At 56.0% G+C, this 136322-nt stretch overlaps 7 protein-coding genes across 12 annotated transcripts; 2 read left to right on the top strand and 5 right to left on the bottom strand.

Annotated features, from left to right (window-relative positions):
• Positions 1 to 7885: 7885 nt before the first annotated feature.
• On the bottom strand, positions 7886 to 16314 carry RPN1 (ribophorin I). The gene is made up of 10 exons (XM_075713738.1): positions 16090 to 16314; positions 15115 to 15179; positions 13280 to 13586; positions 12560 to 12769; positions 11407 to 11599; positions 10963 to 11062; positions 10555 to 10693; positions 10238 to 10357; positions 9508 to 9753; positions 7886 to 8455 (listed from the first exon to the last, which is right to left on the bottom strand). Exons 1-10 carry the CDS (start codon positions 16312 to 16314, stop codon positions 8273 to 8275), a joined length of 1788 nt encoding a protein of 595 aa, XP_075569853.1. The 3' UTR covers positions 7886 to 8272.
• Positions 16315 to 29904: 13590 nt separating this feature from the next.
• On the top strand, positions 29905 to 49778 carry RAB7A (RAB7A, member RAS oncogene family). 2 transcript variants are annotated; one of them, XM_075713608.1, is made up of 7 exons: positions 29905 to 29967; positions 41758 to 41801; positions 45726 to 45786; positions 46857 to 46983; positions 47791 to 48009; positions 48524 to 48652; positions 48826 to 49778. In XM_075713608.1, exons 3-7 carry the CDS (start codon positions 45734 to 45736, stop codon positions 48919 to 48921), a joined length of 624 nt encoding a protein of 207 aa, XP_075569723.1. In that variant the 5' UTR covers positions 29905 to 29967; positions 41758 to 41801; positions 45726 to 45733; the 3' UTR covers positions 48922 to 49778. The 2 variants fall into 2 exon arrangements, with proteins under 2 accessions (XP_075569723.1, XP_075569722.1); XM_075713607.1 differs by lacking the exon at positions 41758 to 41801.
• A 10800-nt stretch (positions 49779 to 60578) lies between these two features.
• Positions 60579 to 61364, top strand: H1-10 (H1.10 linker histone). 2 transcript variants are annotated; one of them, XM_075714426.1, is made up of 2 exons: positions 60579 to 60661; positions 60692 to 61364. In XM_075714426.1, exons 1-2 carry the CDS (start codon positions 60605 to 60607, stop codon positions 61268 to 61270), a joined length of 636 nt encoding a protein of 211 aa, XP_075570541.1. In that variant the 5' UTR covers positions 60579 to 60604; the 3' UTR covers positions 61271 to 61364. The 2 variants fall into 2 exon arrangements, with proteins under 2 accessions (XP_075570541.1, XP_075570540.1); XM_075714425.1 differs by having other exon boundaries at positions 60579 to 61364.
• A 6045-nt stretch (positions 61365 to 67409) lies between these two features.
• Positions 67410 to 67819, bottom strand: LOC142593909 (histone H2A type 2-B). The gene has a single exon (XM_075713988.1). It carries the CDS (start codon positions 67817 to 67819, stop codon positions 67439 to 67441), a length of 381 nt encoding a protein of 126 aa, XP_075570103.1. The 3' UTR covers positions 67410 to 67438.
• Positions 67820 to 69602: 1783 nt separating this feature from the next.
• HMCES (5-hydroxymethylcytosine binding, ES cell specific) lies at positions 69603 to 75217 on the bottom strand. 4 transcript variants are annotated; one of them, XM_075713912.1, is made up of 6 exons: positions 75035 to 75217; positions 73021 to 73164; positions 72554 to 72667; positions 71814 to 71968; positions 71177 to 71369; positions 69603 to 70763 (listed from the first exon to the last, which is right to left on the bottom strand). In XM_075713912.1, exons 1-6 carry the CDS (start codon positions 75215 to 75217, stop codon positions 70545 to 70547), a joined length of 1008 nt encoding a protein of 335 aa, XP_075570027.1. In that variant the 3' UTR covers positions 69603 to 70544. The 4 variants fall into 4 exon arrangements, with proteins under 4 accessions (XP_075570027.1, XP_075570028.1, XP_075570029.1 ...); XM_075713913.1 differs by lacking the exon at positions 72554 to 72667 and having other exon boundaries at positions 71814 to 71974; positions 73000 to 73164; XM_075713914.1 differs by lacking the exon at positions 73021 to 73164.
• Positions 75218 to 75390: 173 nt separating this feature from the next.
• COPG1 (coat protein complex I subunit gamma 1) lies at positions 75391 to 95365 on the bottom strand. The gene is made up of 24 exons (XM_075713606.1): positions 95270 to 95365; positions 92433 to 92485; positions 91536 to 91616; positions 91363 to 91434; positions 90456 to 90535; positions 89463 to 89538; positions 89214 to 89306; positions 88804 to 88890; positions 88495 to 88652; positions 87730 to 87863; positions 86941 to 87008; positions 86000 to 86188; positions 85397 to 85492; positions 83749 to 83992; positions 83294 to 83369; positions 82843 to 82946; positions 82609 to 82734; positions 82313 to 82381; positions 81800 to 81942; positions 80242 to 80413; positions 79147 to 79244; positions 77485 to 77623; positions 76421 to 76519; positions 75391 to 75816 (listed from the first exon to the last, which is right to left on the bottom strand). Exons 1-24 carry the CDS (start codon positions 95304 to 95306, stop codon positions 75686 to 75688), a joined length of 2625 nt encoding a protein of 874 aa, XP_075569721.1. The 5' UTR covers positions 95307 to 95365; the 3' UTR covers positions 75391 to 75685.
• A 5973-nt stretch (positions 95366 to 101338) lies between these two features.
• COL7A1 (collagen type VII alpha 1 chain) lies at positions 101339 to 133795 on the bottom strand. Its single transcript, XM_075714598.1, is given in 125 exon segments — positions 101339 to 101388; positions 101531 to 101710; positions 102430 to 102552; positions 102851 to 102934; positions 103267 to 103356; positions 103809 to 103856; positions 103953 to 104001; positions 104207 to 104260; positions 104342 to 104419; positions 104764 to 104880; positions 105168 to 105230; positions 105335 to 105397; positions 105474 to 105527; positions 105746 to 105799; positions 105889 to 105969; positions 106052 to 106087; positions 106178 to 106249; positions 106518 to 106589; positions 106973 to 107029; positions 107118 to 107153; positions 107288 to 107323; positions 107396 to 107440; positions 107628 to 107687; positions 107941 to 107976; positions 108215 to 108286; positions 108417 to 108542; positions 108682 to 108741; positions 108870 to 108905; positions 109033 to 109077; positions 109215 to 109259; positions 109389 to 109430; positions 109568 to 109603; positions 109723 to 109791; positions 109890 to 109970; positions 110077 to 110112; positions 110207 to 110269; positions 110435 to 110467; positions 110720 to 110764; positions 110950 to 110985; positions 111270 to 111305; positions 111595 to 111639; positions 111722 to 111784; positions 111948 to 111992; positions 112138 to 112209; positions 112380 to 112424; positions 112613 to 112648; positions 112742 to 112951; positions 113127 to 113258; positions 113434 to 113469; positions 113606 to 113653; positions 113835 to 113870; positions 114047 to 114082; positions 114237 to 114341; positions 114453 to 114488; positions 114627 to 114662; positions 114877 to 114921; positions 115127 to 115198; positions 115425 to 115460; positions 115648 to 115728; positions 115814 to 115849; positions 115951 to 115986; positions 116148 to 116228; positions 116884 to 116925; positions 117008 to 117034; positions 117155 to 117199; positions 117368 to 117439; positions 117538 to 117582; positions 117654 to 117689; positions 117839 to 117919; positions 118119 to 118154; positions 118286 to 118345; positions 118426 to 118497; positions 118703 to 118735; positions 118834 to 118860; positions 118941 to 118976; positions 119097 to 119141; positions 119262 to 119297; positions 119525 to 119569; positions 119706 to 119741; positions 119889 to 119948; positions 120077 to 120139; positions 120244 to 120297; positions 120445 to 120471; positions 120772 to 120885; positions 120977 to 121045; positions 121273 to 121326; positions 121401 to 121436; positions 121760 to 121831; positions 122153 to 122245; positions 122442 to 122486; positions 122600 to 122626; positions 122774 to 122821; positions 122927 to 123087; positions 123168 to 123311; positions 123387 to 123513; positions 123594 to 123730; positions 123812 to 123958; positions 124083 to 124202; positions 124386 to 124532; positions 124613 to 124741; positions 124820 to 124966; positions 125040 to 125165; positions 125249 to 125392; positions 125464 to 125589; positions 125751 to 125897; positions 125979 to 126107; positions 126314 to 126463; positions 126539 to 126655; positions 126870 to 127016; positions 127139 to 127258; positions 127961 to 128110; positions 128743 to 128865; positions 128958 to 129087; positions 129186 to 129349; positions 129546 to 129704; positions 129790 to 129883; positions 129980 to 130139; positions 130217 to 130397; positions 130503 to 130593; positions 132973 to 133050; positions 133360 to 133438; positions 133440 to 133495; positions 133497 to 133622; positions 133624 to 133665; positions 133667 to 133795. Coding segments are annotated over 125 exon segments (9630 nt in total).
• Positions 133796 to 136322: the final 2527 nt, after the last annotated feature.

The raw sequence follows: 136322 nt of genomic DNA, 5'->3' as shown, positions 1-136322 counted from the left end.
CATTTGTGAAGTTGGAGGTGGCCAGTGCTGGTGTGGGAGCAGACAGTCCCAGGCACAAACAGCAGTGATGGGTGACAAAATCATCTTCTGCGAGCAATGAATGGTAAATCTTGCAGGAGCTAGGAGCTGAGACACGAGTGTGTGCAGTGCCCGTCTGCCTCAGCTGCGCTTGTTCGCTCATCATATTTGTGGACAACCAGGGATGCTGGATGCAGGTGATGAAAATCAAAGTCCACTTGCAAATCATTAGCAAAGAGTAAGGACAACAAATCTGGATGCTGCCCTCCATCAGATTTGTTGCCTGTTCATAAAGCTGCCGTGCGGAGGCACCCTGTGGCACGGGTGCCCAGTGTCCCAAAGGTAGCAAAACCTCCTGTCTGCTCTACTCGTCAGTCATGGGGATGTCCCAAGGCCGAGGCTACGCCAAGTTTTGTGGGCAGAGCCGGCCTGGGACACCGCGTGGCCTGTGCCAGGGAAGGCAGGGGGCACTGCGGGCACAGGAACCGGCAGGGACGGGGTGAGCAGGGAGGGCGGGTGGGGTGCAAGCCCAGCTTGCTGCCCATGGGGTGTATGTCCTCCTCCTGTGTTCCCAGCTCCTGCGGGTTGAGCAGGCTGCTCTTGCACTCTGCACTTGCCACCTGCAGAGGCGATGCTGTTCCCTTCGCCAGGGTGCTCTTGGGCTGTTGGCTGGGATAAAGCAAAGAGGTTTTCGCATCCACCCACCTGCTGGAGATCTGTAGCCTCGCTCAGGGCTGAGGCTCACTCATTCATTTATCTGGACGATGCTGCGTCCTGCAGCTCTTGCAGCTCTGTCCCACCAGCTCCTTTTTCAAACAAGCCAGGTTTTATATAACCCAAACAGCAACCCCTGCTATCAGGGACGAATTTCTCCAGGACAGTGAGCTCTGTTAGCATGCTCACTCTGATGCTCTGGTTCTATTACTCCTTTTTTTTAGCTTTAGCACCTAAGTAACTCACCTCCCCCAGTGCTGGTACTCACTTGATCCTCCATACCTGAGCTCACACCTTGTCCCTGCTGCTAACTGACACCATGTGGATTTGCTTTTTCAGCACCACCTCCTCAGCCCCCTCTGAATGCCTCCAGCTTGTACGATCTCCCCTGGTACCAAAGGCTACAATAAAAGTGTGTTGGCATAAGCATCAGTCCCCTGAGCAGCAGGAAAGTGTGGTCTTGGCACGCTACCCTGTGGCATCGGCAGCATAGGGTAGGGAGCAGAGGTGTGTTCCCCGTGGCTGGCCATGGGTTTGTCCTAGCCCTTACTGGCATGCAAGGAACAGAGGTGGGGGGACAGGGATGAGTCCCCTTCCACAGCAGGGTGAGGAGGGCTGTGCACAGCCCCTGGGGGAGCCAGGTGCCTGCTAGAAAATGACCGTTGGGGGAAAATCCACCCAGGGATTTTTGGTGGCAAGTTGCCTGTGACCCTCACCCTGAGCAGCTGGCTCTGACTGAGGACACCAGCCTGGCTTTTAGAAGCAGCATCCCCAGGGGGCTGGCCCTGAGCTCCTCATTGCCATTTCCTTCACCAGTCTCTTTCTCTCTTTGCATGGCAGGTTTACCAAAGAGGTGCTGAGCATCACTGTCCCTGTCCCTGCTTTGAACCTTTGCCACTGTGATGCTGCTCTGTGGACAGTGAGAGTGAAAATTTCACCCTGGGAGGATATTTGGCAAGCCAGCATCTCTGGTCTTCAGACCAAGCCCAGCAAGCCCTGGACCACTCCAGTTTGGACCAGTTCAAGAGTCAGAGGGTGAGCAGTACCTTTTTGCTTGTGTACCTGGCTGAGAGCAAAGATTCATCCTAATGATGAGCTCTGGGGCGGAGCCTTGCACAGCTGCCCAGTAGCCTCGTACAGTCAGGAACTGGGAAGGATGGGGAGAGAGGACCAAGTTGTGTCCCCCAGTGGATGGATGTGGTGGGGTTGGGTGATCAGAGGCACGATGACATGGAGGCAGCCGGCAGAGCCCACGTGCCCAGGCCAATGTCTCCTCTTGCTGAGGAGGGACCCAACACGACATGCGGTGTGGGTCCTGCTTTAGCCATGAGCTTCTCTGCTGCCTACCCCTGTGCTCTCAGAGGCGTTAGGAGGGGGGGTCCTCTCTTTTGAGTGTCCCATGCCATGCCAAACTCAGAGGCGTGGGATGCTCTCGGGTTGCTCTTCGCTCAGGTCAGCTTTCTCCAGCCCATGGCTGTAAGGTTGATGCAGCTGCATCCCTGCTGGCCAAGCGACGCTCTGCATCTCATCGCTCTGCCACGTGGGCCACTGCCATGCACAGCCCTTGTGTCCCCATGGGAGGAGGATGCTCCCTACCGCCCCTGGAGCCCCTGGCACAGCAGCGGCTTCAGGCCAGACACCACACAGAGCCACGCAGGTGGCACCTACAGCGGACGTCCCCTGAGCTAAAGCCGTCAAAGCCAACTCTTGCCCATCACCGCAGGCGAGGCCCGCGTGGTCCCGGTGGAGCTTCTGCAGCTGCGGCGTGCACGGCTGCTGCCCTCAGGAGGAGGAGGCAGCTCAAAGGCACAACATGGGTCCCGGCACAAGATGGCAGTGGGGCTGGGTGGGGAGGACAGGGGTCCCAGCGGGCCCACCATGGCCCCAGCGGGGTGGGCCACCTTGGTTGTGCCTCAAGACCCTGGGGCGGCCCCGGAGGAGCTCCCCGGGCCCGGGGGACGTTTCCTGTTTGCTGCCCGCACTGAAGCATCGGGCCTTCAACCGCCGCCAGTCCTCCGCTTCCGGCAGGGGCTCCTGCCCGGAGCCCCCCTGCACTATCAGCTCGCCAGATGCCTTTTTCAGGATACTGTGGTAAAACTGTGCCGGGCAGGCGCTGTCATTTGGGGTTTTCTCTCATGTCAGCCTCGAAGACAAATTGGACGAGGAGGAGCGAGAGGGGAGGAAAGAAAAAATAATACATTTAAACAAACAAAAAAAAAAAGAAAGAAAGAAAGATGCTCGCTGCCATCCTCAGCTGGGGCCGGCCCACACGCCAGCGCGGCGATGGGTCCCCCAAGCGGCGGGGCCGGCGGTGGGCCAGGGCCGGGGCAGGCTGGGGTGGCCGCCATGGTGGTGCGGCCTCCCTGGGCGGTGTCGGCCTCTAGTGGCAGCAGAGGCCCTGAGGTGCCATGGCAGCACTGCGAGCCCCATGGGCCCCACCAGCGCCATGGGGACCTTATCCCGTCCCTCCTGGCACTGCAGCCTGCTAGGACATGGTCCTCTGGGTGCTGCCACCCGTTGGGACATGGTCCTCCTTGAGGACACAGCCCGCCCTGCACTGGCGAAGGAGCAGGAGCTGTGGGAGGGGGTATGAAATACCCCAGCACCCCTCAACCAGCCAGCAGCCTGGGGTGACCCCAAACTGGCTGGGTGCCCCCCAGGCCACTGGTCCACAGACACCAGATGGTGCTGAGCAGCTGCCGGCCTGGGTGGATGGGGAGCTGGGCAACCCCGCTGGGGACGGTGGGAGGGAAATGGTGAAAGAGCACATGGGGAAGTCTGTCTGTCCATCTGTGGAGCTGTGCGGGGGGTGGCTGCCAGGTCTGCCATGGGGCTGAGGTACCCCAGGTGCTGCGCCCCGCTGCCAGGGATGGTCTGTGGACAGATGAAGGGTGACAGACCATGGACACTGTTTAACCTGGGAGCTCGCCAAAAACCCCTGTGCTGGTGCAGGGTGTGCACGTGGGTGTGCACAGGGTGTGCGTGCGGGTGTGCACTCCCTGAGGCTGTAACTCAGCAGGCAGCATTAAAGCACGGCTGCTTGCATGGCCCTCGGCATGTGCTCCGGCTCTCCCTGCTTCCCTGTGAAATGGCAGGGTCAGGTCGTCTGGAAGAGGCGTTGCTAAACCAGGTGTGCTTTTGGATGTGCTTCCTCAGGGCGTATGGAGATGTGGCACCCCCCCAGAGCCGACTGCAGACCTGCAGAATTTGCTAGGAGTTAAGCCCGGTGATTTTATTTGGGTGAATGAAAAAAAAAAAAAGATCGTTGGTCCCTGTGGAGCAGAGGGGAGGTGTCAGCCCAGGGAGGGGAGACAGGGTCAATGACGCAGGAATAGTACTGGGCTATCCCCACCCACGGAGGGTGGATGGGGGGCTGGCTAGGGCTGGAGGGTGTGGGTGGAAGTTACAGTGCACCTAACTATAAAACCTGATTTTCTCTCCAGCCCCTGAGTCTGAGCATCCACTGGAGGATGGGTTGGACCTCCTGGGCACGTCTTCAGTTCTGTAGTTTCCCTTGGAGGACTGTCAGTGAGAAGTCAAAGAGGGAGAAGTTCTCTGGCTGCCCGGGACCCCCAGGAGAAGCTTGGCGTGTGGGTAGCACCCTGGTGAGAAGGGGAGCAGCGGGGAGGCAGGGGGAGCAGTGGGGAGGCAGGGGGGAGCTGCATGCCAGCCCATGTGAAGCAGGTGGCTGTGCTGAGCTGGGGACCTGAAATCATGGCTGCTCGCTTTCGCCGGCAAATCTTGCATTTGTGTGGTTTCCTTTTCCTTCTTCTACATAAACTTTTTTTTTTCCTTCTCTCTTCATTTTGTTCCCTTTGCTGTGGAGGCAAATTTCAGTCCTTCCAACCTTTTGGTTCCAAACTCTGCACAGGAGTGAAACTAATCACAGAGTCCCAGCAGGTCTCAGCTTTAATTATCCATGAGATGTTAATCTGCTAGAGGGTCTCAAGTGCTTCTTTATCCCAACCTTCCTTTTTCTTTTCCTTCTGCTGCTCTGCAATTCCCCTGGCAGATGACTCCCAACTCTTCACAGCCTCCCCAGGCAATTTTTCTGAACAAGATCACAACTGAACTTCCTAGCCCAGAAAAGCTTCCGCGCAGAGCAGCAGAGACAAAGCCCAGTCCTTTTGCAGTTCTCAGCCCTTTCTTGAAGGCCTGGCTGGTTTTGGAGGCAGCAGGAGGATGGACGTTGTCCTCTCCATCAGCTTGGGATTCCCCCTGCCCACAGGTCTCAGGTTAGACAGCTGTGAGCATAGCTGAAGGGAAGGAAGAGGAGCCCTCATGCCTGGATTCCCCAGCGGCAGTGCCTCCATCCCTGCCCAGTGCCAGCTGTGATGTTTTGGGAACCTGCTGGCTCCAGTTCCTCACATTTGACAAGCTGCCAAGTCTGGAAGAAATAAGGGATATCCTTGAAAAGCAGCAGCAGCTGGAGTTCAGGGAGATCCCAAAGCCAGCCAAAAATGGTGCCAGCAAGGCCAGCCCTGGCCAAGGACCTGCTGGACTGGTCCTGGTGGCAGAGGCCAGCATGGTGACACTGGCTGAAGGATGCAGCGTCTGCAGGAGCAAAGCAAGCACAGCCTGAGACATGTGGAGAAGAGACTGAGCTCCCTGATAGCTCTGCCAATGGGGACTCTTTTGGGCTGCCCTGCAGCAGCTCTTTCCTAGGAAGTCCATCTTCAGTAGGCACCTTGGGACACACATCTGACAAGGGGCTGCTTCTCTGCTTGTTGCTGGGGTCTGAGCAGGGAGAACATTCTGAAACCACCTTGGCTTACATTTATGGTTTGTAAAACCCAGCCACAAGAGAGATTTTGAAGTCAGATCCCCTTGAGCCCTCAGAGCTGAGGGGGAGGATGGCAGGAGATGGACAGCTGACTACCTTTCTGACCCAATGGCCCTCCCCATTTTCCCCCCACCCTGTGGACTGGAGGCTGCCCCCTTTAAATTTGGCATAGACAGACAGCTGCAGCCCTAATTAATCTATTTGGTGCTATCAGGTGCTGTTGCTCTGGCTCTCCCCCAGCTCCTGCAGACCCTGAGCTCCTGGTAGGTGCTGTGGTTTTTCCTCCTACTCCTTTTCTAGTTTATTATCAGGGGTAAATTTGCAGGAATACAGAAATTGCTCTGGTTTCTAGGTCGCTCTGCTGCTGTGTGTTTGTTGAAGGGGTTCCCCGATGTACATGCTGCTGTGGGCTGTTGTCACAGGTTGTGGAGGCCCAGCTAGTCCTGCCATGGGTCTTGGCAGGGAGGCCACGTGCTTTGGGGTGTAGAGTGCCTCCTTGCATGGCTCCCCAGCAGCCCTGGGGGTTGCTGGCACAGGCGAGCAGGTACAAAGGCTGGGGCATCACCCAGTAGCAAAGTATGTAAGGAGCCAGAGCCCGTCTCCTCAGGGGTCTCCTGCCTACCCCAAGGACCTGCACTGAGCCCCAGAGTGGGGACATCCCTGGGCCACTTGCCCTGAATTGCCCTTCCCCTGTGTGTGAGCTGGCCCCGAAGGAGCAGCATTGGGGGTAGAATGGGCTCAGGGTGCATGGTGCGGGAGGCTGCAGCTGCCCGGGGAGGGTGGCAGAAGGGAGGTGCAGGGAGAGGAGCAAAGCATCTCTTCTTGCAGCAACTGTTCTATCCTTGGCCTCTGGAATTGGGGCAGCTCTCCTCGGGGACCGGAGGCCTTTTTTCCTCGGGCTGGCTGCATTCATCCAGCCTATTTATAGCTGTTGTCTCTGCTGCCGTGCCTTCCATTAACAAGCAGGATCTGAAGCTGCCCAGCAGCTGTGGGGGCTGAGGTGTGTATGCTGATCGAGCAGAACCCTGTGCGACAGGGAGGGAAAGACATAGAGACACACCATCAACCCCAGGGCTTTGATGTAACAGGCATGATCAGCTCCACTGTACCCTCGGGGGTATGGGCTGCCTGGGAAGCCAGGCAGAGGTGGGGCGTGGGGAATGAAGTGTGGCACTGCCTTTCCTCTGCCAGGGGAATGGGAAGTTAAAGATGTCTCTGGGATCATCAGTTTGATCCCTCTTTTCCCCTGGACCTGCCTGCATTGCCTCGGGTGCAACAGACAGCCCCTGTCTGGCTTTGGATGCCCCTGGCACCTCCTTGAGTACTGTGCATGTGTGTTTTGGCCCACTGGGTTAATGATGATTTATTTTAACTGTTGGTCATCCCTGCCCTGGTCAGGCAGGACTTACAGTTTCAGGGCTCCCAACAGCACCTGTGCAGGGAGCAGAGAGGCAGGGGATCTAGGCTTGCCCACCCTGCCGCAGGGTGAGGTTTGTGGGCATGGGAGGGAGCTTGCACCTGGCAGATAATGTGGTGGGTGCCTGGCCTCAGGCCTGCAGCAAAACAGTCCTGACAAACAAACTCACTTCAGAAGCTGTGTGGCCTGGGGCAAAGGGCTTTCCTATCACCTGCATCCTCTAAAAAGAGAAAAGCATTCCAGCAGAGGATAAGGACAACTTTTACCCAAGATAAGAAGCCCCTCCAAGATAAGAGGGGCAGTAAAGGGCAAGGACAGCATGTCTGTGACAGAGACCTTAGTTACGTGGGCCTGGGACAGAGGGACAGGCAGCGCGGGTGGCCTGGCAAAGGCTGGAATATGTCCAGGTACTTGCACAGGTCCACGCAGAGGCCTTGCAGGCAACACCGGGCCACGTTTGTCCTACGCCTTACACGGAGCCACACAGGAACTGTGGCACACCTCCACCCCACAGCACAGCCACTTTTGGCACTAGCATCATCAGGGGTGGCTCAGATTGTTCTGTGACAATGCAGGGACCGTTGTCACATGCAGCAGGAAAGCACGTGGCACAAAGTGAGAGGCTAGCAGGAGGGGTTGCGTTGTGGTTTTTTTCTCCCCATAAAGGGTGTAGGTGCATACATGTCCCTAGGGAACCAGGGCTTGGCTTTCTTCCTTGCCTGGTTCAGGGCCTTGCGGAGTGGCAGAGCTCTGCCTTCAAGGCCTGCAGCTGATGGAAGCTGCGAGCACTCAGGGCTGAGCTCTATTACCCAGGGAACCGCATTGCCTGTCTGTGGGCAGGATAGGGCCACCCAGCCCCTCTGCACCAGCGCCTCTGCCTCCCCCCACCCCTGCACAACACGTAAAGGCGAGGCAGTGGCAGTTTTATTTCAAAGTAGAACAAAGGTGTCTTTTATTCTTTCTGGAGATGCGACATTCAGATCTGCCATGAGTGTGTCTGTGCTCAGACTGGCTGTCTGTGTGCATTTAGACAGGGCACATCTATACAGGAAAAACCAAAAGTGGGAGACTGTTTTACAACCTGGCTGAGCCTCACCTCTGGTAAAGAAACCCTGTTACCCAGCCAAACAGCATGATGTCATGGTCCCTTGCACAGCACACGTTGCTGAGCAGACAGGCTCTATAGAAAAATCAAAAAAATAAAAAAAAGTACTTTCAGACATTTCACATCAACTTTTCCCCTAATTTTGCTGGGAAGTTTTGGCTCAAAGTGTATCTGCTCCCAGGCTTCTCATCTCCTTTCAGATCTCTCCCCTCCACCCGCTTGCTAAACCAGAGAGTTACAGTGCATCAAGGATGTTGTCGATTTTGGTGACCAGGTCCTGGCGCTTGTTGGAATGCATCTTCTCATTATCAATGTATGTGTCCTTCTTGAGCTTGCCAGCTACCAGCCGCTCAGCCTCGACTGAGGACTTCAGAACGAGCTCCTTGACTTGGCCATCAAGCTTCTGAATCTCACTTACCTTATGGGAGTAAGAAACAAAGGTAATATTAGAGACAAAAAAAAAATCCCTACAGTGAAGCTGGAATAGAAGAGATGGTAAGCTGGAGCAAAAGACGAAGTCAATGCTAAGTGGAAACATCACCAGTCTCTGAATATTGCCTCCTGAGCCGTCACCTCTCTTCGGCATCACATTATGAGGAACATCTCACAAACGGATAATTAAGCAGTGCAGGTAAAGGGGCTCTGAGGACCCAGGAGCCATAGTGGCAGGAGACAGGTGCAATGACAGTTAAAGAGTGTTTAATGATAAAATTTTTAAAGGCTTCAAGCTAAATTACAACTATGACAGCTGGAAGCTGTGTCCCTACAGTTAATGTTAATGGTGTGTCAGAAGCAGATCTGTAATGACAGAGCTACTCTTTGAGTCAGTAACAGATCAAGCAAGGTGGCTGTTGATTGAATGGACCTTAGAGACTGAAGTGTCCCTCACTTGGAGTTAAGTGGCTGTTCCAGGTAAGTGTTGAAATATAGCAGAGGGTGGAAAGGATAGTGGGTGTGTGCTCACTGTGCCATGGCTTTCAACATGGTACAGCGAAATATCCCCCAAGGAGCATCATGTTACCAAAATTCTGTCAGCACCAAATTCACACGTGCAAGAAAATAAGAGATGAGGGAGAAGATTTTGGGTTGGCTGGTGTCAGTAGTAAGGTCAGAACTGATAATGTGTTGATAGTTTCCATTTTTGCCTAAGTGTCACTGCCATGAGCTCAATGAGAAGCATCAGGATTGTGTTACAAAAACATTAATCTGTACTCATGCAGCTGTTTCAAGGGCTGTTTAAGAAACAGCACAAGCAGCTGTTTACCAGCAGCACTTACAAGGCTGCATAACCAAGATTACTTCAAATAGAATAAACTGATCTTCACACCCCATGGCAGGGATCAAGCCATTTTCAGAGGAAAAAAATAAAACCACACAGGCTGCATAAACTAAATCCCAAATTAAAACTCACCTAGAGTACTTAACAGAGCCAAGAATATGAGAGTTCAAAAAAAAATTAGAATTTCTTACTTTATCACATAAGTCAGAGCCTTCTGTCTTCAGTTTAGACTGCAGAGAGGCTATTTCATTTGTCAGGGCCTTGTGCTCTGTCTCCAAAGCCTTTTTGCCACTGTTCAGGGTGGAGATGTCCCGTGACTGCTTGTATTTATTCACTGCTTCATCAAAGTGACGGTACAGCCCAAGTCTCTTGTTCACCAGAGTAAGCACTTGCTCTGTGATGCAGGCAACCTTCATCCTTGCTTCAGCAGCTGGATCCTGCAAGAGGACAGAAGGGAAGATCAAAGCATTCGTATTTTTGACCTGCATCAAGCCATGCCTGCAGTCTGCCACAGGACTGTTACAGAAACTGCTCCCTTTGCAATTAAGTCAACTGACAGTAATCAGGCAAATGGTACAAGCACTGAGTAGGGCAAGCACCTTTCAGCACTCAGCCTAGCACAACTAATAGCTTAACAAAAAGTAAAGTTAAAACGTAGCAGGAGAATTGCAGACATCCCTGCTTCTCAGGGAGGGATTCCTTTTCATCCAGAAAGCAAAATTCAGGTTAGCCTTAGCACACCAGTTCAAACCCTGCAGGAGTATCAATACTCAGGTAGTACGAAAACAGGACTCCATTTAAGCTTCTAATAAGATATCCAGTCAGGAGGAATATTCAGCGAGAATTACTGGTATGAAAAATCTCCAACCATCAGCTGAGTAAGCCACTAAGGCACCCACAGGGCTCTTCATCATACAGCACCTTAGTGATGGAGAAATCCAGCCTCACATAGACGATCACAGTGAAGAACAAGATGTAAAAAGCTCCAACCACCAACAGAGGCTCCTGCAGCATCAAGATTTTGTTGAAGGTGTAATGAACCTAGAAGAGAAGTTCGAAACACTGAGTGACTCATTTTTACTATGGGAAAGAACTCCTCTCCTCAGGCAGCAGTGGAACTGACCATGCAGTCCAGCAAGGACGTACTTCTGGAACACAATACGGGTGTTTTGACTGTGCCGCTGAATACAGAAGAGGCACAACTGCTCAGGCAAACCATGCAGAGAGGCCACACTCACCACGATGTCTTGGATGTGCTGCTCCACCAGGTTGCTCTTGTGTGCCACAATAACTGGACGTCCAAAAGTGTCCAGATAAGTGTAGTGAAGCTCATCTGAAGCACGACTGATTTCATAGGGGCTGTCCACATGGATATTCCTGTGAATAAAGCCAGATAGTCCCATATGACTCTACAGTGTTTGAGATGATGTAACCTAGGACTTGGCTGGCCAACCATGGCCTCTAGCACCAGGCCAATTATGCAGTTTAAACAACACTCTAAAAGGAAGTAAAGCTGTGTTCCAAGGTCTCCTCCACATGCACAGTCATTGTTTTGTTTCACTGTCCTCAGGCCATTAGAGCAGGCTGGAGAATTGCCACCAACACAGCATCGTCTGCAGTAACAAGCCAGGAGTAATGACACTTACTTGGCACCTTCTGGCAGGACAATCTTGACAGTCAGCGAGTCTGTAACTTGCTCATCAAACACGTGGTCGACAAACCTCATTTTCAAGGCATACTGATCACCTAGGAGAGTGCAGACCAGAGGGTGGTTACAGTTCCTCAAAGAACAAGGGGCAACCTTGAAGCTCAGCTTCTAACAGAAGAGCAGAATTCAGACAGATACACTGTGCAGCAGGGGGCACTAGCTCACTCAAGTATATTTTAACCAGATGTCTACAAAAACCTGAAGGAAGCACAGAAAAGAAGGTGGATTTGCATATTCTAGAAATAAAAGCTAGCAACTGTTGTTGCTAAGGTGCAGCGGACTGCAGCTTTGAATTCTTTACTGTACAGCAACCACCTTTAAACAAAGAGAAGGTTTCTTATTTCTTATTATGATTCTTATTCCCTTCTCCTGTGCCACCCACCAAGATTGTAGAGGTATTCGTAGCTTGGCAGGTTATAGCCGATGATGTAATGGGTTTTCCATCCCCCAAAAAGTGGGAAGCGGGGACGGATCTCCATCTCCACGGAGTCATCCAGGACAAGGAGGTGGCTGGTGGAGATGTTTCCGATTTCATCTCTGTAATAGACGTCCTGAGCAGCAGCTGGGAGAATGGTCTGTATGGAGAGATGCACAGTCAGTGCATTGGCTAGGAGTTATTTCCAGTGAAATTGGCAAAACCAATAACAGCTGTTTAAGCATCGAGAAACTGCACTCCCATGTGAGAGATGACAAAATGGCCATTCAGTTGCACTGAGTGGTAAAATTGTGCTATTATAAGCAATCAGCCACAGAAGTGGCTGCCAGCACTAAAATCACTTGGCCTCTAAATGAATGTGCTTTCTCCAGCCCTGTTTCAAATATCCCAGACAGCAAGGGATCTCGTCATGCCCACCAGGACAGCAATTCCCTTTTCACTCCAGCCCACTGCCCTACCTCACTGAGCTTGCTGGCTTTACGCTCAGCAAAATGAGATTTCTGTTTGGCTGCACCACCTCAGAGAATTACAACAATCAATCCTGGATGCTTCAAGCAGCGAGAAAGGTTTTGGTTCAGATGAAAACACTTTTCACATCTGGCTAGCAGAGCCACAGCTCTAACTCTTGTTGAGTGCTTTGTGAGCAAGGAAGGAATGAGTGAGTTTCCAAATAGCATTCAACATGATGAGAATGGCAGAGAAGGCAACTCTGAAAATAAGAGGTTGGGGACAGAATGAATGGCCCTTGCACAGCGGAAAACGGAAAGCAGAGCTGTCAGCACAGGGATTATGAGTTTTATAGGGTCCCTGAGATTGGAGGGGTGGAAGTGTGGAAAAACAGTGCATACCCTGGTATATGCAGTTTGTTTGGCCAACAGTTGCAATAAAGTGTATAACCTCCTAATTCTACCTCCAAAAGCTATTTCCATCTAGCATAAGCCTTCTCTGAAAATAGACCAGAGCTTTAATATTCCCTTATTGCTTGGGTATGGTTACCAAAGAAAAGGAAAAGTACAGCTGCACCTTTTTCCCCTCTAGGGATGTAAGAAAGGGGGAAGCCACGGTAAAAAAAAAAAAAAAAAAACCACAAAATCTCAACCTTAAAAGACTTGACAGAAGAGATTCCACTGTCTGGTTGCCTCTGGTAGTCATATCTGGAGAATGGCCCTTTCAGCACTGCTCCTGTGTGCTTTAAATCAACCGTCTCTTCAACCGCAATGTTCCCCCAGTGAGACACCTCGATGACTCGGGTCATACTGGTGATGGTCAGGAATGGACTGTTATTTTCATAGTGCACCTTCAGAGTGTCCTGACAAAGGAATAAACTATTAGACCCGAAGTAAGGAGCAACCTCTCCTCACAATTATCTGTCTCCATGTCCCACAGAGAAATCTCCTTGACAGACTCTGCAGAGAAGTGAAGCTGACTGCACGGGAAGGTTTGAGCTACCCCAGCCCGGTTCACAGGGTACTGGATACCTGGGGTGTACTCATAGGTCACATCCCACATGTCTGGCTGGGTTATAACGGCGAGGGAGCTAGAGATGCAGTCTTCCCCACTGCAAATACACCCCTGCCAGAACCATGTACAAACTGGCTTGGTTTGTTCTGTGGACACCAAGCAGCAGTCAGCAATCACATCTGTACTAGGAGCACCTTGTTGGAGCATGTGTTCCTATCCTGCATGCAGGCTGCCTCAGGCTTGACCTGCGATTCTTATACAAAAGCCTCTGCTTCCTACTCTCCAGCCTCTGAGACGCAGCTGCCACGTTTGCAAGATGCTCTCTGCAGAGCCACAACCTCTTTGCACAGACATTTACCTGGCTGTATGGAGGAATGTCCTTGAAGGGGCCATATTCAATCATGTCTTCAGTGCGGGAAGGGTTGCCCAGCTTGGTGTAACTCTCCACATTCCTAGAGGCCAGTTTGACCCGGGTTGTTTGGGTCTTGGTGAAGTATGGTGAGTAGAAATAGTGATTTCCTTCAAAGACCACAAACTGCTTCTCGCTTTGGGTGATGTGGGTGGGGTAGGGCTGCAGGACATGCGTGAAAACCATTTCAACAGATACACGGACCTTGGCTCCTGGTGCCAAAGGAGACGGCAGCTTCACAGAGAAGAATTTTCCACTGGAAGGAAGAAAAACAGGTAAGTCATACAAGATCTCCACTGACAGAGCAATCAGATCCACCCCTGCAACATCCCCTGTGGATGGGAGCCCATGTATCACATACATCATATCTGATTGGGGCCAATATTTTATTGGCTCCTCCAAGGCGTACAGATGTCCTGTCCCAGAGGGTGTGCTTACTCTTGACAGGGGAAGCAGGACAGGAGGCAGCACAGGGTGAACTGTGTCCAGGCACAACTACAGTCTTTGCATCACAAAAACACCTGGCTCCCATTTTGGAAGGGGAATGGTGATGCACTCCCCTTCCTAGTTCTGCATTTACAAAGCATTCTTCAGCAGGGGTTTTTCCATTCTTCTCCAGATGACAAGAATGAGGAATCAGAGGAAGCATGTGCAAATGTCCAGAAGACAAATCACAAAAAGCACCTGTTCCCACAAAGTCTGTTCATTCTCAGCTTTTTGCCCACAGGATCTGAAACTAAGGAACGGCCAGAAAATGAGCATGGTTTTGGACTGAGGTTCCACAGAAAGGATCGAGATTTCACCAAACCTGTAAGGATGCACCAGATGGACCAAGGTGATGACAGAAGCAAATGGACTTCAAGTCATGCCTGGTGGCCCAAGAGCAGGATCACAAGGCCTCCAGATATGTCGGAAACTATGGTCTACCTTGGCAACTTAACCGCACAGCTACTGTCCTCTCGAAACCCAGCAGCACTGTGCTTCTGACCCATTTTACAAGCACCTTTTACTTCTCAGCTCTCATGGCTCAGAAATCACCTGCCTGCCCAGTCTTGCAGTGTATGCAACAATATCCCAAGCTTGGCAGGGCAGAGCCTTGGACAAAAGACAGCATCCTCTCTCCCTGCAGCAGGCAACAGCCCATGCTGGGCCACAGTACCCAGCGCACTATGGTACTCCCCACATCACAGACTAAGCGGTGCTCTGGGGACACAGCCAAAGAGCACTTACGGTCTCTCTGTAATCAGCACTGCCAATCATTTCAGACCTCAATGGGGAGCAATGGGTAAGAGCATGACCATAGCTATAATGCTTCTCTTACCTGACATCCCTTAATAAAGGAACAGGGCATTACTTAAGGCACTGAGTACAAGATACTAAGCACGGCTGAGTTGCATTTAAGAGAGAGATTGTCTCCCTTCAAGGGCTCTCCCCTCACTAGCAGCTGTGAGAAACACGTATGGGCTGCTTGTGCTGCGCTCAGTGCAGAGATCTAAAACCACATGTGCTATCTCCCAAGGAAAGAGCATCTGAAGGAGGGAAACGACTTCTACTGGGGCCCCTTGGACTGCAGGAATTGGGTTTGGCTGCTTCCATGAATGGTGCTCCCTGGCTCTGTAGCACCCCAGGATGCAAGCTGAACACAGAGTGGATCTTTTCAGGAACAAAAGACTCTAGGATTTATAGGTATGCGGGACTGGGGCAGTACTTCTGCTCCACCATGAGGATGATGGTGGAATCCCCATGCACAATTCTAGGTACTGACCTTAGATGGTGACACTCACCTTTTGCCCTTAACTTTAGTCTCTCTTACTTCCAAGGTGTTCTCCTCTTCTTCCTCACCCTTTACCTGTTCCAAAACAACAGACTGATCAGCATGCTGCTGTTTAAAAGACTTAACGTGGGCAGGGCAAACACCATACAGTCCCTATCCACTTTTTAGAGGAATGCCCCCCAGAAAGTACAAGCTGATAGACAGCTACTTTAAAAAAAAAAAAAGAAGCCCTTTTATAATGTTTTTCATTAATACAAATAACAGCGTGGTCAGCATGCAAGAACAGATACTGGAGATCTCTGATAAACCTCTCAAGCTCCCCTCAGCCTGGTTCCCAAGCCAGCAGTCACAGTAACTTGTGCAAATGAGAATCTCTGTCAACTGCTTTTGTGATTTCTCTTCTATGTTTTCTACAGTGGCTGGGGGGCGAGCAGGCCACGGGAATCTGACTTGGCCACCAAGCAAAAAGGAGATCAGTGCAAATACTCCTGGGATTAGAAGAGCCCTCTTGCAGGTACGTCCGGTGGGGTAGGAGGCTGGACACCCCCCCCCCCCCCCCCGCACTTGCTGGGGATGCAAGCGCCGCTTGCAACCCGAGGGGCTGCGGCTGCTCTCGTTACGGCAGTAACGGCGGTAATTAGCGTCTCTCTCGACTCCCTCATCGCTTCCCAGGCCTCACTACCTCAGCCATGCACCCCTCTTTGTTCCGTATAACGACAGAAACCCTTCGCTTCATCACCTACAAGGCAGCGGGAGCACTGCAGGAGCAGAGGCAGGGAGCCTCTCGCCCGCCGCCACGCCGGCTGCCGGCGGAGCCCGCGCGGAGGGCAACAGGCGGCAGCGCCGGCGGGCGGAGCGGGGAGCGCGGCGCTGTGCCTACGTGTCCCCGCGGGCGGCGGGGCCCGGGCAGCGCCCGAGGCCGTGCCGCGGCCCCCCCCGAGGTGCGGGGCGCCGGCCCCCGCTGCCCCTCGCGGCCCGTGCTCACCTGCACGCCCAGGTAGGCCAGGCGGGGCTCCAGGCCGGGCTCCAGCGCCAGCAGGAAGGCGGAGGCGGCCGTGCCGCCCGCCGCGTTGGCCAGGCTGAGCTCGGCCGAGACCTTGGCCAGGTGAGTGCTGAGGTCCACGGAGCGCCGCACCTCCTCCAGCAGCAGGTCGGCGGCGGCCCCGGCGGCCGCCAGGCAGAGGAGCAGGCGGCACAGCAGCCCCGCCATGGCCGACACACCGCACGGGGAGGTCACAAGATGGCGGCGCCCGCGCTGTACGGGGAGGGCACAAGATGGCGGCGCCCAGCGGGGGAGGAGGCTCGCGATGGCGGCGCCCAGCGGCGCTGGAGGCCCCCGTCGCGGTAGGGCGGTCGCGCGAATGCCTGAGGAGAAAGGCCGAGCTGTAGGCAGGGCGGGCCGGGCTCCTCCAGAGCCCCGGGGCTGGTGGTGACCTTCCCTCCGCCGGTGCTGCCGCCTTCCCTTCTCCGCCTCTTTGCGGCGCCCAGGTCTGTGCGGAAAGCCCAGGGGTTCCCGCGGTGCGGTGGGGCCCGCGCCCCTGCCGAGCTCCCAGGCCTGGGCAGGCCTCGGGGCCGGCCGAGCGCCAGAGGGGCGGTAGCCGCTCGCGCGGCTCTGCTGTGGAAAACCACTGCGGGGCCTGAAAAGGCGCAAAAAGCAATTATAACAAATAACCCGGGACGCTCAGGGCATCCACGTGCTTTAAAGTCTCCTCTCCAGCCGCTGCACAAAGCAGCTCTGGTTTTCTTCTCCTTTTTTAGGCAAAGCTGGCTCTCGGCAGGGCTCTGACAGTGGTGGCTTCGAGTGGCCAAAAGTGTAAAGCCTGACGGTAGTGTTCGGCGTGGGATGGCACCAGAGAAGGGCAGTCAGCACAGGCGCCACTGGGATTTAGCACCAGAGATGGAGTTACAGTGCTTTTGATGACCCTGCTGAATAAATGAGGCACAAATCGGGATAGTTTGTCTTGCTGGCATGAGGGCTGCTGTTGCTTTGTAAGGCAAGGCTTTACACAAATAGATTTTAAGCTGAATCCAAATCTTCTGCTAAAAACCACTGATAATTGACAGCTAAATGATGCCAGAGTAGAAGTGCTGCAGGCAGCCGAGGCATGGTAGTAACCAGCCCTGAACTAACTTAGGCAAAGAGAGCTGGAGAAAGGAGAATGTTAGTGGTTTAACACATGACTGAGGAAGAAGTGATTGACACTTTATTCCCAAACATCTAGAGCAGATAAAAGCGAGGAACGGATGTTGTCTGCCATGATTGCCGGAGCAGGGCTTTCGCCTGTGAGCCCTGTGGGACAACAGGCTTGCCATGTTTGCATAATGTGATCCAGGACTCGACCTTTCTTTAAGATCTTAATATGAGTCACGGAGATAATTCTTTGAATTGGCCTGAGATTGCCAAGTATCAGAAGGGGATTTCCTAAATGTTGTGAGTTTGGATCTGGAGTCAAATAGCCCCTTGGCAAAGGCTAAATAAAATGGGATGTCTCCTGGTGTGCTATCTTCAAAACAGCATCACCTCTTAACTGGCCTTCCCTTTCTTCCCTCGCCACCCCCCCCAATCCCTCCCTATCAAGGAAATTTTCTTGGCAAATTACTTCAGTTTCCCTTTGATTTATTTAGGCACCAGACCTGTGAATTTGGCAGCCGGCCCTGCTAGCATATCCTAGCGCAAGCAGGTAGTTTTGTCACCATGTTTTGGGTGACAGCGGGGCTATCTTCCAGCAGCACAGCAGGAGATGGTCGCAGGGATGGGTGTTCAGCTCCTCAGCCTCGTGCTTCCAGCTAGGGAAATGTTCCCGGTCCCTCTGCTCTCCAGAAAAAGCATGTTTATCTTGGCCTCTTCTCCAAAGAGCCAGGCTTTGGGGCCCCGGAACTGGGTAGGCAGGTTCAGGGAGAAACAACCGCAAAACATGGAGGGTTCAGCGAAACAGCCGGCTCTAATTTAAGGCTGGCCAGCGGTGCTGCATCTGGGGACTCCCTCCAGTCGTCCGGGTTGGTTTTGCTGTGGAAAGTTCTTCTGCTAGGAGTGGCTGCCACTGTCCTTCCTTCAACCCCAGCCTCTGTGTCACAGGGAATAAATGAACTCCAGGCTGCATCTTTAATAACACGTGCAGCTCCAGCCTTTATTTCCCCTCTCTCCCTCAGGGCAATTTCTCCTGGCAAAGGGAGGGAGAGAAAGAAATGCACATTCTCCTTGTGTCTGGAGATAATTGGGCTTCAGTCGTTACATCGCAGGCCAAAGGTTGCTCTCTGATGGGTTCAGCCCAGAGCCTGGATCTGAGCTTGCTGGCAAATGCAAAAGTTTCAACATCTGACCCATCCCAGACCCTGGCGAGCTCTGAATCAGGCTGTTATATGCTAACCCCGTGTTCGGATCCATTTCTCATTGCAATAATTGAGTCATGCCGAGCTTGTGTGGCGTCTGTTCCAAGACTTCAGCCCTACCACGTAGGTTAAATTTATCTTTGGGTTGAAAAGCTGCTGCCTTTAGGCTTGCTTCAGGGATGAGTTTGGTTCTGCAGGCCCCTCTCACTGCTGCCCCGCAGGTTGTGTAGACCTTGCAGTTTGCACTGAGCAGTGCCAGGCTGTTGTTCCTTCGTGCATGGCTTCAGTTAACAGCTGGCAGCGGGCCCCTGGCTGGGTGCGCTGGTTGTGGTGGCTGGGGTAGCTCGCGGGTAGCTTGCAGGCCGTGTTCGAGCAGGGAGAGGCTGCTTTTGCAGGCGAGGAGCGCTGCAGGGCCTGCTGCCTCCTAATTGTCCCAGGCTGTGGTGCCTGCGTGCGGATCCAGCCACCCAGGGCCGGTGCCAAGCAGCAGCATGAGCCAGGAATCCAGAGCTGCTTATTTTTCTCTCTTTATGTTTGGTTGTTTTTTTTTTTTTTTAATTCTCCCATTGCGAGGAATGTCCCCCTCTAGCAGTAACACCCCAGAGAGCTGCGGGTCAGGAAGCAGCATGAGAGAGGTTACCAGACCCCTCTGCCATCCAGGCGCTGGCGTAATGCCCCAGCTCCGGGTGATGTGCTGGGGAGAGAGCATGTCACCCTCAGGGACACCAAGCAGTGGGAGGGGAACAGCCGTGATAGAGCCAGTGCCAGCCCAGCTGTCTGCCAGGACTGAGGGACGAGAGCAGACTAATAAATGCCTCTGGCAGGATAAGCCATGGACAGAACTGCACCCCAGGAAAAACCCTATGCTCTTCTGTTTTTACAGGGCTGATGCCAAACTCAGAGCTGTGTCATCTGTCAGAGCAATTTGTTCTCAAAGGAAGAAAGGAGAAGAAGTTGTTTTCCTGAAGGAGCGGGTTGGCTGTGACCACAGGAGTACACTGAAGCCTGTAGCAGCAGGGAACAGGATTTATCCTGGTGTGATCCTCATACCAGCGGGGAGCTTGCACCAGGAATATGCAGAGACCATGATACAATGTGTTGCTTTCTGAGGAGCCCAGCTTAAGGGCAGGAGATACTAAACAGGGCTGTGCATGTGAAGCAGAAGTCATCCTGGCAACACCTTAGCTTGGAGATTTTAACACAAACCTAACAGTGATCCTGAAAAGAACACTGGCACGTGGCTATCATGATGACCAAGAAAAAACTTCAGAATTTATTGGTGTTTCACTGTTTAATCCTGTCCGTTTAAAATCTAGGCAGCCTTCTGGCTGCTAGTGGGAGGCAGAGGGCACTTCTCGCTCTGTATTCGATCCTGAGCAAGGTTTTGCAGTTCCCAGCCACGAGAGTGCAGGTACGATCTGGCTGAGTGATGGCAGTTTACTTAGCCTCGCTAAGGTCCTCAAAAACCAGCTGGGGGGAAAAAGAAAAAAGTCTTCCAGTTTCATTATTTTTACAACCTCATTTTTCAGCTAGTCAGCACAATTCACGCTGAGCCTCTGCCAAGCAAAACACACTGTGATTCTTGCTTGGGGCTCGCCTGTGATTTCCATGGGAGTGGTGGGCCTGGAGGGGGGCTGGTTGGGGCTCAGCTCCTGCGTTTTGTTCGGCTGCCCTGGAAACGTGTCCTGCCTTTGCATAGAGACAGTGCTGACGGGGCACTGTCTGCTCAGGGGCTGTTCCTGTGGGTTTTTTTCAAGTTACTTCAGGAATCTGCAGTAGCCCCCCTTACAATGTTCACCTTTCTTTAAAATAATTTCTTCCTGGGTTTAAAAGAAATCTGTTTTCCTTCCCACATTAGACCATGAGACTCAGAAAGACTAATGGAGAAAACTGTGTGCGCACAGAAAGTGGAAAACCCAATTATACGAAGCATCGGGAAGCACACAGGAAAACCTGCCAGAGGCAAACGGGAGAGTGTCTGTGAGTCTTGTCAGGGGGTGAGACCAATACATTACAGGTATTGTTGCAATAGCGAGGAACACATTGCAGCAAGGATGATACTTTATCAGTATAAAAAGTACTTTTAATTCTGTTTTTAAAGCTTACTAGAAATGTAACTGAAATAGCCATAGACAGGCACTGGTGGGCTAATAATAGAAGAAATCTGCTACCTGTGTGCAGTTAAAACACAGAGCCTGAGCAAGGAACAGGTATGTTGCCCACTCAAGGAGACCTGCTTTGGCTTGGGTAGGCCTGGATTTTGTTGCAGGATCACAGCATGTTTTGGATAGAGGGAACTGTATCAGAAAATTAGGGTGTGATCAGGGCTGCTATTCAAGTGCTTCCCAGTGCAGACAGGACCTGGGTACAACATCCACTTTGAACCAGCCCTAAGGTGGCCTGGCCATATCACACCGCAGCTTGAAAATGCCTTTGGCAGATTGGTGTCTGCAAAGCCAGAGGAGGCATAAGGAGGACGGGGTGCAAATCTTGGTTTGAAAAGGCAAATGCTGCCTTGTACAGAGAACCAGGAGGGCAGGGCAGCTGCTGTCCTTCCACACTCCAGAGGAGGAGGCTGGGGATCCTAGCCACGGGCAGAGAGGGGAAATGCTGGCTGCTGGGGCAGCAGCTGAATTACACCCTTGTGCTGCAGATGGGCTGTGGTCAGTTCCTGCTGCCAGGGCCTGGCACAGGATCACACCTCTGCCAGCTGCTCATTTGCCCCAGGGCTGCAACCTCCCAGGGCAGGCAGCGGAGGCAACAGCATCTATTTTCCTTTGGCAGAAAACCACGGTGACAAATGCCATCAAAGAGCATCCAGTGGAAACCTGCATGCTCCAAGATAGGAGCACCCATTTGGCTGGCGCCAAGCTCCCTGATGTGGGCAAGGTGCGCTGGGGTCCTGGCTGGTGTCTGCAGGCAGTGGTGCTGGAACGGAGGGGCCCTGCAACTGCGGTGCCCCCTCTGCCCCGCCTGGACTGGGAGATGGAGCTCGTTCCTAGCTGTGTGAGGTGGCAAAAAGCCTTGCCTGGCCCCAGCTTGCCGTGCCCCCCACCCCGCAGTGCCCCCCACCCCGCAGTGCCTTGCAGCGTCCCCCACTCGCTCCCGCCGCCGCCGCCGCCAGGGGGCGCCCAGGCGCCCCGCAGCCGGGCAGCGCCGAGGGGGCGGTGCCGGCGCTGGCGCGGTAGCGTAGCGCCGCCCCTTGGCGAATAGCGTGCGTTACGCGGGTGGCGCAGGGGCCGCGCGCCGCTCGGGGGGGCAATGGCCCGGCGGGGGGGAAAGCCCTGCCCGGGGGCGAGCGGGCTGCCGCTGCTGGCTTAACCGCCCCAGTCGCTGCAGCCCTCACATAAGTAATAACAGTTAATGAAGGGGAGGGCCCAGTTCCCTCCCCGCAGGCTCCTGGCAGGAACCCCCGATGAGGTTGCATCCCTGGCTGTTTGTGATGGGCAAAAGTCACCCAAATCTGGGGGGGTAACAGAGCACCCTACGGGGATCCACTGCAGGAATCAGCAGGCTTCACTGCAACATCTCAGTGTCATCGCCGTCCTGTCAGTCTGCCAGGCTCTGGGGTGTTCAGTGCATCTCCTGGGGTTGCTGCAAGAGGTGGTGTTGGTCCCTGGGGTGAAGGACAGGGAGAGGTGGCACGCGACTCCCCCAGGTGAAAGAAAGGCTGTGCAGTAATGCAGTGCCATGGGACCGTGCTGTGATTTAGTGCCCAGTCTCTCAGATAAGTGGTAATGTATTTTTCCTTCTGACCCTTTAAGGTCCTGCAAATGTGGTGCCAGGACCCACCTCAGAACTGTACAGTCCCAGGGCCACGATCCTGTCCTGTGTCACTGAAGGCCAGCAAGGAATCATCACTGGCCACTCTCTATACAATAACTGAGTTTCCATCTTTGCATGGAATCCTCTTTGCATGCATCCTCTTTCTCAGCTTGTTTTTGGAAAGGAAATGCTTGCCGGTGTATTTACCTTGGAAGCCCGTTGTTCATGTAGCGTTTAAACCTGGATTTTAAAGCCTCAATTTCACAGGATCTGCCACAGACAGTGGGAAGTTGAGGATCCCGCTAAGAGCAGCAAGAGGGGGTCATTTGCAGATTGGCAGCTCTTGCTGTGCCTTCTGCTTCCTCCAGGAGCCTTGTGTTTGTGCTGTGCTTGCTGTGAGATAATGCAGATTTCTCACCAGGTTGCTAAATTTTGGAATCCGCGGGCGGGGACTTCCTTGGATGGTGCTCTGCAAAGTACCAGCTGGGATTTACATTTCTCCTGCAAAGGCAGGCCCTGTGCCCCTGCCGGGCTCAGTCAAAACCTCTGACCCAAGCCTGGCTGTTCATGGACCTCGGGCCTTCGTGTATGTGGAGGTCCACAGTGTCCCCTTCCCCAGAGGCAATCCCATCATGCCCTGCCAGATGGCTGGTGGTGATTCCTTCCCACCGCAGGCTGTTTGATGTGTGACCCAAAAAGAGAGAGCATTAACCCTTTGTGAACAGCATTGGTCTGCAGCAGTGAATGCACTCACTCTTTCCTGGTAAGAAAAACACTGATGATCCAGGAAAAAAAGAAACTTGAGGATAAAAAAATCATTCTTTTTTATTAATTTCTTTACTGGTGGGTCTCAGGCTCCTCGCACACAGGTCTCCTACCTGCCTGCTAAGAAATGCCCAATACGGTGTTTGCATTGTTTTTCCCCTGCGTCGCAGGTATTGCTCAGTGAACTGATCCACTCCAACAGAAAGGATGGCAGGCAGTGGAGCATGTAGCCCCACACAGATCACCCAGAAAGCCGGCTAAAAGGCAGCCTTAGCCTCTGTACACTTAGCCTTAGCCTTAGTACACTCCAGCAGGCTAGCCCTGGCTCTGATGTTGGGGTGGCCCTGCTGTCTGAAGCAATTTGGCAGGGGGCAGGAGTGCAGATGGGGCAGAGCAGATGTTCCTCAGGCTGGTGTTGTGCTGGTGTAGGTGGGATAATGCATCTTTTGTAGCCTGATTACTCTCAGGCTGGCTGAGGACTTCACTGAAGGAGACAAAGACAGAGAGATCATGTTCATCTAAACAAAGTAAGAGGTGCTGATTTCTATTTGCCAGAAATTCAGGCAGGGATATGGAGCCAGCCCTGAGCGCTAGAACTGAGTAATTGAAGCTTTAACACCCACCTATAACCATTTCAGTTTTAGGCGATTGTGCTTTGCGGGGCATACCTTCAATTTGGTGGCTCAGGGATTTGCAAACAGTGAGTCATAACTCCCTGGGGTCAAAAATGCAGCTGCTGAGGCAGCAGGCATTGAAAAGTGTTGTCCAAGATAAAGCAAAGCAAACCTCACTGCCCACACACCCTTATCCTTCAAGGCTGAGTATCTTTGTCACCCTCTGCAAAAACATGCACTCAAAATTATATAGGTTCTCATGGTTGCCATTGATACGGAATTTACTTCTCCTTTTAGAGCAGACAAGAGGGGATTGTGAAAATCTGTGACTTGAAAGAACTGAGGCAGATAGATCTGAAGCTAATATGCAGCACCCCGTGCTTGCAGAGAGGTGGCTGGTGTTTGAGGCAACTGTGCTGTGGGATGTGTCTGTGTCCTTCCCAGGGAGGGTCCCAGAAGAGCTCCCTGGGCCTCTGCAGACAACCCCTTCACATCCAGGATGGACCCGCAGATCCTGGAGAGCATGCATGCAGCCAGTTTGGTTCCGACCCACAGAGCGCTGCCTTTGGGACACCTCTTGGCACTGACTCACAGTTAAGGAAGAAGCAACATGCGAGTCACCTGTCCCATAAAGTGTCCCGCTCACAGTGGTCACATGGCACCGAGCTCCTGTCCCATGACACATTCTGGGTACAACAACAGCATGACATGGCCACCTTTGCCACAAAGCCACCTGGTTGCAGAGCTCACGTGGCTGGTCCACCCCATCACACAACACTCCGTGCAGAGAGGAGCGGTGGCATGCAACCTGTGGGGCCCCCAGTGCATTCCAGGCACTGCCAGGCATCAGCCTGTCCTGCCTGGCCCCATGGCTTCAAACCCACTAGCGTCATGAGCTGGGAGGTCTCAGGGACACCAGATCTTCACTGTGAAGGCTCAGAGCTTGGCAAGTAACAGCTTGCAGAACCTCCTGCTTTGGTAACATGCTGCTCTAACAAAACCTTGATTCTTGAGGAAAGGCCAGTTCTGCAAAGGCCTGTGTAGTTCTGTGCTGGCTGTGTGCACCTCTCTCTGAACCTGTTTTTATGCCATTCCTATCGTTTAAAAAACCTTTCAGAAATGTCCGTGTTTAGAGGGACCCAGATCTGACAAAGTAACTGACTCACTCTGGCTTCAGGGAAGTTACTTCACTACCTGGATCATCTTCTCCACTTGAGTACTCAGAACAATCATATGAAATTACCCGGCATACCTCCAATGCAGCTGTAAAAAATTAATTAGCTGGTATTTAGCACCGGCTGTAAAAGTGGGAAGGTGTTGGTGTTGCTGGAGAACCTCTATAGCTGGGGAGTCCAGCTGGGAGTCCTGCAGGGGACTCAGGTGATGGTCACGATTTGTGTGACAGCCTCCTGGGATTACGGTCATAAATAGGATGTAGATGCCTCTCTGCCCCCGAGCCCAAAGTCTGGACCATCAAAACACCCCTTTGCCCTGTGACACTTGAACTTTCCATGGGCTTTGGCTTCCACCAGTCCAGGATCCAGGTAACTACGGTGGTGCCAAATCGGTAAGCACAAAGCTATATGGTGCCCATCTTACACCATGGCCCAGCAGCATGTGGTTGTTTCTCCCTGCCTGTCTTGCCAGGGCCAGCGTAGGCACTTGTCTAAGGGGATGTCCCCTGTGCTCAGCATGTTGTCCATAGCCTCTGTAGGAGGCTGACTCAAAGGCAGAGCAAGGGAGAGATTTGGACCTTCACATACAGGGAGTGAGCTGGCATCTAAGAGAAGCTGCCAGCATTGCCGCCTCTCAGTATCAAAGGGATCACAACTCTGCAGTGGTTTTGTGGCTCTTGCTATTGAGCACGGAGAAGCTGTCGAACAAGTCAAAAGCCATTTCTTTTATGTGCGCGTCTCCCATGTCTGGTGTGAGGGGATGTGGCAGAATCAGGCTTTGCAGCACTGCAGGTCAGCCCCCACCCACTGTGTGGGGCTCAGGCTTCAATGGCTACATTTAGACCCTTTATCAGTGCTTTGGCTCTTTAAGATGTTCAACCTCCAGCAGTTGCATTTTATCAGTGAGTACAGATGCTGGTAATCCCTTGCGCTGTATGCAATGTCCTCTGCACCTCAGCAGAAGCTCGGATTGGAGATCTGCCATGAGATAACGTGATTGCAGTTGCTTCCTATGGTTGGTATCTGGTGATCAAGTCTTGTCCAGAGCTAGCTTTTTGCTTTCATGTGTTGCTACTGTATGACTTGGAAATCAACTGAAGATTGCAAAGGTGAAAGCATTAGTAGATTACCAGAGCGGTGTTTGTACTGCAGGCAAGGATTAGAGGGCAGGGAAAAGACTATGGCTGTACTCTTGCCAGTGAAAACACATACGTGGTCATGCAATAGCAGATTTCTAATAAACAAAATGCCAGCAGAAGCAGGGTGAATCTGCTTTAAATAAGGTAACTCAAAGGGTGACAAGGCTTGAAGTGCAAAAGCAAGATATTGTGTGTTTACTGCATTTTAGTTCCCCTTTTTTATTTTAGTAAGTTAGATCACGAAATGACTATAATTTGAGGAAGCTGGTCTGGAAAGCCAAGGTAACAAGATGAAAGCATTGCATAGCTTGTTGAGAGAGGACAGCTTTACGTAGGGATCTCCGGACAGTCAGTTTTCACTGAGCAGCACAGCCACTGTGGGCTGGTGCTTCATCCTTCTGGGCACAGAGACAAAGAAGGGTCCCAGGGCTGTGTCCAGCGATGAAGAGGAGGGACTGCAGGACTCTGAAGAGCTGAGATATGCTGGATAAGTATCAGAGAAATGAGCAGGCTCTCCCCAAGCTTTTAATATCACAGATGGACAGAGGTGGAGTAGCTGTGCATGCATGGGAAGAAGGTGAATGCATTAGGCACTGTGGGGAACATCAGACATTCACAGCTAATGTCGAGGATTTGTAGGTACTACAGCTAAGCCAGCGTGCTCCCTGGACCTCTCTGCATGCCTTTCCAAAATCAGCAACCAGCAGGTGTTTTGTATCCCTGCCATCTCTGTTCACTGTGCCATTTTATGGACTAAGAAGAGAAAGGGGGGGTCTCTTTTGGCCCAAGGACAAAAGCAAAGAGATGGTGTATGACATACCATGTTTTATTGTCTCTAATTGGATAAGAAATATTAGTAAATAGAGGTTAGATGTTACAAGGGGAAGAAAATCAAAGCTGGAGACGTTCTTACTTCCTGGTTTAGAGGGATGAGTGCATGAAATAGGTTAACGTTTCTAGCCAGGTAAATGTCGTTAAGACCTGTCACTACAACCTTAGGGATCTGTTCACCTGTGTGAAGGTCTCTTAAAGGCAGAGAATGGATTTCTTCAGAGCAATGTCAGTAATTGGGAACGAATGGCATAGGGTTTCAAATGGATCCATTTTTATGGGTTTTCATTGGGTTTTGATATTATCAAATAACTGGTGGTCAGATGAGGAATACAGTTTTCTTCACAGGCTACTGAAACTAAGTGTGTTGGGCTGCTCACTGCACCATGCTGTGGTTTCTTCATGTGTTTATTCTGTTGGTGAGGTGTGCATGTGTATGTCTGTATGGCCAGGCAAAATGCAAGAGCCACCACTCAGTAGTTCCATTTGCCACTTTCTTAGCACTGTCTTTCTACTTTCATTCTGCCACTGTGAATGTAGCTCTCATCAGTGCCAAAAGCCAGGCATCCAGCCTGGATAGCAAGGACCTCTCTGCTGGCATTGGTCCTCCCAAGTGCCAGGATTTGTATGTTCTTCAAGGCAGGCAGGATCTTGCCTCATCAGTCTGAGAAAATGCTGCATTCCCACAGAGGATCAGAAACTCATCGTGAACACCTGTTGCATGACACAGCTGTTGGTCATGCCAAGAAAGCTAGCAAGTGACACGGGAACTTGGTGTGAGGTTATCCTCTGTGTAACAAAGGTATGTGATAGATGATTTAATTGGTTTAGTGGTGGACTTGGTAGTGTTAGGTTAATGGTTGGACTGGATGATCTTAAAGGTCTTTTCCAACCTAAATGATTCTATTATTCTATGATGCCAGTATCGCTCTGCGGTAGAGGCGGAAGGAGGAAATTTCACCCGCAGTTTTTGATTGCTTTTCATATTGTGCAAAAAGAAAGGAAAAAAGGAAACTTTTAGGAAAAGAGAGCTGAGGAACACTCTGTAACTCACCATTAATGTCTGTCGTAACAGCCCAGCATGTGGGTCTCATGTTAAAGGGAATGGACTGGGGCGAGCAAGTGCTCTGCTCCACCAGCTGCCGATGTGCCTAGGGCCCACAGTCCTGGGACTGACCTGAGAGGAAACTTCCCTCCCCATGCAAAGAAATCATGTGTGTTTGGGAGGCTTTTCTCCATCATTTCACTAATCAAAGCTTTTCCTCGTTTGTCCAGTCTGGGTTTTAACTGGTACCCAGTTCTTCTACAGCTCTTTGCATCTAATGGGGCACCTTAAAAGCACTAATACACTAGATGTCACAGGCTCTCCTCTCTTGTGAGATGGATTGGTAGCAGTGATACAGTCCTGCAGATAGAGAAATGAAGATACAAAACTGGTAACGAACTTTCTGGCATCGTATGAGGAGACCCCAGCAGCCCTGGCTCCCATTCACCTTCTCTTAGTCTGCATTTCCACAACTTAAACCAGCCCAAGGACCGGTGGCCGTGTCCTGCCTCACCCACCCCTTCCCTTGCATGAGGTGCACCCTGCATGAAGCCAGTTCAGTGCACTAAGCTGGCAGAAAATGTATCCATGCTGCTTTTGTTGTGCATTATCAGCAGATGTAGTGCTGTGACTCAGGGCAGGGTCAGTTGAGAGCTGGCACTGGTGTACGGGAGGGGGAGCGTGGTTCCCGCTGCAGGCAGCACACAGGCTTCTCTGGGCAACAGAGACACTGAATTGGGCTCAGGCCCCTACGCTAATGTTGTCTGACTTTTTCTAAAGTAGGACACCCCGTGTGTTCTGTGACAGATACTCCTCAGAAAGGATTCAGGCCAGGCCCAACAGATAACGACGACTTTAACAGCAGATTTGCCATGCTGTGCTACCATTACTCTACTGGTCTCAAACTGCTTTGCAAGCATTAATGAATCAAACCTTGCAGCGTCTTTCCAAGGTGAGCGTTCCCGTTTCCAGGTGACACACAGGGAAACTGTGTTACCCTACAGAGGAGGCAAGCAATTTGCCTAATGATGTGTGGCAGATTAGTCTCAGGACAGAAGGAAGAGCAAAGGTCTTCTGACTGCCAATTCTGCGATCTCTCTGCCAATCAGTCACTATCTCTTAGAGCTGGAAGCAGTCTGCTGTATACTGCTCAGAAGCGATTTTCTTTTTAATGTAGCTATAAGTAGCTTTGTTCCTTTTATCTCTTTAATTAGCTCTAAAAATACTTTTTTCCTTGGTTGCTTCAGTTTTTGCTTTCCCAAGTTCACAGGGTAACAAAACCCTCAATAGTCACGTGTCTTGGGTGACAGAATATTCACGTAATTGCTGAATAAGAAAATGAACTTGCTGCCAACATGCAGAGTAGAAAATACAGGTTTCTCCTGCACCACCAGGATGGTTATTCTCCCATGTATTAAGGTGCGGGAGAGCCTACACAGTCCTGTTTCACTTGCCTTGCATTATTGATCTTGGAACTGGTTATTGCCTGATTAATCAACCTGAATGCATCTTAAATTGTCATATTTTTCTTTTATTCCTGGCAAATGCTGTTGCTACCTCACTCCAGATCACAGCTGCAAATAAAAAGATTCCAAAGAACAGGTTTGTGCCCTTGCATCCCCATCCTTTATTTTTGAAAGCATGAAGCAGGGAAATTTCTCCAGCCGTTTCCTTGTCTCCTGAGACCTCTGAGGAAAGGCCAGCGGCTGTCGGCAGCACTGCCATGCAGACAGCAGCTCTGGTGCCATGGGAGGCCACAGAGGAGGCAGGTCCCTTCCTACCCACACCCTCTGTGCCCGCACGGGCATAGCGGCTTGCATGGTACCGCAAGCAACATCTGGACTCCCGATGGGCGTGCTCGGCCGGGCCCTTCTTCCCACATAAACCCCCGGTTCCAGCGGGAGGCCGCTGGGCCCCACAGGCGGTGCGGGGCGCGGCCTCGCCGCGGCCTCGGCTACCCAAGATGGCGGCCGGGAGCCCGCGGTCACGTGACGCGGGCACCACCGCTCCCCCCGTCTCCGCCCTCCGCTGGCTGCCGGGCTGCGTGCTGACGTCCGGACGGCGGGCGGGCCCCGTGACCGGAAGTTGTCGGGGGGAGGCGGAAGTGAAAGCGGGGAGGCGGTGGGGCCCATTAAAGCCGACCGAGGCGAGCGGGGGGTGGCAGCGAGTCTCGGGCGGGCGCCGCGGTACACGCACCAGGTGAGGACCTGCGGGGCGCCGGGACCGTGCCTGTACCGCTGGGGGGGAATCCTCTCACACCCGGGCCTGGGGTGTGGGGGGGTGGCGGCTCCGCCCCGGGCCCTGGAGCCGCCGGGCGGGGGGCGCCGCTCGGGGCCCCTCCCCACGGTTGGGGGGGGGGGGGGGCCGCCGCGGCCCCCTCCGCAGGGTGGGGGAGGCGCCGCGTTCGCGCTCCCCGGGCGGGCTCTGCCGCCGGGGCCTGGCGCGCCGGGGAGGGGCGGCGTTTGCCCACCCCCGTGGCGGGGTCAGGCGGCCGGCGTCGCCGGGTGCCGAGCTCCCCGGAGCCGTGCCGGGCCCAGCCCGTCGCTGCCCCTGGAACAATGGAGCGGGGCCGTCGGGGTCTCCCCGGGAAAGGGCTCCTCCGCGCAGCGCTGTGGGAGGGGGGAGACCCGCAGGCCTTTCCCGAGATGCGCGTTTCGTGAGGCCTTTGTGGGAGCCTGTTCTCCGGAAAGGTTAAGGAGGCCCGAAGTGGTACCTCCCAGGGAGGAGAGCGTATTGTCTGTGACATGTGCTGCCGCTGCAGTGGCTTCCTCCCAAAGCGTGAAGAGGTTTTGGGGCAGCTGGTGGCCGAAGGTGGCCTGAGCGCTGGGCTCTGGGCAAGCGCGGCGTTGGGGTGATGAAATGCTGCTCTGGGTGGTCGGGGGATATCGCTTTTAAGATGAGCAGGCTGCTCTGGGAGCAATTAATGTGACAAAATAGGCGGCTGAAGAGACTGGCAGTTATTGCGAAAGTAGCTCTCAGCATGTGTAAAGCCTGAGTCAGTTTGAAGAAGTATTAGAGTGGATGTTGGAAGTGCTTTTGGCTGTGAGTGTCTAATAAGGTAAATTAAATGATAGATATGTTATTAGTCTCCAGGTATATATAGACTAATAAATATGGAAATAACAGGTCATTGTGGTTAACATGACTGCATTGGCTTCCCTGTAAACAGAGGGATTATTTTAGTAGTAAAACAGCTGTAAAAAGACTGTCTTAATCTGAAGCAAGATGGATAACCTCAGTGTCAAAATGAGTATGTCTTACCCAGTAGCTCCAAACCCTTTGAGTCAAAGCTGGAATTCTCAGTATTATCTCCTTGAAAGCTAAAAATACTTGCTGATAAGCAGAGCTGTTGTGATATGTGTATATGAGGTTTTTTATATGTAAACTGAGAACACATGACAGAACAAAGTCCTCCCAACTGTAAGCAAGCTGTTCTTTGTTTGACAATTGCCAATATGGAAGCTTTAAAGCTTCCAATACTTGCCATTGGCCAGCCAGCTCTGGCCTGTGCCTAGCACTTTGTGTTTCAGTGTGGGAATTGGGGCTGGGGGAAGTGGAAAGATCTCTTTTTAGGGGAATAACCAGCTGTGCCACAGTGGTTTTGGCTGGCTATGATTTAAGGCTTACTTGTGGCTATACCATGTTCATGGGCTGCGGTCGTGCCAGTAGCGCATAGTAGAAGCTGCAGCCTTGCTGTGCTTCCAGTAGAGCCAGGCTGCTGGAGTCAATGTATCCTGTTCTCTTAGTAGCTGTATTTGAGGTTAAAGTGGGTGGAGTCATTTGAATATTCCATGTTAAATAATCAGGGCTTCGTTGCTGTACTTATTCAGGAAGAACAAGTATACTTGTCTTTTCCCCCCATCCCCCTTGTGACTTCCAACAGCTGACTGAACACATGACTTGCCCTCCATGAACTAATGAGTAGACCCACCATGCCTGGCCTGAGTCCTCAGAATCCAAAGTAGCTCTAATACTGTTGCTTTCAAGTGCTGCCTTTTTTTTTTTTTTGTGCTATTATGTTAATACTCTACTTCTGGTGTAGAAAAGCTGTAAGATGGGGTTAATCTGACCCCTCAGTAAGGAAAACTTTTAAAATCTAGTAGCAGTTTCTTGCTCTCTTAACCAGCAGTTAGAAATGTAACTAATAAGATGCGAGGCAGTAGTTACATTAAACTTTCCTCTTCCCTGTGGTGTCATGCAGTGGTCCATGTCCTCAAATACCCTATTAATAGTTCAACATGGCACACTAAGAGTTGCACCTTAAAAGGCAAAGGTGCCAAGTCAAGAATTTAACTGTGTTGGAGAGACTACACTATAGGCATCCTTGCCCTCCTGCCAAAGCCAGTGAATCAAACTCTACACTGAGTAGCACAGACATGTTACAACATTGATGAATCCTTAACTGAAAGTGGGAAATGTACAAGCTCTGCTATAGGCTCTCCTCTGAAATCAGCTAGGGAAGATACCGCTTTGCTTCATTTACTACCCAAAATGAATGCCTGCGGGCAAAAGGGCTACCAGATTCAATTTCTGCAGCACCTTCTTAAAGCTCCTGTTTTAAGACCCTTGTGTTGGAAGGTCATGTGTATTACCTGTTGGAGCAAATCTCTGGCAAAGCTTGTCCTTGAGGAAACATGACAATTACAATCAAACCATCTGTGCAGAACTATAAATAGCTTTGTCTCTAACATGTATGGGATTTTGGTCTGACTTCTCTGTGAAAATGAGACTAGTTTATGCAGAACTTAACATTTGGCTGTAAACAAAATTGCTTGTGCTTGATTAGGGTGCATTTTTGAATGCTGCATTGTGAGATAGGTGTCTGGCAAGCTCTGGCTTGGGAATAAGGGCTATGGAATATGGCACTTGAATGTTCTGCATTCTCCAAAACTGGTGGATGTGTGGGCTCACAGATACTTGTAGCTGTCCCTGCTGTTATAATACAGCAATTTCTTCAGTAACTGAAGTAAACTGAGCATTTGCTAAACAAGAACAGAACCCTCACCTTGCATGCTCTCAGTGTTCCCTAATGTTTTCTGGGCTTCTCCTTGGCTGTGACCTGAACTGCTCTTAGGCCCTTGTTACTAGGGCCTGATGGACCTAAGATTCCCTTGCAGAACTGTAGAGTAACTTAAAGCTTGTTGCCTTTAGAGAAGGGAGTCCAGATATGACCTTACCTAAATGCTGAACTTGGCTGGGCACTAGCATGCTTGCATGCTGCTTGGCTGACAGCAATCCTGCGTCCTTCAGATGCTGAAGTACTTCATCCTTGCACAGCATTGTTTTGATAATTGCAGTTTAATTGCTTGATGAGTTGGAGTTCAGTTGGCTTCCCCCTGCAGCTTCCCAAAATGATCTCTTGTAGTTGCTGAATAACAGTCTGCCTTCAGATATAGTTAAGTTGTGACAATAGATTGTGAGGATAAAAGGGTCACATTCTGCAGTGACAATCCCAATGTGAGCTGTGCATCTCAAAACTGAATTAGGTATGGATAATTAGTTGAATGATGATAGTTAATACACCACTTCAGTTCTGCAGTTAGCTGCTCTATTGAAGATCATATTTCCCTTTAAATGCACCTTGAATAAAACTTGCAAGTGAGTGCCCAAGGTCAGTGACTCCACATGTGCTGTTCAGAAATAGCAGGCAGTGAAGGGATACCCCTCTATATCACATGGTTGCTCTCTGGCTTCCAGCATGCTTGTTGCTTTTGCGCTCTGTTCATGGGGATGCAGTGCTTGAACCCAGTGTGCTGCTGCGTTTGCTGCTCAGTGGAGATCTGCTGTGGTGATGTCATTGTTGCTGTTAGTGCTGTTCCTGTGAGACTGCTCCTCCTCTCTGGTGCCAGCAATGAGCACTCCGTCCATAAGGGAAGCTGTGTCAACACTGCTGTTGCTAACTCATGGTCAGTGACAGGAAGGGAAGCAAGTTTGTCAAGGCCACTGGAGTGTGTTGATTTACAGCTGATCTCAAAGAGCCTTGACTTTTCTTGCTAGGGAACCTCTTCTTGAGGCCATGGCTGTTTTTACAGGGCAGTGAAATGTCAGGAGGGGCGTGCTGCCTTTGAGGTGGGATTGAAGTGTAAACTTGTGGCACAGATTCCTATTTGTATAACTTAAAGGCACTTGATGTAGTGAGTGATTTGCGTTTGCCTCTCCATAACTACTTCAAATGCCAACTTAAGGTGCCTAATTGTATCTAACTGTACTTGCATGTGTTTCAAGCAGAAATTTCTAAATGAAATTTGGTTGATCTTTATATTGTCAATTAAGAAAACAGTATTTTTCTGGAGTCTGTCCTATATCACTGCATATTGTAACTTTGGTCATTTGGCAGACAAGCTGGACTGGTGAAGTGGTGGACAAAAGTGAAGGCAGGCAGCTGGAGCTGCCTTCAGAGGCTACCTGGCTGGAATACCTGGGCCTTGGTTGCTGGGGCTACCAGTTTATCTAATGAGTCTGTACTGAACCCTTGATCTCTCTCCAGCTGGGAAGCAGCATCCTCTTGAAAGTAACCTGCTTGGTGCTTGTCTCCCTCAAGTGGGCTGAGTCACTTGGCTCTGTAGTGCTCTCTGTCTCTCGGCTCCCAGACACGGATAGTATCTGAAGTCCAAACTGGCACAGTGGTAACACTGTCTCAAGCATGAGCAGTGAGGTGGTTATAACTGAGGCATGCCTAGGCCTGATCTTCCCCCCCCCCCCACCCCTGACAAGAAGATGCAGTTTACCAGTGCTGCTCTCTTAATCTCACCATGCAGGTCACTTCAGTGAGGTTTTTTTTGGTCCTTTGTGGAACTTCATCAAGAGAATAGCTGAGCTGGTGAAGTATTGATGCAGGATCTGTGCAAGAGGTATGAGGGTATGAAATATGAGTCTGAAACTGAGTCTCCACAGTAGGAATTCCTTGTTAGGCACTGACTCAGCTGTCATGGCAAGCTACCTGTTACACTCCCATCCTGGGACTGGTACTGAAATACTTGTCCTTCCTGCTCTGCAAACTGCATTAGCATAGCAAGAGGTATTGAGTGTGTGTAGGATCAGGAGTTCTGCTTGCAGATCAAGGTTTAGTTCTTAGATTGCAGTATGTCCCTAGAGGAAGCCTCATCTCTAGAAGGCTCATTACTGAGAACAGGACCTCCTGGAATAGATGTACAGGAGTAAGGTTTTTGCCATTAGTGTTGGTCTTGTACTTTTCCACATCTACTTTTCTGGTGGTAGGACAGATACTGATGGGACATCCTAGCTCTTCTGTCAAGCTCCTGGTGCTGAAGGAGAGTCAATATTCACTCTTGGATCTGAATCTCGGATGTTAGTGACAGGGTCCAGCAGGCCTCCTGAAGGCCATTGTTTGACTGGAAGGCCTGAACCTTGGTCAAAGTCTCCCTTCAGTCACTTGTTTCCTGCCCAGCCTCTAGGAACTGGTGGAAGCTAGCAGCCAGGAGCAGATAAACAAGGCTTGTTTACCCCTGACAAGGTCTAAGATCTGCTTTGCTTACCACTGCAGAGGTTATCTAACACCTCCTATTTGTGTTTCTAAAACTGAAAGCATGACAGGAATGTGTGAAACTAGGAAGCTGTAGACAAAACTAGAAATTAATCTGAGTACTTGAAAAATTACTATCAGATATAGTAAAGATCTAACAAATTTACTGTTTCTTAGTGGCCTGGCTAATTTGCAGTATTTTGAATTGGTCAGCCTTATCTTCTGGACATGAAGATGAGAAATCCAGCTGCCCCTGGCACTGTGCTTGAATTGTAGAAAGTAATGGGGGAATTGTGTTCAGTGGGATGGCCTGACATGAGAACCATGCTGGGCTATTGGTATTCATATAGGGGTGACTGAGACTGTTGGTTGGCTCTGCTGGTTGGGTGGCTGTGTGCCAAAAGGCTGACAGACACAACTGTATAAACTGGGCTGTATGGTCACTATAGCTATGTTCCAGTTAGTAGTATAAGACTTCTCTTGCTTGATTTGGCAGCTCTCCACAAAGGAGACCGTTCTGGTAGAGGCATGGCAACATGGAAGCTCTACTGGTATAGCTGAAATGCTTTGCGTAGGCAAGGCCCTTAGTCAAGACACATGGCTTGTTGCCTAGTGTCTCCCAGCAGCCAGCAATGTGCTCAACTCTCCTCCCACATCCTGAGATTGTCTCCCCCAGGGCAGAATAGGGAAGTTGAGCTTGCTCTGATAAAGGGGGAGGGGTGTTAAAGCAAGCATGCCTGTTCTTGTAACAGCTTGATCCTTGGGGAAAATCAACTGGGAACTACCTGAAATCCTGTAGGATTTACAGGGGAACTGCTTCCTCCTGGAAGGTAGGGGCACAGCAATACTGATTCTTGAATGACACATAACTTGAGCCTCCAAAAGAAGGGTAGCTGAAGATCTTCAGACACTTGCTATCAGCCTGTTTGGGCTCTGTATATGTCTGCCCATTCCTGGGAGAAAGATATCCTCCGGTATAAGGGCCCTTCAGCTGTTGGAGGAATTGGTGGACTAAGAAACTTCATGGCCAGAAACATCCATCTTTCAGTGAAGCTTCTGGGTATGGCTTTCTCACAGAGCTGTCTTCCTATAACCTGAAGACTACCACTTCAGCAGCCCTGGCTTTCTGTCTGGGAGTCTGCCACTGTGTGGCATTAGGTCTAAAAGGGCCTTCCTGTGCTCCTGTCCTGTGTACAGCTGCAGTCTCCAGACACCTGCTACCTGCTGTGGAGGTGATGGTGATCATACTTAGATTGCTGAGGAGCAAAGTGATCCATCCAGAATGGCTGTCCAGCCAAGCTGGCTGTGTTGCTGGGGATGCTTTTTGCACTCCCTTCCCTCCCTCCCTTTGTCTCAGGGTGTTTTATCACCTGAAAGAGCCTACATATGCTGCTGTAATCTTAGGCTAAGCAGCAGCCTGGGCAAACTAGTGTTCCTGTAGCCAGCAAGAATGACCTCCAGACCTTTCCCACTGTGCCTAAGCACACTGGTGGTCTGGCTAAACATGCAGAGACACACCTGCCTTGGTACTGTAAGCAAATGTATTTCTGTGCTTGTTTTGCTCCCACTTTCAAACCATGTAGTCAGATTGACATGATATCTCCTCCACAGATGGCTGCTGTGATATCTAAACTGGTAGAGATCAGTTTCTGAGCTTTATACTTTCCTGGATGGTGGGGGTGGGGGCTAGCCCTACGTAGTTTGGACTTTTCTAGGGTAGCCACAATTCATAATGGCAGCTTTATAGCAAGAAACTTGTTTGGTTCCACATCTAGTATTTAAACATTGTGCAGGCATAAAACAGCTCTGATCTGGAGAAATGCCAGGAAGTGTAACAGGGCTGTGAATCAGTGAGGCTTGGACTGGAGAACTTGGCTTTGAGAACCTGGGCTTTGAGCCTGACTGATCATGTGCATCAGTGCCTCTCAGGAATGCAGTGCTCTCCAAATCTTAGCACTCACAGCCCTAACGGAGCTGCAGCTGAGCTGAGACCTCAGGTGGGGCAGACCCCTCCCTTCTCATAAGCAAGTCCTGTGATTCCACTGCAGACATGGCTCCTACCAGTGGCATTGCTTTTGCATTCCCTGTGTCATCTGGACTCTCTGGCAAACTGGCCATTGGCATGTCTGCTTCCAAGGAGCTCTTTGAGCCCTTGCACGCAACAGGGATGCATCCTAGAGCCTCCAGCTGGTGATTGAGGGTATGTCTGAGGCAAGCTAAAACCTTACTGCCCCAAAAGGATTGTCTTCCCTAGCACTGGCTCTGGAGCTTCCTTGATCACACCAAGAGCCTATTCTGCTCACAGCTGTTCCAAAACTTTTGCTTTCCAGCTGGGTTTCCTATGTGTTTCCCCAAGCTGCATGTAGCCCCATCATTCTCTCTCTGTAGCACTGAGCTATCATAAGAGCATGTTATCCAGGAACAGAATGCAGCAGAGTGTGTGTGTGGGCCTGGTAGCTAGCTCGTGGACCCAGGTCAGTTGACTATTAGCACCATGTCACACCAGTTTGGTGCTCACATTGAAGCAGCCAATGAAGTGAACTTGAAGGCATGTGGCTGAGCTGCTGCTGGCTGGTTCCTGAGCTTCTCTTGGTCCTAGAGCAGCTCCTCTGGCACTGGAGGCTGCAACTCCATGCTCAAAATGAGGTGGAAACTTACTGCAGACAGCTGTAGTCTAAAAAGCCAATTCCTCTGGGATACTGAAACATGTTTTAAGATACTATTTTGATCTGAGCCGTGTCAGTGTACTAACAAGCATCTAAAGCTCTAGGCTGTTCTTCAAGAAGGTGAAGCTTTTGGTTTAGGACTCTCAGGTGGGGGTGAGAGACGCTGGACAGCATACCTACACCTAACAACTTGCAATATAATGTTTTACGCAAGGTATCAACAATTAATTTGTAGCTGAGGCTCCCAGCTCCCTGAACAGAGGTAATTCCTGCCTCACAGGGCTGGCTGGGAAAGGCACCAACTGGACAGAAGCCTGCTCTTGGTGAAGCTGCAGTAAGTAGCAGGCAGCCTAGTTGCTCCTCCTGAGGAGGGAACAACGAGCTGTGCTTGAGCTCTTGGCTGGGTACCAGCAGGGAGGGAATATGTTGGTTAGAATGGCAACATAAATGTGTGGGGAGGAAGGAGGTGGAAAGCAGTTTTGAGATGCTACTGATACAGCAGCAGCTAGAGTGTACCCTTCTGTGAAGCTGTCACAGGAATATCTTGCCAGCTGCTTTTGGTGTGGGCTTCACTTTGACTGACTGCTGCTCTGTGGTGCATCAGTGAGGCCAGAAAGCACCTCTGAAGCACCTCTGACTGTACGGACTATAGGAGCCTGTTGCCCTAAAAAGCAACCCATTTACAGAGAGCAGTTCTTGCAAGTTGTCAACCCAAATGGCAAGATGTTCCTAATTTGCTTTTTAGGCACAAAGCCAGCACATGTCCCCACTAAATGTGAGGCTTTCCTAGGTGGGATCTTCCAGCCAGCTGAGGAAGCTGAGCTGCTAATAGACCTGTCATGGGAGTTCAAGAGGGTTACTGTCCTGTTTGTGCAGCCCTTGTCAATGCAGCGCTTGACTTGCTGTTAAAACCTCATGTGCTTCTGTAGGAGTCCTCAGTGCAAAGATGCTGGGCACTTGTTCCACTTGTAGAGCACTCGGGTTTGGTAAGGAAAACGTGCAGGTTCTGTAGCACTCAAAAAAAAAAAAAATCAAAGGCAGGCTTATTACTAGTTTCTTCCTTAAAGGCAGCTTGGCATCTCTTAAGCTACATTCATATGAAAGTAACAGCCCATGCTGATTGTCCTCTGGCTAGCGCTCAGCTTTTTTTGCAGCTGAAAGGACAGGACTTCTGCTCTGCTTGTGGGCTGTTGTGTCACTCAGGAGAATGCAAGTGAGAGATGTTAAAAGGTTGATGTCTGCTGGTCTCAGGTAGGCATTCATGGTGCATTGCTCAGGCTGTCACTTGTAGCTTTGCTTTAGCAGACACCTTGTTAGCAATGTCTGTGTGACCAGGTAGTTGGAACCAAGCTGTTAAATTATATTGGTAAAACTTGCTCAGCTCCATCTTGAGCTCCTGCTGCAATTGGAGATTGAGGCTTCAATACAAAGGGTGTCTGGACCACTTGGGCGCTCTGCAAGTGGGAACTGTGATCCTGATTGACTAATGGCAATTGCAGACTATCTGCCTTTCCTCAGGATGAGACCTCTCATTTTCAGGGTAGCTGAATTGGAACAAATTCATGTGTCTACTCAAAGCCTCAGCTAAACTTGGCTTGATAAATCGTGGCAAGGTACAGTGTTACCATGGGGCAAGTGATATGTGCCGGCCTGTTGGTGTGCTTGATTCTGTAAGAACAGGATAAACATCCAGTGAGCATCTCATTTCAATGGCTGAAGGTCTAAGCAGACATAATCCCCTGAGGTGCCAAACATGCTAGGGAACTTGCTACTTCTGGGAAGCAACTAGTTTAATCTGACTGAGCTGGTCCTGAATCATTCTTCCAGCTTCAGTTTCCTTGAAGAAATGCAGAACCATTGGAGTGGGGGAATAAAAATAGCTCTTTGGTGTAGTACAGAGACTTAATGCTTTGCAGCCTCCCCCATGTGAGAGAACAGTGAGCAAAGGTGGTGTTTCTGTGTCGGAAACACTGAGCTGCATTTCAGGATACTTTTCCTGTGTTTCAGGACAGAAGGTTCTTCCAGTGTTCAAGTGTGCCTGTCTTCTGCTCAGTCTGGTCACTGTGGTGAGCCCACTGCAGTGTGTGGTATCCCTAATGGAGTACTGCTCTATCCAGATTGGCTTTCTCATAGTTAGGTATTTTTAGTAAAGGTCCTGTGATGCAGTGGAGAAGTGAATGCTCTGCTTATCAGCCACAGCACCCAGAACAGACCTGCAGTGCTTCAGGTTCAAATGTGTCTTTTGGTGGAACACCTACTTGTGCTGCCTGCTGGGACAGGGGAGCAAAACTAGGTATTCAAAGTGCCGCAGTGAGTTTAGCTCTGCTTGATGCTTGCTCACCTACTGCTTTGTGCCTTGGCGGCATAGTGTTAAATATCCCTGGCAAAGGACACAAGGTGGGAGGTGCAGTCCAACAGTCTTGCTTCAGCATTCAGCTGGTTTCTAGCAGAAGGCGCAGATGGCAACCTGGTAGATATAGGAGCAGAGAACTCCTGCTCAAATGTCCCAGTTCTTCTAGCCTCTGCATAAATGTGCTTTGGTTCTTGGTTAGGATTGTGACTTGAACTGGTTAATAGCAAAGCTGCAACAGTAAGGACTGCTCCAGTAGCTTGTCAGCGGGTTCAAAATGGCAACTCCTGCTGTTGTCTTTCATGGAGGCGAGATGGGGGCTAGCCCCTGCCCCACCACAGGCTAGCTAGTTTCATACTAAAACTATCCATGAGCAACTTAACAGGGTGTTCCTATCACAAGGTCTGCTTCTGTTAAAGGGTGGCTAATCTAAGAGATCTGGTGGGCCATCAATGCAAGCTTCTACTGTTCTTTGCTTGTACCAACCTAATTAATATTAAAAAGCCTGCATTGTGACTCGACACATGTGAACATCTCTAAGGAATCCTTAACTATCCATTTCTGCTTTGAGTTAAAGCAACTGTCTTAATATAGCAAGTGAAAGGACAGCTGTAATGTACTCTGAAGCAACAAGGGAAGCCTAATTAGATTTGGCATAGGCTTTATTTGCTCTTGCATCTGAGGAGCTCTAGCACTATGGAGCTTCACAGGACAGTTTTTGACTCTTCCTTTCAGATCAGCTAAGCCAGTAACACTTGCAGGTCATGTGTTAGGGGTTCTCCCTTGCTGCTCCAGCAGGCCAGCCTTACAAAGGTAATAACACTACGGTGGGAGAGAACATGCTATACCAGGTTTATTCTCATGAGGGTCACCATACTGTTAATGGCTTGTTTGCTTAGAGGGATAGGCATTAAAAATTGAGTGGAAGGACTCCTCTCCTGTATTAGAGGCAGCTGTGTCATTCCTATGGCACCAGTTAAGCCAGGGGGAGGAATAATGCTGCCTGGTCTCCTGATTGACAGGAAGTTTCTGATGGCTCCTGAGCAGGGCTAGCTGGGTGTGCTGGTAGTCTGAGTTCTGAGCAGTCATGCAGGCGACCTCACTCCAAGAGACTTCACATAGTGTAAAACAGAACTGATGTCTTGGACCAAATCGTAACAAACAGGTTTTTCTTCATGATATCTCTGAAGAAGGAAGTGTTTGTTCAGAAATGCTCCTGGGACTGGATGTGAGCCCTGTGTGAGCTCACACACTGCCATCTTAAGGGCTTATGTGACTCTTACAGGATGTTGCTCTAGAGCAATTATACCAAATATCATAAAGCAAGACAAGCTGCATATATAGTGCAAAATAGTCTTAGACTTGGATACCACTGACTTGGCATTATCACAGTCTTGATCTCAACTCAAGCTGAGCTTGCTCTCTGCAAGAGCATGGGGGAAACCCTGCACAGCCTACATCTCAGCTTGGTAATTTAATGTTTCTTGCAGGTGTGACTGGAGAAACTCCTCATGTGAGCTAACTGCTCCTTCAGGTATTCAAACCTGCTTTGTCTGTGAGCTAAAGCTATATTCTTCTTGGTCTTCCTTAGTTGATTTTGTACTAGCAAGGTTCACCAGAAATGGGATCTATGTAGCTTAGACCATATATGTGGGCTCCATTTCTGGGACACAAGGCCGTAGTGAACCTACTGAATGCTGTGTAATGTGAGAAACAGCCTGTGTTAACAAGGGAATAATTGTAAATTACTGCTGACTTCAGGTAAGCAAAACTTTGAGTACTGAATCTGGCCTAGAGTTGGTTGGTTGCACCTTGTTCTACTGACACAGCAAATGGCATGCTGTAACCAGGATCAACTGGGGTATTTCTGAGCATACTTGAACTGGAATGTGTGGAAGCATCCTCTGCTGTGAAGATGTTGCATTTGCTGTTGGCTTGGTATGAGCCGAAGTCACCAAAATCCTTTGTATGGTGTTAAGGAGAATATAGTAAGGCTTCACTTACAGAACCTTCAGAGAGCACTGGTGTCTTTCACTTCCAGTACCTCAGCTTGTTAAAAACACTGTGGCTGGAAGCAAACAATGGAGGAGGCATGGTATCCTATCCTTGGAGTAGTTCGACCCTTTGGGTTGCTTCATAAGAAACCCAAATTAACATAACGGGGATGTTTTCAATCTGTCTAGATTGAAGATCTCACTAGGACCAGTCAGACCATCTGTAAATAGCTACTTTAAAGCTGGAGCTGCTGTTGGAGACCTCAGCCACACAGAACATAGTAAGGATAAGGGAAATAGCAAAGGTGATGCTGTAGAGAGCAACTTGATGCTACTTAAACTTAGAGGGGTTTCCTTCTGTAGGAAGGCTCCAAGAGATCAAACACTTATACTTCCTCCAAGAGCTGGAGATGTGGTCTGCTCTCCAAAGGCAAGGTTTCTTCTTGTCCTGGGCAAGGAATAACTCTGAAGTATTGGTCGGTTCATACCCATAATGAGAAGACTAATAAGAGGGCTTGGCCCATGAACTGACTGGCCTTCAAAGCAGCATTGATCAAGCCTAATAGAAGAGGAGTGTGAAACTCTGGGCAGTGTCCACTGCTGGCCCCTGGCAGGACTGGAGTTCCTCACTGTCTCATGGCCCAAACCAATACCAAGCTGAGGCAGCTCTTTCTGTGCTAGGACTCATATCTGTTGCATCACCTGGTATGGAAGCTGAGTGTCTCACCTGACAGGAGGCATGACATGTCTCATCTGTTCATGAGGCAGTAATAGCCCCTCACACTGATGGGCTAGCCTGTCAGCTATGACAAGAAGGCAGTGTCAGGTCTGACTCAGGCTTCCTTCCCATGTCTGTAGCTGGCTGCTCAGCTGAGCTATTTCCAAGGTAATGAGACTTGACAGAGCAGTTTCCCCTCCCTTCATAGTGGGACTTCAGGCTGTGTTGAACTTGGGTGCTAAGCATCCAGTGTGATTTAGTGTTGTAATCTAGGGCTCTGTAAATCCCTCCCTGAGCATGAGAACTAACGCCAGCTTGTCCAAAGCTGCTTCGAATACCAGGAAGCAGTGAGCTGCCGCAGCCAGTGGCAAGTGATACTGAAAACACTCAGAGGAAAATAGAAACAGTACATGCTGGGTTCTGGCACAGTCACTTCAGGGTGAGTTGTTTTCCTCTGTCCTGAGGAAAACAGGTGACTCTCACACTGGACCTGAACCTATACAGATGTTTTCCATGATAGTTCAGTGTACACAGCTGTCTTTAAGCTGTTTCAAAGCTCTGCTCACTTGCTTATTGCTCCATCTGGGCTGATTGTGCTGCAGAAGTCTCTGGCTTGGCTAGCACAGTGTCATTTGTGCTGTGTGCTTTGAAAACACAGGAGGTGCAGTCTGCTTGAAGGAGCTTACATGGTCTGTTCTCCCCACAGCTATAGCAGAGACAAGCTATAGAATGTGAATCTTGGCAAGAGCAGAAGCAGGACTAAATGTTGGGGTTGTTGACAACTTTCAGCTGGCTGTATCTTGGCTAGTATAGCTGGGCTGCCAGTTGGATCATTGAGCAATGCAGTCCAGCATAGACGGCCTCAGAAAGGAGAGGTGTTTACACTTGGAGAAACTGTCCTGTGCAGGCTCTCTGGCATCTGTTAACACCCATCTAAGGACAGCATGAGCTCTGTGGGTGGCCTGTCACTGCTGTTCACTCAACAGCCTCTGGCTGTTATCTTCTCAACAGTGTTTCCCATCTAGAGATATCACTAGATGCATGAGGTGGGTGCAGGCCAACAAGCATAGCTGTGAGTGCGCTGCTACCTATGGCAGCCGCAGGAGGGCTTCTTCAGCTTCTGCAGCATTCACTGATGGCAAAGTCTAAAGGACTGCATGTCTTTTAACGCTTAAAGCTTGAGATGATTAAGACCTTTTGTAACTGGACTCTGCATCTAGTAAGAGGCTCCTACAGCTTGGAGCATGTTACCTCCTGTAGTAGTGGGATGAAGCAGGTTGCAGTTATCTAGCAGCTTAGGCTGTTGCAATCCCACAAAATGCATGGTAGTGAATTGCTCAGAAGGTGCATATATCCATGTTGTAGAAGTGAAGGCCTGTTTAGTGGTTAAAGTCAGGAATAGCTCCTGAAGAGCAGGAGTTGTGTGGTGCAATGAATGTGGTGTAGCAGGATGAGAATTTTAGGGTAACCAAGTCCCCATGTGAGGTCTTAATACATGAAGCCTGTTGTCAAGGGTCTTTTGAACTTAAGTAGCACAGTTATAACCATCTTCTGGCTCTTCTTGCTGTACAGAACCTGCAGGGCTTCTCAGGGAAAGTAAAGGAGTCCTTGTGTTGTGGACCAGGTCAATACCAAACTAGGGTCTGTGATCTGATGAAGCCTGAGCACGTAAGAATGCTTTGTCCCATCCCTTCCCCAGAGGTGGGGGGAAGGGCCTCATGGCAGGAAGGGCATGCTCAACCACTAATAGTAAGACTTTGTACTTGCTCTCACTGTGCTAAAGCACATTCAAAGTGTATTCAGGCCTGCTGCAGCTGATGTACTTCTAGCTTCTTCACTAACCTGAAGGAGACCTGGGAACAAGTGAGAGTGTGGATCTCTGGAGCTCAACTCTCACTCTTGCTAATTGGATGGACTGTTAGTAGCCCATTTAGAGCCACCTGCCTATAAAGTGGACTGGAGTTATGGCAGGATGCAACTGAACAAACAACTCATCTAACAGAACAATAGACTGAATGTTATGAGGTTTGTCACTGTAGCTTTACTTGTCCTTCCATGGAAGTTAGCTTCATATGTTCTCAGCAAAGCTGTGGAGTCTGGTAGTAGTTTGCCTTGTAATTCAGCTGTTCAGCTGGCCTGTGTGGTTTTGTTGCTACTGCTTCAACCACAGTGTATCCTTGGGACTCAACACTTTCACAAAGCACAGCTGCTAGAGAAAGCCACTGCTTCTCCAAGCTGAACCTGAAAGGTGGAAGAAGCCTTTTTTTTTCCTACTGGGAAACTACTGAACAGCATAAAAAAGCTTGTGTGGTATTAGACACATCTCTGCTTACATCTCACTTAGTAATGTGTAAAAATTAGCCTGTGTTGGGAGCTGATACACTTTTACTGCACTGCTTCCAGTGGGGCTAAGGGAGATGGCCTAGGCTAGTATACCAACAAAATGGCCTGGAAATAGTCCAAAATGGACCTGGTACTGTAAAGGACAAGTGCTTGGCTCATCTACCTGTTGGTATTAAGTTGCCATACTGGTCTGACATGGCCCTGCCTATGAGATGGGCAAACACCTGGTTAGTGCTCAAGTGTAGCCTTGAATTGAAGGAGTCTGGTTTCAGGAGTGCTGGGCCCTGCCTGTTGCTGGTTCTTTGCTGGGAGTCAGGTTTCTCAGACTCCAAACTTGCTGCTTTCTGCCTTGAGGAGTGACATGCTAATGGTGTCTGATGGGATTGTTCCTCTTCCTTTCTAGTGTAAAAGATGACTTCTAGGAAGAAAGTGTTACTGAAAGTCATCATCCTTGGAGACTCTGGGTAAGTTGGAGAGCCTTTAAGCTGCCAGTTTGCATCTGGCTGGAGCAGTGCTCTTGACTAGTAGGAGCCTGGATGCACTGTAAGAAACCAGCAGTGCTGGGAGGAGAGATTTTACAACCCCAGGTAGCTGTACTACCTTACAGCTTTAAGAATTCTTCAGGACCCTCTGTCCTGAATGTGTCCCTGCAGTTTAATGTCTTGAAGTCCTGCCACAATATTAAACAAGGGGAAATGCAGTGGGCAGACCACTCCAGTAGCAGAACTGGATAGCCTTTCTGCAAGGAGGATGTATGGTGTTGAAATGATAATTTTGATTAAATAATAAAAAAAATAAAACCACTAGTAAGGTTAGGTGACTTCTTAAAACTCTGCTTCTGTCAGAGATGTAGTTTATACTGAGTCATCTGCTTAGCTTCTGTCTGTCTGGCTAGAGGCTGCCCCTTGGGGTGAAAGGCTTTGCTCTGTGCTGTTGAACAAGGAGTCTGCTCTGCTGTTACAGGTTACTTACTGTGCAGGCTGTAACCTGACTCCCATGACACAAGGCTTATTTATACCACTGTTGATCAGGGAGTGTTCTCAGCCACAGAGAGCGCATGTGAGCCTCTAAGCTGGTGCTCTGGGGAGGATCTCCACCTCTGGGTGCCTAGCAGATGTGTATGTGAGCTGTTGCCAGCTGAGATTGTCTGTTCTTCCACCTCCTCCTACAGAGGCTGAAGATGACTGTTTCTGGTGGGTTTCTCTGGAGCACTTCATCTTCTTCCAAAATTGCCCTCATGATCATAATGTGATGCATACTCCTTACCAAGGATCAGATTACTGATGGGGAAACAAGGTTTCTCAAGATTGTAATCCTTTGTATTCTGAGGTAGCTAATGCTCTTACTCAGCATGTTGCCTCAGCATCTGTTGCTGTAAAAGCCACTTCTTGCAGAGGTGGGTGCATTTTCCCTGCTTGAAAGGCCAGGAGGCTATAGTGGAAGGCAAAGGGTACTGGGATGTTCTGTTCAGGTTGGTTAATTCAAACGCTGGTTTAGAAACAGTCTACCTAGTCTTTTTTGTCTTTCTGTACAGGGTGGGAAAGACATCACTCATGAACCAGTATGTGAACAAGAAATTCAGTAACCAGTACAAGGCTACGATAGGTGCAGACTTCCTGACAAAAGAGGTCATGGTGGATGACAGGCTAGTGACAATGCAGGTAAGGAATGACTGCTCCCTGCTGCAAGGGGTGCCTGGCTGCCTGGACCACACTTGTGTGGAAGTATCTGCTCCAGTGTAGTCCAGAGCGGGTCAGTGTACTGGCTGTGAGTCTTGTTTGCACTGAACTGCTCTTGGCCATCGGTGCTGCTGGGCTTCTCTACAAATCTGTGCATGGGCTGACCAAGGGAAGGCAAAGATCAGTTTGGGCTCAGCTAAGAGCAGCTTTGCCAGCCCAGTTTAAAAACCAGCATTTGGTACTGTCGGTAAACTAGATCTTATTAGAAAGATGCAATTCCCTAGCATTCAGGAACTGGAAAGGACTGGGAAAGGATTCCTTAGCCAGGTTGACTACTCATCCTGCCCTGAGCCCTGTGGGTATAGTGTAACCTGCCAGTCTGCTTATGTCTCTAATATCTGAAGCTTTCATCTCTCCATGGTAAGACTGACTGCAAGGCAGCAAAAGTGCCGTTGCAGCCATCGGAGTAGTGTTTGGACTGTGCTGGTACCCAAGTGTACCCAAGCACTGCAGACAGGTCACCTGCTGACCCTAATACCTGTCCTGCTTGCTCAGAACAAGGATATGTCCCTTGCTGAGGCTGAACACAAAAAAGTTTAACTATCTTTAGAAGGGTGTTTCTGGCTTTTGATACTTAGTGCCTACTGGAATTCCCAAGCCTTCAGGTGCTCCTCTCTGCCTAGCTGGGGGCTGTAGATGCCTGGTGGGGAGTTTTGAAATGAATGCCCTAATTGTGGGCTGACTGTATCAGAGTCTACTCTGTCTTATCTGTCCTGTCTTTTGCTCCAGATATGGGATACAGCAGGACAAGAACGATTTCAGTCTCTGGGAGTTGCCTTCTACAGGGGAGCAGACTGCTGCGTGCTGGTGTTTGATGTCACGGCCCCCAACACATTCAAAACCCTAGACAGCTGGAGGGACGAATTCCTCATTCAGGCCAGTCCAAGAGATCCTGAGAACTTTCCTTTTGTTGTGCTGGGAAACAAGATTGACCTAGAAAACAGACAAGTGAGTACTGGGATTTGCTAGCCTCCTCTTAGGATAATTGCTGGAGTGGGAGACCTTGTAGGAACACAGGAGGGTTATCTGAGAAACAGGAGTGGGAGGTGCCTGAGTGTGGCTCAGCTGTTGTGTGCCACCGGGGAAGAGTTTCTCCTGCACAGAGCTGTCAGACCCCTGTGCACAGCATGCTCCTGCCCACTGGTGGAAGGATTGCAGCAGCTTCATGGGTAATGCAAGAAGAGGAGTTGATTTTCCTCCAGAATTGCTGAGAAACTCCTATGGGAGCAAGTCTCTGCTCTGTGGTCTCATCTTCCTTAGGTGTGGTGCTCTTTGCCCTGGGGCTGAATGTACCTGGTGGTGGGCAGCAGTCTCCTGTGCTCTATATCAAGGCTGTAGTTTTGATGAGGTTGAACTGCTGTCTTAGCTCAGGTTGGATATGAGGGGTCTCTGGCCTTGCCCTGGAAATAAAATCCCCTTCCTGTGTAGCTGAAGGTGGTGATGCTGTTCTGTGTCCACCCAGGTCACCACAAAACGGGCACAAGCCTGGTGCTACAGTAAAAACAACATCCCCTACTTTGAAACCAGTGCCAAGGAGGCCATTAATGTGGAACAAGCTTTCCAGACGATTGCACGAAATGCACTTAAACAGGTAGGGAGGGGGCCAGTGGGTGCCCTCTGCCAGTGCCGGTCCTGCCGGCCGAGCTCAGCTGCTGCAGGCAGCCTTGGGCTCCCCAACAGCTTTCCCCAGCTGAGGATGGCTCCTTGCATGCTAGGAGCTGTCTGTAGAGCTGTGGCACTAACTCCTCCCTTCTCTCCCACTAGGAAACCGAAGTGGAGCTTTACAATGAATTCCCTGAACCTATCAAACTAGACAAGAATGACCGAGTGAAGGCTTCTGCGGAGAGCTGCAGCTGCTGAGGGGAGAGGGAGGGGTTGAGCACAGTCCTTCACAAATTAATATCACACTTAGGCCTTCAAACACACAGCCCCTCTTCTGTGTTTAAAATGAAATTAAAAAGAAAAAATTCCATCTCCAGCTGCCAAAATCCACCCATCTCTCATGAGCATCTGTGAGTCCTGCACTTCAGAGCTCACGTCCCCACACCATCCACATCACACTTCATGGTAACAGACCTTTCTCTTAGTTCAAAATGGAAACTCTTATGTATGTTTGGAACTGAATCTAATTCCAGGTGTCCAATGGAGAGAAACTGTTTACAGGTAATCTGTGTAACAAGTTACATACATTTTTAACTGTCTCGTGTTTTCCCCTGTGAAGGCTGCAACTGGAAAGGCTGATTACCCATAGTTCATTGCAAGCTCAGCACTCAGTCCAACTAGGTTGAGTTTTGTATGTATCTCTGTTAATGCTTGTTACTTTTAACTAATCAGATCTTTTTACAGTATCCATGTATTATGTAATGCTTCTTTAGGAAAAATCTTATAGTACATGTTAATATATGCAACCAATTAAAAATGTATAAATTAGTGTAAAATTCCTGAATTACATGTTCAAGTACTGAAACACAGATTGTGTAGAAAGTGAGGAGGACACTTGTGAACTGCAGTGTGCTAGCAACACAAAGTCCAGATGGAGGCAGTATTCTGTACAGTAGAGATGAACTATGTAAGCCGCCTTTGTTTGAGGCCAGAAAGGCTTCATCTTCTGGAAAATCTGTCTGGCTTCCTTGTATCTTAAATTCTCAGATTTACATAACAGCATTGATATGCACACTGGATTATTGGATTTAAAATTAAATACAGCTATGAAACGACCTCATTTGTTCACCTCCCCTACTGCTTAACTCCTAACATCCTGGAGCGAGTGTGAGAAGGAGCCAGAGCTGAGGTGTCCCAGTGGCTCTTGGTACTGTGGAAGGAGCTCCTCTCCCACCTGGGTTGTGGTAGCTGTTTCTCGATGAATGACCTGGACTATGAATCTTCCCTTTCTTCTTACTGACTGCTAATCTGGATTTTTGGTATGGAAAAACTTGGCAATCTAGTCCCTTTCCTCTCTTCCTTTCTTCCTGGTATTTGTTCTTGCGTTTGTAGCTTGCTTAAATGGAGCCCTTCTACCTGTTTTTCCAGAGGTCTACATTCTAGTACGTAGGCTGAGCTCTTATGTAAAGAGACAAACATGATGCCAATAAACTTAACAAGAACAAACCTTCTTGTTTACTCCTGTTTCTGACTCTCTTTTTTTTTTTTCCCCTTCACTAACATGCTTTCTTTCCTCTGTCTGGTCACCATTTTAACAAGCCAGTGCCTGCTAATTCAAGGATGCTTGTGCTTCCTCCTTACTATCAAGTCTGTGCCTTCCAGATTGGTTTTCAAGAGTGGGTTGAGCAGACCCTGCTTGCTTGGATGACCTGAGACTGTTGTAGGGCAGCTACCCCTCTGCTTTTCTTGGAGCTGCTTGCAGAGGCAGGAATGGTGCTGGATCTCTGATCGTTCTTCTGTGAGCATAGTCCTTCAGCCCTGTCCTGGGCATATGAAAAGCTTTGTGGAAGGGTGGAGTGCAGTGGTGTTAAATCTCTTGCTACCCTCCTCAGGGAGGGGTTGGCAAGAAGAGCAGGCTGAGCCCTTCTCAGCTCACCAGTTAGGCGCTTCAGCTGGAGGAGAGGCAAGGCTGGCCAAGGGTACACTAGAGTGACTTAAGGACCTGTCCTTGGCCCAGCCTAGTCAAGGTTAAGCCTTTAATTTCTAGATGCTGGGCGTGACCCTCTGCTTGCACTCAGCAAGGCTGAGCTCACTACTCCTGTGCCCACAGGAAGGTGGAAAACACAGTATAGAGAAATGAGGCCAGTTATTTCAAGAGCCTTCTAACAGTCTTTGTGCTCTATATCCTATTTTATGGCTATGTCCTATCATGCTTTTTTTTTCACTTGACTGGTCTTTTGCTGTCCATATGAATTTCAAATAACTACTCTGCAATAGCAATGTGTCCTGGTGGGACCACTTTCCTGTCTGTATCTTTTTGAAAGACCTTCTGCTTATATCCATTTAAAGCATCACTCTGTACTTGTTTTCTGTAGATACAGTTCTAGTGTGGAGAAAGCCAAGCTGGGCAATGGGGGGGGGGGGGGGGGGGGGGTGGCGCAATAACTATAAAGTGATGTTTTGGGGAAAGGGGATGGTCTTAATTCTGCACCTACCTCCTGCTGCTTTGGCCTTGGGTGGTGGAGCTGAGGCTGGAAGGGCTGCACAGTGCAGCTGTGGATGAGCCCTGAAGAGATGCTGTTTAATCTCTCTCCCATCAAACAAACTGGCAGTGACACAAGGCAAAGGGAGAGCGCTCCACAGGGGGTAGGACAGCTGTGGAGCTCCTTGCCACAGGATGTTATGGATGCTAAAGGGGAGGGGAGGATTCTCTTTACCACCTACAAACCAATGTTTTTGCAGGTGGGAATATGATATATATGCATGCAAGTGTATAAAAAACAGTGCAGGAGGCGAGCAGTGTGGGAATTGGTGCCCTGCTGTTATACTCAGGGCTGATGGTGTCACAGATGGGGACTGGTGTTCCTGCAAGAATCACTTGTCATCACTGTGGTCGGAACAAGCCTGGGACTGGAGGAGCTGGCTGGACCGATAGTCCCCGCAGGGTACAAGTGTGCTTAAAACCACTCCTAGCATCAGTGAGGCCTCATGGCTTTTACTTCTGTGCTGACCTTTTTGCCTGATGAGCTGTGGGTGCAGTGATGATGTGTGCAAGGGTGACTTGCTGCTGGGCTAATCCCAGAGGAAACCTTGCCTTGGAAGAGTCACTGGGGCAGCCAAGCTCAAAGGCTGGTTTTGCTCTTTGCCCAGGTCCTGGCCAGGCAGGAGGGAGAGACCTAAGAAGGAGGCTGGCTGGTGGGAGGGGAGCGGGTCAGTTCCCCCATCCACACCAAGTGTAATAGGCAATAGCTACAACCAGCACCCTGAATTTGCAAAGTGGTGTGCTCCAGGCCCTTGCCAGTGGGTAAAACCGTGTGAGGTTGTGGCAGGGCAGCCAGGTGTGGGGCTTGGTGGCCACGGCTGCTCCCTGCTGAGGGGTTGGAGCCGTTGGCGAAGGCAGCTGTGTTTTGTGAGATGCTGATACGAATATGAAAGCTGGGGAATCGCGCAACCGCATCTGTGCTGCAGGGGCTGTGTGGGGGGAGTAGCGTCAAAGAAATTAAAGACAGACGCCAGCGCTGGCACATGGAAGGCGCACGGAGAGGCCAAGCTGTGAAGCCCAGGGTGGGAAAGCCTGGCGACAGCAGTCGGGTGAGCTTTGGGGCTGGACGTGTCCTACGTTGCACCCTGCCCTGACCCTGCAGCAGGAGCCCTCCTGGCAGCCCAGCGCCCGCCGCCGCGGGTGGGCAGGGTGCCAGCCCCCTCCCTGCACACCTGGAGCCCCAAACGGCTGCCACCGCCACCAGCCCCCGCCGCTGCCGCCCTCGCCCGGCACCCAGGCGTGTGGCCGGGGCTGCGGCACCCAGGTGCGCAGGGACCCCTGCCTGACGCACGCCCCAGCGTGCTTGTAGGGAAATGTGTGCTATAAGCACAAAAGTATGTTCAGGATTTGATAGGTACACAGAAGTATTTTTAGCTAAACGTTTGTGTGTATGTGGTTTACGTATTCAAACGCATTTGCGCAAGCGGTAATGTGTATATGTATATATTTATCAAGACACATCTTTTGCAAGCTAGAGAGCAAAAGAGCAAGGAAGCACAAGAGCACAAACAAGACAGCATGGACATGGAGTGCATGCGTGCGTGTGCGTGCATGTTGCTATATGATACTTACACAGATACGTATCCCGAGGCTCAGAGACAGAGAGCACAAGTGAGTTTAGTTATAGGTTTCCATTTATGAGATGTATGGGGTTGCAGGCTTACTGATGTACACATGTGCAACATAAAGTATTTATTTCTTCATATACATATATGTATTCAGGGAAAGAGAAAAAAAATATCTCACACATAGATATGGCTGCCCGCATATATATTTATTTATATCTTTATATAAAAGCATTTAAATACAAATGCATAGATACAGATATAGGTATAGATACATACAAACGTGTGTATGTCTATGTATTACCTATCACCCCCATATATGGAGAGACAGAGATGATCATACACAGACACATCGTAAATTATTTTATACTTACATGCTTGTATTTGTGCATGTGTGGTTTTTTCTCTTTCTTTCTCACTGTGTCTGCACACAGAGATACCCCCCATACTACTACTTTTTTATTTATACACTTTGTGTGGTTTATATATTTTTTTTTAAATATTTTTTTAAAAATATTTTTAATATATTTATATATCTCTCTGTATGTATATGTATAAGCGAGTGATACACATGCGGGTGTGTGCGTGCATGTGAGTGTGTAGTTTAGCTATTTTTATATTTCTTTGAGAAAGGAAAGGGGGAGGGAGGCAGGCAGGGAGAGAGAATGAAAGAAAATATAGACACATAAATAAATATTTAAATAAATTCTATATAGAGGTGGATATGGGGATGTCTGCGTGTGAGGCGGCGGCGGGAATGACTGGCTCCCGTGCTCGCACACACGCACGCAGACAGAGAATATGTATCAAGCTAGATACACATGCATACACACAAGCATGCATACATATATATAGAGAGATATAGGCATCCCAGATATTATATATGAGGATGGATAAGAGGGTGGGAGATATCATAACCTCACACACACAGATACCCCACATGCATTTGGGGGTGGGAGGGTGTATTTTCTACCATTCTCTGTGTAGGACCTTCTCTCTCTTGGGGAGGGGCGGGTGGAAGACACAGAGAATGATAGAACATACAGACACACACAATTAGTTACATATATAAGTAAACAAATAAAGTATATGTGGCAGGGGACATGGGGAATGTGCTGTGTGAGTGTAAATAGTGTGCATGCTGTCTCATGCATGTATATATATGCATGTATGTGTGTGAACAGCTCTTCTCACACTCTGTAAGTATATACGTACACAGAGAGAGAGCATTGTGTGTCTTGAAGTACCTATGTACAGACAAGGGGGAATACTCTGTGTGTGTGAACATCTCTAATTATATATGTTATAATATATAAAAGTATATATGCATATATATGTGTATATGTAACGAGAGGGAGTATTGTGTGTTTGTGTGAACAGTGCTGTCTCTCTTGGTGAGTATATATGTATATGTGCGGGGGTGTGTGTGAGTGAACAGGTCACTCTCCCCTCCACATATAAGCATGTATGTATATACGTGTGTGTGCATGTGTGTATTTATAGCAAGAGAGAAGAGTGTGTGTGCGACAACTCACTCTCTGATATACATATGTATATATGTATATATATAGCAAGAGAATTTGTGTGAAGAGCTCTCTATCCCTTTCTAAGTATATATATGGATATAGATGTAGTGAGAGAATTATGCATGTGTGTGAACAGCTCTCATGCGCTCACTCTGTTTATACATATGTCTCTGTGTAAACAGTGCTTTCTCTAATTATATATGTATATGTGCATATATAAAGAGAATTATGTGTGTGAACAGTCTGGATATATGTAAGTAAGTATATATGCATCTCTATAGGCATATCTATAACAAGAGAAAGTATCATGTTTGACCGCAGCTATCACTTGCTCTCTACATATGTATATACATAGAGAGAGAATATATATCAAGATATAAACATATTTCTGTATATATTTATGCACCCCAGAGATTATACATGGGGGGAGGAGGGGCAAGAGATAGAGAGAATGATAGAAAATGTGTGTGTGCATGCGTTTGAAGAGCTCTTGCTCTTTTTCTCAAGTATATAGGCAAATATATCTGAATATACATACACATACACACCAGGAGAGAATAATGTGTGTGAATGGCTCTCACTCACTTTGTGTGTGTGTGTATACGGCAAGAGAGGCTCCTCTGTATGTATTTGTGCATGAACAGCTCTCTAAGTATAGATGTATATATTGGGGGGGGTAGAGAGTATGTGTGTGTGTGAAAAGCCCCTCCCCCCCCATATATATGTCTATGTATGCACATATAGAGATTAAGAGAGAAGGAGGGGGTGTAGAGGGTCTGTGAACAGGGCTCTTGAAGTATACATGCCTATATCTCTGTGTGTATATATATATATAAAAAAGAGAATTATGTTTGTATGCATGTGAACAATCTCTGTATGTGTGTGTATATATATGCATATATATGTGTATATATAGCAAGAAAGTATTGTGTGTATGAACAGTTCTCTGAACAGCTCTCAGTATATATGCAGGGGGGAGAGGGGGAAAAAGAGAGAGAGACATGTCGCGCCCCCCCCCCCCCCCCCCATCTAAGTATATATGTGTATATGTGTGTGTGTACAGCAAGAGAGAATTGTGTAATTGCATGAGTGAACAGCTGTCTCTATATATGTATGTATATAAATATATAGTGTGTGTATATATAGGAAGTGAATTGCGAGTGTTAACAGCTCTATATATGTAGTGGGAGAAGGTGTGTGCATGTGTATGAGAACAGCAGTCTATATATAGAGTGCATATATGTGTATATGCATATATATGTTATACATATAGCAAAGAAGAGCAGCATCGTGTGTGAGAACAGCTCACTAAGTATACACATATGTATGCATACATATGGCGGGAGAATATTGTGGGTTTTGTGTGAACAGTATGGATGCTCTCTGTATATAAGTATAGAGAGGATTATGTGTGAACAATCTCTGTATATATGCGTATATATGCATCTATTCATATATACAGCGAGTAGTGTGTGAGAACAGCTCTTGCTCTCTCTACTTATGCATACACATACAGAGAGAGAGAGAATATATTGAGATATATACATATGTATGCACATATTTACGCACCCCAGAGATTTTACGGGGGGGGGGGGGGGGGGGAGGAGAGTGAAAAATGTGTTTGTGTGTATGAATCGCTCTCACTTGTTTTGTTACGTATATATGTCTACATATATAGGTATAGCAAGAGAACGTGTGTGAACAGCTCGTGCTCTCTCTGTATATATGGGGGGAGAGAGAGCGAGCAAGAGAGCTGTGCATGCATTTGTGTGTGAACAGCTCGCTCTAAGCACAGATGTAGATACGCACTTTTCTATGGGGAGGGTAGCGCGTGTCTGTGTGAAAAGTGTGCGCATACAATGTGCATATTGAGAGCGATAATGGGGGGGGTGTCAGAGAGCAGATCCCTCTCTCCCCCCATACCAGTGTATATGTGTGTATGCGTATGTGTGTGTAGTGAGACTGTTGTGTTAGAGCAGCTCTCTCCTCCTTTCTTTATATAAGTATATATGTGTGTATGCATATCTCTATATATACAGTGACAGAGACCCCTCTGTGTGTGTGAACATCTCTCACACACCCTCTGTATATACATATATATCTCTCTTGCTCAAGAGAGAGAAGTGTGTATGTGAGAGAGAGAACAGGTTTATCTTTCATTATATATGTATATATGCATACATTTTTATATAGTGAGAGAATTATATGCATATATGCCTATATATGTATATTTATATATAACAAGAGAACTGTGTGTTTGTGAACGGCTCTCTCTCCCTAAGTATGTATGTATGTATAAATATATAGTGAGACAATTATGTGTGTTTGAGAACAGCTCTCTGTATACATACACATATATATATGCGTGTGTGTGTATATACATATGGGGAGGGGGGGGGGAGACTGTGTGTGAGAGAACAGTGCTCTTTCTGTATATACACACATGTATATATATCAGGATATATGTATGTATATATATAGCGCAAGAGAATTTGTGTGTGAACAGCTCTCTCCCTAAGTATATGTATGTATATACACAGTGAGCGAATTAGGTGTGTGTGAACAACTCTGTACATAGAGTATATATGTATATATGCATATCTATGTATACATACTGCACGAGAAAGGAGTATCGTGTGTGAGAACAGCTCAGTATACAGATATATATGCATATATATGGAGAGAGAGAATAGAGTGTGGTTGTGTAAGCAGTGCTATGTATATATGATGTATATATGTATATAGAATTATGTGTGTCTCTATATATGTAAGTATACATGTATGTATGCAACTATATAGAAAGAGACAGTATTGTGTGTGAGAGAAAAAACTCTCACTCTCTACATATGTATATCCATACAGAGACAATACACACACGTGCGCATGCACGCATGCACCCCAGGGATTATATATGTATATGGGGTGGGGGGAGATAGAATGACAGAAAATGCATGTTTGTGAGAGAATAGCTCTCGCTCTTTTTCTCAAGTATATATGCATATATATGCATATATACTTGCATATCTATACAGAGCGAGAGAATGTGAACAGCACTCGCTCACTGTGTATGTATCTATACATATATATATGTATATAACAAGAGAATCCAGTATATATATTTGTGCATGAACAGCTAAGTATAGATGTGTATCTGCAATGCTATATATCAAGGGGGTAGTGTGTGTTTTCCGTGTGTGAAACATCACACGCTCGCTCTCTCAAGTGTGTGTATATGTGCATACAGAATGAGGTTGGGGGGGGGAAGAGAACAGGTCTCTCGTCCCCATATCAGTATATATGCATATGTGTGTGTACAGTGAGACTATTGTTTGCGTGTTTGAACAGCACAATCCCTCTCTCTCTCTTTCTCATCCCCTCCATTTCTATATATGCCTATATATGTCTATAAGCATATATAGTGAGAACTCTGCGTGAACCCCTCACGCTCTCTCTGTATATATGTATATATGCATATATATTATATATACCCTGAGATAAAAGTGTGTGAGAAGTATGTCTCTATAGATATGTATGCATATATGCCTATGTATGTGTATATATAGCAAGAGTAATTGTATAAGAACAACTCAGTATATATGTATATATGCATACACAGAGCATGTAAGAGAGAAGCGTGTGTGTGAGCAGCTCTGTTTATATATGAGACGTGTATGTGAACAAAACTCGCTCTCTGTAAGTATATATGTAAGTATACTTATAGATATGTCTGTGTAAGTATATATATACATGTAGGGAGAGAATGTACGTGCGTGTTGGGGCTGTTTTCTCCCATTCTCTGTCTCTCTTGCTCTGAGAAGCACGCATACACACACAGCCTCCCCCCATATACTGTATTCAAATATTTATGTCTTCATACATTTATACACGTGTGTCCTCTTTTGGGGGAGGGAGGGGGGCGCTCACAGGGGCACGGCGGGGGGGCCGTGTGCCATCACGGCGCTCGCTGCGCACCCTCGCAGCCACAAACGGGCGCGGGACCACGGCGCTGCCCGGCCTCTCGCTCGCACCCCCCATATATATTTTATTTAAATATTTATACGTTTATGTCAATACGTTAAAAATATATACCTAGGTGTTTATGTGTATGCGTGCACTTACATTTCTTTTAGATTTACATACAGCTATTACAATACATAATAACTGTTATATATTACATCTATATAATATACATGACATACACGCTCCCCCTATACAACCATAATATACAGCCAGCTTAGCTGTAAGCGTCCATTGGGTTACAGCATTCGATCTACACATGTAGACACTGACACGCCTGCATGCTCCACACACGCACACGCATCTGTACATCACGCACCCCAACCCACCCCCCCCACCCCCCCCCCCATTTGCAGCCGCGTCCCGGGGCCGGGTGTCCCGGGGTGGGCGTGCGATGCTGCCCGCCCCGGGACCGAGGGGCTCCCGCTGAGGGGTCCCGGGGCCGCGGCCCCCCCGGCACAGCCGGGCCCCTGCCCGCCCCCCCCCCCCCCCCCCCGCCGGGCCGCTGCCCCCTCCTCCTGCCCGAGCGCCTCGCACCTCCCAGAGCCCGGACGCAACTCATCGCAGGGGTGCGCGGCTGCCGGGGGGGGGCAGCGCCCCGCTGTTGGGGGGGGCCCTCTCCCCGGGGGGCGGCTGGGGGAGGGTCAGGGCACCCCGCTGCAGGACGGGGAGGGGGACACGACCGGGCAGGGTGCGGCCCGGCGAGGGGAGAGCCCAGCGGGCGGCCCCGGGGACCCCCCACCGCTCGGCGGCAGCGGCTCGGCGCCTCCGGCGGCGGGGGGCCCGGGCGAGGGAAATGGCGGAGAGGAGCCGGGGGAGGGGGAGAGGAGGAGGAGGAGGAGGAAGGGGAGGCGGCGGGGCTGTGCGGGCTCGGCGCGGCGTGCGTGGGCAGGGGGCGGGGTGCGCGTGTGTGCGTGTGCATGCGTGTGCACGTGTGTGTCTGCACGTCTGTGCGTGTGCATGTGTGCGTGCATGTGTGTGCGTGTGCATGTGTGTGCGTGTGCATGTGTGCGTGCATGTGTAGGGCTGTGCGTACGCCTGTGCGCACCCCCGTGCGTGTGTCCCGTGCCCCGGCGGGCACGCGTGTTGCCGGCTGCGGGGATGCCCCTGCGCACTCACGGCCCCGGCCCACCCACGGCGGGGGCACACGGACCCCCACTCCCAGCTGCGGGGGGGAGAGGGGCCCCTCCAGGCCCGGCCCTGGCGCTCTGCAAGGGGGGGCATTGTGCACCCCCCCACCCCCCCCCCCCCGGGAAGCGTCGTTCCCCCGGTGGGATTTGGGGGGTGCCGGTGTATGGGGGGGTTCATAGCATCGCTGCTGCCCCGCCCCCCTCCCCAGCCCATGCAGAGCTGCGGCCTGCAGCGGGGCTCGGAGCCCTCCCCCCCCCCCCCCCGCGGCGCGCAGGGCTGCGATTCCCGCCCCCGCCCCGCACTGTGCCAAGCCGGGGGTCCCCCCCCGTCCCCCCACCGCCAGCCCACAGGGACCCGCCGCGCTGCCCGCACCCTCCGCTGCGGGGCGATGCCCGCCGGGGGGGGGGGGGGGGGGGGCACACCGGACACGCAGGGCTCCCCCCTCGGGGGCCCCATCCGGGCGGCCGCGGGGGTGGGGGTCGGTGGGGGGGCGGCCCCCGTCGCCGGGGCGGGGACCCCCGGCCTCGGCGCGGCGTCTCCGCGCTGCTGCCGGCGGCCGCGGGAGGGCGTCGCCTGTGTTAGTTCCCTCCGGAGAACCCGGGGCCAGCGCCGCCGCCGCCGCCCCCCGCCGCCCGCCGCCTCCCTCCCCCCGCGGCGGTCCCTCTTGGGCGGCGGGCGGCGGCGGCGCCGGTGCGCGGGGGGGCCGCCGCGGGGCCCCAGCCGCCGCCGCGCCGGGCGCCCCCCTCCTCGCTCCCGCCGCCGCGCCGGGCGCGCCCCCGAAATCGCGGCGGGGGGCGGCGGGCGGCGCGCGGCGGGGGGCGAGGGGGCGGCGGCGGGCTGGGGGGCGGTGGGGCGCGGGGCGCGGGGCGGGCGGGGCGGCGCGGGGGGCCCGGGCGGCGGCGCGGGAGCCCCGCGAACGGGCCCCAAGAAGCACAAGTTGGAGCTGGCGGCGGACCAGGCTGTTGTTGTTCTCAACGTGGTCCGCCCCGCGCCCATATAAAGGGCGGCGGCGGCGCCCGCCCCGCCAGAGCGCGGCGGCGGCGGCGCGGAGCCGAGCGGAGCGGAGTCAGACAGCAGCGCGCCGCGCCGGGCCTCCGCCACGCCGCGGCTGCCCCTGCCCGCCCCCGCCTCCGTCCTGCGGCCCGAGCCCCCGCGGCACCATGTCGGTGGAGCTGGAAGAAGCCGATCTGCCTCTGACCGAGGCGGAGGAGGTGCCGGTCGCCCCGGAGAAGAAAGCGGCCGCTAAGAAGGCGAAAGGCGGCGGCGGGGGGGGCTCCTCGCTGTCGCCGTCGAAGAAGAAGAAGAACAACAAGAAAAAGAACCAGCCGGGCAAATACAGCCAGCTGGTGGTGGAGACGATCCGCAAGCTGGGCGAGCGCAATGGCTCCTCGCTGGCCAAGATCTACAACGAGGCCAAGAAGGTGGCCTGGTTCGACCAGCAGAACGGCAGGACCTACTTGAAGTACTCCATCAAGGCCCTGGTGCAGAACGACACGCTGCTCCAGGTCAAGGGCACCGGCGCCAACGGCTCCTTCAAGCTCAACAGGAAGAAGCTGGAAGGCGGCGGCGACGGGGGCGCGGGCAGCAGCGCCCACAAGTCCCACAAGAAGGCGACGGCCTCCACGTCCCGGCGGGCGGAGAAGAAGCCCGCGGCCAAGAGCAAGAAGCCCGACAAGAAATCCCACAAGAAGGGAGCCGGCGGCGCGGCGGCGAAGAAGGACAAGGGCAAAGCCAAGAAGGCCACCAAGAAGGGAGCCGCGTCCCCCGGGGGCAAGAAGGTGAAGAAGTCCGCAAAGCCCAAGGCGCTCAAGAGCAGGAAGGCATGAGAGCGGGGCGCAGGGAGCCCCCCGCCGCCCCCCGGACTGTGAGCCCCGCGGCACAGACTGCTCTGAGGACGGACCCCAGGGGACCCGCTTTGTCTTTGTGTTGCTGACTCGGCTCCGCAGCCGCCGCCGTGCGCGGTGAGCGGGGCTGCGGCTGCCCCAGCCCCCCCTCCCTCCCCTCCCCGCTCCGACGCCTCATTTTTTTTTTTTTTTTCTTCTTTTTTTTTCCCCCCCACCCCCATGCCCAGCCCCACCCCACCCCGCGGCTTCTCCCCGATCGCGCCCTTTTGTTTTCGGCCGTGCCCCTCCCCGCGTGTAGACGGTTCCCGGCCCCCCCCGCCCCCCCGGTGCTTCACAGGGTTTTTTCCCGCCCGGTTTCCATAGCAGCCATTTTGCGGCGGCGCCCCCGCTGCCCCCCGCGCCACGTGGGCCGGCTCCCGCCGCCCGGGCCCGCGCCGCGCCCCCGCCCCGCCCCTCCCGCCGGGCGCTCCGTGCCTGCTCGCAGCGATTTCGAAAAGCCACGGCGCCCCCTATTGGCTCCCGGCCCCCGGCGCCATGGCAACGGCCCGTCGGGCGCCAATTGGCAACCGCGGCGTCGGGGCGCTCTTAAAGGGCCGGCGCTCGCGGGCGGCCGCCCACCCCCTGGCGGGACAGCCTGCGGGGGGCGCGCGGGCCGCCGGTTCAGGTCGCATCTTCAATGGCCTTTATTTTTTTTTCTTTTTTTTTTAAATCGTTTTTGGGTCGGTTTTGGTTTTTTTTGGGGGGGGGGAGGGTGGGGGTTTTTTTGTTCGTTTTTTTTTTTTCTTTTCATTTATCGTCGTTTCAAATAAATTGTTAAAAAACGTCAAGCTATCCTGTGCTCCCTGCAGGCGCCGGGGAGCGGGCGGGGAGGGCCGGGGGCGAGGCGGGAGGGCCCGGCCGGGCCGTGTTGGTCCCGGGGGGCGGGGGGAGCTGCCCGGAGGGTCCGGATGTGGGTGCGCCAGAAGGGGCCCGGGGGGCTGCGGCGGGAGCCGCGCCGCGGGGGGGGGGGGGGGGGGGCAGGAGGAGAGGATGGGGGCTCCCCTGCCGTGGAGGCTGGGGACGAGAGGGGCCCCTGCGCAGCTGCGCTGGGCCGAGCTCCCGGAACAGCGCGGGGCTGCTGGCTGCCGTGAAGGGGTGCCCGCGGGGGGCACCCCGCAGCACACACCCGCACCCCAGTCGGCACCCGGCCTCCCGCGGCACCCGGCTTGGGCGGGCGGCTCCCAGGGCGCACCCCCGCCTCCACCCCTCGCTTCGAGCCCAGCTGCGGGAGCGGCTCCGCGGGAGCTGGGGCTGCCGCCGTGCGCACGCCCGCGGCCATGAGCGGCGCTGGGAGCGGGGCCCGCGGAGCCACCCCGCGCCTCCACGGCTGCGCCTATTTATAGCTCACACCGGCGAGGTTGCGTAAAGCCCTGCCAGGGATCTGGGCCATCTTGTGCCGCCGGGCTGCGGGGCGAGCCCGCAGCGCCCCGGGGGCCCTCGGCTCACGCCGGGCTTGCGGGAGAGGGAGGGGAAAGGGGCCCGACCCCGTGCTTGCTGTGCGGCAGGGGAGGGCGCGGGGCGGGAGGAGGTCCTGCAGCTGCACCGCGCCTCCCAGCGCGGCCCTGGTCAAGCCCGCAGCCGGGCAGCGCTGCCCCCGGGCCGCCCGAGCCATGGGTAACCCTCGCAGCAGGGCCCTGCTCAGCCGCCTCCGCCAGCGAGGGAGCAGAGCACCAAGCAGGAGCATCGCCCCAGAGCTGCTGCCAGCCCCTCGAGGTGCTGTACCCGGAGCATCCGTGTGCTCCCGGTGCCCGGGCAGCACAGCACGGATCAGCCCAATGCACAAGGCCCCCGTGAGAAGGGGACCGGAGGCACAGCAGCCAGCCAGTGCCTGGGGACGGCCCCAACCCCAGGCGACAGCAGGGCCCTTCGGCACTGCCAGGGAAGGAGCAGCCCCCATCCTCCAGTCCCTGTGCAGCTGCTTTATCCCTGTGTGCCTTGGAGCACAAGCAGGGAGAAGGGAAGCCAGTTTTACTCCCTGAAGAAAGGTCCATCAGCTAAATTCAGCAGGGGAAGCCAGCTGTGCTCCTGGAGGAGACCAGCGATGTTCTGCTTCTGGGAGGCTGCAGCCTCCCGCCGGGTGTGTATTTAGGACAGGCAGCCGCCAGGTCAGGCCAGCCACCATCCCGCTGCCCCTGCGAGTCCCACACCAAGCTTGAGCACCCACCAGCGACCTCGGGTACCGGCAGAGAGCTGCTGCATTCTGGCACTGATCTGCAGTTGTCTCCTTAGTCAATAGATGACACTGCAGCTTTTGAAGGGTTGGAGGGGATGCCATCACCCAGGTCTGGCTGCTCTTGCAGCCAGCAGCAGCGTTACAGCTGGCTGGAGCACGCACAGCTGCAGGTGGGGGGGTCTCCCCACTCCCAGGAGGGGTGGTCAGACCAACCGCGTCTCAGCAAGGGCACGGCTCTGCCCTCGGCACCGACCTGCGAGGCAAACTGCTCGACCGATAAGGAGCTGTGCCTCGAAGGTGAACTGCCAGTGGCATTCCTGTAGGCAGGTACTGGGCAGAGGGAAGGTGGCAGGGTGGTACGCCTCACCGGTCCCGCTGGAGCCCCCGCCTCTCAGTCAGAGGGGCTGGCAGCGTCTTAGATCACAGGCTGAGACTGCCAGGAGCTGTGATGCCGGAACATCCCCAGGTGAGCTCCTGTGGGTGCTGCCAGCCACGAGGGCCAGGCTCTGGAGAGAAACCCAAGCCCCAAGGACTTCCAAGGGCCAGTGGCTCCGGTCTTGTCACCCAGACAAGCACAGCCAGTCCCAGAGCTGCGGTACGCAGCTGGGGGAGACTCGGCTGCACATGGCGAGGTGCACAGCAGCCTCCTACAGCAGGCAGCTTCAGGTCCAGGTCTGTGCTTGTCTCGCCTTCAGATGCCCAAGAGAAGGCGGGGAAGAGCCCTGCAGCCTCCCTGCCCTCTCCTTGAGGGAAGCAAAGACCAACAGACACCCTTTCAGGCCCCTATGATCTCTGTGAAGGCTCTACTCAGCCAAGTCCTTCACATTTTGTGAGCTCAACTGCTCTGGTGCTACGAAGCATTTGGAAAAGCCAGGACCAGCGACGCCACTCCAAGAAGCCATGAGACCCATCTCTGGAGCTGCAGGCTTGAAGGTGACAAAGTCCATTCCAGCTTTTTAATAAAGACCAAGACTTCCACTCTCCGGGTCACGACAACGTTCAGATGTGAAGTTTAGGAGGTGATAAAGGCCAAGCACTTCAGCAATGCTTGGCAAGACAGACAGGATTTCCTTCTGTCTGCCTTGCAACAGCCCAGCTTTCCCAGCTGGTCTGTCATGTGGCTGGCCGAGGAAGCTCAGAACCCAAGTGGAGCTCAGTGTCAAGGGCACCACATGTGCCACCAGCTCCCAGTTATAGCCACAGGCATCACCCCGCCAGCCTGGGCAGAGCCACGCAATGGCTGGGGGGGCTACGGAGCTACTCAGCCGCAGGTGCGCAGTGCAGCAGCCCTGCCTGACCCTGGGCACCCCCAACTGCTTAGTACTCATTTCTACCTTTTGTTCTGGATGAGAAGTTTGGTAGGGCAGAAGCTGTACTGCCCTATGGAGACCAGCCCAGCAGCTCCAGTCCTGACCTACACCTTCCACAGCCCAGCATAGACCCTGCCAGCACCCAACCCTGACCACACTGGAAGTTGTCTAAGCCTCCCACAACCCCTCCTCCCAAACCCAAGCCAGGAGCAATGCTGGTTTGCAGCCCAGTCACCAGGACAGCAGCCTGGGAGATGTCCAACGAAGGGAGAGGGTGCTGGAGTAAGAAACAGACCCATGTCTCCAGGCCTCATCCTTCCTCCCCATCAGGATCAGCTTTTCCCATCTGACCTCAGGATGCCCATCTCTGCCTGCTTGCCCACATCACCCAGAGGGTCCTGGGGCAGCCCATGGGGTGGGGAAGGCACCTCCAGCACAGGGGGAAGGTCCTGGGTGCAGCCTCCCTCCTCCTCTGCTGCTCCCAGCCCAGGGGCAGCTCAGGCTTCCTGGCACCAGTGACAGCAACCCTCCAACGCGGCATTCCCATAGCAGGGAGAAGAGCCAGAGAAGGGTTTTATCCGCTCCTGCAGTAGAAAGACTATTTGTCTGAGTGAAGGGCAAGCAGGACCACTGCTAGGCCAGATCTGGTGTTTTACTAGTCCTTCCCTGCTTGGAGAAAACTGAGCCCAGACACCAACCTGCCACCAGAGCCTGCTCCCACTACCAGATTCAGTAGGTTTGGGGAGGTGACAAGACACAGCACATTCGACAGCATTCAACAGGGAACCAGTTTAATCAGATATTGGGTTTGCACCGTTCTTTTCAGTATCACAAGTTCTGCATTTTTCTAAGAAATACAAAGCACTCTCAGGTTGTACAGAACGCTGGTCCTGGAGAAAACAAGAGGGAGAGAACAAGACACTCTGATACAGACACATCGACCACCGGGCTGGGCAGCAGAAAGGAAACCCCCTGTCCCCACCTTGCCGACGGTGACAGTCACTTTACAGAAGGAAGAGAGATCCCGGGGGGCTGCGCCACAGCAGCAGGGCTGCAGCCAGGTGTCCCCCATCCACCCGAGGCCAGGGTACCCCAGCATAACCACGGGACACATCTGCACCCCCATTAGCACAACACTAATGAACACACCGCTTCCATGTTCCACAGCAGAGTGAAAAACCCTTTCAGAAAACTGGCTGACAAGCAGCCAGGTTCATCTACTCTAGATAATAATAAACTCAGAGCCAGGGTAAGTTACTTCATCCACAAGGTTAACAGCTGATTCAGCAGGTTGAACACATGCTACTTACAGCACATAAATAGAAGTTGCTTTTTTTTTTTTTAAAACTGAAAAAACACATTATGAAGGTCTACAGTCCGATTGCCTAGACAGTGCCGCATGCACACAACTATCGGCCTCCACAGAAGCGGGCTGCTCTGGGCAGCGAGGAAAGCTGTCTCTGCATCAGCTATTCCAGGCGTCACGGGACAGCTAGCCTGCCCCCGTGCTCGCATGTTATCCACAGCCATTAAATAAATATGGTACTAGCTAAGAGTGGGTTTTAATACAAACTCCAGGATTGTTTTTAAAAAGAAATATTAATCCATAGAGGTTTACAGTTAACAGATATCATTATCACTTTATTTCTCAGAACCAGAAATAGTATTGAACAAACAAAACAACAAAAAAAGATAGACACAGCATGTAATTTCCAGAAGTGCAACCAGGGTACAGGGTAGCTCTCAGCGACACGAAGGGCTTCTGCAGCCGGGAAAGGAGGGGAGCCGCGGCAAAAGATGGCAGCTCCCGCTCCCGGCGGGCGCCTGACCTTGCGACGCTCTCCGAGGGGATTTGTCACTGCACCCTCCGCCCCACCCCGCCAGCAGGACCCACAGCATGTGGGACCATGGAGTCCCCCAGCGCCCACTGAGCCAGGGAGCTGCGGGAAGGTGACTTTGCAGGGAGGTACCCCAAAATAAGAAACCTTAAAATAAATAGGACCAGAGCTTCTTTATAGTAGGCAATGCACTAGGTTTACCATGAACAAGACTAAGACTAACAGTCACTTCTTGCCAATGGAGAAACTTTTCCTCCTTTTCACATTTTCCAGCCCTCTGCCCTCCCCACTGCAGTACAGCCAGCACAGCATTGCTGGGGGGCCACAGCAGCAGCCAGTCCCATCCTCACGCTGAGGCGATCAGGGCCAGCTGGGGGGAGCCTGCACAGCCCCAGGGCTGGCAGAGGGGACAGGCAGATGGGGTACCCGTGTCCATCCCCATGCCAACCAAAACAATCCTCAGCAGCTACCAGCAGCTCTGCACCGTGACCCAACCATACGGCTTCAGATGCCACCACTGCCGACAGCTGTGATCCAGCTGTTTCCTCCAAAAGCACTTCTTCCAGAGGGAAGAGGGGCAGGGTGGGGGCACAAGCAGGGCCTGACCTCACCCATGCTCCCCCAGCACCCCGCCGCAGCCCAGGCCGGGGGGCTAGTGGGGCTGGCGGGGCACTGCCAGGGCTCACCACCCGGCCCAGGCTGGGGGGCAGGAAGGAGACCCCCAGTCCCACTGGGAGGGGAGGTGGGGCAGTGGTGAGGAGGGGGCCAGGAGGGGGGACGGGGGCAGCGCTCACTTCTTAGAGCTCTGCGTCTTCTTGGGCAGCAGCACGGCCTGGATGTTGGGCAGGACGCCACCCTGGGCGATGGTCACGCCGCCCAGCAGCTTGTTGAGCTCCTCGTCGTTGCGGATGGCGAGCTGCAGGTGCCGCGGGATGATGCGCGTCTTCTTGTTGTCACGGGCCGCGTTGCCCGCCAGCTCCAGGATCTCAGCCGAGAGGTACTCCAGCACTGCCGCCAGGTACACCGGCGCCCCGGCGCCCACCCGCTCCGCGTAGTTACCCTTCCGCAGCAGCCGGTGCACCCGGCCCACGGGGAACTGCAGCCCGGCCCGCGACGAGCGCGACTTGGCCTTGGCCCGCGCCTTGCCGCCGGACTTCCCCCGGCCCGACATGGCCGGCAGGCAGCGGCCCCTCGCCGCCGCGCTCCCAAGAAGCGCCGCGCACAGACGGTCCCGGCGCCTGCAGGGAGATAAACGCCGTTACGCCGCGGCGCCAGGCCGGGGCCCCTCCGTCCCCGCCCGCCGCTGCCGCGCCGCCCTTACCCGCAGCCGCCGCTGCCGCTCCGCCCTGCACGCCGCCCGCCGCCGCACTGCCAGCGCCGCCGCCGCCGCGCCGCGGATATCCCTGCCCTCCCCGCCGCCCGCCGCTCCCCATTGGCTACCGCCGCGGCCTGCGCGGTGCTGATTGGTCGTCGCGCCGATCCCTGATTTGCATAGGGCTCGCAGCGCCCCGGCTCTGCCGCGGGGCCGGCGCCGAGGGCAGCGCCCGGCGGGGAGCGACCCGGCTCTGCCCCTTGCTCCCGGGGGGGTCCCGGCTCCCAGCCGGCCAAGCCCGGCCGCAGCCAGGGCTCCCCCAATACCCCGGTAGCTGCTTCCTGGCTGCGCCGGGGCCGAGGTGGGGGCGTTTGGCCGGAGCCCCCCGTGGGTGTCCCGGCAGCGCTGCTCCTCACCGGCTGTCCCTTTTGCCTCGCCTAAACCCATAGCCCCCTCCCCGGCCAGCGGGATGCCTCTCCTGGGATAGTGCCAGGTCCCGCGGGCGGGGGGGATGCTCCGGGGGGACACCCCCGAAGCATCCCCCCCGCCCGCTACCCTCCCTCCCAGAGCATCACGCGTCAAAGGGGAAAGTTGCTCCCAAGCCAGCTTTTGGGGCCAGGTCACACCAGCTTGAGCGTGGTCACCTCCTCGCCAGGTAGGAGCAACCGCTGCGATCGGTGTTGGGCGAGCAGCCAGGCTCCAGTTCAAAGGCGGTGTAGTTCAGCAATAACGCCTCCTCATTAAACCCTCAGCGTCATTTTTTTCGGTGATGGTGCTGCTGGTGCTCACAGCCTGGGGGGAGATAATCTGTACCCTACGTCTTTGCATCAGCCCTGCCTCCCCCCAGGGAAGGATTATGTTCCCCAGAGCAGGGAAAGGTGAGCATCCCCCACTCGTGCTCAGTATCTTCACTCCCTCCACAGCACCTGGAGACCTGAAATGAATTTGAGATGAAGCAGTGACCTTTGGAACAGCCTGATCTGCAGTTAGCACCAACCAGGCCAGGGCAGCTGAGCTCAGCTGGAGGAGAGGTGGCTGGGCAGGGAGAGAAACCTCCCTTATGGCTCCTGCAAGGACAGGCACTGAGGTGACAGCCCCAGCACCTGAAGACCCATTTATTCTGCCAGGAGCTGCTAATGCAGCGACTCTCTTGCCTCAAGTCACCGTGGGAGTGATGAGGAGCCAGTTAGCAACAGGCTTTCTGGCTGGGAATCCTAATCCCACCCCAGCTTCCCATAAGCCAGGAGACCTTCTGGGCTCAGCCGCCTCCGTGGCACGCGAGGGATTCAGAGATGGATTTGGCTCTGAGAGCACTTGGGTCTCCCTGGGCGCCCGTCCTGTGGCTCCTGCCCTGGCTCTGCTGCCCCTCCCTAGGGATGAGCCCCAACTATGGCTGCCCCTGCAGCTCCCTAGGGACAGATCATTCAAGAGGAGCCCCCAAATAAATCCCTGGGGAATATTTTCCACTGCCAAATGGAAACGCTCCAGCAACACGGCCCTGCCAGTACCCTGAGAACTCAGCAGCTCATAGCTGGTCTCCCCCTCAGCAGATGGAGAGGAGATACGAGTTCCGCCTGCGAAACAGGAGCAACGGGGCTGCGGTGGGCAAGGGGGGCAAAGGCACGCACACGGACAAGGGCACTGCGCAGTCAACCAGTTAATCCCGTTTTATTGTTTCCAACACAAATGAAGTACCGCTTTCCAGCAAGGGGCCCACCATGTAAGGCTTTTGCTCTGTAACATCTGGCTCTGTTTACAAAATCCCCAACCTCAAAAACAACTGTCCTGTGGTGTTCTATAATGGCACTTTGGTTATCTGGGCTTTAACGAATGACCTTTATGAACAAGGCAGAGCGCATCCCTCCACAGATCAAGAAAATCCTCTCTAAGTCTTCAAATCCCATTAACAAATGATTGTACAAACAACGTGACCAAGACATGGTGTTCCACCCCGCTGCCTGCAGGGAAACCCAAGCAAAGCCCAGTTCCTCCCAGGCACCGCTTAAACATCTCCCTGTTTAGGAGCCACGAATGCACATGGCAATGCTGGCGCAGAGTGGGATGACTCTGGCAGATCTTCCTGAGCCTGGGGTTTCCTCCTAGTATTTATTGCATGTTCCTCTGTACTGCAGCCATCTTTTGAGGGTGAGAGTATTCAAAAGGAATTTGTACAGAATCATATGGAATTAAATGGAAAAGAGGTAACAGTTTAATACCAAAAAAAAAAAAAAGGGAAAAGAAAAGAAAACAGGAGACATGAACTGTGACACTGTCAGAAGGCAGAAGCTACTCCTCCCCAGCAGGCTGAGATACTTCTCAAGGCTTTATCTGCACTTGGCACGAGCGACTGCCAGGGAGGGAGGCCAGCAGGTTATATCCACTCCCGTCAGCACAAGAAAAAGGAAAAACCTTTGAAGACGAACACCAACTTTTAACAAGACACAAAGAACAGAGTCAACAATGTAGAGCATCAAATCAACACCTGAGAGGCTTGGAGAATCTCTACAGCCATCTGCAAAGCCTTCCAAAAAATGTTCCTCATTCTTCTTAGGAAAATCAGGAGGCAAAAGGATGGCCAGCCATCCTAGGATGGTGCCGAAGCCTTGCGCTTCTTCGCAGCCGGCTCTCCCTCCTTCCCCAGCCACTGCTGCAGGATATCTGCGCTGGTTTTCTTGGGTGAAGGGCTGTGGATGAACTGACTTTTCCACCTGGGCAAATCATTTTCTTTCTTCTGGGGAGAACCTTCCTGGGAGTTTTTTAACCAGCCCAGCATCGCTTTGCTGCTTGGGGAGGCTTTGACCTCCTGGAGAGACAAAAGACAGTGGGCGAGAAGTCAGAAGCACAGCGAGAGCAGGGCAGGCAGCCGACTCCGAGAGCTGGTCCAGAGCAGGATGCGGAGGCTGGAGCCACAGCCCTGCCTGCAATCAGGCACATCTGCGGGAGGCTCCCCAGGCTGCTGGGAACAGGCTTGTTCCAAGCCCCATTTCACATGGAATTTGCCTCATTTGGCAGAGAAATCCTGGCATGGGGTGAGAGTTTATTTCTGGAAGCGGAGGGAAGGGACTCTGTTCGGGGCTTGGCGCTCCAGCATCAAGCACAGGCATGCCCCGCAGATGCTGCCTGCTGCTGCCCCTCCTGCAACCTGGCAGCACCGTCCCTGCTCAGGGACATCACCGTGGCCAAGCTCTCCCCTCCCAAGCCCCTGCCAGCCCTCACCTTCTTGGCTCCCAGCTCGATGGGTGACACACACTCGGGCGTGTTGTTACGGACGCTGTTGACAAAGGTGGACACTGGGTGGAAAACGATGTTCTCCGAGGGCTGGATGAGTTTAACTGCTTCTTGGGTGGGCACTTCAGCGAAGTCCAGCCATTTCCTGATGGCCTCGTCCCCATCCAGGATGGCTGGCATCCTAGGGGACAAGACAGTCAGAGCCAAAGCCCAGTGCTGATGTGGTAGAGTGGGGTGGCAAAAGCCAGGCTTGTAAGCTAGGAAGGAGCTGGCAGCTTGTGGGGAAACAGGGAAAACCGAAGCAGCAGGATGCTCTTCCACAAGGCAGAGCGCGCATTCGCTTTGCCCAGGTAGCTGCTTTGCTGGAGGGGTTGACTGCCAGGCCCTGGTCAGGCGGAGAGCGATCCAACTCTGGAGCGCGATCCAAAGATGAGACATCACAAAGATGGTGATTTATGGAAAGGGCATGAGCCAGTGACCCGAAATGAGCCAGTAATGTTGTAGCGTTTGTCTCCGAGGGCATCAGGAGGACTCCCTGCCTGCGTGCTGCCAGACCAGCCTTTAAAGGCGCAGCTTTCCTCCCTCATCCCCCCGCACCCTGCAGCCCCCCCTCCCCCCAACTTGCCTGTGATGGATGAAGCTCACGTCCTTGGAGGCATCCACGGTGATGATGGTGTAAGTGTACAGCATTTCGCCTCCCGCCGGTGGCTCCCAGCAGTCAAAAATCCCAGCCATGGTGAGCAGCCTCCAGCCTCTCCATTCCTCGTCTCCCTCCTTCTCCTCAGGCTGCAGGAGAGAGGCCCCATGGCCCCCGTCAGTGCCAACCCATGGGCAGCCAAAGCATCGCAGACTTGCCAGTGCCACGGCAGGTCAACGACTCAGATCTAAGTCATGAACTGAACTCATTTGAGGGCTCTCCAGGAGCCCTTCTACTAATTTGAGGTAACTCCAGGAGAGGTACCTGGAGCCTCGTCTTCCTACAGGCAAGCCAGCGCCCTCCTCCCCTTCTGAACATCCTGGCTGCCGGCTCAGTCAGACGGAAGAGGTAGTGAAACTCCCAGCCCAGTCCCCTGTGAGACACATCGCCCGCCCAAGCAAATATCCGGCATGCGGGGAGCAGTGAGCGTGACGGCGGGGACGCTGCGGCACCATTTACAACCAGGGCACCTCAGCGGCAGGGACCGCTGGCCGCAGAGGGATGCTGGGGTGCCGAGCCTGCCGCAGGATGGAGCCCCGTTGGGAAACAGAGATCCCCAGGGAGGGGCAGCTGGAGGGAAGGGGGCTTTTCCCCAGGCAGCTGGAGGGAGCAAGGGCTCAGAGCTGGGTGTGAGCATTCAGACACGGCAAGGGACTCCGTACCGTGGCATCCTTGGTCTGGGGGAAGTAAATGAAATACGGCTGCTTCCCCCCGCTTTGCTGCTGCCACTCGTAGAAGCCATCTGCCAGGACCACGCAGCGCTTGCCCTTGAGGAGAGCACCCTGGGGGACAGAAAACACCAGCAAGCTGTGAACAGCAGCCTTGGGCAGCTTGGGAGAGAGGGCGGGGGCTCCTGCGACCACCCAGCTCACTTGTTCCCTCTCAGGGCTCCCCTGAACTGCCCCGCGGGGTGCACGAACGCCACCACCAGCGCTGTGATGAAGGATGAGCTTCACCAGGAACAACCTTTTCAGTTCTTCTATTTTAATGAAATCGGCCAGCTCTGCGGTACAGGGACTTACTCCCCTGTGCAGCAGGCAAACGGTGACCGGTACTCGCTAGGGAGATGCTTCAGCTCTGGTTTTGCTGCCTACAAGATCTCTTCAAGCTGGACACAAATACGGCAGCAACTCACCTTGTAGGAGGACTTCTTCAGCATGGTATCGCTACGGCAGTTGGAGGTATTAAACTGCATTTTGGAGGGGTCGTCCTTTTTGAACCAGGAGGGTATCAGGCCCCAGCGCATGTCCATGAGGACCCGCTCGGAGGAGTCGGCATCCTTTCGAACGAGACAGAGAAACACCTCAGGTCAGCGCCACGTCGCAGGGACCACGAGCACCCCCGCAGCTTGAGAGAGGGGCTTCGCGGAGCCCTGCGGAAGCGGCTTCTCCCCCTGCAAGGGGGGAACAGGCCGGCATCTCTGCTGAGAGCCGAGCTGGGGCTCGCAGCACCCCCAGCACCAAATCTGCCTCGGCGCTTTTGCAGGCATGCCGCTCACAAGCCATGCAGAAATAGGCACTAATTATAACCCTTTGCATATTCTTAACAGTTTTCCTGCAAGAATTAATCTTCAGCAGAAAGCACAATAATATTTTGCAGGAATAAATAACTAATAAATGTCTCAGTGAGGCTCGCCCAACGACTCTCTGGAGGAATGAACGCAGTTTTTTTTCAACGGGAAGCGCCTGGACGCTTGAGCTCCCCAGCTCTTGAGTAAACGCTCATGTCGGGTGGTGTGAAGGTCCTCAAAACTTCCCTCTTTACAGCGAGCGTCCCAAAGGGCGTAAGCCTCACCTTCATTTTAATAACGTGATTTCTGCTCACCTGGTTCACTTTCACTCCTTGTGCTTTGCATATCATCTACCTTTGGACAATGGAAACAGCTTGCGGCTTTCACTTCTCCCCCAGCTCGCTCTCGCTTTCGGCCCGCAGCTGCCAGCCCTGGGTGGCACGCAGCTGGGGCGAGCGAGGCCCCGGGGAGCATTTCTCCCAAAGAACTGCAGTAGAGATACATATACACACCTACTATAGGGGTATATATATAAGGACGTCTATGTGCCCGGTTTTGTGAAGTCTTCCAGAGCTTCCCACAGATGAGGAGCAGCAAAAAGGGGCACCTTACACCGCGCCTGCGTCCCAGCAGCTGAACAGAGAGGCACAACCAAGCAGGTGTCTGCCCGTGACCTGTACCACGCTCCCAGCCCCATATTCCTCTGCTCCACCGGTTATCGGCTGCTCTTGGGGGGATGTGGGACCCCAAGGCGGGGAAGGGGGGTACGAAGGATGCCCGATGGCATCACCCATGGCGCTCCAAAGCGGCCCCACTGAGGTGTCCCACCCCATCCCCTGTGCCGGTAATGGCCACGAACTGCAGCAGCCCCTTTCGCTGCCCCACCGGCCAGGGGAGGAAGAGCGGAGGGAGCCCAGATTGGGGTGTTTCAATTCAGTGCACCCAGCTTCACCCCGCTGAACACGAAATAGCAGCAGTTTGCCGGGCACCCTCTTATGCGGAAACCAAACGTGATGCACAAACAGTTGTACCGGCTGCTCAGGTTGTCTGGGGAAGGTCTGGTGAGGCTTAAATTAGCCGGGACAACGGTCACCACAGGTGTACAGTTCTTTTACAGCTCTGAAGCTGAGATTTTTTTTCTCTACCCTCTCCTACCCCTGACGACCTGGACACTCTCAGCAGTGTTATGAAATGGAAAAAAAAAAAAAAAAAAAAAAGCCTCAGGAAAGCAGAATAAAATCAGCAGAGCAATTATAGGCATTTGGGAAAAAAATTCTACGAAGGTTAATCACTTCTACGCAAATTTTTGCGGAAAATATAACACTACGCTGGAAGCATGGTACGGATTCCCCGCCCTCCTTCAGAACAGGTAAATACTAACGAGAAGAGACACCTTTGCAATTAGAAAATTCAATACCTGCCACAGACACTGAGCAAAGAGAAGCCGAGCAAGCCGCTGCAACTCAGCCCGGGCAGCCCCCGCCCCGGGAGGCGCAGCCCCGTTCCCGCCGCTCGGATTTAAGCCCCAGGACAGGCAGCGGCAGCACCGGACGCAAAGGGCCGCGGCCAGAGCCAGGATGCGGCCCCCGCGCCCTTGTTTCGGTTTGGGAGGGAGGGAGGGAGGGAGGGAGGGAGGTACCTGCTGGAGGTGCCGGCGGGACAGCAGCACCGGCCCGCTGGACTGCGGGCCCTTGTTGTACGAGGGCCGGTACCTCTCCGCCCGGATCCACTCGGGCTGCCGCCGCTGGCCCCGCCGGTCGCGGTAGGCGCAGGCCCGGCGGAGGTTGTCGGCGCCCAGGGAGCAGGCGGTGCGGCCGCACATCCCGCCCGGCTCTGCGGGCCCCGGCGGCGCGGCGGGACGGGGCCGAGCGCTCCGCCCCGGGGAGGCGGTGGCGGCGGCGGGGGCGGAGCGGGGCGGGGCGGGGGCCGGGCCGGCCCCGGGCCGCGGAAACGCCTCCCCCCCCCCCCCCGAGACAGGCCAGGAGGAGCCACGAAATGGTTTTTATTTGAACGACAAAAAGGAGAGGGAGCGGCTGTCACGGCCTGCTCTCGCCGCTCCTCCACACGCTGCCGCTGTGACCACCCGCTACCACATCCTCCGCTGCAGGGACGAAGCGCTTTGTAAAATCGGACCTTAAAAGCATTGCCACTTTATAGACAGAGCCCCAAATACAGCTGCGCTGCAGAGAACACAAAAGCTGCTGTAGTAAATGTGATCCCTATTCTGCTGCCAGAGAAAGAAGCATTGCCCGCGGGGGCTCGGCCTCAGGACAGTCCCAGAAAAGGCGGCTTATCCGACAGAGGCCATGATCACATCGACGGGGAGCTCCTCTCCGCTGCGGGCGGTGACCTGCATCGTCACGGTGTCAGTCAGGACGAGACGAGACCGTACCAGGAGGTCATGGCCGCCCCGGAACACACCTGGAAGGGAGAATGGGTGGAAGGAGTGAGCGCCTTGCAGGCCACCCTCTCCTGCAAGCCTAAAAATGCATGCTCCTGCTTGGCAAGGGCAGGTTTCGCATACATAGTCTGGCAAATCCCCAGCACTGGGCCAGGAGAGACCCTCGAGCAGCACACTTCTCATTCATTAGAACTTACAGTAGCAAGAGTCCAGGTACAACTCATGAGAGCAAAGTGTAAAATAAACTCCCGCTCAGAAGAGATCCAGGTGCTTCTTCAGTGACTACCAGCCACTCGCCCAAGAGGTCCAGCATACGTCTGTTTTGCTGGGCAAGGGCGCTGTACTTTTCCCCCCGCAGGCTCACTCCAAGATGCCACAGATCATGAAGACACCAAATTCCACCCAGCTGAGCCTGGGGCTGATCCCAACATCGCCCCACCCCAGCACCCTGCACCAGCTGCTCTACACTGGCGGAGACCAAAACCGTGGCAGGGACAAGCCTCCGACTCCTACCCAGAGCACAGCGGGCTCCATCAGAAACTCCTGCCCTGATCTTCAACAGGCAGCTCCGTGCAACCTCCCGAAGAGCTGCTACTCGAGCAGAGACCCCACCCCACAGCTCACCTGCCAGGTACAGCGTGTGAGAGTTCTTGTTATCTGGCACTTTATCCGACCGCTCACAGGGCTGCATCCCCAGGAACTTCACAATATTACTAACTGCCTCTGTTAAGAAAAAAAATAAATAAAACGGGCTCCATGTCACAGGTGTCTTGACAGGAACACACAAAGAGCATCTAAAGGTGACTCAAGCCCTCCCTGCATGTTAGGGTTCATGTTCCTTGCCCTGAGGGACACATAGCACTGGCCAGTATTGTGATTTTAGAGGCCACCAGGGAGGGAAAGGCAACATCCACTGCCACACAGCAGTTCTGTTATCTGATGCAGCAAAGGTGCAACAGAAACAGGAAGGCGAATGAGTCAGACAGTGGAAATTGGAGAGTGCAGCTGGCTGCATGCTTACTGTGCAACCCTGACAGCCAGCTTGCTTCTCTGGGGACAGATGCAGAGGGAAGGAGACACCTTGCAGGTCTTCAGGAGGAATGTGAAAAGGCCCGAGGGAAGGTATTTCAAGCCCAAGGCGCTGCTAAGGAAGCGCACAGATGGCTACAGGACAAGGACACCCTTCTAAGCCATCAAACAGACTGACTTTAACAGGCTTCTCAGGAACAACAGAAGGAGTCTTTAATACATGATGAAAGAGGGCTTACACTATGAGCCTGCCCACCAATCTCATCTTCTGCTCTATGCATCTTTTTTTATTGGTCTCGAGTCCTAAGGTCAGAGCATCTCCTCCTTTCACAGAAGGAAAGTGGGGGCTCACAGCTGAACTACGGTCTGTCTGCTTGGGAGGGTAGGGTGCAAGAGCAAAGCAAGATGTTCTCTTGCCTCCCACAACCCAGCCTGCTCTCCACAGGGCACAGAATACTCATTTGTTTTTTTTGAAATCTGAACTAACTTGTTATCACAGTAACTGTAGCTCCACATTTAACAGCTACGGTTAAACTACTTGTGAAGGGATTTGCCCCATTAGCCTTTCTGTGAGAGATGTAAAGTGAACCAGACTGCATCTCTGGGCTTTGCCTGTTGGGAAATGTTAAGAGTTCTGCTGGGCTCAAGCACCCCTTTACCTTCAAGGGTTTTAATAGCAGATAAAGTAAAGGTCTCTTCCTTTTCATACTCATCACCCACTTCATCCCAGGCTGCTCCAAAGTTTGGCTTCAGAACTCGCTGGATGTGATCAGCCACTGTTACCTCCAGGTCTTCAAGCTGGTGGTAGAAGAGGTTCAAATGAAACATGGTTGTTCCTAATTCTGCTCTCTCCAGAGTGAGCTTTAGACTGGATTCCCTGAGATCAGGTGAGTGTAGGAGACAGCTTCCACTTCCACTCATGAATATGTCAGAGCAAGCCCTGCCCCTTCTGGTTTGCTCGAGCAAACACCATTTGGCTGAGCAACTGCTTGGCCTGGAAAGCCTCTGGTCATGCCATTTCCAGGGTTTACAAAGCAGGTTCCCATTCTGAGCACAGCCCTTGGCCTGACAGAGATCAAAGCACTGGACAAACGTCCAAAACAGAGGACAAAAGCTAAGAAAGGGCTGCTTGTGCTCACACAGATGCAGCATTTGCTTCCCTGGAATACACATAAGCTTCTATTTTGCCTTTCTGGCCCATCATTTTGTAGGCTGGTAAAGTACAGTGAGACACCGTCAAACACTTGCTATCACCTAACGGTGTGTGCCAGGTTAGCTGAACTGCTGCTGTGACTACATCTGTGCAAGGCAGAAGTGGGCTTGTCCCTCCAGCGCACATATGGAAGAGCAGTCAGTGCCAGAGCTGGCTAGACACCAGCCTGCATTCATTTCAGCCATCACTGCAGGAAAGAATCTCCTCCTGATTCTAGTTGAAACACATGGAAGAGTTTGTTTAAATATCACTCAAATGCCCTGTTGACTGGTGAGAAGCGGAGAGAGGGGTTAACCTGGCATGTTCCTTTGGGAAAAACCCTCCTCGCTCCTTTTGGGAGGACGCTGTGTCCTCAGTGATTCACTGCACAGCAGTGCCTCTAATCAGATTCACAGCAGTGACAGGCAATGCATAGAAAACAGCTTCTGGAGCTAACAGGGCAAGCTGAGGTTGTGTCACAACATCCCTTGCTCTCTGGAGGGTAACACCACACTCAGTGAGCCAGTCCCAGTTTCTGACCAAGCATAAGTTCAGCTTCTTCCTTTGTGGTACAACACCTGTCCTGGAAACGGCAGAGCCTGGAAGAGAGGTGCTTCTGCAGCATCGGTGCTTTCATCAGTCTCAGTTCTGGGGAGGAAAAAGGCCCACCTTCCCCAAAGCAAGAAAAGGATGGCAATCTGCCTATATCAGGCAAGCTACCAGGCAATTAACTGTGCCATCATGGAGAGCAACTCATGGAGAACAAAAAATGTTCAACGGCCCTCTGTCTCCACAAACCTGACCGTGCAACTGCTGGAGCCTGTAGGACACAGTCAGCCGAGCCTGGAGGACACACCATGGCCTCCCAAAACGTAAGTATCCTGCACAGTCAGGTGTCTGCCTGGAGAGCAACAGGAGGACACTCCGAACGAGACAAAGCAAGCTCTCCAAACCCACATTTGCATCCTAGGACAGACACCACAGAGACAGCAAGAACCCACTCCTCATGCGATGCTGCTCACATCAGTGTCAGTGGTCACATAGTTGCTTGCAGGGATCTGAGCACAGATCACAAAAACCCTCAAAATGACTGCAGTTTCCGTGATCAGGTACACGCCCAGCTCCTTACCACATACTCATCCTCGTAACCCTCGTCGTCCGTCTCACCCGTGTTCGGATCACAGTCCTTGACAGTGAACTTCATCATGCAGCTGAAGGTACAGGCCACTGGAGGTGGGGGAGGCAAAGGCAAAGCTCACATTACCACCAGAGCTGCAATCCTCTGCGGCAGAATGGGGCTGGGAAGCTTGGGGCAGCTGGGTTCTCCCCCTCACTGTCAGGAGCACAGCCTTAGCCAGTGACCTAGAGAGGGCTCTCCGACAGTTTCTGTCTCTCAAGGACAAGGTATTTATTTGTAATATTAAGGCTAGCAAACAGTGATAAAGACAGGCTCATGATGGTTATACAAGACCATATCCTCAGATCAAGTGCTATTACTGATGAACCTCAAGTTGTGTTGAGGTTCATGTCCCGTCAGCGCCTTGTGAAAAGGCAAGATCTTTATCTAGAGATCAGTTCACGCACCTCCAAAATGAAACCACCTTGCGCTGCAACGTGGCAGCCGATTAATACCACTCGGCGGGGAGAGGAAGCGATGACTCATCCCCGAGAAGATGGGCACTGCTGGGCGAGCGGCAGCAACGCACGCAGGTGAGCAGTCCCAGAACACAAACCAGGGAGACCAAAGCACAGGTAAGGCCTGGTTCATGTTCTGGACAGTGACAAATGAGGGAATGTTCAGTTCAAACAGACATCCCTGAAATTCTAGCGGTTTGTCTGAAATATGCCTTTGCTACTCAAGAGCATCTGGGCGCTCACAGCACTTTACAAGTACCAGCCTCCCCACACACTAACACAAAGAACAGACAGGCTAAAGGACATGCCAGGGCGCATGGCAGGTAACTCAGCAAGAGCTGAATGCTCATCTGCCAGCTCTCACAACCTGACACGACAATGCTACAGCACAAGGGAACCAGGAGGGGAGAAGGGAGGCCTGACAGCCCCCAAACAGCAAAGAGAAGACATGCTCAGCATCACTCAGGACTGCACCCACACACAGGCTATAAATATCTGGCTAGGATGCAAGGTAGAATGTGTGTGGGCGAGCAATACAGTACGCTTAATTTGGGGGACATCAGGAAAACACAGAGGGCAAACTGTTTACCTGCTGTCGGATCCTCTTCAGACAGTGCCACCAGCGTGTAGCAGGTACCTGGCTGGTTGTACACCAGGGTTTTGGCAGGTACGTAACCAATGACCTCATACCCCTCCGTTGGCTCCATCTGTACCGTGACATTCTCCAGGATCTGATCGTTCAGGGTGTTCGTGCAGTCAAACTAAACAGGGAAGGGGAAAGCAGCAACAGCTTGAAGCTGCTCGCTATAGATCTAATAGCAGACTCACTTTAGGCAGAGTGGGAGCGTGGTGCCAACTTGTGAACCCCCAGCTCTTTGAGTTTCAACAGTGCACCTTGCTAGCAGCTGGGTAGTCATAGGGCTCAGGCATTCCAGTTCAGTCACAGAGCAACTGTGACTAAAAAACTATTCATTTAAATGTTTTAGGGGAGAAACTAAAACCCTGCAGGGGACTCCAGTGCTGCAGCAAACCTTTTTTTTTTTTTTTTTTTTTTTTTAAGGAAACAACACTTAAAATGAACCAGCACACAACTATCCAATGCCTGCCCCTTGCAAACCAGGCAGGAGCATAAATTCAGTGAGGGCAGGGATGTGTCAGCTTCTGCCTGTTTCAGTTCACCAGTTAGTATGGAACTTTCTCCTCTAACTGTACTTTGTCCCTGGATGGTAATTCCCAGGTTAACTCTTCGCTGCATGGAAATGCAAGTACTGTGTTGCCTACATCTTCTCACTTGATGCGACAGGGACACAGTGTCCCGGGACACAGTGTCCCACAGCAGATAGGAAGATGATCCTTTGTACGGCTCAAACTAGGGATAGTTTGAGCAAGTTTCAGCAAGTCTAAACTTGCTGATTAGACTTCGTTCTGGCTGCAATGACAAGTCACTTAACCTCATAAAATTGCATCTGGTGGATGGACAACAGAAACAAAGATCAACCCCTACGAGGACTGTGTAAGCAGTTCTGAGCTTTTGAGGAAGGAGCTGGCTAAGGACAAAACACTGCTGCTCACAAGCTAGCATAGGACTTGCTGTGCCTTAAACTCCCTGAGGCCCAGGCAAAGATGCTGGCACATTAATCCTAATATCTCACATGTAGCAGCAGGGTAGTACAGCCAAGGCCAAGATGTACAGAAAAAAGCACCTGTACTACACAGGCTAAAAAAACCCAACCAAACAAAAAAAAACGTAGGGGATGAAGAGCTCTCCCCCACCACATCCCTTTCTTGGCTACCCTTTCCAGCCTCTCAGATATAGTAAGCTTCACTTTTAGGCCCAAACCACATGCTTGGAGACCCCAAGAAAAGAACACAGCTCCCCTTGCCAACTGCTCAGTGAGAATAGCCCCATCTAGCGCTTGTTTGATTTATTTTGACTGTACATGTAAGCATTGTTCAGCCACACACACACTCCCTAAGTAATTTTTTCTGGGGCTCTGCTGCCCTGGATGAGAAACTAAGGACTCCTCACTGCAGTGATGTGCTTTGAACACAGATATCCCTGAGCTATTTCTTCCCAGTGGAGCTTTTAACTGGTCAGGAGCTTATTTTCCAATCCTCTTTCAGCACCACATGCCATAGCTACCCACCTGGAACACCATGTGGCTGACAAACGTGTGCTTGGTGCAACGAACCACGTACTCCGTCTCCAGTTCTGTCAAGGCGACAGGCTCTGGCGAAGACTTGAAGAGTGGGCCCAGTCCCCGAAACTCTGGGATTGCCCCCAGTTGCTCTGAAACAGAGGACACAGAATCCGTTGCCTTCCCCAACCCACAGGAAAGTGTTGGCAGTTTCAAAGCCATCGTTTAAGCTGCCAGAAGCTGCTGCAGCAAGGAACTATCCATCAAACATCCATAAACATTCACTAGAGACTTTTAAAATTAAAGGCAGAGTCATCCTTTGCCCACATCTATTGCAAGACAGAAAGAACAGGACTGCAGGCACCCGCACCCCCTAGGAGTGAACAGTTGACTTAAAGTTGGGAGCCCATGTCACTCTCTGAAAGGAGATGGGAAAAAAACAGAGGGGCTAAGGCAGGCTCAGCCAGAGGCGGCTATATTGTTCTCACACACAGGCACAGGAGAGACCTTGCATCAGTTTACCTTGGAATATTTCTTGCCGCGTTGCTGCCACCTTCTCTGGCTGTTTGATGACAGTAACAGGGACATTTTCTGCAAGAGAAAAAGAAAACAAACACACAAACAAACAAACAAAAAAAAACCAAAAAGATTTGAAAGTGAAGAGTAAGTAGTAACTAAGTCAGAACACAGATCAATGTCTGGATATAGAATGGAGTTCAGCAATTCCCAGAAAGCCCAATGCAGTCTATTGTCCAAGGGCTGGAGCTGCTAGGGAATTACTAGCGGTCTGGACCAGCATTTGGGAGACTGTTGCTCACCTGCTCGTTGCTCAATGACAGGAGCTGTTGCCAAAGGAACAGATTTCAAGTCAAAGGGTTTCTCGGAGGGCTCCAGGGTGTACTGATGCAGAGCCCTCTCCAGGCCAGGGATGGACACCGTCAAACCTGGGGACAGATGGGACAGGTCACTGAAACCACAGATAATGCCAGCTCTTTGTCACTTCTGAAACCAGGAAAGAGGTGCAGACTTGCTTTGAGGACTTCCTGCATTACCGTTCAGGATATAGCCAGCATTGAGGGCTTTCTGCTTCTGCTCCAGGACATTCAGGTAGAAGGTGGCTCTGTCTCTTACTTCGTTGTCATCATCCATAACACACCTGAGAGGAAAGTGGAAAACTTCCTTCAGGGCAGGGCAGCAGAGTCCACACAAATGAATCCAGGTGACTAAGCCACCTTACAGGGCCAGAAAGAACATGCCATAAGAGACAACCAACAACAATCTACTAGTAATTGTATTAGAAGAGCAATCATCCACCACACTTGGCTTCTGTCCACTTTGTGGTGCTGAATGCAGTGGTGATCCCATCACAAGATCCCAGATACCCACTGCACCTTCTCAGATCCACAGCTAAAAGAGACTAGACATGCATGGTGATGCTAACAAGCTCCCAAGTGAACAGGGTTTTTCACCCAGGATGTTGAGAAACTCCGAGGTACAACTCACCTTTTCAGTAACACCAAGATACTGGGTAACATCTCCTCATTCTGGGCTCCAAACTTGGCCAGGGCACTTACAGCACCTGTAGCACAAGTCATGAAAACAGAATTAGAAAGCAAAGAAACCAGCTGAAGCTTCCTCCATTTCCTGGCCTTGATCAAATGCTGCATCAGAGATGCTAGCACTAGTATAAAGCATTACTGTAACTAGAAAGAGGCAGATGTATTACAGCGAAGTGCCTGCAAATCTCCTCTGTCTAGTTTCAGAGTCACTGCATCTCCCTCCCCATTTCTCAGCTGCCAGCCACCTCTTCCATCAATACTACTGCAGGATCTTTGCTGTGTAAAAAGATCTACTCAGGACTAGAGCGAATCACAATCCTCAAAAGCAGAGGTGTTCATACACTGTATTTCCTTGAACATCTGTCATAAGGCAGACAGCTTTCCAGGTGTGTCTCTTACCTGCCCGGACTTCTTCATGCTCCAGGACAACCCTGTTGTAGATGAAGCGAATGTATTTGGAGGGGTTGTTGGTTTTGGGCCCTTCCTGCCCCAAGAGGTGGAGGATACGAGTGGCCAGCACAGTGAACTCACAGTCCTCAATGAATTCACAGAGGTGAGACAGGCCTGTCTCTTTGCTCTCCGAGTTCTCCTCAATGATGCTGATGATGCAGTCCACGATGGCTCGCTTGTATTCAAAGCCACCCTAGGGAGCAAAGGGAACTGCTCAGCTGGAAATCTCAAAGTATTTTACAGACTCTGAACTACTCAGACGGGAAAGAATTTCTTTCAAAAAGGTCACTCACACTCAGTGCTTTTAATCTGTGTTTGAAAGGAGAAGGGCAGTAATGCTGCCCCCACTTTTGACCCTCTTTAGAGCCAGAGGGCCAGCTAATATTCAAGCTCTCTCGCCAGCTCCCTTCAGAATGGCTGCAGTGAAGAAAAAAAACAAGTCCTAAAGAGGGTAAAAGAATCCATTTGCCTGAAGGGTTTATATTTCCTTCAAAATCCTCTGCTGCTAGAATTAGTGCATAAAAACAGCCATATGGGAGGAGAAAAAAACCCCAACCCTCTCCCCTTTAGCACCAGACATCTGAGGATGAATCACAAGAGAAATATATTAAGGATCATATCTGCCACAGCAGGACCCAGCAAATAGCCCTGTTAGTGTGGGAAGACAGGCAATCAATACCTCCTCAGGCACACCCCATAACCTGACATACCATTAATGCTTGGTTATCTTCAGACATTATTTACTAGTGTCCTCAATACACACCAGGGGATTAAACTGCACACTATCCTCTGCCAATTACATGCACAGTGCTGGGCATTTGGGGGGGGGGGGGGGTGTGTCTTTCTGGAGCTACTTTGGATTTAAAAAAGCTTTAAAACACAATGGTTTGAACTACAAAACCACATTCAAAATTATACCATCCACCCACAGAAAATCTGGGAAAGGAGAATGGTCCATTTTTCAGAGAGGCAAAATGAGATGCTCTGGTTTGTTCCCAAATGAGAGGCTATAATTGGCAGAAAGTGATGTCAGAGCAAGCAGCGGTGCCAGCTGTGTTGCAGGCACGTTAGCTCATTTAGAATCGGCCTCAGCAAACCTCTGTAAAGCTCTTTCTGCAATTTATGTCTGACTGAATGCAGAGAATGGTTATAGGCACTCGTGATCCCTTCACTCCCACAGCACAAAGAACGGAACAAAAGTGGTCCCGTGTCATCAATAAATAGTTTGTTATCAAATCTTTGTGTACAAGACAAAACTTCTTGGAATTTGCTGTCAAAGTATAAAAGAAAGCTGGTACAAATGTGAAACACACATAGACTGCCAACAGATCTGCTGTTGCCTGCATTTGCTTTGAGAGTTAACAAACCCCCAGAAAAATCAAAGAACGAAAACCACATTAAAAATATGCCTAGCAGTATGCGTATAACGGTTGTGCACAGCTGGCCATTTCTGCCAGTTAGACTGCAAGCCTTTTAAAAAGAGGTTCTTACTGCACAGTATTATCAGTAAAAGCTTGACTCTCACAGGGGCCACTGTGCAGTCCTGCAGTTCATGCATACAAACAAGGAACGTAAAGTAGTTGTCCTGCAAACTTACCTCTTCCCGAAGCATAGTGAAGAGAAAGTTCATGAGAACGGCGTGTTTGCGAGGGTACTTCTGACACAGTGCATTGATGGCCTGCACCACTACAACCTGGAGGAAAAGGGGGGCAAGTAAAAAAGGATTCTGTCTCACCAGGCAGGAAAAAAATAGTTGAATTGTGTCAATTTTGTGCTGGTCCCTAGCCTGGAAACTACGTTTTTGCCTCTATTTATCCAGCAAACACAGTTCCAGGAGGTACAATCCTAGGAATTGGAGGAGATTGATCTTTATGCACTGGCCAGACCCTAGCAAAAGCCCACACCCTGGAAAGAAGGGTCTTCTTTTTTTCTTCTTTCCAATATGGAAAGAAGAAAAAGAGATTTAATTCTCAAACGGCATCTCTCCAGAAGACAGCACGTGACTTTGGATCTGGGTGCTGTACGACCAAAGCATGGCTTAGGCCGATAGCCTCAGATTCTTTCTCTTCCCTACAAATACTCTGCAGCCCAGCTCCTGGAAGCAGCTCTATGCAGGTTTCAGAGTGCACACACAAACACAGACAAAGACCAAGGGGTTTCTTCAGGAACCTGCGTGTCCCTCCCCCTCCTGCTTCCTTACTTTGAATTCATCTGAGATTTCCGACATGAAAGAGGAGATCTGCTTCATGAGTCGGTCAATGCTGCTCTCACTGCCAGTTTTCAGCAGCGTGGTGATGGCCAGGGTGGCTATGCTGCGGTTGGAGTCCGTCACAAGGTTCTCCAGGTCTAGATTACAGGCAGTCACAGCAGACGGGTGCTTCATGGCCACCTAGAGCAGAGAAGGAAGAGTGGAAAATCACTCAATAGACACAAAAGGCCCACCTGGCAAAACCCACCAAGTCTTTATAAGCTCTCACTCCTTCCTGTAAAAATAAATGCTACAGACTGTACATGAGGGTCATCTCAGACAAACAACTAAACTGAGGTTAACGTAACAAGCTCTTTCTTCCTGCAGAACTGTGTCTCTTGCTGGAAGAGAAGCAGTAGTAATAAACCATCTTTTACTGTCTTTAACTCTCTCATTCTCCTCTATATCTTAAGAAAGCTGGGAACTCCCAACAAAAATTCAGTGAGCCTAGCTGTGCAGAACAGCTTTGTGGGTGGAAGCACAGCAGTTACTAGACACTGCCATTCTGTCTTGTTCTTTTAGAGTTTACAAGGTCAAGGGAAAAGCTGGAGCAAAGATTGCCACAGAGCAGGCAAGAAGCAGCATCAAGGTTTGATCCCTGTTTTACAAGGAGCTCCTTCACCATGGGAAGCTCAGAAGGGAAAGCAGTAACACGCAAGACCCGTGACACTCTTGTAGAGACCTGTGAAAATGACTGCTTTTTTTCTTATTCTTTCTGTAAAATTTTCTTTGAGGTTTTATTCCACTCAGAAAGCAATTAAATATAAGGCTGCAGCCCAGGGTAGAGGTTATTCACACAAAATCATCACATAATCTGGCCTTCTTTCTCTTCTGAAGCCTGCACCTCCCTGCACATGAGAAACTATTCCAGCTCCCAAGAGACTGGCTCCTACCTTGTTGAGGGTACGGACGGCTGCATATCTCAGTGCTGCTTTCGGGGAGCTGCAGAACAGCTGCAAAACTGCAAGGTGGGAAAACCAACAAAGGCAGATGTTTAGGCAATCTATTATTGAGAATTGTTTCATACCTAAAGCAAGAGCTTCAATGAAGAGACAGCTGCAAGCACAATATAACTAGAAGCATGCTTAAGAAGCAACTGTAAATTTACCAGCTTCCTCCCTCCCTCCTTGTTGTCCGCTTTGCCACACATCCCTGCTGACAACTAGCTCTTACCCACCACCACCTTGTCATCTTTCCTATTAAGTCAATTTGAACTGTTGCTCTCCATTTCTATGCAAACCCTGTTCCTTTCCCAGGGCTGGCCCATGAAGGGCACCCTCCCTGTGTAGAGAGGTGACACACAGCCTCCCTACCTGCCAACAGTCCCAGCTCAGGAGAACCTTTGGACTGGACTGAGCTCAGGAGGCAGGACCCCAACACCTTGGCTTCTTGCACTGTTACACTCAGTCTAAAGCAGGGAGATTTATCAGTTAGAATTCAGCCCTGTTTCACAGAAAAAGACCCCTCCAGTAACCCACAGTTGAACACACGGGCAAATACCTTTACAGGAGCAAAGCTATTCACACACACCACAGGCTCTCAGCAGCAGCATAAAGCAACAAAGGGTACGGCAGCATTACAAGCCTGAAACTACACAAGGTTCTTGTTTCTCGGGGTAATCAGCAGGTGTCACCACTGCAAGTCCATAATCCCCTCACCATTGCCATGAACATCACATTTACCTGAGACAGCCGGAGCCAGTTCTTTGGCAGTGCAGTTGGGCAGGTTAACAATGGCAGATGCAGCTTCGTAGACCACCATCTCATGCTTGTTTCTTAGGCAGCTCTCGATGAAATCAAACAGGGGGCTATCACGGCTAAGGGACAAAAAACCCACAAGAATTAATTAAAACAAAGGTGCTAATAGAAATGAGGAAACCATCAGCAGAAATGGGCAGGTCCCATAGCCTGTAGAAAGTTAAAAGCAGCCATAAATCCACTGTCCCCAGATTTTATAGTGGTCGTTATACAGTACTTCCAGCATGCTTGGGCTGGAAGTCAGGCTGCCTTCTGAGAAGACACCCTCTGCTTTACAGGCTAAAGGGAATTTCCCTTAGCCCTCATGCACCGAGAGCTTGCCGTACACACCGAAGTCTTATCCACCTGGAAGCCACAGCACATACATGACAGCCAAATAATTACAGAAGACAGAGAAAATGAAGTAGAATAGCTCAATAAAGAACAGCCATGCAAAACAGGCAAGAGAAAAAAGAAAGTGTTTGATGTGCAAGCACGTACACAGACAAAACTCACAGAAGCCATCCTATAACATGAAAGCATCCTGTATTTTCTCTGCTGCCTTTTAACCAACAATAAGAGGGTAGAAGCTGCATGCCATTCTTCAAAGACAGAAATAATTGCCCTCATGAGATGGCAAGTGAGCCTGCAAGAGGAGATGGAAGCAGGACCTGAGGAAATTCTTCCAGCAGGGCAAAGGAGCCCCCTCACCTGCCAGCCTCTTCCTCCAGCAGTTTGCTGGCTACTCGAATCATCATGCAGTAGGCAAACGGTGACTTGAGGCCGTGGCGCGTGAACTTGCTGAGCATCTTGTTGACTGCCAGGCGGTCATTCTTCCGCACATGGTAGAGCAAGCCCAGAGCATGATACTGTGCAGGGAAAGAGACCGTCACAAACCCACGGCGTGTTCTTTCCACTTTTATCCCCTCTGTTGCCCAGAAGCACCTGGCTGAGCTCTAGTAGTCTGCTACACTCCCAGCTAATGCTTGATAATCCCTGTGCTGGTGGCGGGTTTCCTACCTGCACCATGATATTGTCACTGGAAGCTGCCTCCTGAGCCTCATTCACCCAGCGTTTTACCACATCGTAACTGGTCTTGAGCAGGTGCTGGGGAAGAGACAAAGCCAGAGACAACCCATGAGAGAAGGATGGAGGAAGCTTTGGGAATCACAGCTCATACTAAGCAGCAGCGAGCCTTCCCCATGACTGCACTGGCGGCAGCAACTTATAGCAGAGCAGAGGATCAGCATGCAGACATCTGGTCATGACAGCAATGGCCTCAAGAGGTCAACGATATCCCACAAAGTCAGCACCAGACCCTCAGTTCACAAAGAATGAAATCCTAAGACTCCCAAGACATCCAGTCCCACCACAGATGACTACTTCCCAGCTTGACTGTCTCTCAGGCCCACCCTGCAGGGAGTACATACCAAGGAGGACACCAGAGCAGAGCTGGACACACTTGGCACTTTGTCAACAATCGCCTGCTTCATGTAGCGCTCAATGGCCTGCAACATGGTACTCTGCAGGGAGAGGGAAACAACAGTTGACATGGAAAAGCCGTTAGGAGTGTGAAAGGGGAGATGTAAAGGCATGAAAAGCAGAGTGAAAGGTGGGATGGGGTGAATTAAGGAAAGGTGAAGGGCCTAGGGCTGCCCCAAGGGAAAAGCAGCACTTACATCAGTGATTTGACAGAGCGCTCTCACAGCAGGGCCTCGGTAATTGTCATCCTTCCCAGTCATGTCTTTGGTTAAGCTGGTTGAAAACAGGAAGCTCTCAATATTGCACTCCTGATCCAGCAGCTCTCAGGTGCACACACAGTGCACACAGAGCAGCAGGTAGCCAGGATCACAGCTGAATGCCAAGCAGGCAACTGCAGGCCTCGGGCAAGTCCCACCGGGGTGGGAAGGCAGGAGGAAAAGATCAGTACTTGGGTTCCAAGCCCATCAGCAGGCTGTTTGAGCTCCTGATCACCACGGGAGGCTGGAGTGCACACACATGCCCCTGAGCCATTTGCCTTCCTTACTGAAGACTCATTCCTGCCCTTTCCCTTCTCCCTGGTCAGTGAAAGACCATCTATGAAGGGACGGGAGTTCATCACATTGTGGCACTTGGGACTGGCTTCTGCCTGCTGCATGGCCTCGGCCCTCAAAAGACCCTGTACCCTCATGCTCCCGTCTCCCAGTATGGCACCAGCCTTTCAGTGGGATGAGCAGCAATTTGGGAATGACTCACCCAGGGAATTTTGTTCCCCAGTGAAGTCACATCCTGTGCTGCTACAGGAGCAGCAAATCCCTGCCTACCTGTTGAAAGCCTTGGGATTTATGCCAGAAATCTTCAAAAAGCTTCAAGGCATTCAGACAGGAAAGTAGGAGTTAACAATACAGCCTTTTGCAAAAGAAGAAAAAACAGCACTGCTGCCATATCATGTAACCAAAAGAGACAATCCAAACACCCATGGGCATGGGATATGGGTACACGGCACATTTCACATAGATCACTAGGAGTTTAGTGTCTGTATTTAAATGGCCTCTTTTAGAGGAAAACCTTTTCCTCACCAAGGGCATTCCCTATCCTCACCCTGCCTAGGGACTACGGTTATCTCCAAGAGGTTGGACAGGCATTACTGGAGGAGACGTGAATGTAACAGTAAGAAAAGTAAAGTGACTGACCTGCTAGTAACAATGATTACATCTTCTGCAATAGAAGACATCTCTTTGATAGTCAGGTAACACATCCTGCGAAGAGTTGGCTGACAAGGAAAGAGGGAAGACAGATATCAGCTGAGAGGATCCTGGATAGGAAGGGATCTCGGTTTTCCCTGCTTCCATGACTTTACTGTGAAGATCAAGGACCTGATACCTTCAGAGAGCCCTAGTGCCTGAGCATAAAATATGTACAAAAACTATATTGATTAACAAAATACCTCTTCCTCTTCTAAATCCCTCAATCTTAGGCTGAAGCCGCAAAGATACCAGATTTAGCTGGATCTACAGTTTCACTTCTCATTCACACGAACAAGGAGAAAAGCTTGAAATCATTAGCTGAAGGCACCCTGTTACTTCAAAAGCAAGAAAGCAAGCAATTTATATTGCTGAATCTGGGGATTTCTACACCAGCCTCATGATTTTAATGCCTTGTGGTTTGGGGGACAACTAGTAATGGTACTACTGCTGTGGGTAGGTACTAATTCCTGGCCTCCTCCAGGTCATACTGTTGTTGACTCTCAGCAGGAAGCAGGATCTTTTAATGCTGGGCACAAAGCATAGTGTATTCTAGCTGATTATATGCTTGATCTGTGCCAAGCACAATCTCAACAGTTAAACAGCAATTCAGAGAGAGGAATCTCTGTCTCAAAAACAGAGAATGCTTCAGTCAGGCTGCTGCAAGGTCTGGGAAGGGCTAGGAAGCTGATCTCTGTTTCTAAACGTTCATTCTACCCTTCCCACTCAGATCAGGTAGTTCCAGGCAGGATGGAAAAGCTGATTCTATAAAAAGACACATCTCCAGGCTGAAAAAGACACTGTTGACAATTTGTCCCACCAGATAAATACAGCAGAAAACAACAAGCAGACTTACATCATTGGACTGAAACAGCTTGGTCATAGCAAAGAAAGATTCGGTAGCTTCCATGACACCAAGGTGCTCCCCCTAGAAGATGTTTGGAAAGAAGGAAGGAAATCCCAGTTACCACCACCAGCTTCGGGCCTGCTGCAGGTGTCTCTGTATAGGTGTCATTTTCTCTCCCTTACCTGGTTTATGAGATACAGGATCTTGGTAAGGATGTGAGCACATTTTCGTGGGTTTATAGGAGTCTCGTTAAACACCCGTGCCTGGAAACAAAGCACAGACAAGGACATTGACACCAGCGCACCCTTGGAAACATTGTCCTGTCTGGTCTTGGCCATTGATACAAACAACAAATTGTGGGTGAGGTATGGCTTGATTCTTAATGACTTTGGATCACACTTCCCCTCAATTTCTATTAAACATGGTCCCCTTTTAAACAGCTGGTTCTACAGTCTCATCCTGGGATCACAAATTCAAGTGCAATTAAGGTTTAAAGGCCAAATCCTCATCACACTTGCACCTATACAAGTCTGGACCACGTGCTAGCTAAAACACTACTTTTCTGACAGATGTACGCTAGCTCTGCAAGGCTAACGGGAGCCACCACTGTTCACAACATTGCAAGCAAACAAATAACGCTGAAACAACAGGGTCTGGGGATCGAGAAGTTTATGTGCTTTTGAATAGAAAGGCATTTTTTTCAGAGCAAAATCATAGACTATTCGATAACCACTCACACCCTGCTCATTAATTTTGTCATCTACAAGGAATTCGGTGCATCCAAGGCCAATTTCCCAACCTTCCTGTTTTAGGGGGAGCTTTCCCAGATAACTTTATTCATTATATTACTATTTAGAGTTCACAGTCTTTAATTTGTTACAGAGACCATTTCAACCTTCTCCCTTCCTCCCTCCAACAATAAAATAAGAACTAATGGGAGTGTTGCCCATTTTCTTTCAGAGCTAGCAGGACTGTAACAAAACCCCACTTCCTTGCTGAAGTTCTCCAGTGACCTACTCAAGAGAGGGGGAGACTCTCTACAGAAAGGGGTACACAAAGGAGAGCATCTGAGGATTTACCTCTTGCAAGACCGCACTCTTCTCCAGGTGCTGGAATGGGTTGGAACCCCCACCTGCAAAAATAAAGACAGTAAAAGTCTTTCCAGGGATAGTGCTATGGGAAAGCAACTTTCTGACCATGCCCATACTTTGAAAACAGACAGCATTTTGAGGTAACTTTCTCATGAACAGCAAGCAAACAGAGCTCCCTCTTTTAAGCGATATTAATTGGATGTCTTCATAGCAGTTAGAGCAGACAGAACGTTCTTCGATTTGTCATCCCCCCCAGAATTAAGTAGCCATAAGCCGAGGTAGACTGATTAGCTCTAAAGTAACTGTGCTCCACTGTTGTCCCCACAGACCTATTTCCAGCCCCTGGGCTGGGAGCTGGCTGACAGTTAGAGCATCAATAAGACAGGCCTAGAAACAAAAGCGCAGACAAAAAGAGGCATCGCTTGCCAGACTGGTGAGTCAGGAGTGCTTTATCCCTCCTTTATAAACCAATCAGGAATCCACCAGTAAAGTATTTTTGGCTCTATCACTAATTAAGAGAACAAGACAGCGGACTAGAGAGTCTGGACACAGAGTAACTTTCATTGTTCCACTTAATAGAATAAATTATATTAAATAATTAAAAACCTCACCAATTAAGGATGAAATAATCAGAGGGAAAAGCACTATCATTCTGCATGGTCTCTATTAGCTCGCCTCCTAAGCATTTGTGAGCTGCAGCTTTTCAAAAGCTGCCAGTTATTGATAAGCAGGTTTTAATTAGTACCTATGTTCAGCCTGGCCCTGGGACAAAACACAGCCTTTTCTAGCGCTGTTCCAATGTTTAATAAGCCTGATCCACTACAGAGCACAGCTCCTGGGCCCAGCTCCGACCTGACCTGGGCCTGAAGCATCCTATGCTGGCGCCAGGAGCCTTTGCAAGAGTGTCTTAAACTTGAAGACAAACAAGTCTGCAACCGGGCTCCTTCCCAGTTCATAAACTGCCCTCCTCTGGCTCAGGAGAAGTTTGCAAATGCAGTACATGGCCAAACAAAGCACAGACACTTATGCGGGGTTGGGGAGAAAAGAAAACATGGGGAAAGAACAAAAACAATGTCTCTAGTATGACTATGAACCAGTTCTAGTATAAGCATGTGAATGTGTTCCAAAAAACCTTCCTAGCAGCACAGTATTTCTCATGACCCAGCATGTCTACAACCCCTAAATCAGCCATCAACAACAGAGCATCACCTCGTCATCTTTCATAGTGCTAAGGATCTTGAAATATATTGTACATGAGGTCTTGGTCTTCACAGCACCCTGTGTCAAAGCATTTTTCCATCAGAGGAGAAACAGACACAGGAAAGGCAGAGGCTATGTGTTCAGAAAGCTCCTAGTATTGGATGACTATCAACAATTTGTACTGATCTGCAGAGGAACAGTCACTGACAGAGCAAGGTTCTTAGAACAATGATATGCCCAAATTAACATCTCAAAGTGCATTTCTGAGACCCAGCTGAAGCAGCTCATCCAAGACTACCTCAGCCATCCATGAAAAGCAAAGAAACAGAAGCCAATTAAGCGGACACACTCATCTCAACAAAAAGACTGTCCTGCTAGGCTTTACATGGAAAGAATGGGTATAAGAGGCCTGTAAATTCAGGGATGATGCACTCCACCTACGACTGAGAACAACAAGCACTCAGGCTATACATTTTGGACATATACACAATCCACAGGAGAAAGGCAGGTGCAGTAAATCCTAGGAATCTTCATTTGAAACAGAAGCAATAGGATGAGAAGTAAAGGCAGTAGCGAAGAAAAAAAAATGTTGGGAAGCATGCAAGCAGCAGTGCCGGAAAGGAAAGCTCTGTGAGCTCTCAGTATGAACAAAATCAACAAGAGGCAGCATCATAATACAAGGAAGTGCACCTCTTGCCAGCCTTGGCCATAGGTAACGCAATACCTTGAAGCATGCAGCAGGTGCAAGTGAAGAACAGCCCCAAAAATGAACGCCAAGAGCAATTCCTCTCCAACAGTTGCCTCACTAAATTATCTGCTTATCAAGACATCACTGGAGGCTTTGGACATGGGAAACAAGGGCAAAGCATTTAATGCACATTAAAATAAAAAGCAAGCACAGTCACACAGAACAATCACTAAGATTTACGCTGAATCAGTTCACTTCGGGACACACTGATTTGTTATGCAGAACAAGCTGCATAGAAAGCAAGCTTCATAGAAAGATGAAAAAAATACCACAAGGCACAACCACAGAAGTCAACACTGTCATATGTAGCCCTGATTCCACCTGAATTACACACCACATAAAATATCAACCTCTTCCTTACTACTCGGGCCTAAAGTTTTGAAAGGTCAAGCAATCACTTTGTGTTTCTTCGGTGCTCTCAGCCTTTCAGACCCACTGAAGCTGGCAGCAGTCTTGCTGGAAGACCAGACCATGTGCATCAGATAAAACAGTGCTAGAAACTATAAACTGGATTCTACCCTGCTTTAGCACCTGGCTTGAGAGTTGGGCAACTGCAAACAGGGCTAATATGCTCAATATTTAGTCTCGGACTCTGCACCTGCAGCAGGTAACATCAGTGTGCTGTGCCAATGCAACAGGTTTAGCCTCTGGTTGCAGCAGTGCGAGGAGGAGGGCAGCAGACCGCTCTAGTGCCTCCACGGTGCTTCTCACTGAGCTCTTGCGCACAGCAGCGGCCCCCGCTGCAAGGCTGCCCCCGGGGCCTCCCCTCACGGCTGCCCCCGGGGCCTCCCCTCACGGCTCCCCTCACAACTCCCCCCCTTCCCCACGGCAGGGGGGAGTCTCCCCTCACAGCCCGGCTCCCCCCGCCTCCCCTCACCCGACTCCTCGTCCTTCTTGTCGAACTTCTTCAGCATGGTGCTGCCGAGCGGCCCCTCGGCGAGGCCCTTCCCGCCCCGTGGTAGTCGCGGTCCCGATCCCGGTCTCGGTGCCGGTGCTGCCGAGCGGCCCCTCGGCGAGGCCCTTCCCGCCCCGTGGCAGTGGCAGTGCCAGTGGCAGTGGCGGTCCCGGTCCCGGTCCCTGTCCCTGTCCCGGTGCCACCGCCCGCCCCTTCCTGCTCCCCGCCCCTTCCTGCCAGCCTGTCACTGCCGTCGCCGCCCGCCACACTGCGCGGGCGCGGCCCCGCCCCCCTGACGTGGCTCCCGGCTGCAGCCCGAGCCGCGGGCGGGGCGCGGGGGCGTGGCCCGCAGCGGTGACTGACAGGAGGAGAGGGCGGGGACAGAGCGGGAAGGGTGCGGTCTGATTGGCGGAGGGGCGGGGCTAGAGGGGGTCTGGGGGTGGGGTCAGCATGGGGCAGAACTGGCACTGGGGGCACTGGGGGCACTGGGACCGCGGGGCCACACTGGGCCTGGGGGACAGCGGGGCTGGGGCAGGCAGTGGGCCTGGGGCGGGAGACACCGGTACCAGGGGACACGCTGGAGGAGACGCAGCATGGCGGGGGGGACGACGACGACACGACACCGGGATTGGGAGGGGGCACTGGGATCACTGGAGGGACACTGGGCCGGGGACACCCTAGGGGCGGCAGGGGAAGGGCAGAGTGGGGCACCGGAGAGCTGGGGGCACGCGGCGGTCAGAGGGGGGCCAGAACGGGGGGGGGGGGGGGGCACACTGGAACTCAGGGAGGGGCGATGGGGCGGGACATGGGAAGGGGGAGATGCTGGCAGGGGCTCAGTGCCCCTGGGACAAGGGGGGCAGCAGGGAGAACCCCCTCCTGGGGACAGGTGGTTGTCACCTGGACTGCCTGCCCTGGAGCGTCCCCACTGTGACACATGGTCACCGGCAGCTCCTGTGCCCCCGCTGCCCCGTCCTGCACCTTGCACCCACAAACCCCCAGACCCAGCCCTGTGGCACCCACCTTCTGCAGCAGGGTGTCCCTGGGGTCCAGCGCTGCCCGGGCATTGCCTGAGCCCTGGGGCAGGCAGGGAAGGCAAAGGACCCATTACCCACCCTGCCACCTCACCCCAACCCACCCATCTGCTGGCTTCACTGGCCACCGAAATATGTCCCTCCTGCAGGGCACGGGGTCACCCCAATTTCTCCTGCCCTGTTCCCAAAGCCAGCACCTGCTCCAGGGCGAAGGGGCTGCACTCACCCTGCAGCAGGTACTCCTCGAAGAGCATGGCTGCGTCCCCCACCAGCTCCAGCGGCCCCAGCGTCCGCCAGCCTCTGCCTCACTCGCGCCGTCCTGTACTTTGCACGGGGTGGCCGCACTCTGCTCCGCGCCGCTCTTATCTCCCAGCCTTGTCAAAGACGGCGGCTCCGGCAGCACAAGGCAACGTCCCCGCTGGCCCAGAGCTGCTGCGGGCACCCTGGGCTGGGGTCCGGCCTTGCTGCCGGTGCAAGGGGTGACACCCCTTCTTTGGGGCTTAATGAACTTTGGTCCCCAGCCCAGGATGTGCCCCCACTGCAGCCCTGGGGAGAGGGAACATAAAACAGGGGCGGAGAGGGGTGCAAGACCAGTATAAACCACGACAAGTTGTGTTTGATGCCACCTTTTATTGTGCACGCTCGCTGCCACCAGCTTCCAGGCTCAGCTGAGCTTCGGGGAGGACTTTTGTGTGCTGCAGCCACCTGGAGAGACGCAGCACACAGGAAAACCTGCCTGGCTGGATGTGGCCTCTTTGGAGACATCCCAGCGATGGGTGAGTGAGGAGCAAAGCAGTGCACAGAAATCCCTGTGGTGCCCAAAGCTGGGACCCATCTGTGCTCCAGGGCTGGCCCCCGTGGAGGCAAACCCGGCTGTATCTTCCCTGGTGGTGCTGGAGTTATTAAACCAAATCCTCCCGTGGCTGCTGCTTGTGCCGTGGGCACCAGGACTGGGGGGGGCGAGGCGCCCTGTGTCTGTGGTCCCCCACAGTCATACTGATGCCACCCCATCCTCCCCTCCGCCCGTGCCCCCCGTCAGCCCCGCTGCCCTCTCCAGCCCCGGCTGGGAGCCGTGCCGCAGCCGGGGAGGTTTATTTCCTGCGCCCGAGGCGGGCCATCAGCTCAGTGTTGGCAGCCGCCTTGGCCTGCAGCTCCTTCTCTCTGGCCAGGTCAAGCAGGATTTTCAGTACATGGGTGGGGACATCAAGTGACAGGGACACCTTTCGTGCCTTTTTCCCGGCAGCAGGTCTCTTGGCAGCTGGGCTCATTGGCCAAGGCAATGCATTTCTTATTGACCCCTCTAGCAGCAGTGGGCTGGCTTTTTCCGGATGAGACCCTTCCCCGGAGCCATGGTCACTCCTCCTCATTTTGGAGAGACCTGGCAGCATCTCGTTAGCGCCGGTGGTTTCCTGCCTTGTCAGCTTGCCTCTGTCCCCAGCTTGGGGGGCTGGCAGGACCTGCTCGTGGCTTGGCCCCTTCCAGGCTCTGGCCGATGCCCCAAGGACCACCAGGAAGGTGAGCAGCATCCTGCAGCACAGCACAGCCAGGAGCACCTGCGGGGAGCACATGGCCGATGCTGAGCATCACCCCCCCCGGCACGCTGCCACGGCCCCGCAGCCCCCCAGGCAGGACGTGTCCCCGCAGGGTGCCACGTGCAGAGCCCCCGCTCCGAATGCCAGCTGGCTATGCCTGGCACAGAGGAGCTCACCTCCCTTTTGGGAAGCCTTCAATTTTTCACCTTGATTTTAACCCTTTTTTTTGGGGGGGGGGGAGTTTTGGGGAGGCTGAAGGGGACGTGGGAAGGAGATCAGCTGGGTGTCCCCGTCCATTCCCGCAGCCCCTGGCCAGATGCTGCCTGTCCCCTCCATTTCACACCCTCCAGCCCTTTGCCACACAGGGGAAGGGACATTCCCACCCAGGGGGGTGGCAGCCTGGGGACTGCGGCTGCTCCCAGCCCAGACCTGCCCTTTCGCCAGGGAAGCGTGACGTGCCCGAGGTTTCGGGGCCAGGGGGCCTGTGGGGCTTTCCTCCTCCCACGCCTTCCCCAGCGGATGCTGTCCCTTCATGGGCCTGCTGGGCTCTCTGGGACAAAAGCCACCCCACCAGAAGGGACACGAGCCACTTGGCCAAAAATACACAGCAGATTGGTGGCAGCAGGGTGATGAGGGCACAAGTCTGGCCACGTGCACTGAGCTGTGCCGGGCCTCAGCATCTTCCTCTACCCTGGTCCCCACCCTGGTCCCACGGAGAGCCCCAGGGGATGCAGGGTGCTGTGCTGTTGGGTGGGGTCAGGGTGGTGTGCCGTGGGGGTCAGTGCGGGTATGGGGGGGCACTGCCACAGAAATCCTGCTGTATGGCTGCATCTCCCCCAAATCAGTCACCCAGTGGGGTTTGCCCAGCTGGAAGGAAGGCAGTGAAAGGCATCCAGCCTCCTGCAACCCCTCTCCGGGGTGAAACCCTTCGAAAAGTACCGGACCAGGCAGCCGGATGTGGTTTAACTAGCTGGGAAGAGAGTAATGAAAAGCATCCAACCCCTGCAACCCATTTCCCAGCTAAAACCCCCTGGAAAGCACCACCAAAGGGCTCAGCCTCACCATTTCCAGCAGATCCTCGTCCCCGCAATGTTCAGGCGATGCTCCTGGAGTGCGGGGACCATGAGCTGGGGGTTTGCCCTGCTCCCTGGCTCTTATCCTGCCCCCAGCTCCACCTCCAACCCGCAGAAGGGGTGACAGTGACACGTGGCGGGGGACACACATGATGTTATTAATACATTTTGCCTAATAGCAGATGAAATCATCCTGGGCTGTGGGTAGGCGTTTGCCCCCTCAGCTCCATCCGCTGCATTTGGAGGGGATTCCGGGAACCCGAGGCAGCTCAGGCATAATTATTTCACATCTGACTCGTGAGATGGTTTTTATCTAATTGAGCCTTCCTGCTCCTGTCAGCCTTGGTTAATCACTTAAGGAAGGGAGAAAATGCACATGCGTATCAGTGCTGGCTGGCAGCCGTGGCACCGGCAGCGAGTGCCAGCCTCCCTGGCGTTGGTTGCGCTGCACGAGGCTCCCAGACGTCTCCAGGTGCCGGTTTGGCACTGCTGTCCTGAGGGACTCCCTGGCCCTGGTCAGCTGGGGGACATTGCTGGAGACACGTCACCTCCCTGCTGTGCCAACCCTGGAGTGCTGCTTGGGCCACTGGTTTGCAGCCAGCTGCACCAGTTCAACCAGGACACCACTGGTTTGCAGCCCAGTTTCACCTAGTCCGACCAGAATGCCACTGGTTTGCAGCCCACTTCCACCCAGTCCAACTGGGACGCCACAGGTTTGCAGCCCACCTGCACCAGTCCAACCTGACCCAGCCCCTTGGCTGGCTGCCTGCAGTGGGGAGCAGCCTGTAGGCGTTGCTGTGGGGTGAGCCCCATGCAGAAGGGCTTTGCCCCAGCGTTCTCCCCTTAGTGGCTGTGGCAGCACCCCGGAGCTCTCGGGCCTGGCAGGCACCTGCATGAGACGAATTGGCAGGTGCTCAGCCCATAGGGCTGGCCAGGGCGAGGAGCCAGGGTGGCCGGGGCTGGGGCTCAGACCGCTGCGGGTCTTGCCCAGCCCCGTGGCCGCAGGGTGACCCATCCCGTGCCAGCTGCCTCACGACCTCCCTGGCAGCGGCAGGGAGAGGAAATAATGCCAGCTCTGTTCCTCCACCCCGGGGACAGCCAGGAACTTGCCCCCCGGCTTGTCAGAGCAGCCAAAATTAGCCCCAAAATTAGCCGAGGGTGCTGATTCACGCGCACCACGCAGCACCGCGTGCCGACACGTCAGGCCTGGCTGGGGGGTTACGGCCTGGCTTGCATCAGCTGGGCACGTGCCAGGCATGGGGATAGGGCACCGGGGTCCCGGAGGGGGTGAGGACCCCCAGCCGGTGCTGCCGGCAGCGAGCAGCTGGGAAGGGCATCCCAGCTGGGGTGGGCAGGGGGCACACTTGGCTCAAGAGCTGGCCCCAAACCCCATGGGCATCTCCAGTGGCGCGCCAAGAAGCGTGGCATCTCCCTGTGAGTGCAGCTTTAATACCACACCCCCACACCCCCCGCATTGGTACATATATATACATTCGCTGTATACAGATATACAGAGAGCAGCATTACATATGGGCGCCACAAAGCCCTCCTGGCAGCCCACAGCTCCCCGGGCCCCGAAGCAGTGGGGGACACATCACCACTCAGCCCTGGGGCTGGGGGAAAGCAGGGACTGCGCACCCCCAGGAGCCGACATCACTTTCATGAAGGCTTAGAGAGTGAGCGTTGGCGAGCAGGAACCTCCTCTAACAGCACCATCCTCAGGGTTTCCCCGACGGGCTGGGGGGTGCAGGCGAGCACCCCTGGATTAAAGACAGATGTGCTGCTGGCAGGCGTGCGAGCGCACAGAGAAAGCCTCCGGCCCCGCCCCAAACCTGCCAAACCACAGCAGCCGCAGAAGGGGAACCGGGTCCCAGTTGAGGTTAAGGTGAAATTTATTCAGATGGAGCTGGTTGCAGGGCGGGGGGTGAGGGATGCTGTGCAGGGAGGCACTGCCTGGCTGCAGGCAGCCTCCCCTGCAGAGACCACGGAGCGGGGAGCTGTGGCAGGGGCAGGGAAGGGGACGAGGGTGTCAGATGAGGGGAGGGGAGCCCAAGTCCCAGCTCTGCTCTTGGGCAGCTGGAGAGGGGACACCGGGCCAAGTGCCGTCCCATTGGCAGCAAATAAGTTAAAAATCAAACTGGGAACAGCCCAGGAAATCTGTGGGTGGGAAAGGGGCTTAAGAGCCTTGGGGGGGGGTGGTTTCCTGTTTGATACAAATTTCACCTTAAGGGGCAATAAAACTGATATGAAAGGAAAAACCCATGAGCAGCAATAAGACACGTTAGAAATAGCACCAAGTTCCTGCTGGGGGCTGCGGGCACGCCGGCCCTGCCACCGCGAGCAGCCCAGCCCCGGCCGGGGCAGCAGCTGGGCCCCGCCGCCGGGCAGCCCTGCCTGCCGAGACACTGCCCGCGCCTATGCCTTCGGCTGCCCTCCCACCTTGCCGCCGGGACCGCCGTGGGCATCTGTGGAGAGAAGTGAGGCGGTGTCAGAGCCGAGGTGTGGGACCAGCATTGTCCCCCCGGCTCTGCATCAGCCAAGCCCACGGCACCAGGTGGGATGCTGCCGGACCTGCCGGTGCCAGTGGCCGTGCAGTGCTGTGCCTACCTGCCCCTGGGCGCTGCCCGCAGTGCAGCTCACACTCCTCCTTGCTGTCGAAGCGGTTGAGGTTGCCCCGGCAGCCGCTGTAGACAAAGGGCCGGCACTCGGTGACTCTTTGGTTGTAGTACCACCGCATGGTGTAGCGCTGGCAGTCCCCCTCATCCAGCGGCAGGCTGCAGGGCTCCGCTGCGGGGGGCAAACGGCAATGGTGAGGGGCAGGCAGGAGCTGGCAGCACACCAGCGGTGGAGGCAGCTGGACCCCCTTGGCAGAGGAGGAGAAACCCCAGAAGGCAATGGCAGGGAAGGGCTCCTGGCTGAGCGCGGGCAGGGTTTGGCTGTAGGGGACATCTCTGTGCCCTGCCCAAGGGCTGGGAGAGAGGGCAGGAGATGCTGCTCTGGGCAAGCCCTCTCCCAGGGGCAGCTCCCAGCAAATGCTGAGGATAGAGCTGGGAGGGAGGTGGCATGAGGACATGACAGCCACAGCATCCCTTGGAAAGGTACCAAAAAGACCCTCTACATGCTGCCGCTGCTGCCCAGGGCTTCCCTGCTCTCCTGGGGGCTTTGGGATCCCCTCCTGTGGCTCATAACCAGGAGCATAGGAAACCTGCCAGGGGCAGCAGGTCCCACCAGCCCAGCAAACCACCCATCACTGCTGGTGACTGCTTTGGTGAGGGGGGATGGAGCATGAGGTCTGCATGGTGTGCGCAGCAGTGCTGTCATGGGGAACACACAACCCGCCTGGGTGCCAGCAAGAGGGCTGCAAATCCCCAATGCCCCCAGCCAGAGGGTGTGGAGACCCGCTGCCAGGCGGGACATAGAGGCATCACCCCAGCAAAGCCCGGGCAGCCCCGCAGTCGCCCCTGTTGGCTCCGTCCTCGGCGCCAGGTGGGCACAGGGAAGCTCACCGCTCATCGCAGGCTGCTCCAAGCTGTCCATCTCTGGGACCTCATCGTAGTCCTCCTCCTCTTCCCCATACATGCTCTCGTACTCGAGGTCGTCAGTGTTGAGCATGACCTGCCTGTCCTGCCCTGGGAGACAGCGCTGGGCGTGAGCAGCCTCGCCTCCCACTCCATCCCTTCTGTCCTGCTCCCCCCAGCCATGGCCCTGGCTCTGCACACACCTGCACATGCACACACACATGCACACACACTCCTTGCTGCCCTCTCCTCTCCCCGCTCTTTAATTAAAGCCCCCTGGGACCAGCAGCATGGCCATCGATGGATTATCCCTCAGTGCCTGTGAGTGGAGGGCAGGGACATGACCGGCCACAAAGACGGAGCAAGGGAAAAGGGGAATGGGGACTAAAAGCACAGGGATGACACTCACCCTTCTCTTCCTCAGTGTGTGACAACTTGAGCACAGGGACCGAGTGAGCGCTGCCAGCGGGGAACGGCTGGGTGGCAGAGAGCCCTGTGAGGGGGAAGGACACAGCACAGGCATCAGGGAGGAGGCAAGGGGGCCTGGGGTGCTTCCCCCTTGCCTCCTGGGGAAAACCACCCCTTGCAGATGCGGAGCAGCCCAGCACTGCCCTGGCACTGCTGCAGCATGCAAGGGTACATGGCCAGGGATGGGGGACCTGGGGACATCCCTCCACTGCACCACAGACCAGGGCTGCTGGGGGCTCCCGGAGGAGGGACAGGCAGGAGGAGCCCAGCAGGATGGGGGTGGGGATGATGATGGGCACAGGGAGGCACATGTGCCCATGGGGCCAGATCTTGTAGGTCCTCTGGGCTCTCCATCACCTGTTCGGCTGTGCTCCCTCTCCTGGCGCATGCTTCTTCCTCCTCCCTGGGCAGAGTGGAGGTTGCTCCTGGCCTGAACCCCCCAGCCTCCTTGGAGAGAAAGCACCCACCTCATCCCAGCCCTCCCCTTGCCCCTGTCCCCACATCCCACTCCTCCAGCCCACCCTCTCCTCCAGCAGTCCTGGCCCCTGCAAGCCCGCCTGCCCTGGCTCCAGCACCCAAGCATGGATGGGGCACAGTCCCTGTGGTCCCTTCTCAATCAGGCAGACCCTGGCAGCGCCCAGACCCCATTGGCACCATCCTGAGCCGGCTGCCCCTGGGGATCCCTGCTGGGGATCCCTGCTGGGCCATCACTTCTGCCATGCACCATCCCTTCTCCCTGCGCACAGTCCCATGCTGATGCCGGCCCTGACTGACAGGATCCCAGAGGGTCCCAGCCGCTTCCAGCACCCCCAAAACGAGTGGCACATCTAGGTGCCAGGACCCCTTCAGTGCCACACGTGCGGGGCAGGGGCAGAAGGGTAGGAATGGATAGTTGCAACCTGAGTGCTCACGTGAATCCAGGTGCTGCGGGAAGTGGCCGCCACAGGCTGTGGGAGAGATGGGGTGGGGAGTCAGGGGCAGTGGGGGCCAGGGGCAGTGGGGGCCAGACCCCCGGCCCTGGGGCAGCAGTGGGGGATGCTCACCACAGTGCTGGCTCATCTCCTGCCTGACGAAGGCGCGGATCTCCTCCTCCTGCCGGGCACATGGAGGGGCAAAGGACATGTTGCAATGGGGGATGGTGCAATTAGAGAGGAGGAAAAACCCTTTCCCAGGCCCCAGCAGAGCACAGAGGTGGGGGAAGCCCATCCATCAGCAGCAGTGGGATGGATCCGGCACCCCTTCCCACCCCATGACCCAAGCGCTGCAAGCCTGTGCCGGTTCCGTCCTGGCTACTTACCGTCATGCTCGGCTCCCCCTTCTCCCCACGGAGTCCCTGGGTGCCGGGACTGCCCTAGGGACAAGCAGAAGGGAGGTGGGAGGATGGCCCTGGCTGCGGCTCGACCCAGGCAGGGCCAGGCACCTGCTCACCCACCTGCTCTCCTCTCTCGCCAGGGATGCCAGGCACACCACGGGCCCCTGGCACCGACTGTCCAGGGGGACCTCTCTCCCCCTGCAAAGAACACATGCTCAGGATCTGGCTGGTGGCTGTGGAGCCTCTCTGTGCTCCTCAGCACCACGGATGTGCTGCTTTCCCTGTCCCTGCACTCCGGGGACACCTGTGCAGGTGGGGATGGGGATGGGTCCAGCCCAGCCCCAGGACAAACAATCCCCCAGGCTCCCATACCCTGGACAGGAGGACACAAGGGAGGACCCCAAAGCCAGCGAGCTGTCAGGGCAGGGACAGAGCTGGGACATGGCTTCTGATGCCACCAACCCCTCACCCCCTCCAGGGGCAGGACCATCCCCTCCACACAGCACCCAGAGGGGGACTGGCCACCCGTGGTGGGGACTCACCTTCTGGCCCTGTATGCCCTCGGGACCTCGTGGGCCAATGCTCCCTGGGGGACCGGGGGGACCAGGAGCACCGTCACTACCCCGGGGACCAGGGCCACCAATAATGCCTGGGGCACCCTGTGGGAGAGCAGAGGGTGAGGCTGGGGGTGTCGGAACCCCCCAGCCCCAGAGCAGGGACCATGGCCATCATCCGACCCCACAGCTGGGCATCCCCAAAGCACCAGCACCAGTGCCTTCTTGTAAAGAGTGGGAATTTGTTGTCACTTATAATTTAGTGACATAATCTAGAGCAGTGCCAGATGGCTCTTCTGGGAACATCAGGCTCTGATGTGCTTCTGACCAAGGCCGGATCCTGGTAAAAGCAATGTGGTGCAACGTATACCATCCCTTTCCAGCCCACTCACCCGGTCTCCTTTCTCCCCCTGGTCTCCTTTGGCTCCCTGCTGCCCGTCGAATCCCCGGTCACCCTGTGAAGAGGAAGGGGCAGGCAGCCGGGGACAGGCAGCCGGGGTCAGGCAGCTGGTGGGGTTGAAGTGCCAGCGCAGCTTTTGCCAGCACCGCGCTGACCTACCTTGGGTCCCATGAGCCCCTCCTTCCCGGGGATGCCTGGTGGTCCCGACAGACCCAGCTCTCCCTGGGGGACAAAGCAGGTGTCTGTCAGCCACCAGCCGCATGTTCCCGTCCCACCCCGGTGTCAACACGGTGCTTACCGGTTCGCCTTTCCTCCCCGGCAGCCCCGAGCGCCCTGGGATCCCTGGCTCTCCCTACAGCAGGCAGGAGAGAGGCAGGGCGGTCAGTCCTGCGACCCTCAGTGCTCACCCCTGAGCCATAGGCAGAGGAGGGGACCCTGTGCCCCTGCCGTGGGGCTGAGCTCTGGCCTCAGCTGTCTCCCTGCTCCCCCCGGCTGGTGGAGGGGATCCAAAGGGCCGCAGCCTCCAGGCAACATCCAGGCTCCTGCGGCACCCCACGGGCACCCACTCACCTTCTCGCCCTTGTCCCCATTGATGCCGCAGGCGCCTTTCATGCCCCGGTCACCCTGTGAGGATGAGGAGGGGAGTCAGAGCCACGCCAAGCCGGCGTGGGTCCTGGCCAGGAGAGCACCGGCAGGCAGAGGGGCCAACCTACCTTGGGGCCACGCATGCCCAGGGGTCCCATGTCACCCTTCTCTCCCCGGGCTCCGGGGATCCCGTTGCGGCCAGGCTGGCCCTGCAGAAGAGCACACAGCATGACGGGGGTCCGCTCCTGCCCCACGGCGGGGTGGCAGCGGCACCGAGACGCGGCTCCTCACCGGCTCGCCAGGCTCTCCTGACACTCCAACCTCTCCCTGGGGAAGGCAAACGCATTGGTCAGGGCAGGCGAGGGGGATGGTGCCCCCAGCACCCCCCCCAGCAGTGGGGGGTGCCCAGCTCCTTACCTTCTGCCCTCCAGGGCCGCGTGCCCCGGGGAAGCCCGTGGAGCCCTTCTCACCTTGCTCACCCCTCGCCCCCTGCAAGCAGAAACCCAAATCAACACAGGGCAGGAGGGAGAGCTCTGGCCATGGCATGGCCACAGCAACCTCCAAGGCCGGCTCCAGCAGCTTCCCCTGCTGGGGTGCTGAGCACCATGCCAGGGTGCCCACAAGCACCAGCACATGGGGCACAGGGATGCCATCATGCCCTGGTCCCTCTGTCCATTGCCCTGTCAACAGCCCTCCATGGCCCCCTGCAACAGCCCAGCAGCCCCCCAACCCCGCACAAGATCCTCCAGCACTGTACCTTCTCTCCAGGCATGCCTTGCTCCCCCTTGTCCCCCTTGTCCCCTTCTGTGCCCTTCAGGCCACGCTCTCCCTGCAAAAGGGGAAACACAGAAAGGGGTCAGGGGATGGGGAGATGCTCAGTCACACATCGGGGTGGGGAGGACAGAACTCCCTGGGGCAGGGACACAGGGGTCCGTAGGGTGGCTGAAGGAGAGGGAACAACGTGCTCTGCGAGGGAGAGTCCCTGGGCAGCAAGAAGCACCCCGAGCTCTTCTGGCAGACAGAGGTGGGGGGGGCTGTCCTGTGTCACTCGGGAGAGGGGGTGCAGGATCAAACCCGCAGGGCTGGGAGCTGCCCTGCGCCAGGAACAGGGCAGGCAGGGCTTTGGGGAGGGCGATGCACAGGAGGGCCCCAGCCCATCAGGACAAGAGGGATGACGCAGAGGGGGACAGGGAGGATGGGGACATCTCTTACCGGCTCCCCCTTGCTGCCCCGCGCTCCGGCAGGCCCCTCCACCACTGCAGTATCGCCCTGCACACCCGAAGGAGAGAGGTGGGTGTGAGCGGGGGGACCAGCACTGCTGTGCTCCCTCCTGCTGCCCCCAACTCCGGGGACTCACCTTGTCTCCTTTGGGCCCTGGGGCCCCAGCATCTCCCTGTAAAGAAGGGGAGACAGTGAGATATTGCAAGGATGCACGGCGGGGAGTAGGCAGCACCTCCCTGGGGACCCCAATCCCTGGGGGTGCATCAGTCACCCCCCTCCAGCTCCCCAGCCCCCAGAGTCCCTTACCTTGTCCCCACGCTCCCCCCGGTTCCCAGGCAAACCCTGCAGGAGAGAGGAGAGGGGTGGTCAGGGAGGGGCCTGGACAGGGGTGCAGCTGGGGAGGGGGGTATTTACCGCCAGCCCACGATCCCCTTCTGGCCCTGGGCGCCCATCTTCACCCTGTAAGAAGAAAGGGATGTGAGACGGAGGTCTGGGATGGGGGCACCCCCAGCATCACCCCACCCCAGGGACAGGCACGGCTCTGGCTTGCCATGCCCTCAGGGCTGGCACCATGGGATTTCCCATTCCTGGTGGTGGGGACATGGGGGGCTGTGGCGGGGACACTGGGGGCTGTGGCAGTACCTACCCGTGGCCCTGGGTCTCCACGCTCGCCTCTGGCTCCCGGCAGCCCGGCCCCCGGCGCACCCTGCCAGGGGAAGGCAAGAGCTCATCCCTCTCCTTGCTGCCCACCACTCCTCCCAGCCATGCCATGTCCCTCACTGTGCCAGGGGACACCCCACAGTCCCCACCACCTCCTCGGGTGCCTGGCACAGAGCAGGCTCCCGTGTGCCACCATCCAGAGTGGGCTAAGCATCCCCTGGGGGCTGGCTGCAGCAGGGACACCCCACAGGAGGAGCAGCCCCACACCCCTCATGCTATAGGGCTGCCCCCCATCCTACCTTGTCACCCTTCAGGCCAGAGGCCCCTTGTATGCCCTAAAAGAAAGGAGAGGGGTGAGTGAGCCATGGGAGGAAGGTGATGCCAGGCACCCCATGAAGCATCCCTGGGGCTCCCACAGCAGGTCCTGCTCCCGTGCCGGAGCCCCCGGCAACTCTCAGCCCCAGGGGCTGGGAAGGTGCAGGGTGGGTCCCCGTCACTCTGCCCAAGCCAGTGGGAGAGCCAGGGCAGAGCCTGCACCCCAAGAACGCTGTGGCATTGGAGCCCCATACTCACGGCTGGCCCTGGGGGCCCTGCAGGTCCCGGTGGTCCAGGGGTGCCATCTCTCCCGGGAAAGCCGATCAAACCCTGTCAGGGAAACACTGGTGAGCAGGTAGGGACTGTGGCTGGGAGGCAATGGGGCTTGCAGGGACTGATGCTGCCCAAGGGTCCAGGGTCACTGGGACCAGTGAGGCCAGGTGCTGGTTGTAGCCTTTACCCTCTCTCCTGGGGGACCCGGCGGGCCAGGCTGCCCATTGTCCCCTCTCAGGCCCAGCTGTCCCGGCGTCCCAGCAATGCCTGCTGAGCCTGGGGGTCCTGGTAGTCCTGGCAAGCCAATGTCACCCTGAAGCAGGGAGAAAAAAGATGGGGCCCATGAAAACAGCCCCTCAGGAGCATGCTTCTCCCTCGGCCAGCCAAGCCAGGGCAGCACCCGGGCATCAGGGATGTGGAGAGAGCCAGGGTGACGTGGGCACAGGGGTTACCTTCAAACCCGGAGGCCCATCTTGTCCTGGCGGTCCCCGCACACCGACACCCGGTGATCCCTACATCATGGCAGAGAGAGCGCGTGGCACATCCCCTGGCTGGCAGGCACAGGGGTGCCAGGGACACTGTGCCACCCGGAACGGCCCCCCAGGGCTGGGGAGCACCCCTGGGAGCAGGGGACACGTACCTTCTCCCCTTTAGCTCCGGAGGACCCCTTGGCTCCCTGTGAAGACACCAAGCCACCGGGAAGGGCTGGGTGGTAGGTGATGAGGGCACAGGTCCCACCACCCCCAACAGCATCCGCTGCCCCCAGCATCCGCCCCCCGGCCCCCCATGTGCCTCCTACTCACATCTTCCCCAGGATCTCCTGGCTCCCCGAATCGTCCCGGCTCCCCCTAGCAAGCAAAAATCAGGGGTGTGTGATGATGCACGGGGGGAGCAGCTGCAGTGGGATCTGCCTGCTGTGGCCAGGCAGCCAGGGTGCCCAGGGCCCCCACGGCCCCCTCCCACCACCCCCTGGGGCAGCACTCACCTTCTCGCCCTTGGGGCCTGGCAAGCCTCGGTCACCCTTGGAGCCCTGGCGATGGGAGAACGGGGTTAGGGGAGGAGGGGCAGCCACAGGCCTGCCTCGCCCCCCAGAAGGCAGAGCGTGATGGTAGGAGGGATAAGGTTAATGGGGGGCATGAGGTTAATGGGGCCAACTCACGGGTTCTCCCAGCAGCACACCCTCCAGCAGCGCCGGTTCGCCCTGCAGCAACACAGGGGTGCTCAGGCATGCCCGCAGCAGGTACCAGCACCCTGCGGACTCCTGCCCGCCCCAGCCCTGGTGGCTTTGGCAGCAGCTGGGGTGGAGGGGTCCCCCCGCCTCGCACGCTGGCTCCTTACCTTCTCGCCTTTGGCTCCAGGAGGGCCGGTGATGGCCTGGGGCACAGAGGAGAGAGGGGGCAGGTGAGCAGGGCTGCATGGGAATGCTCCCCCTCATCCCTGCCCAGGAATGCTGGGGAAGCTCCTGGCCACTGCAGAGGCAGCTCTGCACTCACCTGCCCTGGGGCTCCAGCATCCCCTGGCTCTCCCTTGGGACCTGCAGGGCCTGAAGGTCCTGGCATGCCCTGGCACAAGCAGCACAGCCCTCAGCCTCAGTGCAGACACCACAGGCTGAGCCCCGTGGGGCTCCTGCTGGGACTGGACAGGGTAAGCAGCAACATACCATCTTCCCAGGCATCCCTGCCTCGCCGTCCTTCCCTGGCACACCGTCCCTGCCTGGCACGCCTGGCTTGCCACTCTCCCCCTGTGGGCAGTAAGAGCAGGGCTGGGGCACAGGGGTCCCGCAGCCCCCAAGCAGCCCTAAGTGCCCACACGGATGGCAGCCGGGCATGGGGGGACAACACACTCACCACTTGTCCTGGCAGCCCAGGAACACCCGGTGGGCCCTGCAAGGCAGACAGGAGCAGAAATCAAGCGGCAGCCCAGGCACCAGGAATGGCCAAGGAGCAGGTCGGGGAGGGGGCGGCTGCAAATACTTACCCCTGGGCCAGGGGGGCCAGGAGGGCCGGGCAGCCCCACGCTGCCCTGGGGACCAGGCAAGCCCTGCAATGGAAACAGCCGCATCAGAGAGGGGATGGCACGCTGCCCTGGCACAGCCAGGACCTTGGCAGCCCCTGCGGGAAGGTGCATGGCAGCAGAGCCAAACAGCTTTGGGGGGACTGGATGGTTTGCAGGGACCAGGTGGGTGTTGGAGGGGAGGGTGCTCACCCGGATGCCGGAGCCAGGTTCCCCTGGATCGCCCTGCAAAGACAGTGCCTGCGTTAGTCCCACTGCCCCGACCCACTGGCCACCGCGGTCACAGTCACGTCCCCGTGCCTGCCATGGGGCTGTTCCCCAGGGCTGGCTGGATCCAGGAGGGTGGCCAGCCAGAAATGTCCCTCCCTCCAGCCCAAAATGTCCTGAAATGCAGCCCTCCCTCCAGCCCCCAAATCTGGCAAGGCACCGCTTTCCTCTGCCAGGTCGGACATGATGATGCCAGTGCCGATGCCATACCTTGATCCCAGCTGGGCCCTGTGTCCCTGGCGGGCCGGCGTTGCCCTGCAGGGGACAAGGGGATGTTATTTTGGGGTGGTGCTTGCTGGAGGCACAAGATGGGGAGGGGGCAGTTGGCCAGCACGGTCCCAGCACTGCCACCCTTCCCTGCTCCCTGGGAGGACGCCTGCCCCGGCTGACGTCCCCCTTGCATGACAGTCCCCTGCATGTGGCGTGGGGTGGCTCCTTACCGGAGGTCCTGGGGGTCCTGGGTCTCCCTGGCTACCCTGAAGGGAGGAAGAGATGGGGTCACAGGAGGGATGGGTTTTCCCTGAGGGGTGCACGGGGATGTCCCCTGGGAGAGGAGACCCAAACAGAGCCAGCAGCTCTGGTAAGCACCCATGCCAAGTGAGGACAAGCCTGGCCAGCTCCTGGCAAGACGCCTGGGGCCAAGTGCTCACCCAGCCAGGAGGGTGGCCCCACAGCTTCACCCCACCCCTGTGGCCAGGAGCCCCCAGCTGCACGCTGAGGTGGGGGGCACAGTGACGTGGTGGGGTGGGCAGACACTTACCGGGCGTCCCAGCACGCCGGGGAAGCCTGGCAAGCCCTGCAAAGAACCACATCAGAGCCGGTGGGTGAGTGGGAGCCCGCCACCCCCAAGCAGCCCTGCCTGCCCCCCAGGGATGCTGCCCATTCCCAGTGTGCGGTACCCAGCCCAGGGTATTTAGAGGTTGGAGGGGCTGGGAGGCCCCCTAAAGCCCTGCGGGCCCTGCACAGGGCAGGAAAGGAGGTGAATAAGACATGTATGCTCCCACTGGTGCTGGTGGTGGCTGGTGTGGGACCACAGGACCTTCCCCCTGTCCCAGCCCACATCCACCCACCATGTCCCCACTCACCGGCTTCCCCTCGGGGCCGGCCAGCCCTCTCTCACCCGGGAGACCCTGGAGCAAGAGACAGGGATGGGGTCAGTGCCAGGCAGGGGTCCAAGGTCAGTGCCAGGTGGGGGGACAGTGCAGTACTCACCGGGGTGCCGTCCCTGCCTTTCTCGCCGGGCTCCCCTCGCCCACCCCGCGGGCCACCTTCACCCTGCAGCGGGGACAGGCGCAGGGTCATAGAAGAGGCAGGGACCCTCCCGTCCCTCCCCAGGGTCTGCTGACACCCAAAAAGGGGTGCCCCCAGCAGTGCCCCCACACAGGGCTTTGCTCCATGGGGCTGCCCCATTGGCAGCGGGAGACTTACGACCGCAGACCTTATCTCCTTTGGGTCCCTGCTCGCCCTCAGCTCCCGGCTCGCCCTGTGTTGGGGAGAAGACAGATGCCATCAGCCCTCACTGCCCCCCTGGGGATGGCTGCCTTGCCACATCCTCAGTCCCAGCTCATCACACTGTCCCCAGCTCGGGTCACCTTGGCTGCCCCACACCTCTCTGCCCAGCCACGCACCTTTGCTCCCTTGGGTCCGGTGGGGCCGCGCTCACCCGGGAGGCCCATCAGGCTGCCCTCCACCACGTCTGCCTGCGGGCACGGTGCAGTCAGGGCCGGCACCCAGGGGACCCCAGGAAGGTCCCCCCAGGGGCACAGCCCTCCCCAGGCTCCTATGCCAGGGGACTGGATGTGGCCATCCATCACCGGAGGTGCAGGCTGGCACCCCTTAGGGACAGTCCCCAGCAGCAGCCATCACCTACCTTGGGCCCTGGGGGCCCTGGGGGGCCCGGCAAGCCGTCCTTGCCCTGGGGTGGGGAGAAAAATAGGTTGAGCATCAAAGGGACAGTAGGGCACCGGGGAGCAGAGCCATCCTGATGCAGCCACTCCTGGCCCCCACAGGGCATCCCCCTGCCCCTTGGAGAGCACCCCATCCCCGCCGAGAGGTGCATAGCACATGAGGGACAGAGGGGACTGTGTCCCTATCCCAGCTCACCTGCTCGCCCCTGTCGCCCTTCTCGCCCCGGTTGCCCTGGGAAAACAACGCGGTGGCCATCACGGGGCTGTCCCCAAGTCCCTGGACCAGGGTCCCCAGCCCTCGCCCTACCCCTCCGCACAAACTCACCTTCTCGCCGGGCCGCCCGGCCTCCCCCAGCTCCCCGGCCCGGCCCGGCACCCCAGGGATGCCCGGTTTGCCAGGCTCCCCTGGCTGCCCGGGCGGCCCCTCGGGACCCCGCTCACCCACAGCACGGCCTGTGGGGCCCTCGGGGCCAGGGGCACCTGGGTCCCCCTTGTCACCTTTGGGTCCTCGCTCGCCGGGGAAGCCTAAGGAACCCTGCAAAATATAACGCCGTACTGCCAGAACCAGCCCTGTGCCAGGGCTCTCTGGTCCCCCTGAGCATCCCAGGGTTGAACCAGCTGCGGGGGCCCCCCCACCAGCCCGGGTGAGGGGGAGCAGGGGGAGCAGGGGCAGCGTGTTTGGGCATGGCATCGAGCCCTGCTCCGCTCACCTCTCGGCCTGGAGGTCCCCTCTCTCCTGGCTCCCCCTGGCTGCCTTTCTGGCCCCGCAGCCGCTCGGACACTGGCAGAAATGAGTCTGAGCTCCCATCGTAGGCACCCGTGAGCTCCTTCAGGGATGAAACCTGGGAGGGAGGAAAGAGCCACTGGTCAGGGGGTCAGTGCAAGCCAGCGTGGCAGCACCTCACGGCCCCACCAACCCATCCCAGGTTGCTCGGGTCTTGTACCACCTCCCATGTCCCCCCTCCTGCTGCCGCGTGGCAGGAACAGCCCCCAGCCCAACAGCCAGGGACTACGTACCTTGATGCCAAGTGCTTCCAGGCTACGTTCAATGTTCTGAAAAAAAAAAAAAAAGACATTAAAAAAATAAGTGGGTGTTGGCTTGCTCCCACCATGGGGGCTGTGGAGGGTCCTCTGTCCCCCAGCGCTGACGTCCCAGCCCAGCAGGTCAGGAGGTCAGGGGGGGACTCACCACTGAAGTCCCAGGATCTCCGCGTGCTCCAGGGTTGCCAGGTCGCCCCTAGGTTTGCAAGGAGAGGGAATGCAAAGAGGTACAGATGTGAAGTGGGTGAGGCGAGCAGTGCTGATGCTGCCCTCAGTAGGTTTCAGAGTTAACACTGCTGGTGCTGCCTGGGCAGGGGCTATGGTTGCCACCACCCTGGGGTGCTCACAGCTTGTCAGGCTCGGTCCTGGGTACTCACCGGCTCCCCTTGCAGTCCGGGCTCCCCCGGGTCCCCCTGAAACACAGCAAAGGCGTCGGGGGGGCAGAGCCAGGCTGCCTGGCCCCAACTCCTGTGCCAGGGTCCAGCCCTGACAGCCTGGGGGCAGGGAGTCCCACCAAGGATTCGTCCCCTCTGGCATGGGGTCCCTCAGACCTTTGCCTTGGGGGGCTTGGGGGCAGAGGCACACCTACCTTTGGTCCGGCCACCCCACGGAGGCCTGGCAAGCCCTGGAAAACACAGAGGGGACACAATGGCACTCAGCACCCAAGGACATGGGGCAGTGCCCCAAGGGAGCCGTGGGCAGGGGTCCTGCCTGCCCCACAGCAGCCCGGACTCCAGGGTCTGGTGCTGGGTGGCACCGTGGGCTTGAGGACTACGTACCTGGCCTGGGGGGCCGACCTGCCCCGGGACACCAGGGAGTCCAGGGGGGCCGAGGGGGCCTGGCACACCTCTGTCCCCCTGCTCACCCTTGGCACCGCTGTGGCCCTGCCAAGAGAGCAGCGTCACCCCCAGCACCCAGGCACCCAGATCTGTACCCACTGGGGGCATGTACCCACCACCCCCCATCACCACACTCCTCTGCGGGGAGGTACTCACATCTCTGCCAGGGGGTCCTGCGTCACCTTTGTCACCCTAACCAGGAGGGAAAGGAGTTAGTTAGAGGAATGCTGCCCCAAAATGACAGTCCTGGACCCGGGCAAGGAAAAGTCACCGGGTGTGTGGTAACTGTGCAGAGGCCGCACAGGGACCACCCGGGGCTTGGCTCCTTACCTTCCTCCCATCCTCTCCCGGTGTCCCGTCTTCTCCCTGGGGACACAGACTGCCAGTCAGCGCCAAGCTCGACCGCCCCAGCTACCCCTGGCACGGGCACCACACAGGATGGGGACAGGCACCGCGGGCACAGCTCAGAGTGCAGGGGCCCTTTGCAGCATGCCCCCCTCATCTTTATGTTGGACTGGGATCACCAGCCCTCAGGACACCTGGGCGAGGCCCAAAGCCCAGCCAGGCTCCCCCTACTCACATTCTTGCCGCTGAGGCCGGGTTTGCCGTCGTCGCCGGGTTTGCCCTGGGAGGAAGAAGAGGCAGTGAGAGAGCCCCCCCGGTGCTTCCCCCGGCACCGGCAGCTGGGGGTCCCTGGGCCCCACCACGGCCCCAGTGCACAGCAGGGAGCTGAGCACGGGGCGAGCCCCAGCAGACGGAGCCGGCTGGGACTGACTGCAGAGGGCATGGGGCAGGATGAGTCCCCAGGGCACAGGGTGGCCAGTACTTACAGGGACGCCGGGTGGTCCCAGGGGGCCCACGGGGCCAGGCGGTCCCTGATCCCCACGCAGCCCAGGCAGCCCCTGTGGGGAAAGGAGACGGGAGCACAGGGGAGCACAGGGGAGCACAGGGGAGCAGAGTGCCTGCCTCCCCCAGCCAGCTCTGGGAGGAAGGAGCGTGGCAGGGATGGAGGATGGCCCCGCTGCACTGCCCCAGACCAAGGAGCACAGGACAGGATATTGGTCCCTTGCAAGTGTGATCGCCCCAGTGGGAGCACAACCTAAATGCGCCCTCCCCAGAGATACTTACGTCCCGGCCGGGGTCCCCCTGCTTCCCTGGGTCCCCCTGCAGACAAAGAGGAGGTGAGGGCAGGGACATCCTCACCCTGCCATGGGGCCCCCACGAGCATCCTCAGCCCAGAGCAGAGGGTGTCCAGGGGGGCAACTCCTCCTGCCCCATCACGCCTCCATCCTGCAGCGCCCACCCACAGTGCCCGGGGGCAGCTGTGCCCCCCACCCTGGACCACACTCACCCGCAGCCCAGCGGGGCCTGGGGGCCCAGGTTTGCCTTCCAGCCCATTGCGGCCATCCAGCCCCGGTGGGCCACGGTCCCCCTGTAAGAGAGCAGGGCAGGAGGGCTGAAGCCATGGGGCAGGACAGGGGTGCTGTGGGGCAGCCCCCAGCTCCCAGCCCCCTCACCTTCTCTCCTGGCAGGCCTCGGTCCCCAGGGTCACCCTGCGGGGTGGGAAGAGGAGTGAGCATTATCGCCACTGAACGGGAGCAGAGCAGGGCGCAGACCCCCCCGCTCAGCCCCTCGTGGGGAAGGGGGCACTCACCCGTGCACCAGCAGGGCCACGGGGGCCCTCCGCGCCCTGCAAGAGAGAGACACACTCAGCAGTGGGGTATGGGAGGAAAACGGGGGGTCCTGGGTGCTCGCCGACTGCCCCCTGCACACCAGGACTCCTGGCTCTCCCACAGAACATTGCCCGTCCTGCTCTCCTGCCGCCTCCCGCACCAGAGACCAGGCACCTACCCTCTCTCCAGGCAGGCCAGGGGAGCCGGTGTCACCCCGGGCACCCTTTGCACCGTCCTCACCGGGGTCCCCGGGGTCTCCCTGCCAGGGAAGGGCACCATTGGTTAGAGGGTACTGCCCCACTGCCAGCGCAAACACCCATGCTGAGCCCATGCCAGAGCCCGTGCTGAGCACCTCTGCTTATGCTGTGTGGTTTAAGGGTGGTATAATAGCAAAGGTCTGAAAATATGGGCATGGGCTGAAAAAAGAGCCAGCCGAGCCGGGGGGAAGGCACTGGCTATGGCTGGGGACCGAGGCACCCTCCAGCACCCCACAGAGCACAACCTGTGGCCAAAACTGCCTCAAGCCTGAGCTGACTTGTAAAAATGGAGCACCCAGAGCATGCGGTACTGCTGTGGGATCTCTGCGGGGCTGGGGAGCCATGAGCACGCCAGCTCCTTCGAGGATCTCAGCTCTGCAGGGACCTTTTGTCTCATCACCCTCCTCCCAGCACCACTCAGGGGCGTGAGCCCACGTGCCTCCGGATTGCATGTGCCCCCTGATGCCATGTGCCCCCCGCATCCCACGTGCCCCCCGCATCCCATGTGTCGGCCACAGTGCATATCAGATCCACATGGCAGGGGCTGTTTTGGGCAGGGAGGGCTTGGTGTACTGGGACCCCAGCACACAGCCAGAGCCCGGTGGGGGACAGCACAGGGCAGCCCACCACAAGCATCCCAGGGGACCCACTCATTACCTTCTCGCCCTTCTCCCCTAGTCCTCCGAGCCCCACGTCGACCTGTGGGGCAGAGAGGGGCCGTCAGAGCGCATGGGGCTGGGCACTGGCCATGGGCAGGGAGAGGGGTGGGGGCAGAGCTTACGCTTCGTCCTGGGGGTCCGGGAAGCCCCTGAAAGAAGGGCGAGGGAAGCGGGTTAAGGGGAGCTGGCACGGCCCCAGGCAGGGCAGAGCTGGCTCCGGGGTGGGGGCCAGGCGGGTGACCCCGCGCCCCCCCACCAGTGTCACTCACCGGCTCCCCGCGGTCACCCTTGCTGCCTGGTGCTCCGGGGCTGCCCTGCCGGAGAGAGGGACAGGGTGAGGGGAGGAGGGGACAGGGGACCCATGGGGCGGTGGGTCCCACGGGGTGGAGGGTACCCATGGGGTAGGGGTGGGTGCAGGGCAATGGGGTTGCTGAGGTGGTGGGTGCCCGCGGGGCAGTACGTGCACACGAAGTGGTACTCACGTTCCTGCCTTCGGGACCCGGGTCCCCTGAGTCGCCCTTCTCCCCGGGGGGGCCACGGTAGCCGGGGAGGCCCTGGATGGCAGCAGAGGGAGGGTGTGCATTAGCGGGAGCCAGCCCAAGGCCACTGGGCATCTTGCCCACCCCGGGGTGCCCACCGGACCCGCACTTACCCGGGGGCCCCTGTCTCCAGGTTTGCCAGGCAGACCCGCTTCGCCCTGCGGGGAGAGAAGGGGTGAGTCCGGGGAAGTGAAGAAGGGGGCAGTGGTCCCAGGGGGTCCTCACTTACCGGGGTGCCTTCGTCACCCTTCTCTCCACGCTCTCCCTGCAGCACAGGTCAGGTCAGTGGGCACCAGCCCGGGGGAGAAAAGCACAAGTCACCAGTGACCCCCTGCTGCCCACCAGCCCCCCACCTCCTCAGGGTCCCAGTACCCCATGGTCCCTGGGCCCACCGCCCCCCTCGCCCCACGCTACCTCCTTGCCACGCAGCCCGGTCTGCCCCGGGGTGCCTGCTCGGCCCGGCTCGCCCTTCTCCCCCGGCTCCCCTGGGTCGCCCTAGGCAGGGAGGGAAGGGGGAATGCGTCAGGGCAGCACAAGGGGACTGCGGGGGCTGCCAGGGGGAGAAGGGGCTCAGCATGGCACCCTCCACTCCCTGGAGCAGCATCACGGCGTGGCGTGCTGGACAGCCCCTCCAGAGCCCAGTGGATGGATGGATGGATGGATGGAGGAGTGATGCCTCCTGCAGTGACATTACCTTTGGGCCGCTCCTGCCCGTGAGGCCAATGATACCCTGGTTGTTGGAGAGGGAGAGCACGTGTCACCGGGGACCAGGCCCCATGCCAGGGGAGGAACCAGGGCCGTGAGCCGGTGCCTAGGGGCAGAGCCCCATCAGCCCCAGCCCCAGGGCACACCCAGACTCACCCGATCGCCCTGCTCGCCTTTGGGGCCGGCTGGCCCCGGGATGCTCAGGCCAGGGGCACCCTAGACACAAATGGATGCAGCGTGGAGCAACAGCACGGGCACCGTGAGCCCTGTGCCCCCCATCCCCAGGCAGTACTCACACGGGCGCCTTTATCTCCTGTGTCGCCCTTGGGGCCAGGAGGTCCTTCTGGTCCTGGGAAGCCTCTGTCACCCTGGAGCAGATGAAATGGCTTCATCAGCCCCCCCCAAAACCATCCTCCTTCCCCCCACTGCAGCTGGGGACAGCCAGGTTTGAGGACCAGCATGGGCATCCCCTCAGGATGATGCCCAGCTGTGCTGTCCCCCCACCCCAGCCCATGGCCGTGCCCCACGGGGTGCCAGCTTGGGGCCAGGGGGGCACAGCCGGGGCAGGGTTACCTTCTCTCCTCCAACACCAGCCACGCTGGGAGCCTAGGGGAGAAGCAGAGGGGACCGTGCTGGGTGCTGCCCATCGCTCCTTGTCCCGGCTGGGGCAGGCAGAGGTGGACCTGCTGGGCAGCATCACTTACCGGCTTGCCAGGTGGTCCCGGATCACCCTGTGGAGAGATGGGTGTCATTGCTGGCCCCTTCCCCAGCAGTCCCCTGCCACCCTGCTGGGACCCCACTTTGCCCTCACCTTCTCCCCACGGGGGCCAGCTGGTCCTGGAGCTCCCTGTAGCAAAAGAAGGGACCTCAGGGGGCTGGTGGTGCCTGGGGACATGCACCCGAGGCATGGCAGCCCCCACTCCTGGGGTGCCGAGTCCAAAGCACCACAGCCATTGCCCTGACTCACCTCTCTGCCTGACAGGCCTGGGCGCCCCGGGGCTCCTGCCTCGCCCTGGAGGAGGGGAGGAAGAGGAAGGTGTCAGGAGCATCCTCCCACCCCGTGCCAGAGCAGCTGCCACAGGGCAGAGCAGGCATCACCCCGGCATTGCTGCAGCCACCCCAGCCCACCTACCTTCTCGCCCTCGGGGCCTGGCACACCACGGTCCCCCTGCAGAGCGAAGCAGAGGAGGGTTTCAGGGAGCCTTCCTCCCCGCACACCACACTGACCCTGCCCCATGGGCTGCCCCAGAGCCCTTCGGGGCCTGGCCCCAAATCCCATCCAAGACCAAGTGGGCTCTGACAGCAACCACCAGGCACAGCCATCGTGGGGCCACAGGGACACCAGGACCCGCCGACACTGTTGAATGGCACCGTCCTGCTCCAGCACCGTCTCACCTTCTCGCCCATCTCTCCCAGCTCGCCCGGTGCCCCGCGGTCTCCCTGGCACAGGAGGAAGATGGGGTCAGGAGCAGCAGGACCCACAGGGGACAGCACAGGTCCCAGCACAGCACCCAGACCCCTTTTCCCCCCACCAAAGGCAAGGTGAGAGCATCCCTTCAGCCCTCGCACCACTTACCTTCCTGCCCTGCTCCCCCGGCGGTCCCCGAGGGCCCTGCAAAGGAGGATGGAGATGTTGCCTTCAGTGTGGCAGGGCAAATGCTCAGGTTGGCCAGAGCAGGAGCCCTCCGGCATGCCCTTGGGGCTTGGCTTGCCAGCAAGGCCAGCTCCTGCCCGCCTTACCTTCTCTTGGGAAACTCACCCGGTCTCCTGGGTCCCCGGGGCGGCCAGGTGGCCCTGGGAAACCTTCATTGCTGTCGCCCTGTGGATTAGGAAAGGTGATGGCCATGCCCGTGAGATGGGGATGCCCATGAGATGGGGATGGGCATCCCTGCTGGACAGCAGTGCAGGGTCCGGCCCCAGCGCAGAGCATCCCCACTGCCTTCTTACCTTCTCTCCCTTCAGGCCAGGGGGCCCGGCAGGTCCCCGGGGCCCAGGGTCCCCAGCCAGGCCCTGCAAGAGAGCACAGCTCAGCCCTGGGGACACAGCTCAGCCCTGGGGACACACAGCTGCTGCAACCCCTCCACCGTCCCTACTGACCCAAGGGCTGGACTCACCGGGGGGCCAGGCTCCCCTCGAGGCGCTGCCCCATCCACAGTTCCAGGGGGGCCCTGCAGAGACAGGCGTCAGCTCCTGCATGACAGCTCTGGAGAGCTCAGTCCTTCCCAGCACCCTGGGGGGGACTGCAGTGCCCTCGGGCACCCACGGGACCTCTGTCCAAGAGGGCAGAGGAGCCAGGGAAACATGGAGCCACTCACCCTCTCACCTCGGTCACCTTTCTCCCCCTGCAAGGACAAAAAAAAGCAGTTAAGGGCAGGTCTGGGCTCTTCCCATGCCCCCTCGAATGGGGAACATGCTGGACAGAGCCCATCACCAGTGGTATTGGGGCACATGCATGCCATGTGCCTCTGCACACTGCCCATCATCAGCAACAGCCCATGCATGTGTATGTGTGCGTGGGCACAGCCCATGAGCGGGACCGGGACCATTGCACAGGACAGCAGCTTCAAGCTGCTGGCTGTCCCTCCGTCTGTCTGTCCACACATCCCCCCAGGCGTCCCCACGCAGCACCATGGGGCACGTACCTTTACAAACTCTCCCGGAGGTCCCGGTGGCCCCATGGGTCCAAGTGGACCGGGGGGGCCTGGATCACCAAATGGTCCCCGTGGGCCGGGGCTCCCAGGGGGGCCAGGGCTGCCCTGGAGTTCAGAGATGGTTCATTAGCTGGGGCTGCGGCACAGGCTGGGGTTGCTGGTGGAGACCCCCCAGCATCGCCACCCCTATACCTACCGGTGTGCCCGGCTCCCCTTTCCGGCCTGGCAGCCCCTGTCCTCCATCCACGACCACCCTGGGCTCTCCCTGAACCAGGGCAGGGAGGAAAAAAAAATTCAGTGTCCCCATGTGCCCTGTTGTGTCCCTGGTGCAGGACAGGGGCCGCAGTGCCTCCCTGAGGCCAGAGGCCCGGCAGGGAGATGGGGAGACCCTGGGGTCACCCAGACACTGAGTGCCAGGGTTGGGATGTGCCCATCAGGGTCCCCACTGCCCCCCAGGGACCCCCGCAGGGCAGCCCTGTGCCCATCACCTACCGGCTCGCCTTTCTCCCCTTTCAGGCCAGAAAGCCCCATCGGCCCCCGCGGCCCCTGGGAATGAAAGGCAAGAGTGAGGGGCATGGGGTTGGGGGAGTGGGGCTGGGGAGGGATGGGGCCATACTCACAGGATCCCCTCGGGGGCCAGGAACGCCCTGGGTGCCCTGGAAAACAACAGCTCAGGAGGTGAATGTGTGTCCCTGCCAGCCGGGGGAGTAGGGATGGGATGGGATGGGATGGGACGGGACGGGACGGGACGGGACGGGACGGGACGGGACAGGGGCTCCAGCCAAGGCAGGGATGGACAGTCCCTACCCAGTACACTTGGCCTGGGAAACACATACTGGGGACAGCAGTGACCCTGCCAGCTACGGAGACCCCCTCAGCACAGGGATAAAGGTGGGCAGAAGCTGGCTCAGGGAGCAGGCAGGGTGATGGGAAGAGCCCACCATGCAGCAGCAAACCCAGGGGGACACCCCCCACTCACCGGCTGGCCAGGGGATCCGGGGTTCCCAGGGCGTCCGGGGCTTCCTGGTGTCCCATCAGCTCCGGGGAATCCCTGCAGGAGAGAGGAGCATCATGCCAGCGCCCGGCACATCCCAGCACTGCCAGACCCGCCCCCAGCACCCCAGGCAGTGCTGGTCCTGGCACTGGGAGCCCAGGACAGCCCCATGGCAGAGCCAGGGCCTTTCCCCTGTGTGCTGTTGCAGTGCAAGGGAGCAGCATGGAGCTGGACCAGGACTCCCCAAGCAGTTCCCTTCTCCTGCCTGGGTGAGGAGGAGGAGGGAGAAATGAGGGGCAGAGAGAGATCCCCACGGGGCTGGGTCCCTGTACCTGAGGACCCAGGGGGTGCCTGGGTGAGGGGATTGGAGGTACTCACCCTGTCCCCCTTCTTGCCCGGCTGCTCGACACTCTCTCCTGGCAGACCCCGTGGCCCCACAGGTCCTGGAGGGCCAGGCAGCCCATGGCGGCCCTAGAAGGACAGTGGAGAGGACGGGCTGGGTGGTGGGCAGTGGCCAAGGGACGTCCCCTTCTCTGTCCTTGCAGTCAGGGCTGGACAGGTGCCTGCCCTGGCACCCACCCGCCAGCAGGACAAGGGGACCTGGGGACCATGTCACTGCCCCCCACCAGGGAGCTGCCCCCAATCTTGCCCCTCAGCAGGACATTACCGGCTCGCCAGGGGGGCCCGGCTGCCCCGGGCGTCCTTGCAGTCCCTGCGGAGACAAAGTCAGCACTGATCATCCCCTGCGGGCTGGCATCAGTGGGGTCTGGGGGGATGCAACCCCCGTAGAGCCACCAGTGGTGGGGGGGACACCAAAACACTCACCGCCTCACCGCGGTCCCCCTTCTCGCCCTGCAAAGGGACAGAGGTTAGGGTTAGGGGCTGTACCCCCCTGCTCGGCTCCCCACTGCACTGCTACCGTCAGCAAGCTTCGGGGTCCCTGAGCCCCGGCGGCATGGCATGACATGGCACGGCATGGCATGGCACGGGGATGCTCACCTTGGGGCACTGCACAGTGCAGGGCTTCGGCCTCGGCTCTGGCTCCGGCTGGCAAGACAAGGGAAGCCTGTGTGAACCCGAGGGCAGGAGAAGCCCCTGGCCCCCGTGGGGCTGCTCCTGCTCCACACCCCCCGCAGCACCCTGGCCCCTTACCCTGGTGGAGATGATGGTGCAGAGGTTGTCGGTGAGCTCCCTCTCCAGCTCTGCCAGGGCACCACCACCGTGGTAGATGTACCGCGGGTCCTCGCCAGTGACCATGCGCTGGAGCTGCTCCCGGTCCGCCCCCTCCAAGCTCACCGCCAGCACTTGGACCCCTGAGCCGAAAGCACCCTCAGCGCCCTGCAGGATGCGGCCCCCTCCCTGCACACCCCACTGGGACCCCATCCATCCTCACCCCCGGCCTTGACGTCCCTGGCTGCGGTGATGGCATCGTCCCCGGAGGGGCCATCAGCCAGGACCACCAGCACCGCTGGTACACCGGGCCGGCGCCCCGCACCGGGGCTGAGCAGGTAGGTCCTGGCAAAAGTGATGGCTGCCCCTGGGGAGGGAGGAGGAGGGGGCAGTCAGCGGGGTACCACTGGCCACTGCCCCAGCTCCCGGCACAGCCCCTCACCAATGGCGTTGCCGCTGGGCTCCTCGTAGCGCATGGTGCGGATCTGCTCCAGCACGGCGGGCAGGTCGCTGGAGTGGTTGAGGAGCAGCCAGGGCAGGCTGCGGTAGCTGTACGTGGCCAGAGCCACCTGCGAGGGCGTGGGGGAGCGGTGGGCACTGCTGCCCGCCTGTGCCCCTTGAGCCTCCCACCACTGCGGCAGCCCCATACCTGGGTGCCCTCGGGGCCCAGGTGCCCCAGGGCGGACACGGTGCTGGAGAGGAGGGTGCGGACGGCATCAGCACTGGAGGAGCTGTCACGGGTGCCGTGCACCAGGAAGACGATGTCACCACGGGCGTCCCTGCAGACTGCGGGCACAGGGAAGGGGTGAAGCCGCTGGCGGAGAGGGGACAAGCCCAGCCCAGCCCCGCAGCATAGCGCTGCTGTACCTGTGCGCTCGGTGATGGAGGTCTCGGCACCCGGCGTGCTCCCCAGGAGCGGGCGGAGGGTGAAGGTGTAGCGCTGGCCCAGGCGCAGCCCGGAGACCTGCTGGGAGCTGGCAGCGCCGGGCAGCGTCCGCCCCGTCTGCCCCGCAGCTGCCACCCAGAGGACAGAGTCAGGGGGGCCAGTGAGCTCCCGTGGGGACACTGGCCCCCGCCCCGGGGCCACCTGCCTGCCTCACCTGTCGGGGGGGTCCAGGAGAGGACCTGCCTGCCTCACCTGTCGGGGGGGTCCAGGAGAGGACGTAGCTGGAGGCTCCAGGGACAGGGGTCCAGGCAAGTGTCACCGAGTCTCTCCGCACCTCTGTCACCCGCAGGCTGGTGATGTGGGCCAGGGCAGCTGCTGAGGAGGAGGAGAAAAGGGTGGCCAGGCCCCATGGGGCAGCCCCCACCCCACTCCCTGCCCCCCACCCATCACCCTCCCCCTGCCCGAAGCTGGGACAGCCCAGTCCCCCGGTGCCCCTCTGGGTGCCAGTGCCACCCCGGGGGTCTGATGCCCCCTTGGCCCCATGCAGCCCCTTACCAGTGGCAGCAGTGATGGTGGCTGGCTCACTCTCTTGGCCACTGGCCAGGCTGGTGATGCTGATGTGGTAGCGCCGGCCTGGCTCCAGCCCCCCCAGGTCATAGGAGCTGGCGGTGGCTGGGAGCTGCTGGCTGTGCTGAGGCCCCCCTGCCCGGGGAGAGAGAGGGGTGAGGGGGTGGGGTGCGGGGGCTGGCAGGGGTGCAGGGGTGCCAGCCAGCCACACTCACCCTCGGCCAGGCGCCAGACCAGGCGGTACCCAGCACTACCAGCCACTGGCACCCAGGCCAAGAGCAGGCGGTGCTCCGAAGACTCTGTCACCTGGAAGCTGCTGATGGGAGGCACTGGGGCTGCCTCCGCTGTGGGGAAGAGGGGCAGGCATTAGGGGCAGGGGTGCCTGGCGCCACCCTGGCACAGCCCCCTGCCCCGGCACTCACGGGTGGTGACAATGATGGAAACGGGGTTGCCCTCCCGGTTGCCAATGAGCGCCGTCACCTTCACGGTGTAGGAGACACCACCCTCCAGGTCGGGGATGTCGAAGGAGCTGGTGTGGCCAGGAACCTGCCGGCTGCTCTCCGAGCCCCCTGCCAAGGACCATGGCGTCAGCCCCCCGCTCCAGCACCCTCACAGCTTGTCCCCGTCCCCGTCCCACGGTACCGTCTCTGCGGCTCCACACCACGCGGTAGGCAGTGGCTCCCGGCACACCAACCCAGGTGACGCGGACAACGTTGCTCCTGGATGCCTGCACCTCCAGCTGGGACACAGTCCCCACCTGCTCGGGTGCTGTGACACCGAGAGGGCCACCGTCACCCAGGCCTGTCGCAAGCGGCACCATCCGGCACTGACGTGTGGGGGGGACACCTCACCTATCCTCCCTGTGGCAGTGACAGGGCTGCCCTCACGGCCGTCCACGATGGCTGAGACACCGACGGTGTAGACGATGCCAGCGCGCAGCCCCTCAATGGTGAAGGCAGTGGGGTCGGCGGGGAGATAGCGGGATTGCTCCAGACCTAGGAGAGACTGTTGGGCTGGGAAGGCTTCCGGCACCACAGCCGCAGCACCCTGCGGTCCCCACACTCACCGTCGCTGCCTCGCCAGGTCAGCAGGTAGCCCCCAGCGCCTGGCAGCCCTCGCCAGGTGACGCGCAGCTGGCTGGGACCGGCCTCTGTCACCCGCAGCTCCGAGATGCCGCCCACCGCCGGGTACTCTGCACCACCCCACGGCACCACGGCATCACCTTGGGGTGCCCAGAGGGGCCCCGCGGCTGCCCTGGTGCCCTGCAGGCTTGCAGGATGATAAAGGACCAATGCATGCCAGGGGGAGAAACAGCACCAGGACTCCCACTGCCAAACCCTGGCACGGACTTACTGAGGCGGACGGTGAGCGTGGCAGCGCTGCCCTCCCGGCCACCGGCCAGCGCTGAGACACGCACCAGGTAGATGATGCCCTCCCGGAGGTCACCCAGCTCCAGCCCCGTCTGGCTGCCTGGGACACGCCTTGTCTTCTCTGTGCCGTCTGCCAGGAGCGAGGTGGCTGTGGAACCTCAGCACCAGCCAGCCAGGGTCCCCCGGGGGCCGCCCCTGCCCGCAGACTCACCCTGGTTGTTGCGCACCACCACTTTGTACTCAGTGGCACCGGGGACGCCGGTCCAGCCCAGCCGCACCCGCCTGCCCGCCTCTTCGACAAGCCGCAGGTCTGACACGGCACCCACGGGTGCCTCCACACCTGTGAGGGGACACGGTGAGGCACGGACGGAGTCATGCAGCCCGGACAGCGTGGCCCCCATCCTCACCATGGGCTGTGACCGGAGAGCTGGGGGTCTCATAGCCAAGGGGGTTCCCTGGGCTGAGCAATGCCACGCGGGATGTCCTTCCATCCCAATGGCTTAGGAGGGTGGGAGAAAAACCAGGGGACCCGTGGTGGTCGCTCACCTGTCTGGAAGGTGGTGACAGGAGTGGCCACCTCCCCGCCGTCGTAGAGCGTGTAGAGGGTGATGCGGTACACGGTACCTGGCTGCAGCCCCGTCAGCTGATAGGTGTTAGCGCTGCTGGGGAGTGACACCGTCCTGGGGGGCTCCGGTCCTGCGGGGAGGGGAGGTTCACTGCTGGCTGCAAGGGCAGGGGGTCTGTGAGGGGGACCAGGTGCCCCAAGCCCACCTGTGGCTCTCTTCCACTCCAGGCGGTAGCCGTGGGCATCGCGGGTGCCAGTCCAGAGCACCTGGATGGACGTGGGGCTCAGGATGTTCGTCCGCAGCATCTGCTCCACACCCGCCTCTGCAAGAGGGACCCCGTGGGCCAGGCTGCCCCGTGCTGCTCTGCCGCCAGCCACCCACCCCGGCGTGTCCCTGGCCCCGCACACGGCAGGGTAGGGAGCACCACCATGGTGTGGGGCCATGGGGGATGGTCCCCACCCCATCCCATTGCAATGGCACCAGGGGTAGAGCCAGAGGCCAGCAGCAGGATGGCATCACCCATACCCACCACCTACCCGTCCTCTGCCGCACGGTGGCCGTGGGCCCCTCCAGCTGCCCAAAGAGTGGGGTCACCGTCACCACGTAGTCGGTGTTGGGCTGCAGCCCCCCCAGTGCGTGTGATGTCCGCCCGGCATCCAGGTCCACCCTGTGCCTGTCCTGCCCTGTGAGAGCCAGCACAGCAGTCCCTTGGGGTGTCCGGAGAGCGGGTGCCACCGCCCCCCTCCTGTCCCTCCTCCCTGGGGCCACCAGCAGAAGGGGAACAAGCTCTGGGACGGGCACCTACCTGTGAGGGTCGCCCAGGAGAGCCGGTAGCCAGTGGCACCACTGACGGGCTGCCAGGCCAGCAGCATGCTCTGTGCCGAGACGTTGTGGACGGCCAAGTGTTGCACGCCTGCTGGTTGCCCTGCACGCGAGAGGTGCCCGTTGCACACCCACGTGAGAGCGGGGCAGGAGGCAGCGGGAAGCACCTTTGCCCACAAAACCGCCTGCTCTGCGGAGGGGGAAGCCCCCTTGCCCCTGCTCATGGATGCTGAACCGCACTGAGGCCACCAAGTGCAGCCCACGCCTGGGTGGCTCCTTCAAAGCATCCCAGCTCCAGCAGAGCTCAAACACCTTCCTCTTAATGCCTTAAATACTTTCTGCGGGTTAACACTGCCTGGGGCAGCTGAAGGAATCGGTTTGCCAAAATTTGAGGTTTGTAAAGGTGTTGCCCCAGGGCCTCGCCCCAGCTCCTGCCCAGCCCACCACCCTTGCAGAAACCACGCTTTCCTCCCAAAATGCATGGTGCTTGAATTTATAAAAAAAAACCTGCATTTTTTCAGTCAACATTTTTACGTCACGTGGGGAAAGCTCCAGCAGAAACGCTCCCATAAGGCTACAAAAGAGCTGGGAGAGCACAAAGCACTGCACCCCCGCCGGGAGCACCTTTTGGAGCTCAGAGCATCACCTTGTAGTCGTGCTCGCCCACATCCACATCCTGGCCTGCCCCAGGCAGCAACGGGCCAGGCAGCCCCATCCCCATGGGGCATGGTGCCTGGAGGGGCACCCCTGTGCTGGGAACTCATCCCTGTCCCCAGCTGAGCCCAGGGCCCGGTGCGGTGCTTACGTGTCCGGGCAGTGAGGGTGGCGGGGACAGCGGGCTGCTGCACGTAGCGGGGTCGGAGCGTCACCACGTACTCGGTGTCAGGGCGCAGGTTGCTCAGCGTGGCTGACTGCGCGCTGGCCCCCAGGCTCTTCTCCTCCCCCTGGACTGCTCCTGGGGGGGAAGCGGAGGGATAAGGATGGGCACGGGGGCATGGCACGCGCCCGGGCCCAGCAGGGAAGGGGTGTCTGTGAGCCGGCACCCTGCCCTGGGGATGCCAGGCAGTGCCAGGGGTGGGGAGCATGGAGCACAGGGAGAGGCTGGGATGGCAGCCAGGGCAGGGGCAACCCCTGGAGCGCCCAGGGCCAGGGAGGGGCTGCCAGGTGTGCGGCTCCAGCCCAGCGCCTGGCTGGGACGGGGGTCTGCCGCCCACCCCCCACATGCAGCAACTGTGGGGGCACATGCACGCCTGTGCTCCCAGCCCTGGGCCGGGGCACACACCGGGCCCCCGGCCATTGCGCACACCCGAGCACACACCCTGAGCCCTGCGCACCAAAGCCTCCGGGTGTAGGAACACGCACACCGCCTCCATGCCTTTGCATGCACACATGCCCCACAGCTTGCGCACGAGCGCCGGCCACCGCGGTGAAGGCAGGCGTGCACACACCCACAGTGCTCTCAGCATGCAACCCCCTGTGCATGCACCCTGCCCTGCAACCCCCTGCCATGTCCTGCCCGGCTCACGGGGCTGCACTAAGGCAGAGCATCCAGGCAGCACCATCCCCTCGCAGGGACCGTCCCCTCACCTTGCACAGCGTAGCTGAGGCTGTAGCCCTGGGGGGGCTCAGGGCCATGCTTCCAGGCCAGCCGCAGGAAGGTCGGTCCAGTCTCCACCACACGGAAATCCAGCACGGAGCCGGCATGGCTCTCTGGGGGCACACGGAGCCAGGGATGAGCCCCCAGCCCCGTGTGCTGCAGGCACCCAGCACCTGCCCGCGTCCCGGTGGGCATGGACACTCACGGGTGCGTGCTCGGCCAGACACCGACTTGCCGATGCTGTTGGCGTACTGAGCGGTGACAGTGACCAGGTACTCCGTCCCCACGCGCAGGCCCCGCAGCACAGTGCTCGTCTCCCGCGGCCCCAGGCTCACCTGGGCAGGGACAGTGTCACCCCCTCGCTGTCCCCAGGCCATGCATGGAGCCGCCGGGGACCCCCGGGGACTCCGAGCAGGCAGGTGGGAGCACTCACCTCCTGCCTCTCTGCCACAATCGGCTGCCCCAGCCCCGTCAGCGGCACACGCTGCACCCGGTAGCCGGTGACGGGGCCGCTGGCCACCGTCCAGCGGATCCGCAGCTGGTCGAGGCCCTGCTCCAGAATCTCCAGGTTGGAGGGGCCGGTGTGGCTCAGCCCATCTGCAGGGAAGCACAGGGTGCGTGTGGCGGTGGGGAGAGTTTGCTAGGGTAGCACAGCCACGTGCCCGGTGGGATGGGATGGCCAGGAGGGCATTTTGGGGAGGATGGGTGCTAAGGGTGCACCCCGGGTGAGTGCATACTTGCACCCAGCACCACTGGCACCCGCGCCCCGTGGGAGGAGGATAAGGGCCCATACCCAGCAGGCGCGGGGTGCCCCCGACGCTTGTGCACACCCTGCGTGTCATCAGCGGCACCAGCGTCCCCAGCAGCTTGAAGTCACCCACGTAGAAGAAGAAGGCATCGGTGGGCATCGAGGCCACGCTGATCAGCTCCTTGCGGTCAGCGTTCTTGATCCCTGGCAGGGAAGGAGATGATGGGTAAGGGCAGGGACCCTGAACCCAGCGGGAGACTCCCTCGCCTGGTGCCGAAGCCTTGCTCACCCACAGCAAAGACCTTGATGCCCTGGCTCTTCAGCTTCGCTGCTGGCCCCTCGGCATCATCCTGGGACTTGCCATCCGTGATGAGGATGCAGATCTGCGGGGCCGGGCAAGAGCTGTGAGACCCAGCCCGGGGCCTGCAGACCCACTGCGTCCCCCCCGGGTGTCCCGAGGGCCCCCACCCTGCATGTACCTGGGGGACCCCGGGCCGGAGGTGCGTGGGGCCGAAGAAGTTGTCAGCGACGTAGCGGAAGCCGGCACCAGTCCGTGTGTTGCCACCCTTATAGCTCAGCTGCTGGATGGCCCTCCGGACGCTTGTGCCATCAGTGTGCTGGGAGAAGGTGAACTCCACCCTGGGGGACACAGGGGGACGTATCACCTCCCGGCCCTGCTGCCCCGCTGCCCCGCATGCCCTCTCCCCGGGGCTCACCGCGGCTCGTCGCTGTACTGTGCCACAGCGAAGCGCACAGCCTTCTCGCCCACCACCTGCACGAAGGGCCCCACCAGGTCATCCATGAAGGTGCGGATGGCACGGAAGTTGTTCCTGCCGATGCTGGACGAGCCGTCCACCAGGAAGGCGATGTCGGCCTCCAGCACGTCCTCGCACACCGCTGCGGGGTGGTGACGGCGCTCAGGGCACGGACCGGCACCACAGCACAGTGGTGCAGGGCCCCTCTTGCCCCCACCTCGCCGTGCACCTAGTGCTCAGCACCCACCTTGGCTCCTCTTCTGCGCCGTGGCAGCTGGGGGGCCCAGGAGCACGGGGAGCACAGCGAGGAGCAGGAGCCGGCTGCTCATCGTGGGAGCCTGTGGGAGAGGATGCTGCCATCACCGCCCCGCAGCAGCCCCACGCATCCGATACGGTGGTGACGGAGCGGCAGGGCCCAGGAGGTCCCAGCACCATGCCGTACCGGGATGCCTGGTGGCCTCGGCAGGGCAAGGTGCCAGCGTCGCCCTGGGCACCGCTGCTGGCGCTCCACGGCGCAGGGGAGAGCCCTCGCTTTGGGCCGGGGCAGGGAGGCGGTGGGGCTGTGCCCGCCCGCGTTACCACGCGTCCCCCACGCCGGAGGAGCGGCCAGCAGCACCCAGCACCCGCACAGCGCGCCGGGTCTGCCGGCTCACCGAAAAGGAGCGGGTGGGCAGTGGCTGGCCTGCCTCTGGCCGGGCGGGAGCAGCGCCGGCGGCTGCCCCATGGCACGGCGCAGGCCGGCGGTGCTGCCAAGGCGCGGGAGGGCACGGTCGCGCGCGTGCCCCGCGCCAGCCGGGGCCTGGCCCCGCTCCAGCCTGCCCTGTGCGGCCTGGCCGGGCCTGGCCCGCCGCCCCGCTCGCCGCTCGACGCCCCGGGGAGCCGTGCCCCGGCCGGCGGGAGGCTGCCAGCCCCGGCTGCAGGGTGTGCGCGGGCTCTGCCTCCACAAGCCCTTCCCGCTGCCTCCCGCCTGCCCCGGCTGCCTGCTCCGCGCCTCGGCACCGCCGGTGGCTCGCCCCGGCCGCTCCTGCCCCTCCCCGTCACCCCAGGACGGGTGGCAAAAGCGGGGTGCTCTAGGGCAGCGGGGAGCCAGGGCGGGCGAGCCCTGCCCGCGACCCCCCACGCCCCGCCGCTTCCCACGCACACGGCTGCTGGGGCGGGGGGGGGGGGGGAGCACCCGGCCCGACACCACCGTGATGGCCACGCCGGGTCTGAGCCCAAGCACAGCCCGGCCCGGCTGAACCCAGGAGTGCGAGCCCGGCGGCCGCCCCGGCGCGGGTGGGCGGGCGCCCACGGGTGCCCGTGTGGGAGGCTCGGTCTTGCCCCGCAGCGTCCCCCGCCTGCAGCGGGACCCCCGGGACTGCCCCCACCCCCCCCGGCCGCCCGCACTCACCCACCGCCCCCCGCGGGGCTGCACCGCGCCGAGCCGAGCCGTGCTGCTCCGTGCCGTGCCGTGCCGAGCCGCTCCGTGCCGAGCCGAGCCGGGCGCAGGCGGTGCCGGCGCGGAGCGGCCCCCGGCGCTCCCGCCCCTTTATTGAGGGCGGCCCGGAGCGCGGTGCCGGGGGGGGAGCCGGAGCGTCGCGGCCCCCGCCCAGGCCGGCCCCCCAAAAAGGGCTTTTCCCACCCGTTCTCCAGGGAGGGGAGGAAAGCGGCTTTTCGGGCTGTTCCCCTCAAAGTGCCACCCCTGGCTCCCCCACGGTTGCACCCTGGGCAGTGGCTGGAGGGCTCCGGGATGGGGATGAAGCAGGAGGGGGTTAGACCCCCGGGAAGGGTTTCTGCTGGGCTCGCCACGGAGACCTCGGTGCAGGGTTGAGCAGGCCCCCGGTGAGGCTCAACGCAGTTTTCCCTCCAGCATCTCCATCCTCCATGTCCCAGGAACGTGGTGAGCAGCTCTGGGACCTGCCAGCTGGGAGCCAGCCGCACACTTCCATCCACCCAACTTCATCCGTCCGATGGGAATGTGTCCCCAGGGACCTCAGGGCACTGCCTGGCCCTGGGCAGAGCTGGATGGAGCTGCCATGGGGACCCGAGCCCCTGGTCCCCTCTGGGTTAGAGCCTGGCTCTGAACACCAGCCCTGGCAGGGACGGTGGTGGTGCAGAAGAGTCGCTCCCCACGCTAGCACAGCTCTCACGAGGCTGCAGGATGGCCGGGCCTCGGCCAGGACCTTTCCTGTGCCCAGAGCTCATGGTACCCATCACGTGGGACCCTAACACCCATGGGTCAAATACAGGGATTGCCCTGGAGCCACCTGTGGGACATCCTCTTGCCCTGTTCCGGACACCATCTCCCAGCAGCCACCAGAGCAGACTGGTGGCAGAAACCTACGCCAGATCTGGAGAAACATGCTGGAAAGCTACTGGTGGTGTGACTGCAGTTGGTGGGAGGAGGTGAAAGGGAGAGGATGCCCAGCAAGGTGGGCAGGGACCCTGCGTTGCCCTGGCCTCACTCCCTGCCCACCCAGCAACTGGCAGGACTGTCCCCTGGGGCTCCTCCTCGGCCCAGGGTGCACCCTTGACCCTCAGGGTGCCCCTCGTCTGCAGGGTACCCCGTGGGACCACACTGCTCCTTGGGGTGCATCACACTGCACCCCATCCTCCCCCCTGGTGCCTGTCCTCACCTGGGGCCGACCCCAGCTCATGGCCCCAGCATGTGTCCCATGCCACCTCCCCTCTGTCCCCTTGGTCACCCCGCATCCCCCTGTCCCCAGCACCCCGTGTACCTGTGCCTTCCTGGCCGCTGGCCCAGGGGCTCCCCTCCGGCTCCTGGCAGGGCAGCAGGCAGGTCTGGGGGCATCTTCCTGTGGACAGTGAGGGGAGCGACAACGGGGTCCCTGGGGCCCAGGGCCACCTCACAGCTGGGGGCCCGGGGCAGGGCCACCTGCCACCAAGCAAAGATGCTCCAGGGCCGGCTGCAGGCAACTTTCCCAGGCACACACTGTTCCCAAGCAGGGGAGGAGTGGCGATGCCCCCACTCTTCTTAAAGGCGCAGCAAGCAGTGCATCCCCTCCTCTTCGTTAGCCTTCCTCTCGTTAGGCCCCAGCCCCGGCCCCCAAACCTGGCCAGCCAGCTCCAAAGTTCACCATGGGCATAGGTTTTCCCCTGCCTGCCCCAGCTCTGTGGGTCCAGCCGTGGGTCCAACATCCCCAGGTCAGGACTGTCCCCAAACCCTCCTCCCGCCAGAGCTCGCTTAATGAAGGCAGGGCGGCCTGTCCCAATTAGACAAGGGGCTTCGTTAAACAGGGAGCAGAGGGGTCTGCCAAGGGCTCTGTGGCTGGCCCCGGGCCCGGAGCTGGCGGAGCAGCCCCACGGCGCGGTGCCGGCAGCAGGGCACGGGCGGCCGGGGGTCGCCCCAGCTAACGGGGGCAGCGCTGGAGCAAGCATTGCCCAGCAGGCACCGCAGGCAGAGGCACCGGGGCAGCAATGCTTTGCAGCCATGCCGGGGGCTCTGTCTGCCACCTTGGCCCCCGGGAACGTGGCAGGCACCAGTGTGGGGTTGTCCCGATACCCCACAACCCCGCAGGCAGCCCAGCAGCCCAGGAGCATCTTGACTGTCTTGCTAGCAGCATCCCCCTTGCATTGGCACTGGAGGGGGACATGCAGGGGTGCTGGGTCCCCAAAACAAGACTGCATCCCCCTCCACAGTGTTTCCCAGCTCCCCCCACCCGCATACCAGGGCTGGGGAAGGAATCCGCGGCCCCGGGCGCAGGACGGTGCTGCCTCGGCGGAGGGAGAGCACCAGGTGCGAGTGACTCACGCGGCCGCCCTGCGCCGCTGCACGCTAGTCCCTCCGGGAACATCCTGAAAAGCTGTCGGCCCTTTCCCAAGCCTGGCGGGCTGGCAGCCAGGCCACCAGTCCTTATTCCCATAGCCCAGGCTTGGGGTTCCCCATCTCTCAGCTGGCTTGGCCCCAAAGCACATTGACTTCTCTCTACTGACACTGATCAAAGTGTGCAGGGCTGACCCTAACCCCAGCCCCTCGCCCCTGCCTGCCCTGTGCATGCCACCCTGGTCCCCAAAACACCACTCGTCAGCTGGCCACACAGCCCCCTCGTGGCACAGCCTCTGCTGCCCCATAAGTCTCAGATCATGAGAAGTCCCAAAACATCTCTCCAGGTCTCACTGGCCCTGGTCCCTGCAGGGCACTGCCCTGGGCTGCAGGCATGGGGAGGGGGGAGCACCAGCGCCGAGGCCCACGGGGGTCACACTACCCCGAGGGACAGGAGCCCCCCAGTTTGAGAGTGGGCACGTGGGAAGCACTGGGGCTGAGCCTCTCCCTGCCCTGCGCTTGCCAGGCGGGCAGCCTCGCCACTGCCTTAGCGGGAAACGAGGAAAATCTGTTTTCTTCAGCCCCAGGTGAGCTTTCAGCCCCGCGTCGGGCAGCAGGAAAGATGAATCACGCAGCATGGTGAGACGTGGCAGGGTGAGATGCCTGCTGGGCTGCAGAGCCAGCTGCGGCCACGGTGCCATGGGTCCTGCGCCCTGGCCACCCTCTCCACATCCCACAGCCGCTCCCTGCAGTGCCGATCCGGCAAGGGCTGGGATTCAGCTCAACCCTTACAGGATTTTAGTTTCCTGGCCCTACGGTGGTCTGGCAGCACGCTCTGCTCCAGCATGGCATGGGCATCCCATGCCAGCGGGGATGAACAGAGCAGCTCTGGTGCTGCTGGAAGGGAGCTGCCCCCTCCCCAGGCCCTCTTAAATTTGAGGGCTTTCAGGTGGAGGGGAGCATCAGGGGGCTGGCACCAAGGCGGGCGATGGGAGAAGGAGCTGGCTGGAGCTGGAGGGGGAACCTCGCTTGCCGCAGGGGCCGGTTGGGACATGCTCCAGGAATGTCTCCCAGCACCGCCACCGGCAGCTCCCCACTGTGGCACCCAGCTGCTCGCCCCCAGCATCCCGGGAAAGGTACCCATGGATCCTCCCCCCACCAGCAGCCAGCTTGGGGAGGGCGCTGGAGGGCCAGCATCACACTCACAATGTGGCCTCGGGGACCCCTGTACCATCCCGTAGGGCTCCCCAGCAAGCCCAGGGGCCACAAAATGGGCCAGGGAACTGGCCACCCTGTACCTTCTGCAGGCCTGCCCCGAGGGGTTTGGGGTGGGAGACGGCTGTGCCAGCCCTCCAGGCTGCACTTCACAAGGGGAACAGACAGCAGACCCCCAGCTCCTCTGCGCTGGAGGGGACATCTTGCAGCAGCCCCCATCCTGCCACATCCCTACGGGAGAAGGAAGCAAAGTATCACATCAGGGTGAAGCCGTGACTGGCAAGCTGCCTTCTCTGCCCAGCAGCTCTGGGGATGCTCCTGGCTGCGGGGACCACAGTGGGGGCGAGGGCAGCAGCATGGAGGGTCTGGTGGGTGAAGGACGATGGAGGCAAGTGGTCCTGCTGCAGCCAGGCTTGGGGTCAGGCTGAGCCCGCTGTGCCCCCACACCAGGGCTCCCCATGGGGCGGGTGCGTGCCCTGGCTCCCCCCACAGCTGCTGTGAAGGGATGGAAAGTTTTTCCTGCCTATAAACTGTTGTGTCTGGAGGCTGCTGCCGGTGTGGCCGCACACCAGCGTCTCACAAAGCTGCGCTGGACTGCGGCCAGGCTCTGCCATCCACGCAGACAGGGCTCAGGGAGGGAGCAGTGACACCGTGGGGATGCGACCCCCCCCCTTGGCTGAGTCAGGCAGGAGAAGGCAGCCCTGGTCAGCCTGACCGCAGAGGCCGGGCTGGCTCTCGGGGACAGCGAGGGAGGGGAAGGCCAGGCACCAGCAGGGCTCTGCCGAGGGCCGGCAGCACTTTGCAACGGCACGGGGCCAGCGTGCAAGAAAGGGAGGGTGACAGTGGGGACAATGGCAGCAGGATGAGGAGCCAGCAGCACTGCTTGAGGCCCGAGAGTTCCTAGTTAACAAGCTACCTTCATCAGCTGCATCCCACAGCTGGGCTTTGGGTGATGCTGGGGATGCCCAGAGAGGTTGTACAGTGGCTGGGGCTGGGTGTCAGGGACCCCAGGGAGGCGAGGGGAAGCAGGGTACAGGCAGGGACAGAAGTGCCCCCAGAGGTGATGTGCCCCATGCCGCACGTGACCAC

Source organism: Pelecanus crispus, chromosome 7 (assembly GCF_030463565.1).
Source record: "Pelecanus crispus isolate bPelCri1 chromosome 7, bPelCri1.pri, whole genome shotgun sequence".
Classification (NCBI taxonomy): Eukaryota; Metazoa; Chordata; class Aves; order Pelecaniformes; family Pelecanidae; genus Pelecanus; species Pelecanus crispus.
This window is presented reverse-complemented; position numbering and strand designations above follow the sequence as displayed.

Excerpts from the sequence above, each read along its gene's own strand:
- RPN1 (XM_075713738.1), bottom strand. The coding sequence starts at position 16,314 with ATGGCGGGGCTGCTGTGCCGCCTGCTCCTCTGCCTGGCGGCCGCCGGG. Across the intron at positions 12,770-13,279 it reads ACATTCCTCCATACAGCCAG|GACACTCTGAAGGTGCACTA; the intron begins GTAAATGTCTGT and ends TTCCTTTGTCAG. Across the intron at positions 11,600-12,559 it reads CTTCTGTCAAGTCTTTTAAG|ACCATTCTCCCAGCTGCTGC; the intron begins GTTGAGATTTTG and ends CTCTCCATACAG.
- RAB7A (XM_075713607.1), top strand. The coding sequence starts at position 45,734 with ATGACTTCTAGGAAGAAAGTGTTACTGAAAGTCATCATCCTTGGAGAC. Across the intron at positions 45,787-46,856 it reads ATCATCCTTGGAGACTCTGG|GGTGGGAAAGACATCACTCA; the intron begins GTAAGTTGGAGA and ends CTTTCTGTACAG. Across the intron at positions 48,010-48,523 it reads TTGACCTAGAAAACAGACAA|GTCACCACAAAACGGGCACA; the intron begins GTGAGTACTGGG and ends GTGTCCACCCAG.
- H1-10 (XM_075714425.1), top strand. The coding sequence starts at position 60,605 with ATGTCGGTGGAGCTGGAAGAAGCCGATCTGCCTCTGACCGAGGCGGAG.
- LOC142593909 (XM_075713988.1), bottom strand. The coding sequence starts at position 67,819 with ATGTCGGGCCGGGGGAAGTCCGGCGGCAAGGCGCGGGCCAAGGCCAAG.
- HMCES (XM_075713912.1), bottom strand. The coding sequence starts at position 75,217 with ATGTGCGGCCGCACCGCCTGCTCCCTGGGCGCCGACAACCTCCGCCGG. Across the intron at positions 71,969-72,553 it reads ACTTCCCCCAGACCAAGGAT|GAGAAGGAGGGAGACGAGGA; the intron begins GCCACGGTACGG and ends CTGCAGCCTGAG. Across the intron at positions 70,764-71,176 it reads TCGAGCTGGGAGCCAAGAAG|GAGGTCAAAGCCTCCCCAAG; the intron begins GTGAGGGCTGGC and ends TTGTCTCTCCAG.
- COPG1 (XM_075713606.1), bottom strand. The coding sequence starts at position 95,306 with ATGCTGAAGAAGTTCGACAAGAAGGACGAGGAGTCGG. Across the intron at positions 91,617-92,432 it reads AGAGTGCGGTCTTGCAAGAG|GCACGGGTGTTTAACGAGAC; the intron begins GTAAATCCTCAG and ends CTTTGTTTCCAG. Across the intron at positions 82,947-83,293 it reads ATCTTGGTGTTACTGAAAAG|GTGTGTTATGGATGATGACA; the intron begins GTGAGTTGTACC and ends CTTTCCTCTCAG.